Source organism: Phacochoerus africanus, chromosome 10 (assembly GCF_016906955.1).
Source record: "Phacochoerus africanus isolate WHEZ1 chromosome 10, ROS_Pafr_v1, whole genome shotgun sequence".
In the NCBI taxonomy this organism is placed as follows: domain Eukaryota; kingdom Metazoa; phylum Chordata; class Mammalia; order Artiodactyla; family Suidae; genus Phacochoerus; species Phacochoerus africanus.
In genome coordinates, this window is record NC_062553.1 from 46,895,881 (window position 1) to 47,002,423 (window position 106,543).

The window sequence follows — 106,543 nt, forward strand, 5'->3', positions numbered from 1 at the left end:
GATGAGATGGCTGCCTGGAGAGCCCAGTGATCTTAAAAAAACTTTTCATTACTGTAAAGAGAGAGATGTCTATTTTGACCTCTCAATCTTCCACAGTCCTTGATAGAACTGTTCCAAAACTTGATCTAAGCCAAGCAGAGAGCTACTGGATTGTTGACTGTAGCTTGGGGAGTCAATCCCATTTTTAAGAGTGTTGTCACTCATACAATTGGCAACAGGAATGCAAAAATAAAATTTTCAATTAAAGCAATGGTAACAAAAATTTTATAAAATATCACATTGGGGTCATGAAAATAAACTTTTTTACATGACTCTAAGTGAAAGTAAAAATTCCCAGCACAGAGCTGATTTTATAGGAGTTTAAATCTGTTCATTGTTTTTCCAATCTCTTGCTTTAAAACACACTAACTAATCAGTTGACCAAAGCTGTTCTGGCTATTCTATCTACTTGCAAACTAGCAAATTCAATTTTCAACATAACAACACAAAGTAAAATGAAGTGGAATGCTGTGATTTTAAGGGGGCTTTGCCCTCCTTTGTTCTGTGAACTTCACCAGCTTTCACACCATAGCGGTCTCACAGCCCTTTGTTCAAACTCACTACATCAAATGTAAAGAAAGGCTTTACATTGTGATTTTCTTACCCTAGGATTCCAAATGCATCAAGAAAAATGCTCATTGAGGCCTGGAACAGAAAGAGGGTATTTATTTTACACAGTCTTAGTTCTGGATAATTCAGCATCATGACAAATGGATTGAGACTGCAATTCTGAGTTGAAATTCTCATTGTCTCCTATGAATCAGGAGGCCCAAATACATGGCCTTAGATGATAGTAGTTTTAAAGAGTAGATACAAATATTTGGACCATTGGGGACCATAGTTTCACACACATGAGTAGAACAAGACCTGCAAAATTAAGTAGCTGATGTTGTTCCCTGTTAGATGGCTGTCAGTCAATGTTCCCTCTTAGACACCTGGCCATGGTTTCTGTAATTGATCTTGGTGTGTATAAGAGACACGAATTCCCCCAGGGAAGTGAGTCACCATGGCAGAGTAGAGAGAGCCCCAGATGGAAGTGAGAAGGCTCTGTGGCTTGGGTGTCATAAGCCTACCTTATAAAGTCAGGCCAACTTGGTTATGAATCTCAGGTTGTCACTTCCTGACTGATGTTCTCAGACAAACAATCAGCTTCTCTATTCTTTCATTGTCTTATTCTCAGACAGAGTCTAGAGGATTCAAGAAGCTAACACTTTTGAAGTCTATAGCACTGTGCCAGCCTCAAAGTTGAACCTGTTATGTATAGGTATCATTATTAAATTTGGAGATTGACTGTTTGTTTTTTTCATGTCCCAACTCTCCCAAACTCACAGGTCACTATTTCAAAATAAAAATAAAAAATTTATACCAAATGAGCTTAAATGACAACCAGATCTTCAGTTGTGTCATTCTACACATCATTCGCCTTTTACTTTATCAAGTGCTCTTTCAGTTGATTGGGTGAAATGATGTCCAATACATATATAAGAAACTTTTCAAGAGCTGAGAGATAAGCTAAGCAGGACATTTGTGCAAATATTCAGTAAAGCAAAGCTGACTAAACTGCCATTGGCCAGGCTGCAGAAACAAAGCCATGAATTTATTGATATCAATAAATTGGCAGGGGACAGGGTGCAAGGGGGAGGCTAGAACCTTGGGGGAAGTGAGGTAAGCAGGAAGACAGGACAGAATATCAAAAGCTATGTCCTTGCCTCTCAGAGAAGGGGGATAAATCAGCTTGAATGGAAAAGGGGAGGAACTACTGGAGACTACAAAAATGAAATGGCTGTATATGGTCAAAGAGTATTCCAATAGTCAGAAATGGCATTGAAGAGGCTCAAAGAGATAAAATAAAACAGAAGTAGCAATTCTGCAATGCACTAAAAACAAAATGGAAGGAGAAGACTGCTATACATGGAGAAAGAGAGCTGAGATTTTGAAGGTGGTTAATGAGATTATGTTGCAACAAAGGGAAGACGGATTATGGAGATTGGCTTCTTGAACTTTCCTGTCTAGTTCCCAGTACTCTTCTTCTTCTTCAGAAAAAAATGTCATCTGTTCCTTTCAGGGCAAAACATTTTGCCAAATATGCTATTTAAATATTGGTTTTAGAACATTTCCTTGATCTGAAAGTGCACTACCAACATTGGGAAAAAAAGCCAAGGGCTTTCTTGCTGGAGTCTTTGTCATGATTTATAAGAATTTTTTTTTCTACCAAAGATAAAACTGAAGAGGAACAGAATATAAACGGCACAAAACATACAATTCCTGATGATAAAATGTTCTGGCTGGAGTGATCAGGAAGAATGTTTGAAACATTATGCAAGAGATTCTTATTCTGTTCACAACTGTATCTGAAAAATCATTTCTTATTAGGAATATTTGAAGAACAGAAAGGGAAGGCTAAGGGAACTCACTTTAAAATTGATTTTTCTTATGTATGAAAACATTTAGTTAATGCCTCGGATTTCTGTTATCCCACATAGAGGCAGGTATTAATTTTTACAGTTTCATGATCCAAGATTTGAAAAAAGAAACTGCAGAGGAAAAATGTGTTCCCCCCTTTTCCTCTGCTGGATCCCCAGATCTAAGGCAGCTCCTGACACATTGTTGGCACTTGAGAGATATTTGTTATGTGAATGAGTAAAAAAAGCCTTGAAGAAATCAAATTAGCAAATAAATTCTGTAATCATCACCAGCTCAGAGTCAATAGGGCCAGAAAATCCTGAGATATGAGTTTAACTGAGGTCAGACCTCAATTCTGAGAATAGTAAATCACTCAGCTTATAATCAACCATGAAAAGAAACCAGTCTGTTCATTAAGAAACTCCCCCAAAAAGAGAAAACAACCTGTTTTTTTAATCTGGATTTATTTATCTGGGTGTGTGTGGCAGGGGTAGGGGTGGGTGGCAGTCCTTCAGTTCCTCTGAAGCTTTTTCAGTGATACAAACTCAGGTGACCTCTAGTTTATACAGTCTTTATAGAAGACTACTAGTGTGATGAATAAGCTGAAGAAAACAGATCTAGAGTCCAAAGCAGCCTGCTTTACATAGTGTTTCTAGAATACCTTTCAGGCCATCTCTCAGAAAGCAATGATATTTTCCCACAGTGATTAGTTAATTACTTCTGAATCTTAAATATATAATGACCCACAATTAAGTATGAAAAATACTTCAAAATTAGACTCATCCTCAGAGTTCTTCTGTGGTGCAGAAGGTAAGGATGGTGTTGTCACTGTCTCAGCTTGGTCACTGCAGTGGCTCAGGCTCAATCCCTGGTCTGGGAAATAGTGTAGCCAAAAATATATATATATATATATACACACACTCATTCTCTCCTATTCCTTGATTATCATATGCCTGAATAATTTCTAGAGCTCCTTAGATTACTCATCCATGTCTTTACCATTCTTTCCCCCAACACACACTCCGATCCACTCCAGCAGACCCTTTTATGACAATCTCTTTACTAAGAGGAAACCATGGTGGAGAAGGATAAATTAGCTTGGGATTTTAACATAGACACACTACTGTAAATAAAATAGGTAACTAACAAGGACACACTATACAGCCCAGGGACCTCTACTCAATATTATGTAATAACATATATGGGAAAGAATCTGAAAAAGAATGGATACAGGTATATGAATAACTGATTCACTGTGCTATACACCTGAAACTAACACACCATTGTAAGACAACTATACTCTAATAAATTTAAAAAAAAAATCAAAGCTAAAAAATATATATTATTCTTTGGAAATGACCGAAATGAATAAAGAAGATGCCAATATAGGAAAGAATTCTGTCTCTAGTAAGAAGCAATAAAATGACTGTCACAAAAGTCAGAAGGCAGTGTGCAGATTGCTTTAAAAATAAACAGGAGTGCTCCAAGAAACCTCATAAAGAGAAAATGGGACTACACCAGTGAAGACACTGCCATTTTGAAATGACAGGGACAGAGAAAGCAGGAGAAAATGAAGGAAAGTTGGCAAACTTGCTAACTGCAGATGGTGGGATTTCTCAGCCTCCACTGCTGCATGATTCTACAAGACGGAACTATAAAGCCATCCAGGTATGAATGCGCACTCTTCCCCAGGAAAAGGAAAGAGTGATGCTGACTCTGATTCAGAGATCATCGGATATGTTACCTCCATCACAGGCTCAAGGGGCAGGACCAATTTCTTCTGCTTTCAGTTGGCCAGGACAGCCCCTGCCCATGGCCCTCCTAGAACATCCTTTGGGCAGGACCCTTCGGGAGAGCCACAGGGGCAGAGTTGTCAGGGTGATGCTGCCAATGCTGAGAGGTGGGACACTGACAAGAGAGGATTATTCTCAAGACTCAAGATCCAGTGAAATTTGCCTTTCTATGTTTTAGACTTACTTAGGCCTTATCACCCCTTCCTTCTTTCCTATTTTGTCCCTTTTTGAATGAGAATGGTTACCTATGCCTGTCCCATTACTACATTTTGGAAGTACATAACTTGTCTGGTATCACAGGTTTACAACTGGAGAGGAAATTTACCTCAGGATGAACTGTACTTCAAGTCTCCTGCATATGTGACTCAGATGACCTTTAGTTGAGACTTTGGAGTTAGTGCTGAAGCAATTCAAGATTTGGGGGCTATTTGCATGGAATTCGTGTATTTTGTAGGCAAGAAGAACATGAATTTTGAAGTGAGGGCTACAGGCTGAATTATGTCATCCTAAGATTTACATGTTTTAAGCTCAATGTGATGGTTTTTAGAGATGGGGGTCTTTGGGAGGATTAGACAAGATCATGAGGGTGGCGGCCCTCATGGTGGGATTCCCTTAGAAGAAAAGACACTGGATCTGGCATTGTGTAGGTCATAGCTGTGGCTCAGATTCAATCCCTGGCCCAGGAATTTTCATGTGCTCCAGGTGTGGCCATAAGAAAAGAAAGAAAAGCCACCAAGCAGCTTACTTCCTCTCTCTCCACCTGCACACCCTAAAGAAAGGCTATGTGAGGACACAGTAAGAAGGTGGTTGTCTCCAACCCCAAGAAAGTGTCCTTCCCAGACATTGGCCCTGCTGGCATCTTGATGTATGGCATTTTGTTATGGCAGCCCAATCTGATGTGCTGCCTGGCAGATAAGGTAGAGAGAAATAAATCAGGGAAGAGCAGCCGCTATTGAGAACCCCACACAAAGACACACAGAGATAGCCTGCACTCTGCAGTATAGACTTTTCTGGCAGGTAGACTTTTCTACAATAATAGAAGTGTCCTGCATCTCTGCCATCTGATATGATAAAACAGCATCCATTTAACCACCTGTACCTATGGAGCATGTGAAATGTTGCTAGGGTGATTGAGGAAATAAAATTTTAATTTGAATAGTTTCAGAAACTATTTCCTACAGCTTCAAAGAAAAATTTTAAAACCTTTTACAAAAATAGTTCAAATAAAAAGAATTAAAAATTAAAAATCAATAGTTAATAAAGCAGAAAAAGATAAAAGCAGAGCTTCCGAAAAGAAATTTGAAGATAATAAATTCATTAGAGAAATTCAGACTAATTAGAAGCAGTAAGATGTAGGATAGATACTGAACAAAGTCAGAGATAGAAAGAAAACCTTTAAGAAAATAGAACATTCTGTGAAGGAAAGAAAAAATAGAAACATAAGCAAATAAGGAAAATACAATAGATTTAGAGGTAGACTCCATACACATATAGTAAATATCTCTTTACCTGAAAACAGAACAAATAAAACCAAAATAATTTCAAATATATATTGTAAAAATATTCTTGAAATAAGGAAAATATGTATCTATATTATATTGATTTTTTATTGTGTTCCAGAAAATTCTGATGTAGAATGACCAACTTTAAGACATGTCCTGAGAATTCATTGAAATTAAAGAATGGAGAAAGAATTCAATGTGCATCAAAACTGGAAAAGCACAGAGTTCGCTTGGCTGCTCAGTAGTAACAATCTTAACTAGTATCCATGAGGACGTGGGTTTGATCCCCAGCCTCACTCAGTGGGTTAAGAATGCTATGGTGTAAGTCATAGACAGAAGCTCGGATCTGGCGTTTCTGTGGCTGTGGTGTAGACCAGCAGCTATAGCTCCAACTGATTTGACTCCTAGCCTGAGAACTCCCATATGCCACCAGCACAGCCTTAAAAGGACCAAAAAAATTAAAAAATAAAGAATAAAGGAAAAGAAAATCAGGACATTGCAAATCAACTATTCTTTAATTAAAACAATTTAAAAAATCAGACTCACAGACATGGAGAACAGACTTGTTGGCCAAGAAAGAGGGGTCAGGGAGTGGGATGGACTGGGAGTTTGGGTTTAGTAGATACAAACTATTATATTTAGAATGGATAAGTAATGTGGTCCTACTGTGCAGCACAGGGAACTCCATCCAGTCACTTGGGATAGAACATGTTAGACGATAACATGAGAAAAAGAATGTGTATATATACATATGACTGGGTCGCTTTGCTGTACAGCAGAAATTGACAGAATATTGTAAATCAACTATATATAATCTTAAAAATGTAATAAAATAAAATCATCTACAAGTTAGAGGGGCAAAAATGCAGGCTGACTTCTGAAATCTTATCTGCAATGCTCAATGCCAAATGATAGGTTTACACTATCTACAGCCCTCCAAGGACATTTTGTTTTGAAAAAAAAGTACAAAACCCAAACTTCCTATCACCATGCCATTTGTGTCCATAAAAAAAAAAAAAAACAAAAACAAAAAAAACAGTGTTACTCACAAGTGAGCAAGTCCCAGTAACTGCAGAACTCATGAGTAAGTCTGCAAAAATCATATGATAAAGAAATCAGTCAGCAAAGAGATGAAGGAGGAAAAAGCAACAAAGACCTCAGGAATGAGGAAGCTGTAATTGATGGTGGGCAGGAAATCCATGCACTTGCATCGGGCTTTGTGATAGGTCAAAGCCGGAAGGTAAATAGTAAGAAGAATAACGATGTGAGTACAATCATACATATTTTAGAAGTTGGTTTGTGAAAGAGAGAAGTAAGGAAGTACATTTAAGAACATAAATATCTTCATCTCTCATAGGAAAAAATCACAGTACCCTTTCTAAACTTGGTATTAGAAAAAGACCTAATTTTTTAGAAATCAATTAGGGATTTTCTGTTCATGGCAAGTATCAGAAAAACAATCAACGTAGATGCAGTTGAAGCAAAAAGGTGAAATTGCAAAGGATACTGAACCATTTCAAGGAAACCAGAAATGGAAGACATCTCTGGGGAAACCATGGCAACAGGAACAGCAAAACAACAGGTACCAGCTTGTCCCTGGTATGGGCTCCTATGGTTTCCTTCCATATCTCCTTGCCTCCTCTGCCACCAGCTTCCTCTAGCTTATGTAGAGGAAAGTCAGACTAAGAGCTCCAGAATATTGCTCAGTATGACTTTAGCCCTGGGTCCTGGTTTTTCTCTTTTTCAATTCTCAAATTCTGAAGCACATTTTCTGATCGATCCAGGCAGATCAGGTGTTCAATTCTGGATCAGTCGATTATGACAGCAAACAGAGCTGAATAAGGAGATGGTACTTTGCCCAGATTAAGTCACGTGAGCTTCTCAAATACAGCCTGGAGGCACAGGCAGAAGTGAAGTGGGATGGGGTGGGTGGGTTGTGGGGGGTCCCCAGAAGAAGAGGATTATTCGATGGACAGTAGTAGATGTAGGTTCGGAGTTCCCGTTGTGGTGCAGTGGTTAATGACTCCAACTAGGAACCATGAGGTTGAGGGTTCGATCCCTGGCCTTGCTCAATGGGTTAAGGATGCTGCATTGCCATGAGCTGTGGTGTAGGTCAGACGCTGCTCGGATCCCACGTTGCTGTGGCTCTGGCGTAGTCCAGTGGCTACAGCTCCAATTAGACCCCTAACCTGGGAAACTCCATATGCTGTGGGAGTGGCCCTAGAAAAAGCAAAAAGACAAAAAAAAAATACTAGGCATAAGTTATGTTTGCCTCAAATATAATCAGAGCCACCACTTGTAATCTACACCATCCTCTGTAGTGACCAATGTTATGCATCAGACAGTTCAAGTTCCCTGCTTTACAGACTGTTTTTGTCCAATGACTTATAACTGTAAGTACCAGCCCTTCAGAACATTCCTTCACTTGGGCAGAGCCGTGGAAACATCCAGGCCGCCCATCACCTTGGGTCTCTAGTGTGTATGAAAAGCAAAGCTGTCCTGTCCAGCTGGGATAGACATTAGCCATGAAATATACACCTTGGAGTTCCCATCGTGGTGCAGCAGGTTAAGAACCCAACACAGTGTCCACGAGGATGCGGATTCCATCGCTGGCCTCACTCAGTGAATTAAGAACCTGGCATTGCCGCAAGCCGTGGTGTAGGTTGCAGATACGGTTGCTGTGGCTGTGGTGTTGGGCTCAGCTGCAGCTCGCATTTGACCGTTAGCCCAGGAACTTCCATATCCCATAGGTGCGGCCCTTAAAAAAAAGGAAAATAAAAGAAAGAAAGAAAGACCAAAAAATCTATCTCTGTGGTTTCAAGCAGTGGAAATTTGATGCCACTTTGTTGCTACAGCATTACTTAGTCTATCACAGAGAAATTCCCTACTTTTATTAGATTTCCCATTGTGACCCTTCTCTGCCCATGTACTGCCAACTGCATCTGGCCCAACAAATCCCCTCTAATGCATTTCATTGCTCTTCTTCCCTCCCACTCATAAGGAAACACCCTCCACGATGTTGGCCATTCTGTCAGGGGGCCTTCTGGTGGCACTGATATGGTCCAGATCATAAGATGCTTTCTTTACAGACTGCTCTTCATCTCAAAGGACATGGATCCTGGGCCCTGGGACAGAGGAGGGAAAGCATAGACTTGCAAGCAAATTTACCATCACCCATTCCTATTTTTATGCCTTGACATTTTTCATATGCTCCTCCATTTATTCTTTGCCTAAAATGTGTATTTCAGCACGCAAATGGCTCTTCTTCTGGACCCTCATGTGGCTTATTTTAACAAACATTTCCCCTAACCATCAACCTCTTGGGGCTGTGATTAACATCGTACAAGGTTGCAATGTATTCTAATCCAAGGAGTTTAATAGTGAACATCTTCATAAACTGAATATGAGAAGACAAAAGAAAATTAAAAGGCTTACGTTTCATGGGGGATTTTCTATCACTGGACTGAAACAGGGGTTCTGGACTAGGAGTTGATTGGACCTCTCAGGGGAGAAATTACAATATCTGGGAATTCCCATTGTGGCACAGAGGAAACGAATCCAACTAGTACCCATGAGGATGCGAGTTCAATTCTTGGCCTCGATTAGTGGGTTAAGGATCTGGCATTGCTGTGAGCTGTGGTGTAATTAAAAGACACGGCTCAGATTCTGAATTGCTGTGGCTGCAGCATAGGCCAGCAGCTACAGCTCCAATTAGTCTGCTAGGCTGGGAAATCCCATGTGCCACAGGTGATGTCCTAATAATAATAATAAAATGCATACACACAAAACAAACAAACAAACAAAAAACTTATCTGGAGACATTTTTAGTTGTCACAACTTGAAGTCATGTTACATCTGGCAACTGACAGGTAGCCTGTGGCCAAAGCCCAGATTCAGTTAGGAATCCAGGTCCCTAATTAGGAATTTACTACTGTGGATGCTAACATGTCCCTCCTCTTTAAAGACACATTCTCTCTACTTGCAAACAGCAATAATGTAAGACAAAGGAAATGACAAAATATTAGCAGCAAATAGCATTGTTACAATCACCCAAACTCATGGGAAAGTCCCATATAACTGTCACTTGTTACCTGGTCAAGGGAGAGGAAGACTGACTATCTCCTAGGAGATGCTATAAATGATCTCAACATTATCTTGTGACAGACCTGATGCATGCAGGCTTAGTGATAATGTATTCTTGCCCAATTAGAGAGAATATCTGAATTGCAGTTTATTTTTTTAAGACTTTGGAGTAAAAAAATAATGTTGACTTCAATTTTTAATACTCCTGAGGGCCTGAAATGAGGATACAGAACAATTTCTCTTGTTCTCCTAAACAGACGTTGAGCCAATAACATAGAGCACTTTATGAGCCAGATAATGTCTGGTGTCCCAGCGCTAAAGAAAATGTTGGCACATCTTGCAAAATCACAGCTGTTTCAGTCTCATTTAGTGACTTGTCCCACTCCCCACAGCCCAGTTTACTTTTGAAATATAGCTCAGCTAGCTGTTCTTTTAGCCTGTGATTAAAGCCACTGACAAGGAGGGTTTGGGGTTTTTTGTTATTTTTGTTTTTGTTTTAACTCTTTGTCTGAAAAGCTTTAGAAATCTTGACAAGTACTGCTAAGAAATACAGATTACTTTTTTTAGAAAGAAGATGCCTAGAGATCTCAATGCATGCAAATTTTTGCACATTTTTATCAACAAATAAAAATGCACTTTAGAAACATGAGGGTAAAAAGGTAACTTTCACAGATAAAAAAAATGTTGAACTAATGTAATAATATGCATTAGTATTACATAATGGTGTAAGAAAGGATTTCTGTTTCTTGACTCACTTCCCATGTGCTTTCTTAGGCTGCAAAATAAGGTCTGCCAATAACTCTTCTGAGTCAGACCTTTCCAGTAGATAATAAACTAATAGTTTTTTCATAAATTATAGAATTTTTTTTCTTATCAAGTAGTCTTAATTGTAATCGATTATTATTTCCCCAATATATATTTTTCTACTGTACAGCATAGTGACCCAGTTACATATACATGTATAAATTCTTTTTTCTCACATTATTATGCTCCATCATAACTAACTAGACATAGTTCCCAGTGCTACATAGCAGGATCTCATTGCTAATCCATTCCAAATGTAATAGTTTGTATCTGTTAACCCCAAGCTCTCAATCCATCCCACTCCCACCCCCTCCCCCTTGGCAACCACAAGTCTATTCCCCAAGTCCATGATTTTCTTTCCTGTGGAAAGGTTCATTTGTGCCTTATATTAGATTCCAGATATAAGTGATATCATATGGCATTTGTCTTTCTCTCTCTGACTTACTTTACTTAGTATGAGTATCTAGTTCCATCCATGTTGCTGAAAATGGCATTATTTTGTTCCTTTTCATGGCTGAGTAGTATTCCATTGTGTATGTATACCACATCTTCCTAATACAATCATCTATCAGTGGGCATTTGGGTTGTTTCCATGTCTTGGCTATTGTGAAGAGAGCTGCAATGAACATGTGGGTGCATGTGTCTTTTTCAAGGAAAGCCTTGTCTGGATATATACCCAAGAGTAGGATTGCTGGGTCATATGGTAGCTCTATGGATAGTTTTCTAAGGTACCTCCATACTGTTCTCCATAGTGGTTGTACCAGCTTACACTCCCACCAACAGTGCAGGAGGGTTCCCTTTTCTCCACACCCCCTCCAGCATTTGTTATTTGTGGGCTTCATGATGGCCATTCTGACTGGTGTGAGGTGGTATCTCATGGTAGTTTTGATTTGCATTTCTCTAATAATTAGTGATGTTGAGAATTTTTTCATGTTCTTGTTGGCCATCTGTGTATCTTCCTTGGAAAAATGTCTATTCAAGTCTTTTGCCCATTTTTCCATTGAGTTATTGGTTTTTTTTGCTTTGGAGTTGTATAAGTTGTTTATATATTCTAGAGATTAAGCCCTTGTCACTTGCATCATTTGAAACGATTTTCTCCCATTCTGTAAGTTGTTTTTTTGTTTTCTTTTTGGTTTCCTTTGCTGTGCAAAATCTTGTCAGTTTGATTGGGTCCCACTGGTTTAGTTTTGCATTTATTTCTGTTGCTTTGGGAGACTGACTGAGAAAATACTCATAAGGTTAATGTCAGAGAAGTTTTGCCTATGTTCTCTTCCAGGAGTTTGATGGTGTCTTGTCTTATATTTAAGTCTTTCAGCCATTTTGAGTTTATTTTCATGCGTGGTGTGAGGGTGTGTTCTAGTTTCATTGATTTGCATGCAGCTGTCCAGGTTTCCCAGCAATACTTGCTGAAAAGACTGTCTTTTTCCCATGTTATGTTCTTGCCTCCCTTGTTAAAGATTAATTGACCATAGGTGTCTGGTTTTATTTCTGGATTCTCTATTCTGTTCCATTGGTCTGTCTATCTGTTTTGGTGCCACACTGTCACTGTATGCATATGACACGATACTATATATAGAAAGCCCTAAGGACTCAACCCTAAAACTACTTGAACTCATCAATAAATTTAGCATAGTAGCGGAATATAAAATTAACATTCAGAAATCACTCGCATTTCTGTATAGTAACAAAGAAATATTAGAAAAAGAATACAAAAATACAATACCTTTTAAAATTGCACCCCCCAAAAAATCAAATACCTGGGAATACACCTGACCAAGGAGGTGAAAGACTTATATGCTGAGAACCATAAAGCATTAATCAAGGAAATTAAAGAAGATGTAAAGAAATGGACAGATATTCCATGTTCATGGGTTGGAAAAATTTATATTATAAAAATGGCCATACTACCCAAAGCAATCAACAGATTCAATGCAATCCCTATCAAATTACCCATGGCATTTTTCACAGAACTAGAACAAACAATCCAAAAATTTATATGGAACCACAAAATACCCAGAATTGCGAAAGAAATTCTGAGGAACAAAAACAAAGTAGGAAGCATAACTATCCCAGACTTCAGGCAATATTACAAAGCTACAGTAATAAATTAAAGGATTAAATGAAAATAAACTTGAGATTGATCCAATGGTAACATTCTGTTCCCTTTTTTTTTTTTTTTTTTGCTTTTTAGGGCCACACTGCAGCATATGGAGGTGCTAAGGCTAGGCTTCCATTCGGAGCTATAGCTGCCGGCCTACACCACAGCCACAGCAATGCATGATCTGAGCCATGTCTGCAACCTACACCACATCTCACAGCAACACTGGATCCTTAACCCACTGAGCAAGGCCAGGGATCAAACCTGTGTCCTCATGGATGCTAGTCAGATTCATTTCCACTGAGCCACAAGGGGAACACCCACACATTCTGTTCTTTAAATTATGGGACCCTGTTTTGAAAGTTTGTTAAAGTTTGCAAATTTTAAGATCAAGACTCTCAAGCAAATAAAATTCTACGACTCTGCAGTCAAAAATTTTTTAAGGAAAAAAGATAAACCTGCAACTCTTATGCAAATATAAAATGAACAAATGTCAAAGATTTTATTCAAATAATTAACTAACGAAGGAATCAGTTAAGACGGTAAAACTGTTTCATGGATTGTTTCAAAATCTAACTATTTATAGTCTATATTAGAATAAGATTGTTGGACTATATATAAAAAGTGGTTAATGTCCAACTTGGTAATAAACTGTAAAACCATGAGGGTTGTCTTTTCCATCAGATAGAAATCATTTGTATCTCCCTGGGATAAAAATTTACAAGTTAACCTCTGTCCTGCAGCATTGTTAAACAGCCCATTCAATACAAAATCAGGCCCAGCATTGCACTGAAAGAACACTCAGAATTCTCTTCTGGCTATTTCCAAGTGTCCGAAAATTTTTGGACAAGTCAAATCATCTCCCATGTGCAAAAGTTCTTAATTCTTTGTGATACTATTTATTATTTATTTACTTATTTATTTTAAACTTTTGTGCCTGTGTTTGCGGCATGTGGAATTTCCTGAGCCAGGGATCGAAACTGCGCCATAGCAGAGACCCAAGCCATAGCAGTGACCATGTTGGATCCTTAACCTGTTGTGCCACCAGAGAACCTCTGATACTATTTAGCTTTTAAAGAAAGGCTGTTATCATCTTTATTTGACCTATGTACAATTTCCATATTACATTTTCAGACCAGTACCCTAAATGTGCCTTCCTCATCCTATGCTGAGATGAACATTAGAATTTCACATGACAGTGTGAGAATGAGTTTACCTAGGTTATTCTATTAATTAGCTGTAACTTACCAGAGATTTAAAAGTGCAATTGTATAAACAAGCTATTACACAAATTCAAAGATTATAAATATTTTGAGCTGAAGTCTAAGACATTTTATATTTTTATAAGTTCCCCAGTTCCCTAATAAGCTTAATAAATATGAATGCTATAAAGAAAACTTTTAAGTATAATGGCAAGACTTACCCCAAGCAAAGAAAAAAAAAAAACAAATTCATGTTTTCCTATAGTTAATAATATCTGTTAAACAATTTGCCTACCACCTAAAAGATCGCAAAATACAGACTAGAAGGCAAAGTATCACTATTAATAACATCAAATCTATACATCTACAAACACAATACAGTACGATACTATCCAATTGTGTCTTTTATCATGAATAAAGGTATATACTTAACTTCTGAAAAACAACCCATCTACAAGAAAAAGAACTTACAAAATAAAAAGCACACATCTTTAATTTCTAATATTTTATTACAGATTTTTAAGATATGTATTTATTTTCACACAGAATAAGCTTTTGTGTGTCTGCCCAGGTAAACTGCTTTAGTTGAAGTTTATCAAGTTACAAATAAACTACATAATGTGCTATGTGAACCAAACCACAGCATAATCCGAGCACATCTGAAAGGCACAGAATATTCCCATTGTTTCAGTAAGAGAGGAGCATTCCTTATTAGAATAAAAAGGCTGGCCTTCAGCCTTCCATTACTTAAAAATAGTAATAGCATAAATTATTCACTGATTCCAAAACAAAATGCATCATTAAAAAACAAAGGTGACTAAAATAGGCATTGTGTTCCTGGACTTTCCATTCATATTCAGCATTTCAGAATAACTTGGTGCAAAGAAACAACCAGACTCAAAAGTGGGAGGACCACGCACCCCAGAAGCAGTGTAGCCTGAGACACAAAATCAAAGTCACCTCTGAGTAACCCAGAATTCTCAACACTAATATCACAGATTTGGATAAGATGGTGTATCTATTAAAAGCATATTAAAATGCAAATAGGCCACCTTGATAAGACAAAGAATAAGACAACTTGACCAAGAGTTTTTCAGTTTTGTTTTGTTTTTTGCTTTTTTTTTTTTTAGGGCCACATCCAAGGCATATGGAAGTTCCCAGGCTAGGGGTTTAATTGGAGCTGCAGCTGCAAGCCTACCCACAGCTCACAGCAACACCAGGTCCCCAACCCACTGAGCAAGGCCTGGGATCAAACCCGCATCCTTATGGATACTAGTCAGATTTGTTTCCACTTGCCACATATGAACTTGACCAAGAGTTACTTTAGAGTCTGAGTCTCCAAACTTCTGTTAGGCCAATCTTTCATTAATATGCTGATTATTGAGACATAAAGGGATCTTAAATAAGCCCCAATACAGCAGGTAGAGGTGGAGACTCAGGTGGGCCCAAGAGTACCGTGAATGTATAGGACCAGGAGGCATTCTGGGCCAAAGAGGGACTACTGAAGAGAATATGTTCTGAAGACCAGCTCAGCAAGTGCCAGCCAGCAAAGGAGGGTGCTAAAAAGTAGGGCTTAAATTCAAGCCTAGCAAAGTTATAACAATATAATCAAATGACCCTTTTTCCCTTGGTCTACATTCTCTTGTACTCAGTATGTTATTTTTTTTCTTTTCTTTTTTTTTAACGTAGAGTTGATTTACAATACTGTACCAATTTCTGTTGCACAGCATAGTGACCCTTCATATATGTACATGCATTCCTTTTCTTACATTATCTTCCAACATGGTCTGTCCCAAGAGACTGGATATAGTTCCCTGTGCTGTACAGCAGGACCTCATTGCTTATCCATTCTCAGTGGTAATAGTCTGCATCTACAACCTCAAACTCCCTGTTCATTCCAGTCCCTTCCCACTCCCCCTTGGCAACCACAAGTCAGTTTTTTACGTCTGTGAGTCTGTTTCTGTATTGTAGATAGGTTCACTTGTGCCCTTTTTTAGATTCTACCTATAAGTGATCTCCTATTTGTCTTATTTTGCCCCCACAAACATGTGTATAAATTAACATCTACAGCAATGTTCTTTTCTTTTAATTTTTATTTCCCCAATACATTATTTTTTTTCTACTGTACAGCATGGTGACCCAGTTACACATACATGTATACATTCTTTTTTTCTCACATTATTAGGCTCCATCATAAGTTCCCGTTCTTTTTTAAAAAAAACCTACCCTTTATCAAGATGTCTTTAGCAGTTCTAACTTACAGTGATACTGAATGACCCTTAATTAGAACACAGAAAATAGGATGCCCTTTAGGAAGAGCATGCAGAACTGAGAAAACAGGGTGGAATGCATGATAACCAATTGTAAATTGTACTTTTAAGCTTTCAGGGAAAGAAGTCAGTAGAGGAGCTTCTTAATAAGGGATGCGGCATGGGGGTAGAAGGGTAATAATAACTTGTTCAAGATTTGAAGCCTTTGAATACCTGTCACACGCCATGATGTGGGCATCTCCAAGGACATGAAGATTGTGCCCACGCCCTTCCACCACAATAAAGTTGGAAGAGTTCAGAAAGAATTATTTGAGGCCTAGCATCCTCCAATTTACTGTTCTAGTTCTAGTCATTTTACATTGACATGTAATTACATCTGTAATTCATCAGAGTTGCATTTGAACTCATTTTGTTCTCATTTTTCCTATTAGAATAAGCCAAACAATATATTTAAACACCCTCAATGTATAGTCCTATAGTCAATATCAGAACATTATTGATAAATTCAGTTTAAATGTAATTATACAGAACAACTTGAGGAAATCCACTATTATTCATGAAATGTAGAGAAATTATAGTATATCCTTGGGAACAAGAACAAAATATGTAAAAAGAGCATCCACTTAAAGACACTAAGTACAGTTTCACAAATGTAGCTTTATACCTTAAAAGAGTTTAATTTCCAAGCCACTCATTAAACATAAATTGGACCCAAACTGAAAGAGCAAAACTACCTAACACATAAATTGTCAAATGTGGTTGGTTTCTAGACTGACAACAAAATATATTTCAAAAAAGGAATGGAAAGTATGATTCTTGGGCTGAGGATCACAGAGCTGGCTGATCATTTATGGATACAATAGAATATACACAGGGGTTTACAAATAAACTACCTTTTCTCCTTAGAATTACTGTATGCTCTAAGGTTTCTGCAGATCATATGCTTCAGTTTTCCCATGTAGAGTTGCCTCTGGGCCATGTTGGGACTGCTTTGTTCTATCAGGAACAGAACAATGTCCAAAACCATTCCCTTGGTATTTGGTCAGACCAGTCAAAATGGCATCAAATCTGGTTTATGAGAGGAGTCACCACCTATGTTTCACACTGTCCTATTAACCGACAAGTTTTTTAACACAGCTAGCCAGGATCCTAACTGCAACCATTCTGTGCTCAGATGTTGAGATTCAGGTATCAGGATGTTATAAGAAATGTAAACAATGTTTGACAGTATATTTTTAAAGGCTTTATGCTTGGTTAAATTCATTTATTTTATTTGAATTCATAGGTTTTATCTCCCCTGTCCCACTCCTAAAAGGAGTTGAGGTTTGTGTACTTGATTCAAAAAACAGAAACAAAAGACATATGTATAAACAGTACTCCAGCCAGAAGAACCCTTTGGTCATTCATTCATGGGTAACACTTTGGCCCCATGGGCATTGATGTAGGTGAGGAGGATTTTGGCTCTCTGTTCAACCACATCAATAAGCTTTTCAATTCCTTGTCTACCTCCCTGACTCTCCCAGTAAACTTTATCAAGAAATAGAGACTGAAGGAGCTTCTGCCGTAAATGCTGGCTCTTCAGAACAGAAACTGCAGATTCAGGAAACCTGAAAAGAGAAAATGATATTTCCATAATTGCTTGAAAAATAGTATGTTTTACCCCATATCTCTGCCCTTCACTAATCTGGCATAATTCACACTGTCAGAGAATACCTTGAGAATCACTACCAAGGTATTCTGTCACCGTCAAGCTGACACCTCACTTAATAATTACATATTAGGGGAGTTCTCATCATGGCTCAGCTGAAACGAATCTGACTAGTACCCATGAGGATACAGGTTTGATCCCTGGACTCCCTCAGTGGGTTAAGGATCCAGTGTTGCCATAAGCTATGGTGCAGTTTGCAGACATGGCTCAGATCTGGTGTTGCGGCAGCTGTGGCATAGGCCAGCAGCTACAGCTCTGATTCGACCCCTAGCCTGGGAACTTCCATATGCCACAGGTACGGCCCTAAAAAGACAAAATAATAATAATAATAATAATAATAATAATAATAATAATAATAATTACATACTAGAAGAAGAAGTTTCCAGGGAACTGAATTTTCTAGACCATTGAGAACTTGGCATACTAACATCTTACTTAAGGTCATTATATACTAGTAAAGAGAGGCACATAATTAGAAAGGTTTCTGATAGCCTGGAGAAAATGCTTTGTCAGTCTTAAACTTCATTGCATTCATAGAAACTTCTTTAATCTGTCAAGTAGAAAAGTATACTCATAAGTGTCAATGTGGGGTTTTAATGCAAGAAAATATGAGAAGCAAAATGCTGAGAATTTCAGTAAAGACGCTCCCTGAATAGAAGTTGCATGACTGAATTTAATATGAAATAATTCAAGATGTGTGTCAAGAAAGAAATTATTCCAAAATGTCCAATTACATAAAGAATTGACTTCAATTCAGATTATATACTTCAGGAATTCTAAGAATTGGGGAACATTCTCTTAAGTTGGAATACCAAATTATTTTCTAATAACCAAGCTAAGGCAAATAGCCAGGACATTCCACAATGTACAATCTCTCTGGAAAACCTAAGCATCCTTGCTGAATTACCTAAAGAGAAGTCATTGTGATTTCTGCTCTTTATTTAGAAAGAATAAAGCCAAGAGTCCAGCATATCCATTATCTGAAGGACTGGGTACAAGATAGGGTTCAAAAGTATAAACAACATTTTTCTGAATTGCCAATTTGGCCTCACCCCCCCCCCCCCAGGTTTCATTAAAATCATGATGAAATCACAATAAAAATATTGGAGTTTGATAGTAATCTTCAAGTAAACTTTGCTGTTTCTTAAGAATTGAAAGAGAGCATATACTTGTTTTAAGAGTACAGCTAGCCAGAAGTTTCAGGCCTCTAAGCACCTTTTGCAAATGTCAGTGGAGCAAGCAGGGGATGGCACAGAGGGAGCATGAATACAGCATTCCATGTGTTCTATCATCTCTGATGCTGCAGAAAGACCAAAGGCCATGAAGCAGGATGTGCTTAAGGGATCTGAGTAAGCGTGGAATTAAATCATACTAATCATATGTACTGAGCTCCCCAAAGACATGTTCTATATAATTTAGTGACCACAGTATTAATTAAGTAAGCATTTTTGCTCTATGAAATATTAATAAGCCAGGCTTTACAAATCCTATGGCACTAGAACTAATTTAGCTAGGGGAGAATGTATGAGACAAAACTGTAAAAATCATGGATCTCTTTAGGGACTAATCCTTTTCATAGAGGCAAATCAAAAAGATTACCTGACTTCGCATTAGACTGATTAATAGTAATATTCTATGCATACATCTGGGTTAGCAGAGTTTTCCTTTTTTCTTTTTAATGTATAAACTACATATTCAAAGTAGATTTAACTTTAAACACATTACCTTCGAATCATGCATTTAAAGTTAAATCTTCTTTGAAAGCATAAATAATTGTTATTCATATTTTTTGTGACTGTATGGAATTGATGGACTCTGAAGGCACTAGGAAGAAATTCAGGGATTTAAGAAGACTCCATACTATCAACTCAAGAAGTGATGCCTCTGATATGTAAGTTTTCCTAAACACCAAATTTCTGTAGCTTGGACACTTAAAAGAAAGACTCTGCTATATACTATACCTTTGATCCACAAAGAGATGTGAGGAATGAGAATTAACGGGGAAAGATATGGCAAAAGCTCATGAAAGTGGGACTCATGAAACGGTCATTTTCTCTAATGTTGAAAGTACAGAAAATCTATATTTCCTAATTCATGGTGCAAGGAAGAATTGTTGAAACACTCCTCTGAGTTTTATTAACAAGAGTAATAGCAACAGCAGAAACACCAGGAGTTACTGCAGGAAAACTACTGGAATTGGATATAGAAAATTCAGTTCTACCCTCAATTTCAGACTCACTCATGTGCTTCCAGAAATCACTCAGCTTCACTAGGCTGGATGACCATTTCCCTCATCTACCCTTCCATCTTCAAGTCTCAGATACATGCCAGTTTCTTAATGACTCTGATTTCTCGCTAAGGTAGAAAGACTATGAAAGGTGGCTGTGATGGGAGCCTGTAATGTAGCCTCAGTATCCACAACTGGGGATGAACTGTTCAGATTCCTCAGTGAGGTTCCTGCCACTATTAAAGGTCTTACACTCCAAATACTTGTAAGCTCACAATGCTTTTTCCCATAATCTATGTCTACGGAAGGATTTGCAAATGCTCAGAAATCCTCCTACTTGAAGTAAACTATCCTTTGATTGGGTGTTCTAGTCAGCTGAATGGCTCTAACTTCATACTTTTTGATAAAAGCCCCTGATTTTATTCTGTCTCTGGACATCCCACCATGGCAGTATCTTCATGTCTGTTAGTTCCCCAGTCCTGTGTCCCAGTCATGGAGCCTCTGTCGCCTGCTCATCCTTGCCATGCCAATTCCTGCTCCAGAGACCCCCACATGCTTCCAACCTCACCCACATGGATTTACACAGTGAGAGCCAAGCAACCACATAGTAGGAATTCTGCAGGTTGGATGGGTCTGTGGTAGGGAGTACTGGCTGCACCCTTCTTTTTTTTCAGTCTTTTTTTTTAGGGCCACACTAGTGGCATATGGAAATTCCCAAGCTAGGGGTCAAATTGGAGCTGCAGCTACCCAGCCTACACCATAGCCACAGCAACATGGGATCCAACCCATGTCTGTGACTTACATCACAGATCATGGCAACACCAAATCCTTAACCCACTGAGCGAGGACAGGGATCAAACCCACATCCTCACGGATACTGGTCGGATTCGTTTCCGCTGCACCACAACAGGAACTCCCTGCACCCTTGTTCATTTCCCCTTAGGTTGGGTTCCCTTTTCTGCATCTCTCTTCCCAGATTCCCCTTAAGGGTTAAATTGATCAGACATAGGATGTGAGTTGTCTCAAAACCTACTTAATTCAATATAAATTTCATGTCCTGCAGGTATTACTCAAAAAACTTACTCTTTGATGCCTTCTAAGAGTTTGAAGTTTAAGTTATCTTCACTTCTGTCAAAGAAACCTTTGTTGTCTATAAAGACCAGGTGCCTCGGGTCCTGCTTTCGCTGGACAATATGTGCTAAAGCCACAGAATCCTGGTTGTCACATTTTGGCTTCTGTCCACTCTGTACACAGGCATCTTCCTTCCTAGGTCGGAATCCACAGCAATTTGTATCTAAGCGATTATAAATCTGAAAATTGAAAACAAAAACAAAATCCCAGATGCTGAGTAAAAGCAAAATTTGGGAAAGTTAGAGAATTTTCCAAAGAACGAGCACTTTCTAAACAGCTGACTTGCCAGAATCTAATTAGGGCCAGGTTAGTTTAATTAAAGGCAACTGTCAGAATAAGTCCAATGTTCATATCCTTCTGACTCAGCTAGGGGGAAAAGCCTTTCCAGCTTCTGCTAAGAGCTCCAAAGTCAGAGCATCCAAGTTAAGCATCTCCACCCTTAATACTCAGAATTCCCACTGACATCATACGTAGATACACGGCCAGAAGAATCTCAGCTTCTACTCAGGGCAGGAGATAGAAACCACTGTACTCTGACATATCCAGAAGTATGCATCTTATTTTCACCCTCAGGTTGTGTTATATAAAACCTGAGTTATCTCAGTGGTGCTAAAAGTAGACTGTACCCTCTAACCTTTCTGGATTTCAGTATGACATTGTCTAATCTGAACAGAACATGTATACACCACTACATAAAAATAGAGAAACAACAAGGACCTGCTGTATAGCACTGTAGGAAACTATAGTCATTATTTTGTAATAACCTATAAGGGAAAAGGATTTGAAAAGATTATATATAAATATGTATGGGTATGTGTGTGTATATATACATAATGTGTGTGTATATATAATTTTGCTGTATACCTGAAACTAACATAACATTGCAAATCAACCTCAATAAAAAATAAATAAAATAGTTATTATTAAAGAAAAAGAATTCTAGAGTTCCCATCATGGCTCAGAGGAAATGACTCTGACTCGCATCCATGAGGCCTCAGGTTTGATCCCTGGCCTTGCTCAGTGGGTTAAATATCTGGCATTGCTGTGAGCTGTGGTGTAGGCCAGCGGCTACAGCTCCAATTTGACCTCTAGCCTGGGAACAGAAACTTATGCCATGGGTGCAGCACCCCCCCCCAAAAGAATTCAGTGATTTGGTTTTATTCTGTAGTGTATCACCACAGGCATCAAAGTTCTCATGAAAATCAAGGAAAATTTGATTCAAACACTGGCTATTAAATTATGAAATATTTTATTTCATATAATATGAAATGTGAATCCAACTACAGAAGCTCGGCAGAAGCAAGTATTCAATCCCCGGCCTGGCGCAATGGGTTAAAGAATCCAGTGCTGCCGCAGCCAGGGCATAGGTCACAGCTGCAGCTTGGATTCAACCCTGTCCCTGAAACTTCCAAAAGCCATGGGTGTCGTCATAAAATAAAGAAATAAAAATAAAATAAAATAACAGAAAAATCTACTGAAAAGATGTGAGATCAACTAATGATAGCTAAGAACACTATCCATATGGAGCTCACAGACACACTCTAAATAAGCTGGAAGAATGAGTAAAACAATTGGGCCCATGGGGGTTAATTATGGGCAACAGAACTATTACCCTATAGAAGAGGGTAAACAGAGATTAACTAGGTAAGGGCGGATTGGGTTACTTCCACTTCTCTGGGGCAAGGGAAGAAACAGTATTTGTTACTCATGGTGAGTTAAAACCTGGGCTCAGGAATTAGATAAATCAATTCAGAGTCAAATCTCTTCTCTCATACTTTTCAGCTCTGTGATTTTGCATAGATCCCTTTACATTACTGGCTCTCAATTTAATTATCTGTGGATTGGGAATGATGCTGTTCACCTGGCACATTTAGTGAGAAGACTAGTAAAAAAATATCTAGACACACTCCAGCCCTGACGTAAGCATCTATAAGATACTCAAATTCGGAAAATGGTTCCTAGTATTGTTGCAACACAACCCATACCCTCTATGAAGTGATTTACTGCAAAACAAGATTCCAAAGCAAAAGGTAATGCCTCCATTTCAGTGAGGGAAAACTGAGACTCAGAGAGGTTAACAATCTTCCCTGCATAGGATTTTAGTAGGAAGCAAAGATAAGATTCAGACACAGTAGTGTTTGTCTTCAAAATACTATGATTTTCCCCCTAATCCGTTACATTGAATAGTTTAAGGCTAGTTGAAGGTGGTACATATGCTCATAACTCAAAAGATGGCTGGAGACAGATTACCGTTTTTATTCTTTTGGCACTAAACTCCCATCCTTCTTCTTCCTCCCTGTGTTTTTTGCAGATCCTGTGGGGCTGGCCATGCTAGGTTACCAGTTGCTAAGAAAGGGATGCTGAAAAAGTAGTACCAAAATTCAACCTACTTTGAAATAACCATTCACTCATTCATTGAATAAATGTTTATTTAACATCTTCTACCACCTAGTGGTGGGCCAGGCACCAAGGCAAATGTTGCCCCTAGCCAGTACCTCCCCACCAGCACTACTTACAGAAAAAATGAAGTTGTTTAATTTTTCCTCACTACCACGGCAAATTTGAGAAATGTACAAATGACCCTCCTTTCTGTCTTCTGCAGGTAAGTTGACTTGGATTCAAATAGCATCCTTTGGGAAGCAGGGATTATAAGAGAAGTTAGCATAAGCCAATTTTCTATGAAGTTTGTATAAGACCAGTCACATGGGACAGGGGTGGTGAATGAGCCACCAAGCATTTGGACATCTCAGAGGGTACACTGCTGGTCTAAAAACAATTCACAAATCAGGGAGGCATCTGTTGGAATTGGCTCCAGGCAGCCAATCCACAGGGTCATAAGCCTAAAGAGTAGTTTATTCAAAAGGTCACACAGTATGATTCCAGGGCACAGTACAGTACATTATCATGGATAGTTCAAGTGCATTAGCTTGATCTGAGGATGGCAAAGTTTCCTAAAGGAAAGCAAGAGGACACCAACTATATCATTAAATAAGTTAAATGAAAAAAAGCATAAAAGAGAAGCTACCAGAAAAATTTATTGAGCCCTTTCTCCTCAATTTTATTCCTTTTATTTAATACCTTGGCTGCCTTTGAATAAAAGTAAAACAATATAAAGAGATTGTATGTGATTGCCACTTAAGATCAGGTCAAGAGTTCCCATTGTGGCCCGGTGGAAAGGAATCCAACAGGAAAGGAATTCCCATATCCATGAGGAAGCAGGTTTGATCCCTGGCCTTTCTCAGTGGGTTGAGAATCTGGTATTGCCGTGAGCTGTGGTGTAGGTCACAGACATGGCCGGCTAGGATCCCACGTTGCTATGGCTGTGCTGTAGGCTGGTAATGCAACTCTGATTCAACCCCTAGGCTGGGAACTTCCACATGCCACTGGCACAGCCCTTAAAAAAAAGAAGAAAAAAGTATCAGGGGGTCAGTGAGAACATAACTCTTTTGCTTCTCATCCAGTGTCCCTTTTATATATATATAAATATATATAAATATATAATATATATATATATATTAGATAATAATTCTCAAAAGAATCTCTCCACCATTTTCCCATCATTATCATATGTTTTTATCCAATGACAAGGAATTCCATAAGGGTGGGGGAGAAACATAGTCCTGATTCATTTTGGCTACACCATCAAGGTGTGTTATGTTGGATAAATAAGGTGTGTTATGTTGAGAACTTAAATTTTAAGGAAAAATCTCCCAAGCAGTTCTGAAATAGTGCTCTGAACCCTAAGCTTTTTCTTCATTGCTGATTTCTAGTAGTGGCAAAGGACTCAGACACAGAGCAACATTACTGTTGTTTCTAAAAGCCACAAGTATCATGCATTTTATGCTAAATAAGAAGCACTTTAGCATTTCAGCCCTAACTTTCAGTACTTCTGTAAAGATTATACTTTTCCATTTTTAAACTACAAGAAATCACTAAAAGTTAGAGGTGGGTTATTCTTTCTCTAATAATTCACTAATTATTAAAGAAATGTAAATCAAAATGACAATGAGGTACCACCTCACATTGGTCAGAATGGCCATCATTAATAAGTCCACAAGTAACAAATTCTGGAGAGGATGAGGAGAAAAGGGAACACTCCTACACTGTTGGTGGGTACAACCACTATGGAACACAGTATGCAGGTTCCTCAAAAAACTAAATATAGAACTACCATATGAGCCAGCAATCCCACTCCTGGGCATCTATTGGGACAAAACTTTCATTAAAAAAAATACATGCACCCCTATGTTCACTGCAGCACTATTCACAATGGCCAAGACATGGAAACAACCTAAATGTCCATCAACAGGTGAATGGATTAAGAGGATGTGGTATGTATATACAATGGAATACTATTCAGCCATAAAAAAGAACAAAATAATGCCATCTGCAGCAACATGGATGCAACTAGAGATTCTCATACTAAGTGAAGTCAGAAAGAGAAAGATAAATGCATATGGTATCACTTACATGTGAAATCTAAAATATGGCACAGATAAACCTATCTACAGAATAGAAATAGTCTCATAGACATAGAGAACAGACTTGTGGTTGCCAAGAGGGAGGGGGATGGACTGGGAGTTTGGGGGTGGCAGACACAAACTATTACACTTAGAATGGATCAGCAATGAGGTCCTACTGTATAGCACAGGGAACTATATCCCATCATTTGTGATAGAATATGATGAGAATAGTATGAGAAAAAGAGTGTGTGTATATATATATATACACTTTGTGTCACTTTGTTGTATGGCAGAAATTGACAGAACATTGTAAATCAACTATAATAATTTTTTTTTAAAGTCAGAAGTGGAGAAGACCAACTTAGGTCATCTTTTTACTGCCTTCCTGACACTGGCTTGTTACCTACAGTGTATTTTTTTTTTGTCTTTTTGCCATTTCTTGGGCTGCTCCCATAGCATATGGAGGTTCCCAGGCTAGGGGTAGAATCAGAGCTGTAGCCACCAGCCTACGCCAGAACCACAGCAACATGGGATCTGAGCCGCATCTGCAACCTACACCACGGCTCAAGGCAACGCCGGATCCTTAACCCACTGAGCGAGGCCAGGGATCAATCCCTCAACCTCATGGTTCCTAGTCGGATTTGCCAACCACTGAGACACTACAGAAACTCCCCTACAGTGTATTTTTAAAGTCCATTGTCTGATCTAATTTTGAAAATCTCTCAACAGTCAAGGATGATTTCACTACTTCCCCAACAGACTGCTCTGCCATTCAAGTCTAACAGATCTTATTGCTGACAATGTGCATGCTCTCCTTTTATTCAGATTCCTGTGTGTACTTCGTGCTATGTACATTAGCACATGTTGATTATGTGTGTGCTGTGTACACCTACAGATAGAGAATCAGATTATAAGGTCTTGTAAGATCACAAATGCTCTGGGTTTTACTTTGTTTTTCCTAGCCTCCAGCTATGGTAAATTATGTCTTTGTATTATTGCCCTTGTCTATGGCAAGGGCTTAAGCTGCTCTTAAATCTTGTTCCCTAGCTCTTCCCAGAATTTTATTTACAGTCCTCCTTTCAAACTGACATTTAATATACCTCAAATAATTTGACCACAAACCCATCATCCACTCCCTTGAGTTCAACACTATTTTGTTTGGCATTAATTTGTCCATATATTGAATACATGCCTGCTTGCTTTGAGGAAAGTTGATCTACTTTTTAAGGACTGGCAAAGCACATCCTAGATATCTATGTACCTATAACATAGTTTTCATATATGTACTTGTTTAGTGCATACATTGAAACAATCATTCCATTTAACTGTTGCATGATCAAGACCAGAGTTACCATTGACACATCTATGTTCTTGGGTAATAATCCATAATAGCCTAATAGGGGGTAAATCTTGGCATTTAAGTAGTCTGTAGTGTTGATCACCATTATCGCAGCTTATTCAAATTCACATCTTCTCACTCTTTAAAACAAGGAAAATTTTCTGGAAAACTGATCTTTTGAACCTGAAGATTACTGCCAACCATCCTTTTCCATAAAATTGCTCTTTCCTCTTTTAGGAAAATATGTCTTCTCAATATTTATCTAACTAAAATTATACTCAGAAAAATCCAGGTGTTCCAGCCAAATATTGTGTTGGTGAGGATATTTTTAGATATATTGCCTCTTGGCAAGTTTCTTTTTTTGACCCCATGTTCCTTTCGGTAGTGTTAGTTTTGTCTGTAAGAAAATGTATCCTATGAGTGACTAAAGTTATACGCCCAGAGCCCAAAAAAGGATGCCTCAACTGCCTTGCCTAGCTATCCAAGGCCCAGTAGAAATCTGCAGTAACCTAATTACTTTCCACACTTCTGCACCCACCCATTCTAGCTGTGTCTTCAAAAAGTAGGTCTGTCCATAGAGACCAGACTTATGGTTGCCAAGGAGGAAGTAGTTGGGGGAGGGATAGATTGAGAGTTTGGGATTAGCAGATGCAAACTATTATATATGTAGAATGCACAAACAACAAAGTCCACTGTATAGCACAGGGAACTGTACTCAATGTCTTGTGAAAAATCATAATGGAAAAGAATTTTGAAAGAATATATAGGAAGTCCCATTGTGGTTCAGTGGAAACAAACCCAGCTGGTATCCATGATGATGCAGATTTGATCCTTGGCCTCACTCAAGGGCCAGCATTTCCTCGAGCTGTGATGCTGTGTCTATGTCATAGGCCAGCAGCTGCAGCTCTGATTCAACCCCTAGCCTGGGAACTTCCATAAGCCACACATGCAGCCTCCCCACCAAAAAAAAGGAGATATGTACATATATATATACACCACTGAATCACTTTGCTGTACAGCAAAAATTAACACAACATTGTAAATAATTTATACTTCAAGAATAAAAAAGAAAATAAGTGGATCTTTCAAGGCAATTGTGGGAATTTCTTCTCATTTATTTTTCCTCAAGAATAAGATATTAAATAATTAATTTTACTGCCTGAACAAAGGAAGTAAATACATTCTAAACAGGAGTTCCCATGATAGCTCAGTCAAAAGGAATCTAATATCCATGAGGATGCAGGTTCAATCCCTGGCCTTGCTCATTGGGTTAAGGGTCCGGCATTTCTGTGAGCTGTGGTGCAGATCGAAGACATGGCCAGGATCCCGAACTGCTGTGACAGTGACGTAGGCCAGCAGCTACAGCTCCAATTTGACCACTAGTCTGGGAACCTCCATATGCTGCAGGTATGGCTCTAAAATACAAATATATTATCAATATTAGGAGTATGTTTAGAATATACTAATACACTTTAGAATAATCTAAACATACTCCTAATATTAATAATGAAAAACATAGTAGCAGTCATTTATTGAGTGGTATGTGCCAGGAATTGCACACTTAATTCTTTACATGGATTATTTGATCTTCATGGCAACCTTAAGAGCAAATGCTACCAATAGTCCCATTTGATAAATAATGAAACTGAGGCAACAGAGAGGCTTAACTGACTGGATCAAGTCTTCTCAGCTCATACACGACAAACTTCAGGATTCCAACACAGATATCTATCACTTATTGCATCCATCCTGAGTGTATCACCCCAGTGTAACCTCCAAGGTGGTACTGCAGAAAGATAGGTGCATTTGCACGGAAATGTTAAATGACACTACTTGCAATAAATACTGGTCATAAGGTTTTGGCAGGAATACAAAAACTTCAGTGCAAAAATTCAGGGAAAATTCATGAAGGAGAGGATATTACATCTGGGTTTGAAGAGATAGAATTATTTTAAAAAATAGTCAAAGGCATGCAGGTAGGAAATCAAAAGACATCCTTAGAGACCCTGAGGGTATGTTAGACCAGTGCTTCTCAAGTGGTCTGTAGTGAAATACCAGGTGTTTTCATCTTTTTTTCTCCCTGGACCCCACATTCCATGTAGATCAATGCTTTGTTAAAATATAATAAAATAGAGATTACCATACTAAGTGAAGTAGGTCAGACAGAGAAAGACAAATATCATAGTGTATCACTCTTTTAAGAGTCCATGCATACAGTGGAATCTTAAAAAGAAATATACAAATAAACTTACTTCCAAAATCAAAATAGACTCACAGATATAAAAAAAAAAACTTATGGTTACCAAAAGGGAAAGGTGGGGGAAGGGATAATTTTGGAGGTTGAGATTAACAGATCCATGCTACTACATATAAAATAGGTAAACAAAAGGACCTACTGTATAACACAGGGAATTATACTTAATAAATTTTAATAACCTGCAATGGAAAAGAATATGCATGTATATTTGAAGAAATGGATCACTCTGAATATACCTAAAACTAACACAATAATGCAAATTCACCATACTTCATTAAAAAATAAAAATAGAAATAAATAAAATATCATTCAGTGTTAGAAATTCTTAGATTAGACTCATCTAATCATCTCAAGAACTCAGGGATCAAGAGCTTCATAAAGACTGTATTATGATAAATCCTCTTAGAAAAGCATTCACTTGGAGTTCCCGTCATGGCTCAGTGGTTAATGAATCTGACTAGGAAACATAAGGTTGCAGGTTCGATCCCCGGCCTCACTCAGTGGGTTTAGGATCTGACAATGCCGTGAGCTGTGGTGTAGGTCGCAGACATGGCTCGGATCCAGCATTGCTGTGGCTCTGGCTCAGATCCAGAGCTGCTGTGGCTGTGGCATAGGCCAGTGGCTACAGCTCTGGTTAGACCCCTAGCCTGGGAACCTCCATATGCCATGGGTGTGGCCCTAGAAAAGACAATTAAAAAAAAAGAAAGAAAGAAAAGCATTCACTAGCCTTCCAATGAAAATTTTATAAAAATATAACATAAAACAATTTATTACAAGAGAAATGAAATTTTAAAAAATACAAAATACCAACCAATTATTTTGTTAGCATCAATGGATGAAATTATTCTACCAAACAGATACTGAAGCTTCTCAATGCTTGCCTGCAATTTCTGCCTTGCTCTCATCATTGATGAATCTGACCTAACTGGGTCCTCCTTGGCTCACACTTGAGTCAAGTGTGCAGTTTGAGCCTCCACCATGCAGGTAAGGGGAGCATGAAAGCACAGAGCCAGAGCCAGATGTGAATGAAAGGAAAGCAGAGCAGACAGATGTGACTGCAAGTTCCACACTTCCTCTACTGCTCAGCTAGAAGAGAGGGGAAAGGTCAGGGAGCAGGGCATCAGGAGAAAATGTCAAAAGAAGAAAAATTGAAGGGAATCAGGACAGAATGTACTTGGAAGGTGAGGAGTGTAAAATGAAGCTGTACTTTCTAACAAAGATGAGGAATTCCCCTGATCAAAACATTTCTCTCATTCTGTGCTTTTGGTTAAATGACATCACCCTGTCTATTTTTTCACCTGTTTTCCTACACCTTTTTAAGGGTCTGAGTGAGCGCATCTGTGTGTGTGTGTGTGTGTGTGTGTGTGTGTGTGTGTGTGTGTGTATTTCTGGTTTGGTAAGTCAGAAATTCAAGATTCTCACCATCTCTTTGCAAGTTATTTGTTTTAGAAACTTTTGGGAGAGAAATAAATCATGAATTTGGGATTAACAAATACACACTACTATATAGTAAATAGATAAGCAACAAGGTCCTACTGTATATCACAGGAAACTATATTCAATATCTTATAGTAACATATAATGGAAAAGAATCTTAAAAAGAGTATACATATATATTCTTACATATGCATATATATACATGAACCACTTTGCTGTATATCTGAATCACTGTAAATCAACTATACTTCGATTATAAAAAAAAGTTTTAAATAAATAAAAACCATACATTTACAAAGAAAACTGTGTTTTTAGAGAGAAAGTTTAAATTATGCAATAAAATATGTAAGGAGTAGAATTGAACAATTCATTAGAGTAATTTGCCCAGCGCTTGGCATAGAATAGAAACTCGATAAATGTTGGGTTTATTTTTTATTTTATTGGAGTGTAGTTAACTTACAGTGCTGTGTTAGTTTCAGGTGCACAGCAAAGTAAATCAGTTACACATATAAATATACCCATTCTTTTCCAGATTATTTTCCCCTACAGGTTATTACATAATATCAAGTAGATTTCCCTGTGCTCTACAGTAGGTCCTTATTATCTATTTTATATAAAGTAATGTGTATATATTAATCCCAGCTTCCTGATTTATTTCTATCCAGTTTTTCCCTTTTGGTAACCATAGCTTGTTTTTGAAGTCAGTGAGTCTTTCTGTTTTGTAAGTTCATTTGTATTGTTTTATTTAGATTCCACATATAAGTGGTATTATACAGTGTTTGCCATTCACTGTCTGAGTGGACCTTAGTATGATAACCTCTAGGTCCACCAATGTTACTGCAAATGTCATTAGTTCATTCTTTTTCACAGCTGAGTAGTATTCCATGTACCATATCTTCTTTATCCATTTCTCTGTCAATGGTCATTTAGGTTGCTTCCATGTCTTGGCTACTGTAAATATGCTGCAATGAACACTGAGGTGCATGTACCTTTTCAAATTATAGTTTTATTTGGATATATGCCCAGAAGTAAGATTGGTCAATCACATAGGAGTTCTATATTTATTTTTTTAAGGAAACTCCATACTGTACTCCATAGTGTTTGCTTTATAAATGTTTTTTTATTTGTATTTTATTTCCCCAATACAATTTTTTTTTCTACTGTACAGCATGGTGACCCAGGTACACATATGACAAATGTTTATTATTAAAAGAACTCTGCTTATAGTTGGTATCCACTATTTACAAAGCTCCTTCAAAATACTGTCTTCTATTGGGAAGAGTGAAATAAACAAAATAATGCTGGCAGAGTAAGAAGAGGGTCTTTCTAAAACTGCATCTAGGAAATGGAGTGGAAAATAATGAGAAAGAAGCAAAGAATGGAGCTGCCTCTGCTTCTCATTTGCTCCTGGGTGGAATCTTTACATGAGTTTAATTGCACTAAGCTTAGGCCACCAAGTCCCACATCCCACAGCAAGTCCATGTAACACCCTGCACGTAAGAGACCCTTGATAGACACACAACGAACAGGTGTGACAGAAATAACAACAGGACAATAATTCACAGTTTTCTGGAAGATTCCTTTGAATCCCAACGATTTTACTTGACATCTTGTTTTTAGAAAATTCATAGAGAGAAAGCTTTCAGTAATTATCTTATTTCAAAAAGTAAAAAGACAGAATTGCTACCATTATCAGGCCCACATTAGGTGGGTAGAGAAAAGCTCATTATTCATACTGGAAAATCCTTCCACTTTGATTTGTCTTGATGTAAATCAATGCACAGTTGTCATGTTATTTGAGGAACTAGATTTGGATCCTTGTGGCCTAATGGCTGTGTGGAGGTCAAGTACATCATAGAGAAGGACAACCTCCAGCACATCCTACGGTCCCCACAGTGCTTGTGATTACAGGCCCAGGGCTGTACCCTGGGAGCTCTACAAAGCAAAACCAAAAGCAGCATTCTCACCAGCCTGCACCTGTATCACCAGGGAACTATCACCTCATAAAACAATAGGTTTCATTTTTGTTCTGTGCTACCATGGCAACCAATGCCTGTTAAATTAGGATGCATGCAAATTAGTGACTAGCAGAGTAGTTGACAAAAGATGGGAAAAGTAAAAAGCATTTGCAGTACCGTACATCTAATAAGGGGCATCGGCTCCCCTGTGCCCAGCTTCTGTAAACAGTAGTCATGGCTCTCCTCAACTTATAATCCAGAATTCCATATTTAAAAATAACTATCAGTGTGGACCAATTCAATGCAGACTCTCTAGTTTCTGTCACATTACTGAATCATGAGTAAAGATAATAGGATTTCTTTATGAATAAGTAAAAGTGTTTTTAATGGTACAATATATATTGGATCAATTTCTACAGATGCAATATTTTGAATTTATAAACCTCTGATTAAGTATGGGAAGTTAAATGTCATTCTGCCACAGAAAGACTTTGGAGAGAGCCACCAGGCAAGTGACAATCTATTTTTAGAGAAGGAAAATTCACATTCTATAATTTGCACTAGCAGAGCTGTGAAAATAGCCTCTGCCAAAGGCACACCTACCTTCCTATAAAGATCTCTAAAAGAGTACTTGAACTAAGAAAAACAGTAATTTTTACATTTTATGAAACTCTGATTTGTAGAATGGATTTATATTAAGCAAATAAATTTAAAATAGCAATAAAATAACCTTAATGTAAGTAAAATGTCTTAAAATGCTTTCTTTCAGTGAAATGAAATAGGATTTGTAATGATTTAGCATTAAATATGGTTGTAAATAGGTTTAAAATGATGGACGTTTACATCTCAGGGAATCATGCCATTAAAAGTGTTTCATTTGCTCAACATGATGTGCATTCATTTTCAGCATTCTTATGGAATTTTTATCAGTTTTATTTTCCCCTATCATGTAGCATTTTATTACAAGAACACTGACAGAAATAAGTAAACTAAATGATTCTACTAAAACACAATTCTGATTACAGTAACAAAGATTCTTTGCTTGACCCAACTTTAGCCAAATTCCTGAGCCTTATAGGCCTGTCTGTGCTCTTCCTTATACAATCTAGTTCAGCAAGAATCCTGCAAAATCAGTTTCACTAGAAGCTTCACCAGCAATATCTCATCACTTTCAATATCTTACTGGGATCCTTGCCTTCCACCATCTAAAGGTAATGTTTGATCACTTGGCCTGTCTAACCAGCAAGAATCTGGTTAGATCAGTTTACCTGGAACTCCCCTCCCCTCTTATGCTTCTCCTAGCCGTTTTCCATCCACTGACCCCTATTCTTCTCCTGGCTCTAAATTCCCACTTGGACTGCTGTATTCCAGGTTGAGCCCAATTTCTCACCCCCCTATAAAACCCACTGCAGTGGTCCCTACACCTATTGCGATGTCTTGAATAAAGTTTGACTTACCATCTTTAACATGCATCACAGAATATTTTTTCTTTAACAATCATTAACACAACCTAATCTAACACATCCAAAAGTTAATTAAACTCATTATTTATGGAAATGGTTCTCTTTATAAAAAGTGAATCCTGAAAGACTGATTATTTTTCTGGTTACTTAAAAATAAATACTACTTGAGAATAGAATGGTGGTTGCCAGGGGCTGGAGAGTGGAGGAAATGGAAGATGTTGGTCAAAGGATCCAAACTTTTGGTTGGAAGATGAATAAGTTCTGAGGACTATATTTAGTAACATTGTATTGTACACTTGAAATTCTCCAACAGAGTTGATCTTACACATTCTCCCCACTTAAACACACACACACACACAAATACACAAGGTAACTGTATGAGGTGATAGATGTGTTCATTAGCTTGACTGGTAAATATTTCACAATGCGTATTCATATCAAATCACCACATAGTATACTTTAAGTATATACAACTGTATTTGTCAATTATTTCTCAATAAAGCTGGAAGAAAAAAGAAGGGAGGGAATAGATAAATAAATTCTGCTTACTAAATTAAATTTTTTAAAATATTATTCTTATATACACATATAGAATTTCCCATTTGAAAATAGATTTGTTTCTTTGCCCCCTGGGTTGGCAAATAGCTATAAACTAAAGCCCTTCATGGAGTTTGGATACAAAGTTCCAAGACCTTGCTAAAGCATTTTATAACACAAAGTTTCTAATTATCAAAATAACCCAAAAGTCTAGGTAACATTGTTTCCCTACATTACAAAGAAAGAAAAAGGCTCAGAAAAACTAAGCAACCTGCCCAAGGAGACACAGCTAGTGAATGACTGGATTTCTACCCACTTCTGCCTTTACTACACTGCCTCCCAAGGCAGAGAAGACAAGATTCTTGCTTTCATGGAGGTTCCTTTCTAAGGCCTCTAATTTTGGAATGTTAAACGTTCCACTTATATGACATTGTATATCCCACACATCAACCAACATCACCTTTTGTCTAGCGTACATACTCAATAAAGGTGTGTTGGAAACAAAATGAAAGGATGAACTCTAGTTTCTACTGAAATTTGTCTAATGCAGATAGCTAACTTCTAAAAGACCACTAGTCAGACCATACCTTTGTGCTTTCCTCTACCCCTTGTCTTGTAAAGAGCTCAGAATCTTAAAACAAGAATCACAAAATCTTAGAATTACAGAAATATAATAACACTGCAGTTACTAGAGACTACACAGGCCGAGACGAGTTTATTTCAGAAAAATTACCCTCAAGCCATAATTCTCAACCTTTTTATTTCAAAACTTTTTGATACTCTTAAAAACATTGAAGGCTCCCAAAAGTTTAATTTATGTTCGTTATTTTCTAAATAGGAACTTTCAAATTTTTCAGTAGTTACTATTAACTCATTTAAAAATAACACTGTTACACCCATTACGTGTTGATATAACATATATTTTTACAAGAAATTGCTATACTTGCTTTAAATAAAATAAGAGAAATGAATTGTTCTTGCAAGTTAAAATAGTGTTGAATGAAAAAGCAGAAATGAGTTCATCTCATGATCCAAAGAATTGCATAAGCAGTTTTCCTCAAGACAAGCATGGCACTGTAGGAAATGGTAGAGGTGCTTCATGCAATCTTTCCACTTTGTCACTCAGAATATTAAGAAGATGTACACTTACAGATAGAGATTTAAGAACATTAAGAGTTTTTATTGCTTAGTCAAGGACATCCTTAGGTGATTCAGGCATTTATTCCATGTGCTTTTTTCATGTGAGTCCATTGGCAACAAAGAGCAGAACAACTGTTGGTACAGTCTGGTGCCCAGACACAGATTCATCCACAGTTGTAATTTTGTAAATACTGTTTTTTAAAAAAGGAAAGAAAAGAAACTCTCTCAACATCATTACGGACAGAGTTTTGATCTCATGGACCCCCTGAAAGTACCACTGAAAAGACACTGCTCCCAACAGTCCCATCCAATGTGACCACAAAGAGTAGCAAATGTTATCTGTGTCCATAAAAACCATGGTACTAGTAGAATCCTTATGAACAAGCTCCTTCTTTACTCTCTGAGTCTACCTCATTGTGCAAAAGAAACCATAAATCTTTTAAAAATAAGTGTATATTATGTATATATATATATATATATATATATATATATATATAGAGAGAGAGAGAGAGAGAGAGAGAGAGGGAGAGCGAGCACCAGATAATTATCTGCTCATCCTCTCATTGTTCCTATGGCAATACTGTTGTGTTTTCTTTTCCATGGTTTTCTTTCTTTTCTTTTCTTTTCTTTCTCTCTTTCTCTCTCTCTTTCTCTTCTTTCCTCCCTCCCTCTCTCCCTACCTGTCTTTCTTTCTTTCTTTGTTCCTGTCTTCCTGGCAACACCCATGGCATATGGAAGATCCCAACCCAAGAATGGACCCAAGCCACTGCAGTGACAATCCTGGAGCCTCAACCTACTGAGCCACATGGGAACTCCTTCCATGGCTGTCTTCTTTATTTCCTGTAAGATTTATCTAGAGGTCTAATGTTTAGACCTCCTGTTTTCCTGGAACACAGCAGTCAAAGATGGTTTCAAACTCTCTATGTTCCAGTGGCATAGGATTATCAAGAAAGCCATCCCAAAATCTAGCTCAAACCATGCATTAAACAATCCTTGAGTATCAAAAGATTATGGAATCACACAAGCTTCCTCCAATCCCTGATTGCTCCAGCCGAACTATGGATACAAGACTTAGAATGGAAGCACACCGACCATGCACTGATCAATTTCAGCACAGCCTAAAAATTCCATGGCAAGGGTTGAAATAAGCAAATATGACTTGTAGTTAAGTAAAATAGACTGTGCTTTCAATTAATAAATTAGAATTGACCTGGAAATGCTCAGTTGGTTGTCACTTAGATATCTGAGGTTTATGAATATAACTTATTTGATCAGACATTTCCTATTTGACTTCAACAGAGTGAAAGCCTATGTCAACCACCCACATTTTATGCAAATGATGCATTAGCATAATCCATGCTAGAAATCTATGAGAATAAATGCTAAACAGTATGTGGACAAAATACATAAAATTCCAGGGCTTTTAAGTTGGAAGCAGACATCTGAGAAAGTTTATGCTCATTAATAGGAAGAATGTGCTTTGAGACATAAAGAATCCTCACCAGGAAGTAGTCCAGGATTCAGAGATGTGCCTTCCTTTTGCAGAGGCCAGGTAACCATCAACTATGTCTCTATGGAGGGCTAGGGTCAGTGTGGCTGGACAACACTTTCTCTTCAAAGTTGCCTCCATGCAAAATCAAATAAATACCTCCAGTTATGTGGAGTGAGAGAGATGTGCTCTCTAGAAACCAGGTCTCCATGGAGAAATGAGGTTGAAGCTCAAAAGACAGATGGACAACAGTCAGGGCTCAACAGTCAGTGCCTTTGTGTTTACCTTCTCCATCCTATCACATTCTTAGAGAGAATTTTTAGCGGCAGCAGTTCATTCCATTTAAGAGCCATAAAAAGTGAAACTATTTGCCTTTTGAAATATAGGTCAGGAGTTCCCATTGTGGCTCAGCGGAAACAAATCCGACTAGTATCCATGAGGATGCAGGTTTGATCTCTGGCTTTGTTCAGTGGGTCAGGGATCCGGCATTGCTATGAGCTTTGGTATAGGTTGCAGGTATGGCTCAGATCCCATGTTGCTGTGGCTGTGATGTATAGCCGGGCAGCTAGCTGCAGCTCCCGTTTGACCCCTAGCCTGGGAACTTCCATATGCCTCAGGTGTGACCATAAAAAATAAAAGAAAAAAAATGAAATATAGGTTAATATATTGCTACTGTTGGTTTCTTAGTCTCCCCAAGGTTTTAAGGTTTCTTAATGGGAAGGATGAACTAGGAGATCAATTCCTACTGGAGAAGATTTTGCTGACTTCCTAGATGGAACTGGTTGGGTGACACAACCAAGGAGACATTTTGGAAGGAGTCAGAGTGAGAAATGAGAGAACAGTGGTTCCAAGGCATAAAAATGACATTGTGTAAGATTTAAGAGCCAAACACAAAATTGGAAAGGATGCCTGTGGCCAACAGATGGATTGAGAATTATCTTGCTAGAACACAGAATCCCTCAATTCAAGTTTGTTGAATTTAACAACCCTGTAAGCAGTATCCTGCATGCTTATGATTCCTAGTTCTGTTTCCAAAGGAAAATCAAAAGTACTAAGATAGGCTAATAGGAAAAATGGAATGGATGGTTATAAAGCAAATTATTTAAATAGAACACCTATGAAGCCAAACAAAGCCTTTCAAAAGATGTAAGAGTACAAAAGAAAGAATATGGTGTTTGTTACATTAGGATTCCAGTTCCAATCCTTGGAAAAATTCTTGGCTTCTGCCTTGTAGACCTATGTCCTAGGGTATAGACCCTCCCTAATAGCCATTTCCCACTACTCTCCTATTTCAGGCATACTAAACCACAGCCTAGCTAAACCCAGCCCCTCTCTAATTGTTAGAAGGAGAAGCAATTGTTAAAGACCGAGAAGAATTGCAAGTGCAGAAAATGCATGTAGTCAATTGCACTTTAAATATGTAAGCTTTTAAAAGCACACTTAATATGCTTATGAGATCTACTTAATATGCATGCAAAATGATTTTTAAAATTAGATGAAAAGACTCATAATAATCTCATGAGGGTGATCATCTCCGGAGAGAAAGTGCAGGAGGGAAAATGAGGAGGTGGTTGAAGGAACATTAACCAACTTAAGTGTATTTCTTTTTTTCTTTTTTTTAGTTTTTTGTCTTTTTTGGGCCACACTTGTGACATATGGAGGTTCCCAGGCTAGGGGTCTAATTGGAGCTACAGCTGCCAGCCTATAACACAGCCACAGCAACGTGAGATCCAACCCACATTTGCGACCTACACCACAGCTCATGGCAACACTGAATCCTTAACCCACTGAACAAAGCCAGGGATCAAACTCATGGTTATTAGTTGGGTTCATTGACCCCTGAGCCACGAAAGGAACTCCAACCGACTTTAGTGTATTTCTATCTCAAGTAAATTCTAAAAGATAATATACTCAAGAAATTGACAGGATAATTCTAAAAGTTATGCTGTTCTTTTTTTGGGGGGGGGACCACACCTGTGGCATATGGAAGTTCCCATACCTGGGGTCATCGGGGCTGCAGCTGCCGGCCTATGCCACAGCCACAGCTTACAGCAATACTGAATCCTTAATCCACTGAGTGAGGCCAGGGATTGAAGCCTCATCCTCATGAATACTAGTTAGGTTCGTTACCGCTGAGCCAAAATGGGAACTCCAATTTTTTCTTTTCTTGTATGTCTCGGTGAGGCAAGTTTGAAGAACAGAATCTAAGAATAAAGTCCCAGCTAGCTTCACAAATTATGTAGGCTGAGAACCCTGAAGTTAACACACACAGGGAGGTATTATCTGCAGTTTCTCCATCTTTGAAAAAATTACCAGGTTCGCAGGTCCATGGAAATTGCCTTCCATGCTCTCATGATTTCCTACAGCACCAAAGGCTACAATGAGCAGCTCTATGTTGCAGAAAATTCAAAGACAGATCTACATGATCCCTACCACTAAAGGCTTACAGTATTTGGAGATTCAGGAAAGCATAGCTATATATATTGACAATAAATTCAAATTCTTATAAATTGGGTGATTCTAGATGATAACTGTGCTGGTCTACTGAGTGCTTGCTGTGGTCAGTGTCTTAGTCCATTTAGCTGTTATAACAAAATACCATAGACTGGATAGTTTAGAACTACAAACATTTATTTCTCACAGTTCTGGAGGCCAAAAGTCTGAGATCAAGGTGCCAGCATTGTTGGGTTCTGGTGAAGCCCTCTTGTGGGTTGCTCACTGCCAACTCTGTGCTGTGTCTTTTCTGGCAGACGGGACTGGGGGCACTGCTGGGTTTGTTTGTCTGTTTGTTCGTTTTTGTCTTTTTAGGGCCTCACCCACAGCATATGGAGGTTCCCAGGGTAGGGGTCTAATGGGAGCTGTAGCTGCCAGCCTACACCACAGCCATAGCAACACCAGATCCTTAAGCCACTAAGCAAGGCCGGGGATCAAACCCACATCCTCATGGATACTAGTGGGATTTATTACAACTAAGCCACAACGGGAACTCCTGGGCTTCTTTCATATGAACACTAATCCCTTTCATGAGGGCTCTGTGATGACCTCATCACCTCCTAAAGGCCCTGCCTCCTTATATTACCATTTTGGGGGTTAAGAGAAACAAATGAGTTGGAGGTGGCAGGAGGGACAAATATTCAGCCCTTGAAAACCAGGTACCAAGATAAGTATTATTTCCTGTTATTCTCACAACAAATTATGTGCATTACTTCATGTTATTCTCACAACCAATCACCAAAGGAAGTAAAATCAATTTTTTTAAATAATGAAGAAATTAAAGCTCTGAGAGTTTATAAAGTTGCCCAAGATTACAGAGATGACTATTGAAGAAACTGAGATTTGAATTTAAGTCTAGCTTACATAGATGCTATTTCATGCCATTTCTCTGTGAATTTAGTGAACTGAAAACTTGTAGACTTTTTAAAAAATATGTATTAAATGTTCAACAGAGGAAGGGAGCATACTCAGGTTAAGTTAGTCCCAGAGGCTCTGCAAAGAAGGAATGTGAGCCGGACTTGGAGGGATGGGGAGCCTGTCCACCAGGGAAGAAGAGAAGCAGTGTTTCAGTGGTGAGTAGAGTAGAAAAGCATATGGAGGCTTGTACAATTGCTGACAATGTGGAATAAACTGAATTCTAAAATTACACACACACCTGACAGTTAACAAACATGCACTCCTTACTGTCTTTGTTAACTGCACAGTTCTCAGCCTCCAGTACACAAATACTGTGCATCATGACAGATGAGAATGAAAAAAGAAGTTAGAAGGTCAGGACATGCTGTTTCTTAAAAATAATGCTAATTTTTTTTGTATAAACTGTACCACTAGATAAACACATATTTCATAAACTGTACCACTAGAGAACTAGATAAGAGATGAAGGGAAATTACTCTTTAAATAAGTATTCCAACCAATCAATGAGAAAGCAATAATAGATATCACCGGTTTTTAATGTCTAGTGAACAGAGGGATCAATATTGAGCATTAACAGTAGCTACTATCATGAAAAGAATGACTAACTAGACTTCTACCAGTATCTCCCAGTGTGACACACCACTGTCTTTAAGGAAGTCTGGATAAAATAAGTTAAATCTAAATTGTTCAAGTATCCAAGCCTGATACCAACATACAGGGGAACAGATGACAGAAGGGCAAATAAAGTCACCATAGAAGGTCAATCCAGCAAATTCCAGGGTATAGACCTCTACAAAACAAGCCACCTGGTTTCCTCTTTAAGTAGAAGGATAGGCAGGAAAAAATGAGAGAGGAAGTGCCATTTATACATTAAAAGACATTCTAAACATTCACAAAGTATAGGCTTCAATTGCATTCTGATTGAATTCAACTGTGAGATAGATGGATAGATAGACAGACAGACAGACAGACACAGACAGACAGGCAAACAGATGGATACATAGACAAACAGAAACAATATTTGACCTTGACTGCATATTTGACTGAAATTACTGCTAATTTTTCTTTTGGGTGCAATAATAGTGATGTTCTTGTGTGTTTTATCATCTAATGATACATACTGAAATATTTACAGATGAAAGAATATGATGTCTTGTATTTGCCTCACATTAATGTGGGCTCAGGAAGTAAAGATAGAAATGAAACAAGACTGGTTGTGAGTCAATTGTCATATCTAGATAACAGATACATGAAGATTCATTAAAATATTCTATCAACTTTTATGTCGGTTTATTTTCTCCTTAATAAAAATTTTAATGCATTAGGGCATATAAAATTTGTTTTCCAATCAAATGGAAGTCTTAAGAGGTTTTTTTATTTTCTTCCAAAAGAAGCAATATGATTAAAAGGGAAGCAGGCAAGAAAAATTCAGCAGTGATTTGCACAATAAATTGCTGCTGGGGAAGGCTAGAAACAAGGAAATCACTTAGATGTCTCTTACAGCATCCTGACCCATATGGATGAGTCAGATGAGGGCAGCATTAAAAGGAAGGGAAAGAAAAAAGTGATTGGAGTGATTCCAAAGAACTACCAAAGTTTAGCACTATTCAAACAAGAGGCACTAAGCAAAGGCAGATTAAGAGATGACTCAAAAACTTCAAACCTGGCTGATTTTAAAAAATAACAATGTCATAAATAGAAATAGGTAAATCAAGAAAGTACATTGTTAGGGAAAGAGGTGACAAATTTGCCTCCAGACCTCAAGTTTGAGAGGCTTAAGTGAAAACTTGCTTTCATTAGAAAAAAAAATTTTGCAAAAATAAAATGTTTTACTTGTATTTGTTAACAGGAAATTCTTGTTTGGCTACACATGCCTAAAAATGATGTCCCTTGTGCTCACTCCACAAATAGGATGACTTATTCAAAAATAAAATATCATAAATTAAAGTTGTATAATAAAGTAATTGAATAAAAATGTAAGTCAAATCTTCTTGGGACTAATATTAAGATAGCCCAAATCCTTCTTTAATAAAAGCCCTATCTTGACATTGTTTAGCCATTTCGTTTCTATCCTTTCTCCTGAAAAAAACTCTTACGTTCTTTGATATCAGAAGCAAACCCGTATGCTTCTTTACCTCACTTTCTTATTTCTAGACATATAAACATAGGAAGCAATAAAGATTGTAGGAGTCCAACATATACCAAGTTTCCTAGCCAACTTTCTCACATATTGCAAGCAGCACTCAGAAAAATGAAACGATAGCGTCATGAGATAATTTGGAAAGTCTTCTGAGCCCTCTTTAATAATCTCCGTATTGTAGCACCATTAATACTAAAAATAATTTTTCCTAGTGACAGTGGGAACATATGTATTGTAGAAACTACATCAAAGTCAGACTTCTGGATTTCCAAAGGGCAAACATAGTTTCATCCAATGAAAATTTTACTATTCACCACAACATATTTCAGGTCTTGGCACATGTGTATCTGCAAAGTGTGAAGGTCGTCATTTTTAAAGCCTAGACTGACATATTCCCCATGTCTTTTTTCCTTAGTGACTGTCTGTAATCAAGTGAACCACTGTGATTTTTCAAAGAGCAATAAAAAGCAGGAATGCAATGTTCTCTAAATCTGCTCATCCTTGGCAATCCTTGCTTCCTAGATCCTAGCCAATTCAGCATGCCAGCCAATATTGCCAAAGATAATCCCAGACTTTCTTTGCTACTCAAAGCCAAGAGGTGTCTGACCATATCATCTTTCATCATTTGCTAGCAAATGAATGAGAAATGAGATCATTTGCTGCTTGTTTGTACTTACCAATAAATGCAGCAGAGGCCACTGCTAATTATGCAAAACAATAAAACCATCCCAAATTATGTATTTGAAATCCCAGTGTCTGAGACCCCAGATTGCTACATCTTCTGCTGTCAGAGCACCTGCCTGGGAGTATTTTTCCTCACTGACCTCTAAAAGCTGGAGGTGATAGCTGAATAGTAGGGATAAAGGAGGGGGTGCTTTGAAACCTTCATCATCTACCATGGAGACTGCAGCTGGAATCTTTCTTTGATGAGCATGTAGAACGTTCCTATAGAAACAATTTCTTTCTAATGAAAGAAAGTGTTTCCTCTTGTTTAGAAGATCATTGATTGAAATTTTTAATTTTCCTATCATACCGTTAAGAGAACAAAATGGCCCACAGAATCAAGAGGGGGAGAGAATAGGTCAGAGATGAACACACTTATTTATCGAATTAATCATACTAAGAAACTTAATCATTGGAATCCAGGTAAAAGTAGGGGATACAACTCTAAGGGGGCATGCATCCCGATTCATATTGCTGCTGTTTATTGAATTTAAGAACATAAGGTTAGGAGTTCCCTGGTGGCTCAGCATGTTAAAGACCCTGAATTGTCACCATTGTGCAGCAGGTTAAATCCCTGGCCCCAGAATTTCTGCATGCTATAGTTGCCTCAAAGAAAGAAAGAGAAAGAAAGAAAGAAAGAAAGAAAGAAAGAAAGAAAGAAAGAAAGAAAGAAAGAAGAAAGAAAGAAAGAAAGAAAGAAAGAAAGAAAGAAAGAGCAACAACAAAAAAGAACATAAGGTTATTACTCACAGATATCTGGGAAAAACTCCCTTAATGGAACAGGAAGTTTCCAAAGGGCCATTTCTCCTACTTGGTGAACTTTTCCTCACTTCCTGCCACCCCCAACCCCTTTTTTCTTTTCTTCTTCTTCTTTTTTGTTTTGTTTGTTTTTTGTTTGTTTTTTTAGGGCCGCACCCACAGCATATCGAGGTTCCCAGGCCAGGGGTTGAATCGGAGCTATAGCCACTAGCCTATGCCACAGCCACAGAAATGTGAGATCTGAGCCACGTCTGTGACCTACACCCCAGCTCACGGCAGTGCTGGATCTGTAACCCACTGAGCAAAGCCAGGGATCAAACCTACATCCTCATGGATAATAATCAGATTCATTTCCACTGAGCCACAGGAACTCCTTACTTGCTGCACTTTGTTAGAATCCTTCTCCCTGCAACTCTCTTCCTGACTTGTGTTCACCTGGTTTCTGCAAGTTCTTCAATTTCCACATTAGATGCCACATTCTCCATCCACACTCTTTTACCTCAAATTTCACAAGAATCATAGTATCTTACTTGTTTCTCTAGGATGTTAAACTCAATGATTAAACTCGGCTATGAGCTGTGATTATCTGTCCTTTTCTCTAGATTGCATAACTCTTGAGGGCAGGGAGATGGCCTTTTTATCTATTTATCATGAGTATTAAAGTCTGCTAAGCATCTGGAACAGAGAAGACTCAAAAGTCATCTGTCAAATCCAAGTGGAAAGAAATAAGTGACACTTATTTGCTGATGGTGGAAGCAAATATTTCCTCATACCTCTCTGTTGGCTCCCTCTCTAACACCACTTCATTTCTTATCAAATATACAGGAAATATAAATACAGGGAGGAGTAAAAATATTAAATATTTTCTATTCTTTTGATTTTTCATTTTCTAAACTTCTCATTATCTTGCTTTAACAAAACTTTACTTCTTGACTGCAAGTACGCTTTTATTTCTTTCAATTTTAACACTTTTAATATGACACTTTGTATTTAATATCTTAATATAACTAGGTAGTTTTCTTTGAAAAAAAAAATGCCCTGAGAAACTGTGACATTTTCAGACAGACTGCTGCTAATTGAAAGGTTACATAGTTGAATAAGACAAGGACTTGCCCTTGAGAAATTCACAGCTTATTAAAGAAGACAGACTAGTCAAAAATAATTAAAACCTAATAGGCTAAAATCTATCATATAAGTATGAAAGTACATGGGAGTAGAAAAAATGAAATGGTTTGGGAATAACGTACAATTTAATGAGTAAAAATGATGCAATACCTACATTTCTATATTGATAAGTTCCTCTATTATTATTTTTGGATGATCAATTTCTTAATCAATATAAAACACTCAGTGACCACCTACTGTGTAACAAGCATTATTCCAAATCCTTTATTTGCATAAAAGTATTGAATCCTCTCAATGGCCAGCTATATAAACCATATTATTATTCCTATTTTACAGGTGAGGAAACCAAGGCTAAGAGAGGTTACATAACTTCTCAACGTTAAAAAAAAAATAGTTATTGACAATTGGAATTCAGCAACCTGGCTCCAGAATCTTGCTTGGTTCCTAACTATGATATAGACTATATCTAAGAGGAAAAAACAAGTTTTCTACCTCCTAAATCTTCTTCTGTTATTTTATTTAATCTTTTGAAAGACATTTGACCAAATCTTCGAAACTCAAATGCCTTCTAGAATACAACTCTTTGTAATCCTAATGGAGGCGAATTTCTCTCCACTCAGTTCATACCCCCACGCCTCAAGAATAAAAGCTTACTGTGCTTCCCTCACATTTTACGGACCCAGTGAAATGGCATAGGCTTTGTGAATGTAGATTTGTTAACTGGATGAAACACAAAGAATGTTGTGTACGGAAAATTAACAACCACGTTCTCTATTCCCTTGCCTTTCTGTAGCATCACAGAGCAAGTGATTTCGGTTTGCTTCGAGCATAACTTTTCTAAGATTGCTCACAAAATCCACTCAATACAATCCAATGCATTCCCAAACGCCATTTAAATAAACCATGTCTTTGACTTTAAAATTAAAATTTCAGCATAATTGATAAGCATTAGTATGTAAAAGATAATTATTCACTATGGTAATGCATGGAAAATGGCCCAAGTTTGTTCATTTATTCATTTATTTGCTGAGTAAACATTTCCAAAAATCTTCTCTCTCTAAACATTGTATGATGTTCAATATAGGAAGTAAAAAGATTAAATAAAATATGATATTATTAAAATTTCTCCAGAGTAAAATCTACTATTGGCAAAAGTCAATAGAAAAACAGCAAAGTAAGAAAAATTATGTGAGACATTTAGGACTGCATAATGGCTAATTTTCATGATATAAAAATTATTTTTATAAATCGATAAAAAAGGTATGGAATGAAATAAAAAAAAAACTTGAACAGGCAATTCATATAAAACAAAATGCAAGTAATCACTATGTGAAAAATGATATCCTTGATCACACTCATCGTGAAAGAACTGGAAACATAAAGAAGACTCCATTTTCATCCATAAAATCAGAACAAATGTTAATCAGTTTTCTACTCACCAAAGTTGGTAAGAGAGAGGGAAACAGGCACTCTCCTACCTTCCTAGTGGATTGTAAAACACTGCAACATGAGAGGAGATTAGACTTTTGTCTCTGACTATGGGAAGTAAATAAATATTGGATGGAAAAAAAAAAGCTCAAGTCCATTCTCACAAATGCCATCCTTGTACATATAGTTTGACATACTTTTGTAAATAGGGATGAAACTATTTTTATTTGTTTGTTTAGATTTTTGCTTGTTTGTTTGTTTGTTTTGCCCACACCCACAGCATGTGGAGGTTCCTGGGCAAGGGATAAAAAAGGAGCAGTGACAATGCCAGGTCCTTAACCACTAGGTCACCAGGGAACTCCCCAATATAAACTCTTAATAGTCAGATTAACTTCTCATGTTTAGAGTCAGTACTTTAGCTAGAGCCAAAATTATGAACTCCAGTCTAGCTTAGACAGCTCCAGGAAAGTCTTGCTGAGATCTCCTTCTCATAAAACATCAAGGATGAGAAAAGCCCCTCCCTCCCCCAAGCAGAAGCAGAGGGTGGACAACAAATAGAGCTGACCTACCAAGAGAATCATTTTCTGCAGAGGTGGCAGCAGCCTGATGCCCAGTGTCTCAAGCCAAAGGTGATCTTGGCTCATAGGGTTCATGTGGACTAGAGGGAGTCATCCAGGTAATAAATACCAAAGTCTGAATTCAGGTAAGGCCACAAACTCTCCCTGAAAGGAGATGGATTAGGAAGACACTACGGATTTAGTTCTTGTTTGGATGTGAGGGTAAGTATCACGAAGCACCTAAATGACACCAATTTTCTGACTTGGAAAATTGGATGACAGTGGTCCACTCCCCCATAAGATGAAGAGGAAGGGGAACTGTAGGACATTTGTCTCTTAAGCCAGAACTATTGAATCTGACTCCAGGTTTGAATGCAGATCTATGATCTTGGCCAAGTTATTTAATTGCTCTTTGCCTTGATTTCCTCATCTCTGAAATAGAAATACTAGTATCTACTTTAGAGTGTTACTATGAGGATTAACTACATTAATGCCTTAGTGCTTAGTATCAAGGGCTTAGAACAGTGCCAGATGCATAGTAGGTGTTATATGATTGCTAGATTATTAACAGTATTAGTTTCAGAATTTGAAATATCTAACTTCATTGAAAACTTCTAGGAGTGATTTCCTGTGCCCAAATGCATCCTCTAGACCACAGACAATAGACACAGTGATGATAAAAGCTGCTGATGCACTTAGGAAGAGACTGACCCACTGGGATTCATTCCTGCTGAGTCAGGCTAATGGACAGGGAGAGTTACGAAGAACTCTATCTTATGAAAATAGCTCTCTTCCTCAGTGTTCTATCATATCTCTTATCAGCAGGGAGTCTCACTATTCTCCTAAATAACTGCTTCAGACAAATGGTACTCAGGAGCACATCTTTTTTCTGCACTTCCCAGGTAGTGTGTTTTTCACAAGTTGGTTTTGTAATAGGGAAAAACAAATCTGACTACATTTTAGATCTGTCTCTTTTACTGTAACATTTGTATTCTATTGTCTTTGCTTCTGATTATGCTGCCTATGCCCAGTTAAGAATGTTATCTATAGCCTGAAATATACAGGACAGCCCATCTCCAAGGCTCTGACCTCTGAAAGTGTAACCCTTTTCCATTCATATAGATATAAAAAGTTACAAAACAGAAAATACTATTTGTCTTGTTGGAGGGTGAGGAGAATCTACACAGACAGCTGCAAGAACAAAGGATTCTGATACCAAGAAATTTGCAACAACAAACCACACTTGTCCCTCACCTTGCTTTTTAAAATGCTTTGCTGAAATCATTTGGAGAATTTGGGGTTTTGAGGCTCCATCCATTGGTCTCCTTGCATGACCCCACAAATAAACCTTTCCCTGCTCCAAACTCCAATGTTTCAGTTTTGTTTGGCCTCACAGTGAGTCAGGCACCAGGGCCTGCATTTGGTAACTGTAGCAACCCTGCCTCCAGCAAGTCTATTCAGGCCATTTCCCAACAGCATTACTTTTTATTTAAGGTGAGTACATTGATTTTTTTTTAGACATAATACTATTGCAACCTTAAGAGATTATAGTATACCATAAAAATAACTTTTACATGCACTGGGAGACCTAAAAATTCAGGTGACCCATTTTATTGCAATATTCACTTATTATAATGGTCTAAAACTGAACTCAAATTCTCTCTGATGTGTGCCTTTATTTAGAATGCCCTAGATATCATATGAACATTGCCATCCCATGTTCTTTCTCACATTTTCCCTATTAGCTTTTTCATTTACAGCACACGATCCTACTCAAACTCTCTCCTGAAGCTATCTCGTTTATGGCAAAATGTTCTTTTTTCAACTTCATAACAATAAGAATGTACATTATTTCAGCCAGCAATTCTTACATGGATCTATCTTTTTGTTTTATGCACTATATTTTTCTAACTAAAGCATGCTTTAAAAATGAAACTTGGGAGGGGCAGTGGGAAAACCATCTTATACTACTTTGTACCTCTGTGGTTGTTTTCTACAGCCTAAGTCACAGTAGGTATCACACAAATACATCTTCATTGGTTGAAGGATAGTTGACACTTCCCTCAACAGAAAGGAGAATGATAAATGCAGATGGTAAGTTGCCATTTAGTTGAAGTTTCCAAATTTAAAACAAATGTAACCAGAGACAATTTCTAAAAGGGTCTTCAGTCTGTTCATTATAGGTGAGCTCTTCTGTAATCATCTAGAAACCTCAAGACTTCTCCTTCTCATAGACTTTACCACCAGGTTCATGGATCTCATCATCCTCAGAAATATCAACATCTATGTGGACCACCCCCCGCAGTGAATACCTTTATCTACTTACCCCTAACTATCTTCATTCATTCCCCATTTTATTGCTACTACATTTTATCACACCAGCTTCTTTCATTAAAATGAGGATAACCTGGTAGTTATTCTACAATAATTGTTAAAAATACGGAATCTACAGGTAGCCTAACTTGCTCACATCTCTATTTCAGAACTTACTAGCTAGGCTACACCGAACAGGAGAGGTGGCTGTTAAGAAAAGATTCTCCATGGCATTTCTGCACATCTTATATCAAGTTTTTCTCTGCACTATCTTTTAAAGGATGTCAGTAGAGCAAAACAGCCTTGGAAGAGACGAAGAGTGTCTCCCTCTGGGGTGGAAGACAGATTTCTTTTTTGAACAAAATGATAAAGATAATGTCTCCTTTTGGGGTAAATCCTGGGAAGCTTTGCTAGCAGCCTCTTAGAAGATTAGGGGTTTCCTAAACTTAGAGTTCCTCAGAAGGTACAAAAACCCACTGTGTGCAGAATTCACAGGGGCCATTCCCTATCATCACAATGGAACTCGTGGAGCAGAGGAACATGAAGTCATTTGTCTTGGAGTATTTTGACTTCTGCTACCATATATGAACCTGTGGTTGGCTTACTTGTTAGTTTGCAGGCAGGGTGAGACCTCAGACTCTTCATAGTTCTTAATAATAACCTCTTTCTGCCTCAGTTTCCCACCTGTAAAACAGAGAGAGTGTGCCTACCTAACAGGGGTGGTGTATTAGTTAAATGGAATAATAAGATTATACAAAGCTTAAAACCAACCTGAGCCTCACTGCTGCACTCTCATTAGTGCTCAGTGACTCTTGACTGCCTCCTTGCTAAACCAAGTGACTTACTCTCAGGCTGAATTCCCACAGATGACATGGACACCAGAGATCACAGTGTCTTCCAGGAAAGTTCCTAAAGCCCTGCACTGGGACTCTCCACTAAACTTGCTTTCTTCCTACATTTTTCCTCTCTAGCTTCTTGCTAAAATCACACACACACACACACACACACACACACACACATGAATTAACAAAAGGAGATTGTTTTACAGATGTCTTAAGGCAGTCCTAAATTGCCACAAAATACTAATTAATAATACAACAACAGAAAACCAGTTTTTCTAAAACAGAGGAGGGGAAAAGCAGTCATTGGAAGAAGCCGGTAGGGAGAGTCATGAGATCTTTATCAGAAGGAGATGAGGGTTGTGGAGTTCTGTCATGGTGCAGTAGGTTACAACGGAGTGGCTTGGGGGGTTGCTGGAGGTGAGAGTTTAATCCCTGGCCTAGCACAGTGGTTTAAAGGATCCGATGTTGCCACAACTGCAACACAGGTCACAGCTGCAGCTCAGTGTCAATCCCTGGCCCAGAAACTAGCCACAAAAAGAAAAAGTAAAAATAAAAAGCAGAAGGAAATAAGAGTCATAAGATACCTATAAAACACCAAATCACTGAGTTATGCAGAGAGACAATATTTATTATTCTCCAATGTCTAATCATTTGGGGGTTTTGGGGTTTTTTTTTTTTGGTTTTTAGGCATCTGAGCTGAGGCATATGGAAGCTTCCAGGCTAGGGGTTGAACTGGAGCTGCAGCTGCCAGTCCATGCCACAGCCACAGCAACACAGTATCCAAGCCATGTCTACTACCTAGACTACAGCTCATAGCAATGCCAGATCCTTAACCCACTAAGCAAGACCAGAAATTGAACCTGCATCTTCATGAACACTAGTTGGATTCGTTACCACTGAGCCATGACAGGAATTCCCTCCAATGTCTTATTTTAATGAAATGTTTGCAAAATATTACCGGAAAGGAAACAGGGAAAATGGTGGCTTTAAGTTACGTGACTAAGTGACCATTGAAATGGTGTAGAATGATAGAAAAAAGACAAACTATGAACGAGTCCCCAGAATCCCAGCCCCAGCTTTGACTAATTGTGAGAACATGGGTGAGTTACTTAATCTCACTAAACTTCAGTTTACTTACCTCCCAAGTGGGGTAAGACCATGCACCTTGAAGAACCACTGATGGGTTATCTCAATAATTTGTATCTATGATGGATATGACTATTGCAGGAGTAAATTACTTATTCAGAAACCAGTAAAAGGGCTGAGAGACACTTCTGAATATTTCCCAAAGGATATAACACCTTGTGATGTGGTACCATGCTTGCCACATAGAACTTCAACTCCAGATTCATAAAAAATCCAGCGCAGAAAAGCCCTTAGTGGCAGACTTCTAGAACATAGTGTCAGTCTTGGATAACCACTTACCTGATTGAATAAACTTACCTGCAACAAAAATCAAAGAGGGCCATCTTGGACCACTCGTGGTGATGTATCTCAGTACAGCCCCATTCTGGTTTGGGTACTCGGCCATTCTGCCAGCACTTCTGTTTCAGCAGCTGCTGATAAGTTCCCCAGGTGAGCTTAACAGAAGAGTGGGTCTCGTTACTTGTCGGAGATAAAGATGAGTCCCAAAGAATGACAGGTCGTGGGCGGCCATCTATAGAATCCAAAACATACACACTCTTAGCATCCTACTGATCATCACGTGCACATTCATTCCTTCACAGCTTTATACTCTCACCTGTCACGTGTTTGATTACAGGTCATTTGTGGTTGCTTTGCCTTCTGAATATTTAATATGTTTATACCTCAGTTATGCTTCCTGGTAGAGGTCTTATAAAATGTAAAGTTATTGTTAGGCAAGGAAAGAAAAGTTGTTTTATTTTTCAGCAAGATTCCTCATAGATGTGGCAGGAATAGGCCACTAACCACCAATAAAAACGTCCTCGGGTTAATGTGGTTTTATTCTACATCTAAAAGCAGACACCATGAAAAGGAAAGAATCCAGACATTTATAATTGTCTATTCAGTGTCTGAGTAGAGCTGCTTTCTATTTGTAATAACAACTGTCTGATTTTCTGAGGCCGCATTATGATGTCAGGAAAAAAAGAATTTTTAGAAGTCACAAATTTTAAAGTGAAATTGTATGGTTCACACCAGTCACTATAATTTCCAAAGAAAAAAAAAAAGCAAGAGCTTTTTTTCCTTTTCTGATAGAAACAACAGCACTCCAGGTAATGGATCATTTATTCACATAAAACCTCGCCAAGTGTATTTAAGCAAATGTCATTTCTTCAACTGCCTGTGCATAGGTAGTTTTTTCAAAAAAAAAAAAACTGTTGCTTGAATGTCTTGGTTTCATTCTTGGTAATTTAGAAATGTCACGGGTAAACTGTGCATTAAATGACACTTCAAGCTTAAAATCAAAAGCATCCCTCTCAAGCCCCCAGGTTTGCCAAATAAAGTCATTGAGAGGTGACTTAAAGCAGCTTTGCTCAGAGCTCCTATTGTGGTGCAACAGAAATGAATTCGACTAGGAACCATAAGGTTGAGGGTTCGATCCCTGGCCTTGCTCAGTGGGTTAAGGATCCCAAGTTGCCATGAACTGTGGTGTAGATTGCAGAGGTGCATGGCTCGGATCCTGCATTGCTGTGGCTGTGGCATAGGCTGGCGGCTACAGCTCTGATTGGACCCCTAGCCTGGGAACCTGCATATGCCACAGGTGATGCCCTAAAAAATAAATAAATAAGCAGCTTTGCTTGTAACTTAAAAATCAGAGTTATCTCTTGGAAACATTAACAACATAAAGTTCACAAAGATCTGCAAAAGCCCATTTTACTGGACAAAAGAAGACTCTGAAATTATGGCTAGAATATCAAGACATATCACAGGGATTTTTAAAGCTCTTTTAAGTAATCTGAGAGGTTCTCAATCTATAACTGTTTTATGTTAAGGCCTTTATTTTCCCACCTTGCCAGTTTACCTGTGTGGAGATGTTTTACCTCTGGTCTTTAATACAGGGAAGTCACCTCCAGCCATTCTTTTTTTCCTTTTGGCTTTTTTAGGGCCACATCTGTGACATATGGAAGTTCCCAGGCTAGGATTCAAATCAGAGCTGCAGCTGCTGGCCTATGCCACAGCCACAGAAACATAGGATCCAAGGCAAGTCAGCAACCTACACCACAGCTTACAGCAATGATGAATCCTTAACCCACTGAGTCAGGCCAGGGATCAAATCCACATCCTCATGGATATTAGTCAGGTTCATAACCCACTGAGCCACAAAGGGAACTCCCTCTCCAACCATTCTTGAATATGGTGTCATAGTGACCACAATAATTTTTTCGTTGTCTTTTTAGGGCTGCACCAGCAGCATATGGAAGTTCCCAGGCTAGGGGTCGAATCCGAGCTGTAGCTGCTGGCCTATGCCACAGCCACAGCCAAAGAAAACCAGATGTGAGCCACATCTGTGACCTACACCACAGATCATGGCAATGCTGGATCCTTAACCCACTGAGCGAAGCCAGGGATAAAACCAGATTCCTCATGGATGCTAGTTGGGTTCTTTACTGCTGAGCCACAATGGGAACACTGACCTCAATAATTTTAATAGCATTCACTTAATCATTCTAATTATCTACATTCCAGTTTTGTCCAAAAGAAAAATCTTTCTCCTTTTGACCTTGCAATTTAGACCAGGCCATATAGAAAGTCCTTTAGATTGTGGAGAACAGGCTGTAGTCATTGGTGCACAATTAAGAGAAAAACAGAGAAACATGAACCATAATTCAAGAACTAAATTCTTATATCTTTCCTTTTTATTTCCTTTTACTTGACTAAATGATTTAGGGCTGGTGGAACCTAATTATATTCTTAGATATGAGATAAATGTAATTTTAAATGTATATTCTCCAAGTACTATGCCAATTAAAAATAATAACAATAAATTCCAGGTAAAAGCAGTTCACCATGCAGTTGGAGACTTATATATATAAATCAGTGTAACCAAATACATGTAGAATACATAGCACAACTTTCAAAGACTTGGGTAATTTTAAAGATCAACATCAAGAGGCTCTGTTGGTCAATGTCTTTAGAATAAGGTGATACACGGATAGCACTTTGCATTCTCAGGGCTGGGAAGTATTCAAAGGGAGTTAAGCCTAACACTGAACTTCAACAACACAATCAATGCACAAGACAAACAGACCAGCAATTCACATAAGGCCCTCAGAGAAACAAGGAAACGATGCACATAACAGTTGAAAGGTTAATAAACTTTGAGCTGTTTCTCCTTCCCTTTAGAAACATTTGCCTCATATTTCAAAAGTAAATCTACTCATTTTAGGAAATGTGAAAAAATATTAAAATGTACAGCTAAAAGATGACATGATACTATATATAGGAAATCCTAACATCTCAAAAAAAAAAACTATAGGAACTAATAAATAAATTCAATAAAGATGCAGGATACAAGATTAACATACAGATATCTATTGCTTTTCTATACACTGATAATGAACACTTAGAAAGAGAAATTAAGGAAATAATCCCATTTAAAGTCATATCAAAAGAATAAAATACCTATGAATAAACTTAACCAAGGAGGTAAGAGACCTATATACAGAAAACTATAGAATACTGATAAAGGAATTTTAAAATTATACAAAGAAATGGGGAGATATCCCATGCTTTAGGACTGGAAGAATTAATATTGTTAAAGTGGCCATACTACCCAAAAGCATCTAAAAATTTAATGAAATTCCTATCAAATACCCATGACAGTTTTCATAGAACCAGAACAAATAATCATAAAATGTATATTAAACCACAAAAGACCCTGAATTACCAAAACAATCTTGAGAAAAAAAGAATAAAGCTGGAGGAATCACAGTCCCTGACTTCAGATTATCCTACAAAGCTACAGTGATCAAAACTACATAGTACTGGCACAAAAACAGACACATATATCAATGGAACAGAATAGAAAGCCCAGAAATAAACCCACACACTTATGATCAATTAATCTATGACAAAGAAGGCAAGAATATACAATGGAGAAAATACAGTTTCTCCAATAAGTGGAGAAAGCAGGACAGGTACATGTAAAAGAATGAAATTAGAACTCTCTCTAACACCATATACAAAACTAAACTCAAAACAAATTAAAGACCTAACTGTAGGACCTGAAACCATAAAACTCTGAAAAGTGAACATAGGCAGAACACTCTTTGACACAAATCATAGCAATATTTTTTGGATCTGGCTCTTAAGACAAAAGAAATAAAAGCAAAAATAAACAAATGGGACCTAATTAAACTTAAAAGCTTTTATGTGGGAAAGGAAACCATTAACAAAACAAAAAGAGGAGTTCCCATTGTGGGTGCAGCAGAAATGAATCCAATTAGGAACCATGAGGTTGTGGGTTCAATCCCTGGCCTCGCTCGGTGGGTTAAGGATCTGGCATTGTCATGAGCTGTGGTGTAGGTTACAGACAAGGCTCAGATCTTGCATTGCTGTGGTTGTGGCTAAGGCCAGCAGCTGCAGCTCCGATTTGACCCCTAGCCTGGGAATCTCCATATGCTGCAAGTGTGGCTCTAAAAAGAAAAGAAATGAAAAAAAACAAAAAAGACATCTTACTGAAAAGGAGAAAATATTTGTAAATGATATGGCCAATAAGGGGTTAATATCTGCAATATATAAACTGCTCATACAACTCAACATCAAAAAAACAAATCCAATTAAAAAGTTGGCAGGAGACCTGAACAGACTATTTTCCAAAGAAGATCTACAGATGGTCAGCAGGCACATGAAAAAATGTTCAGTATTGCTAACCACCAGAGAAAGGCAAATCAAAAGCACCATAAGTATGAAGGTCCTCAAAAAACTAAAAATAGGAGTTCCCATCATGGCTCAGTGGTTAATGAACCTGACTAGGAACCATGAGGTTGCAGGTTCCATCCCTGCCCTTGCTCAGTGGGTTAAGGATCTGGCATTGCTGTGAGCTGTGGTGTAGGTTGCAGACGTGGCTCAGATCCCGTGTTGCTGTGGCTACAGCTCTGATTCGACCCCTAGCCTGGGAACCTCCATGTGCCACGGGAGTGACCCAAGAAACAGCAAAAAGACAAAAAAAAAAGCAACTAAAAATAGAGCTACATATGATCCAGCAACTACACTACTAGGTATATATCCAGAGAAAACAAAAACACTAGTTTGAAAAGATATATGCACCCCAATGTTCACAACAGCATTATTTACAATCACCAAGATATGGAAATAACCTAAATATCCATCAGCAGATGAATGGATAAGGAAAATGTGGTATGTATATACAATGGAATATTACTAAGCCATCAAAATGAACGAAATTCACTCATGTTGTTGTAGCAACATGGATGGACCTAGAGAATATTATGTTTAATGAAATAAGCTAGACAGAAAAAGACAAATATGCTATGTTATCACATATATGTGTAATCTAAAAAATAAAACAAACAATGTATATAACAAAACAGAAACAACACACAGATATAGAGAACAAACCAGTGATTATCAGTGGAGAGAGTAAAGTGAAACAGGGAGGGGTGAGATAGAGGTAGGGGATTAATAGCCACAAATTACTATGTATAAAATAAACAAATAGGAGTTCCCATTGTGGCTCAGCTGAAATGAAACCGACTAGTATCCATGAGGATGTGGGTTTGATCTCTGGCCTTGCTCAGTGGGTTAAGGATTTGGCATTGCTGTGAGCTGTGATGTGGGTCACATATACGACTCACATCACACATTGCTGTGGCTGTGTTGTATGCTGGCAGCTACAGCTCAGATTTGACCCCTAGCCTGGGAACTTCCATATGCTGTGGATGTGGCCCTAAAAAGCAAAATAAATAAATAAATAAAGTAAAATAAAATAAAGAAACAACAAAGATGTCTTATACAGAATGGGAAAATATGGCCATAATTTGTAATAACTTTAAATGGAGTATAAAACTACAGAAATATTGAATCACTATCTTCTACACCTGAAACTAATAAAATATTATAGTCAACTATATGTCAATACAAAAAAAAAGGAAAGACTGAGCATAAACATGAAAAATGTATGGCCTATACAGTCTTCTACCCTGATAATTATATATTTACATCTGGTATTTTCCCATTCCTTTCTGCCTCACCTGAAAAAGTAAATTGTTTTTAGAAGTGTAAGGAGTATAAAGTATTGTTAGAGCCCAGACTCTGGAATCCAGCAGACTTTTTGAATTCTGGTCACATTACTTCTTAGCTTTGTCATGTTAGATGAGTTCTATAACCTCTTCAAACCTCTCTTTCATGCCCTGTAAAATGTAGGCAATACAGTACCTTCTGAAGCAAATTTTATTGGAGTTAAATGAGATCATACATGTAAAGTTCTCAGACTTGTGCCTAACATATAGGCATATTCCAGAAAGGTTTTGCTATGACTACTATGTACAAGCATTACACAATCACATAATTCATCAGTCTTTCACTAACCTTTGTTTATTGACCATCTACTATATCTCAAGCACTGTTCTAGACCTAAAGCATGTATACATACATATTTGCCAGGTTTTTGTTTGTTTGTTTGGGGGGAGGGTTCCTTTTTGTTCGTTTGTTTTGATTAGTTTTCATGAAATTTATATTTCCAACAGGGGAAAGAAGCAAAAATTATGCAAGGAAAATAAATTATTTGGAATCATCTATGCAATTTGTCATAATTGTTTCACTAAGTGTTACATCACGAACATTTCTCTTATAATTAAATATTTTTAAGTAGTATCACTTTAGGAGGGAGATATAAATTAGGAGTTTGGGGTTAAGAAGAGACATACTACTATATATAAAATAAGAAGGTCCTACTGCATAGGAAAGGGAACGATATTCGATCTCTTACAATAATCTGTAATGGAAAAGAAACTGAAAAAGAATATATGTGTGTGTGCATATATATCTGAGTCATTTTGTTGTACATCTGAAATATTGTAAACCAACTATACTTCAATAGAAATAAATAAATTAAAAAACAACCTCACTTTAGGTGTGACACAGTAATCTAGCATAACAGTCAGCAAATTTTTTCAAGCAGATAGAAAGTATTCTAGGCTCTATATAATGTCATACAATGTCAACTAGCAAGTACTCAACTCTACTGCGATACAAAAACAATCAAAACAATATTTAAACAAATGGTACTAACTATGTTCCAATAGAATTTCATTATAGATACTGAAATTACATTTATATAGTTTTTAAATGTAATAGTAATATTATTCTTCTTTTGACTTTTTTAAAAAAAAATATTTTTGTCCGCACCCACAGCATATGGAAGTCCCTGGGCCAGGGATCAGACCCATGCCACAGTTTCAACCTGCACCACAGCTGCAGCAATGCCGGATCAGTAACATGCTGAACCACATGGGAGCTTCTTTGACTTTTTTTTTAATTTGTAGAAACCACCAGTAGTTCAGAGAACACAAGAAACAGGCTATGGGCCATCTTTCACCCACGGACCACAGTGAATCAACACCTGATCTAGCCTCTGAGTACACTGCATTTCATTTACCATTTCTCTCCTTCAAATCTTGCATTATTTTTTTGAATGATACATTTTCTATTTACTTTAAAAATTGTTCTCAAATTGCCAAAGGGCTTTTTCAGTGGATAGGAATAACTGGTTTTCAGTTACTAGCCTCTGTTTTTCTCCACACCCATCTCCCCTCAGCAAAATGTCCTGCCCTGCCTGGCGTCAGTCCCTGCAGGGGTGGCAGTTCTGAGACTGGACCAGGTTGGTTGTTCTTCTTTCCAGCGAGCAGCCCTTCTTGCCAAGTATCTGTGCCTGTTCCCTTGAGGTAATAACAGCAGCCAGGACAGCTCCATATCTCAGAGCTGTGAGCAACCACTATGAGGAGAACTCCACTTTGTATAAAATATAGCTGGTAACAGAATTAAATGAACTTTGATGGATCTGGAAGGATGACAGAAAAATAGCCTCTGAAAGCAGAGAACTGGTTAAAGCAACTTACCTGAAGTGTTTCAGAGATGGGGAGTATTCATCCCTTGCATTTGGGTTTGTCAAAATGATGCAGTGCTGTCTACTCTAGAGAAGGCTTATCCATGAAGAGATAAAATTCTAACTGTCAGAGTGGGGAGGGAGTGGGCTTTAAAAGCTATGCAGGTGCTCATGTGAATTAAAGGTTATACAGCTGTCTTTTTAAAAAAATGAGACTGACCAGTAAAACTTTTTTTTCCAAAATCTGAACATTTCCCCTGAATTTTTATGTTCTCCCAGGTCATCCTTTATTCAAAAGCACAAAAAAAGACATTCTTTTTAGGAAGATAAACATGAAAACACACTAAGAATGAATGCTATGCACAAGCCACTCTAGAGGTATTAAGTGCCTTCACATTGAACGGTGGTTGACTGGATTTGCTGAACTACAGGTGAACACCAAGCATGTTGGGTGGAATTTTTCAGTGTCTATCTGCATCTATGACTGAGCAAAATAAGTAAAAACATCCTGTGTTCTGAAATCAAAAGTCTATTCTATCACATGGGCCAAGTTCCAAGGCTTCTTGTAAACAAGATAAAAAAGAAAGCAATGATTCAGCTCAGGGCCCTTCATTAAAAATATCTCCAAAATACATTAAAGAAAAACAAAAAGACCAGTCAAAGGCTCATCTTCATCATGGGAGACAAATTCTGTCACGTTCCATTTTAACTGTCCAATGCACTGAAGGAAAGCTTTCAGCTTGCAGAGCTCTCATTTGCTAAAAGCAAGTGTTGGTATGTGTGTACCTCCAGTGATAGGGTAACAGGTGTCTGGCTGTCAATGATCCCTTAAGTACAATCTGCTCTATTTTTCTACAGTTCCTGTCATGGTAGGGCTCTGGCAATTAAAAGTATCAGACAGAAGTAAAAAAAAAAAAAGCAGGTAAGATCCCTCGGCTTGGTGAATGTGGACAAGTTAGTCAATGTGAGGGAGGGCAGAATAGGAATGCAAGATTTTGGGACAGCCTTGAGGTGGGAGGAGATGTGAAGGATAAGCTACTAAGGCTGTTAAACATTGCAGATTATTCCAAAAGTATGCATTTATCATTATTTCTCAGTATAGGACCCATTTGCTTCCTGCATTTCAAATAGAAATAATTCAGAGTGAGGCATACCAGAAGTGGAGGGTCTGCAAGATCCCAGTCCCAGGCAAGGCCCAGGTCATAGCCTGGAGTTAAATATAAACAGACAAGCAGGCAAGTAATCACATTAAATGCCTGCCAATTGGGATATAACTAGAGACTCTCATACTAAGTGAGGTAGGTCAGAAAGAGAAAGACAAATACTACATGATATCACTTATATATGGAATGTAAAATAGGGCACAAGTGAACCTATCTACAAAACAGAAACAGACTCCCAGACATGGAGAACAGATTTGTGGTTGCCAAGAGCGAAGGGGGATGGATGGGGAGATTGGGGTTGGTAAATGAAAACTATTAAATTTAGAATGGATAAGCAATGAGGACCTACTATACAGCACAGGGAACTATATCTAATCTCTTGGGATAGACCTTAATGGAAGATAGTATGAGAAAAAGGATGTATATACATATGTATGACTGGGTCACTATGCAGTACAGCAGAAATCGACACAACACCATAAATCAACTATGCTTTAATACAAAGAAAAACAAATTTAAAAAATTGTCTGCCAGTTGAAGACAGTTTTGAAGGGAGCAAGTGAAGGATTAAAATAAAGTCTGAGCTCTTAGTACAGAGCCAAGAAATGAAGAACCACGCCCAAGAATAGTGAGGTAGTGAGAGCTGAGGCAGTAAATAAAGAGAAGAACCTTCCTTGAAGAGGAGCTAAATGTGGGGTGGAGTCGAGAAAGAAGTCACAAGTGTTGGTTCTATTCTCGACTGTGGCTCTGGTCTCCACTGGACTCGGGCCACCCTGATGGAGGCACCAAGCCCCCCTTACATGAAAAGATCATCTTCCAAACTGGTCTGGCAGAGTAGTGTGAGATCCAGAGAAACACTGAAAGTACTGTCAAATATTAGAAAGAACCAATCTATGTTAGGTTTTGGTGATTTTAAAAGGGGAAGGCATAATTCCATAGATTTTATATGTGTAGTTTCTGTATAGCCAGCCAAGTCCTGGATATAAGGACTTGTCTTAGGAATCAAATTCTGGGCGATTTAGAACACAGTTCTTCCTAAATAAATAAATAAATGTATTTATACACTTGCTTGTTTCTCACTAACTTGATTTTTCTTTCATTTTTAAAAGTTTTATTGAAGTAGTTGATTTTCAATTTGTGACAATTTATGGTGCACAACAAAGTGGATTTAGTTACATATGTACTCACACCTCCATTCTCTGTCAGATTATTTTCCCACATGGATTATCACAGAATAATGAGTAGAGTTCCCTGTGCTATATAGCAGATCCCCACTGGCCAGTCATTCCATATACCTCAGCATGCATATGCCACCAAGCCCCCAGTCCATCCCTCCCCCACCTGTCCATAAGTGCTGCTGGCCACAGCCACAGCCACAGCAACACCAGACCCAAGTCTCATCTGCAACCTACACCATAGTTCAAGGCAACACCAGATCTTTAACCCACTGAGTGAGGCCAGGGATCGAACCTGCATCCTCATGGATATTAGTCAGGTTCATAACATGAGAAGTCACAAAAGGAACACCCATAAGTTTGTTTTCAAAATCCGTGAGTCTATTTCTGTTTTGCAAATATGTCCAACTGTATCCTTTTTTAGATTCCACATATAAGTTATGTCATATAATGTTTGTTTTTCTAACTTCTCCAGGTTGGACTGAGTTGAAATACTCTCCATGTTTCCTCTAGAGTTAGCCAAGTGTGAAGTCCTTGTGACTTCTTCCATCACAGACGACTCAAACAATCCAAACCATCAGTTTCACTTCAAAAACAGTGTCCTTCTTTGTCCTGAACCTCTGACTAATGGCCAGGAACTTCTGCTTTCGAGGTCTGCCCTGGACTTCCGCTATGAAAACGGAAACTCCCAGACTCTTCCTGTCTTAATATTCCATTTGGAAAAACAGGAACCAACTTTGACCTCAGAGGTAGTAAGGATGGGGTCACTGCCAGGCTCCACAAACTATCACATTTTGCCCATGAAGTCCTGGTCACATCAGGGAGACCTGGTCCTGGGCCATTTAGTGTTAGTTACTGTAGAAGAGGAGGCTATGAAGTCCTGACCAGGGGGGACCCTGCTGCCATGCAGAGCTTTACTTACATCACCCTCTTCCTTGGACCCCTCAATGATTTCCCACTATAGGTGGGATGAAGTCTGTGTCCTTACATGACCTAAAACCACCCACTCTGCACTCACCACCCCCCACAACCCCCAGTCTCCTTTTTTCAGAACCATTTGCAGTTTTCTAGGCACATTCTGCCTTCACAAGTTGCTCACATGTCTATTTTCTCCACCCTTTCTATATCCACCCATCTCTCACTCCACCTGCAGTGACTTTTAAGAACTGGTTCTGACAGGACCACTTCTAAAACTTTTTGCAATACCCCAACCCATCCCCTTCTACACACATCCTAAGCTAAATTCTTCCTCTATTCCTGCAAGATTCCCCAAACATGAGTTCCCATTGTGGCTCAGCAGTTGAAGAACCCAACATAGTTTCTGTGAGGATGAGGGATCGATCACTGGCCTCACTCAGTAGGTGAAGGATCTGGGGTTGCTGTGGCATGGCATAGGCCTCGGCTGCAGCTCTGATTCAACCCCTAGCCAGGGAACTTCTATATGCTGCAGATGCACCTGTAAAAAGAAAAAAAAAATGAAAGGATTCCCTAAGAATATCTCTGTTGATGTCTTCATCCCACCCTTCTTGGACATCAGGTTTGCTTAGCTGTCTCCTGCCCTCCAAGCTGGGTGATCTATGAACACAGGGACCTGTTTCCAATCGTCTCAGTATCTCCAACTCCTGACGTAATGTCTGAACCAAAGCAAGCCTTCAAATCCTTTGATGAATGAGTGAGTGGATTTTTCAGAATTCCCCAGTTTTCTTCTAACCCATAGGTTCTAAGGAACGGTCAAGCAGCCCCAAATAAACATTCATTTAGTATGACCTCCTACTGAGCAGTGATTTCACCATCCTCACCTTAAATGGACTGGAAGGATTAGAGAGACTTGGGAAACAGAGGTGAGGGCATGCAAGGGTTTCCAGGGCCTCGTCCCCTGCCAGTGGTGCTCAGCCATCTGCCCCCAGGTTTCCATGATTCTCTGAGACACTGGAGTGATGAACACAGGATGGTGGAAACACCACTGCCTCACTCCCCCATCCCCAAATCACTATCATGAGAAGGGGAACAGTAAGGCACTGCGGCTACATTCAGGAATTAAACTGAAAGGCAGTGGGGGCAGCCAGTTGCAATGTGAATGCATGTTACCTGGGAGAGCCCCTGCCCACATTCCCAGCAGCTACAGGTGATGAGAAGGGATAATGGAAGACAATACAGACGGTGTGAAGGACAAGGCTGAGGAGCCCTCCCAACCCACATCTACCTCCCAGCCTGTGGGCCTTAGGAGGACCTAGGTTATCCTCTTAACCTCATCTTCCTCACAAAAATTGGTCCAGGAATATCTGATGGGTGGAGCTGTGTGAAATTTGGTGAGATGATGAAAGTAAAGCTCTTAGCACTCCTGAAATGGGATATACTGGTATCCTCACCGTCCACTCCTAGCACTTTCTTTAACCAACAACTTAAGATGCCTGGTTATCTAGTTCAAGTAAACATCAGTCTAGAGAAACAAAGCAAAAGAACCTAAGTAGACATATTGCAAAGAGTTGAATCAACTTAGAAACTGAATGAAAATAAAAGGTGGTAGTCCTACATGGGGCGCTGTTCTAGATATTTCATATGGATCAACTCAATCCTCACAACTTTATGGGCTAAGTACTGTCATCATTATCATTAGACTCATGAAGACATAAAGTAGAAAGAAATGGAGTTCTTTCTCGTAGGACACATAGCTATCAAGTGATAGAACCAGGATTCAAATTCAGGGAGCCAAGACCCGGCTATGGAAATTCCCATTGTGGCTCAGTGAGTTAAGAACCCAACACAGTGTCCATGAGGATGTGAATTCAATCCCTGGCTTCACTCAGTGGGTTAGAGATCCAACGTTGGTGTGAGCTGGTGTGTAGGTCGTAGATATGGCTCAGATCTGGTGTTGCTGTGGCCGTGGTGTATGCTGCTGCTGCAGCTTCAATTTGACCCCTAGCCTGGAGACTTCCATATGGTGTAGGTGCAGCTCTAAAAAGAAAAAAAGAAAGAAAGAAAGAAAGAAAGAAGAAAGAAAGAATGATTGTCAGCTGTGAAATGAATTGTGTTCCCCCACAAATTCATACCTGGAGGCCCCAACCCCAGCACTTCATAAGGTGACTGCATTTGGAGAAAGGGTCTTAGAAGAGGCAACTAGGTTAAATGAGGCTCCTAGAGTGGCCGGAATCCAACCTGACTGGTGTCCTGATAAAAAAAAAGGAAACTTGAACACACAAAGGGACATGAGGGCACACAGCCACAGAGGAAAGATCAGATTAAGACAAAGGAAGAAGGTGGCCATTGCCAGGCCAAGGAGAGAGGCTTCAGAAGAAACCAAGCCAGCTGACACCTGGATCTTGGACTTCTAGCCTCCAGAATTGTGAGAAAGAAATGCCTGTTGTTGAAGCCCCTCTGTTTGTGGTATTTGTGATGGAAGTTCTAGCAAACCGAAATGCCAGGCCACACTCTTAACTGTAAAGCTATCTAAATTAGAAACCAGACAGCTTCACCCTCATGTTGAGAGCAGTGCCTCACACACAGAAAGTAAATGCTAACATGCAACTGAATTCAACCCAAATGTCAATATTTGCCCATTAACTGAGGTCAGCTTCTGTGTGGTCCTCAAACCAACTGAGAGACTCCAGCAGAGCAGGTCTAATGGAAACGTCATAACCTTGGGCTCAGGCTGGTGCTGAGAAATTTGAAATCAGTGACCGTAGGAAGATCCCCTCCCAGGCCACAGAGCTTTTGTGTGGTCTGGCTCCATGAAGACAGGATTCTTGACTGTTTTGTCTACTGACATAGTTGCCAATGACTACAAGAGTGGCTTACATACAGCAAATGCTCAATAAATATTTCTCAAAAGAAGAAAAGATAAATAGGATGCTGTAGAAGGGAACAGATTGTATGGAATGGAGGAACAAGCATTTTTAGGCCGTGAGCACCATGGCAACTGCCACATACTGTCCATTCTCTTCCAGCCTCACAGGAGATCAGGGGACATGGCCCAGAGGCACAGCAGAGAGGGTTTCCCAGTTCCTCCACCTTGCTGAGGAAGGTAGGTAATGAGCAAACAATTGGGCAGCAGAGCCTAGCACCACTTGGAGCCCACACTCAGTAACTTTTTGTGCACTAATAAATGAAAGTGAAAGTATTAAGCTGACCAGCTCAATGTGACTGTTAAAGAAATATCCCTGGGGCTTTTCTGATAAAGAACACAATGAGGTTTCAATACAGATTTGCAGAAATAAGACATGACTCTTATGCTCCTGAATAGATATTTTAAGAAAGTTGGCACCCATGTCCAAGATTTCTAGGGTTTTGAGGTAAATGTGCTTCCAAATTGTGGGGGTATCTGGGTTATTCTCATAACTTCCTCTCTATCCTTACCTGAGAGCCTCGGACAACATGAAATGTGCAGTTGCCATCCCCCTGCTCTGGCAATCACACCTCTAACTGACAGCACTACTCACATGTACTCAAAAAGAGAGTGGAAAATACACCCTGGATGTCTCCTGCTTTATGATAAGATGAGGCAGTGCAAGTCAGAAAACAGTAAGCAACTGGGGATCTACAACGAATCTAAATGAAAGTTGGTGGGGTGCCTGCAGTTTGTCATCCAAGCAGGCTTCACATACAGAATTCCTGGAACGAGGCTACCTTAATTCAGTCTGACAGCTCTGTGGCGATGAAGCAACATCCTAAAAATAAAGCACACATAATGCATCTTCCATGCTGGGCATGAAAAATAGCACAATGCTTAAATGCTACCAAAATGGTAGCCCTCAGGATTCATTCCCATCTCCATGCAGATTGCTGGGAAGCTTGGCCAAGCTGCTAAATGGAAGATCACAGGAGTGCTGGGCTCTTCTGCTCTTGACTTTCACATGGACATAGTCTGCTTTGTCTTGTCTGAGATAAGTAGTTTAAAATATTTTGTTAAAAATTATCTAAATGTATCAGCACCACATAATATTTGGTAACCTTCATCATGACTGATGATTTTCCCAAGGACAGTTTGGCAGAAAATGCACTAATAGGTTCGGTCATATTTGTATACAAATGATTATTTATAATAAAACAAGAAAATCTGGTAAAAATTGGATTGTATCTTAAAAAGAACAAAATAAGGCCATTTGCAGTAACATGGATGCAACTAGAGATTCTCATACTAAGTGAAGTAAGTCAGAAAGAGAAAGACATGATGGAAGATAATATAAGAACGGGAATATATATGTGTGTGTACATATATATATATATATATATATATATATATATGTGTGTGTGTGTGTGTGTGTGTGTGTGTGTGTGTACCATGGTATAAATCAACTATAACTTTTTAAATTTTTTTTTAAATTAAAAAGACAACCTGTGTCGCAGTATTCAGTGCAGTGTCACACCTCCCTTGAGTAAAAATATGTTGAAATTGTTGATTTGAAGAAAAAGGCAAATAGAAATGTGCATAATGAAATGATGTTACAATGTAAACATTGTTGTCACTCTACCATAACCACATCAAGTTATATTTGGGAGGTAATGTGCTTTAAGAGAAGCAACAGGAGGAGACTTTAGTATCAGGCAGAATTGGGTACAAATTCCAGCTCCACTGCTCACTACCTATGTGTCCTTAGATGAATTTCATACCATCACCAAGCCTCAGGATTCCCATGCTTAAAGTATCAATATTATCTGCTGTGTGAAATTGTTAAGTGACACAAATAGGCAAAGTCACCAAATGCAGTATAGACCCACAAGAGTTTTTGCAGATTTACAATAGAAAAATATTTTCTTATTGCAAATGTGGACTTTATAAAAAGGTCCTCGATGCTAGATTTCAATTCACTTTTGCGTTTCCCACAAGACACATATAGGATGAGACTCTGGTCCACTGATCATGGCTGGATTTTGTAGCACAGCACACTGGCCCTCGCTTCCTAATTACAACCTTGCCCTTCCCTGAGTATACCCTTCTCATTTTCCAGAATGTCTTTAGAGTGACACCTGTTAGAAAATGGTCTGATCTATAGTATAGGACCAATAAGCCTGCTAATTTCATATATCTATATATTCTTGCTTTCAAGGGGAGTCATCTAGAATTCATCAAGTTATACAACTCCTGTACCAGGAGTTCCTATTGTGGTTCAGCAGGTTAAGAACCCAACAGTGACTGTGAGGATGTGGGTTCAACCCCTGGCCTCGCTCAGTGGGTTAAGGATATGGTGTTACTGCAAGATGCAGTGCAGGTTACAGATGTGGCTCAGATTCGGTGTTCCCATGTTGTGGCATATGTTGCAGCTGCAGCTCTGATTCGACCCCTAGCCTGGGAACTTCCCTGTGCTGCAGGTGTGGCCATCAAAAGAAAAAAAAAAAAAAAAAAAGAACCAAGAACTTGTCCCTGAGCTAGGGGCTAGTGGCTCTGGGCTGATAGGATCAACTATGCCAGTTTTACAAATAAATACCTAAAGACGAGCTTTATACCTGCGGCCTTTTGGTTTTGGACTAAATAAACAGAAAGCTTCATCTGAGAGCCTGAGGCTGGCAGAGCATATCATAATACCTGATGCTCTTTTATACCTCCCTCCCTTTGCATTTATGTATCCTTTTAACATCCAGGTAATTTGTATGACTTTGAGCTAAGATCCTTAATTCCACTGGGTCTCTACTTCTACATCCACAAACTGTCTCTCCTAGAGCATCCACCACATAAAAAGTTTAAGAAGATTTAATGAGATAATATGTGCATAGTACGTAAACAGTGCCTGGTGTGTGGTAACATTCACTATTACTCTTGCTGTGGTTAAGCTTGTTGTCTCCCTGAGATGTAAAATGTGCCAACAGCCTGGATCTGTTCAGCAGTGTGCCGGTCGTTGGGGTTGCGTTATGTTAGGAAACAAGACACATAAATAGGCTGTGGTGATGAAGAAAGAAAGTATACCTTAAAGACCCTAAAACAACTGGGTGAGGAAAGAAGAAAGAGGAAAGACTTGGAAGTTATAAGACAAGGGCTGGAATTCTTTTTGGACAATTAACTCATAGCGTGAACTTCTTACCTTTATTTCATCTCAAAATTGAAGTTAAAAAAAGTGTACTGCATAGGTTTCTTTGAAAGATGAACTGAGGTAAATATCTATATTCAACACGCAATTCAGACTGGCTATGTTCTTGGTACCCAGCATGAATTTATTTTCACAAATATTCATCCAAAGTCAGAGAACACATGCAACACTCAGGGCAGATTAATAACAGGATCTGCTGGCTACCCACCCTCCCAAATACTGAAACTCAACTCCTAGACCAAGCCAGATCATCAGAGAAATACATACCTGAATCGAATCCATTGTTCCTCTTTCAAAAAATTCATTATCACATTACAGTGTGAGGTAAGAGACCACAGGGATGGTCCTCACAATAATAAGCTTCATAAACCTCATTATTTGCATTATACAGAGGCTGCCAAGGACATTTTTCACTACCTTTTCAATGAGCTATTTATAAGATCCTCCAGGAGAAATCTCAGCCTGGATTTAAGACTAAAAATGGTAGCATTTGTCCTGAGTTTTGAAACCTGGAAGCAAATGTATGTTTACCACTTAGAGTCAGTGGAAAGGCCCTAAATGCATTCTTTCATTCATTCAAAAATATTTATCGAGCACCTACTATGTGCCAAACTCCCTACTGGGGTCTGGAAATGCAGTGATGAGCATGACAAGAAATATATCTGGCTTCACAGACCTAGAGCCTAGCAAGAAGGAACTAGTATTTAGACAAGCAATTAAAATTACAAAGCAATGATAGAAAATGAGTCAGAAACAGATTGCTGGGTAACTAGATAAGATCTATCACCCACCCCATTAGGTAGACAGGGAGGCTCAAGTAAAACTAAGCTTGGACCAGAGAAGACTAGAAGGACCCTAAATAGAAGATATGCTTGTCTGTGGAAATCAGGGCAAGGAAGACACAAGTCAGAAAAAGACTACAGATGGGTACCCCAAGGCTATGCATCCCCTGTCATGACCAGAACTGATCTATTATGCACTTGCCATGAGTACAATGTCTACAATGGTAGAATTACATTGGGTAGAGTGCTCCTCACTACATCTAAATCACATCCTAGGCTCCAAAGGAAGCTGGCCTGATTTGATGACTCTCAATAACTACATTCCAGGAGAAAGTACCAAAGAAAGAATGAAGAAAGCACTGGGATTACCTGAGATACAATCTCAGGTATTTAACTCACCACGTTGACAGTCCACTTAATACAACCTTGTCAGTTTCTTTCCATCACTACATACTTAAATAAGGGAACACTGGTCTATATTGAGATTATAAATGCCTTCTTCAAATTGAATGCAACTGCTTCTGTTATTCCCAAAGATGCTAGATATGCAGAGAACAGAATTAAATACCTAAGAGATATCCTGGCACCAAAAAGTTTAAGTAAGTGAGCAGGAGTGCTGGATTTTCATCCTAGTCCTGTCACATAAAGAAATGATATGGAACAGGGAAAACGCGAATTCAAAAGGATCCAGGCACCCTAACAGTCATAGCAGCACAATTCACATTAGTGAAGACTGGAAGCAACCTAAGTGTATATTGACAGAGGAATGGATAAAGAAGATGTATAGACAATATAGACAATAGAATACTACTCATCCATTAAAAGAGTGAAACAATGCCATGTGCAGCAACATGGATGGGCCTAGAGATTATCATACTAAATGAAATGTCAGACAGAGAAAGACAAATGTCATACAACATTGCTTATTATGTGGAGTTTGAAAAAAAATGACACAAGTGAACTTATTTATAAAACAGAAACAGACTCACAGACATAGAAAACAAACTTATGGTTACCAAAGGGGAAAGGAGGGAGGAGGGAAATTAGGAGTATAGGATTAATATATACACACTACTATATATAAAACAGATAAACAAGGACCTACTGTGTAAAACAGGGAACTATATTCGATATCTTATAATTATAATGGAAAAGAATATATATGAGAATCACTCTGCTGTACCCCAGAAACTAACATGTCATTGTAAATCAACTATACTTCAATTTTAAAAAGAAATGATAGATGAGACTTAGGGGCTATATAAGTAACTCAGTGAAATTGGTACCTCATGTGCTTAGTGTAGTAACAAAAGTGGCCAATATTTATTGAGGGTTTACTATGTGTCAAACACCAGGTCCATGTTTTTTCCATGTGTTAACCAACAAAAACCTCATGAGGTAAGTATTATTACAGCTGAGGGCACAGAGGGACAGAGAGATACTATGACGTTTGCAGGTCACATGGTTGGTAAATTCAAATCTAGGCAGCCCAGCTCCAGAGCCCAGACTCCTAACCACTACTTCACTCTCCCAACTTCTATTCAGGAGCATCCCAGGGAAGCTCAAAGGACAGATCAGAGCACCATGCCTCAGGGGGTATTCAAACATGCATCATCTCTTCTCAGGGGCCTTTGTGACATGAAAATGAACAATGAGCAAGAGAGCAAGAGAGCATTCCAGGAGACCCTCTGCCCTGCTTGGCCCAGGGTACCTGCAGTCTCAAGGTCCATTCATATCTTCCTTCTCTCCTGGGGGCTCCCATCTGGATAGGAAATGATATTGTCACCTAACCCCATGGCTAAGAACTGAAGTTTGCTAGGCCTTGGCTCAAAACCCAGCTTAGCCACTAACATGAGCTGTGGGCATGGAGGGCAATTACTTTGCCTAAATAAGCCTCATTTTTCTCATCTATTTCACAAATAATAATAAAACCTATCTCTATCATGTGGCAAGAAATGTAAGTCAAGGCATACATGGACTATGGGAATCGACTAGCATAGTGTTCAGCAAATAGTGAGCACCCACTGAAAATGAGTTTTTACCAACATTTGTTTGAATGTTTGAAAGGCTTTCTCACATCAGCATTACCATGGTGGACGACTTTGTGAATCTGAGACATCAAAATACACCTATGATCCTGCAGCTCTTACCCATGGATAAGTAAGGAATGGCAACGCTTTCTAAGGAAATCACTAGTACTTCCAAAAGCACCCATTCTAAGACTAAATTATCCTCCAGAAGCCATTGAAAGTACACTTTGGTTCTTGGCCACCCCCAAGGTTTTAATCCAGTCCAGTCCAAAGGCCATGGAAAATGAGCAGAAGTGCTAAATTTTACAGTGACAGGAAGCAAGGAAATATCCTTGCAGCTTATAATCTCTTTGGGGTCCTTTTTAGCTTCTTGGATCAGCCTGGATCCAGAGTGGCAAGTTCTGGGCTCACTATGCTTTTCAACACAAGCCAAGGACCCACCCTACTTTGTAGTCAGACCCTTGAATAGCCTCACGATTCAGAGAGTATGCTTTCTGTGGCATGAACGTGGTTATAGACCAGCCCCTGCGCCTGCAGCTGAAGAGGCTGTCTCCCTTTCCTAGCACCTGCCAGCATGTTGGTCACTAGATAGCATCTTGAACCCAGGCCTGATAAACCATTGTCAGGGACTTGGAGAACCCATACAGCTAGTTAGCATATATACAGAACAAATCACCTCTTTGGGCCTCATTTCTTTCTAAAAGAAAGGGGTTAAATCTATCATGAAAAATCAAGGGGTTGAATCTAACAAAGTCTGGCTCTGGGCCTCTTAAATAGATTCCATCTGCTAAAGCAAGATAACTCATTTCCCCCTTACTTTTAAACACTTCCAATGAACTTACTTCCAATTCTACTTACTTCCATAGTAACCTATCTAATAATACGCCTGACTGTCAGCAAGTTCTTTGCCTCCACCCCAGCTTCCTCTCCTCCACTCGAAAATTGCCATTGGCTTTAATTAGATTTAATAAGCCTCTTGGAAGTGCGGTGAGGGAAAGGAAGAGCAGAGATTATGCACTGGGGGGGCTTACTCTTGCATGGCAAGTACGGCATCTCCCTGGAACTCTCTTGTCTTCCCAAAGCTGGGAAAATAAAAAATGCCAAGCGTATGGTAAGACACGCCACTACGGCTGTCCAAATGTGAAACGTGGGTGGAGAGAATTATTTTGAAAAAGAGACTGAGGGAAAAGAGAAAAACCAAGCTGAGTCCCCAACAGCTGCAAATTATGAAGCCTGGGAAGCTGTTACCTTGGATGAACTCTGATTTCCTGCTTACAGAAGGCAGGGTCCTATTGAGCCCCAGGATCCTGTCCAGGTGAAAAGCGAACACCTCGCTCATGTCCAGAGGTTGCTTAAGCAGCCCACAGGGGCTGGGGCCGCAGGCGGGCACCGAGGGCCGGGCAATACCTTCCAGCACCAGCAGGCGTGCTCCGCTCCTGGACCAGGCCGGCTGGAGGTCAGCCACCGCGCTGTCCGCAAGCTGGCGCATCCTGTCAATGTCTTCTCTGCTCAACCACGACGGGGCGCTTTCGCTGTAGATTCTGATGTTGCTCTCCCCCGCCTGGGGCAGCTGCAAATCTGCGCCCCCACCTCGCACTCTCTGACCCTGGATCCACCTCCAAGGCCGCTCCCCAACCTTGGCCAGGTTTCCTGCCCTGACGTGTCCAGGCGCTTCAGCATCAGCTGCCCTTGCAGCTGCCTGAGGCTGAAAGGATGCTCCGACCAAAGCCTCTGGCCCCGAGGCCAGAGAAGCCATCACATACTTCTTCCTGCGCTTGGGTTTTACGGTGCCACGGATGTTGGCGGGCTTGCTGCGCTTGGAGCGCAGGGTGATGTACACCACATTGGGCTGCAGCGTGGTCCCATTGCCTTGGGACTCAGGAGGGCCCAGCGTTCCATCCAAGGGGATCTCAGGGAAAGGACCCTTGGCAACGTCTCTGCTCCGGTGCGGCCCCTTGCCAGCCAGCCCTCCGTGCTGGACAGAGTTGCGCCCCACCTGGCTCACCAGGAAGCCCAGGTAGATGGCGCAGGCCATGCCCAGAAGGAGATTCCTCCGAGTCCTGGGGCGCCGGCTGCTCCAGAGTTTCCTCACTCGCTGGACGCACAGGGAACAGAGGAACCAGTTTATGAGTTGCCCTGGCTTGCCTGGACAGTTCATTTCTCCGCCGAGTCCACATGCTGAACAGAGTTTAAAGTCTGCAGTTGGCTTCTGCTGACATGATGCATGGTTTTCTGAATGCAGCTGTAGCCTCAGCTCAGGTGTCTAAGTGGTCTCCAGTGGGTCGAGGTGGAAGTTAAGGGTTGGTGATGGAACTGGAACGTTTCTGTCAGAAGCGGCAACAAACCTTTAAGCTCCCCTCAGCCTCCCCAAGGAGAACTGTGACATGTTCCTAGGAATGAATGGAAACAGAGTTAACTGAGTCACAGTCTTAAATGAGTCCAGTTCCTCCACAAGAGAAAAGAAAAACCAGAACTCTTTCTTTTCATCACTGCTGCCAGTAAATCATCTTTTAAATGAAATTTAAAAAAAGAAACAAAATAGTTATATAGATGTGTTATTCATTTTCAATTAGTGAAAACAAACCACCAAAATCCAAGACTCTTTTATAATGTGTAGCTGAAATCATTTAACTTGACCCTGAGGGAAAGTATTAAAATTTGATAAACCCAGGCTTTTCTTTTTTTAAATTCAGAAATAATTTAAGACAAGTAGCAAATTGTTTTAAAAACCTATAGTAACTCCTATTTATTTTTAAAAACCCTGCATTAAACAGTTGGGCAGAAGTACCACATAGTAACATTCAGATACAGAAACATATTCTCTTAATCTGATGGTACAATTTTTTTCTTCATAATCTAGTTCATTTTACACCAACGGTTACTTTAATATAAAGCTATGCATGCCCCTGAATCTTGGATGCAATTATATTTAGGCAGTCACACACCCACACACATAAATGGAAAACACCCATCTAACTGCTTTTTATTCCTTTTCTTTCCACCAAGATCAGCTGAAAGAAAACAAAAAGCTCTCTAGCTTTATTTTTTTCACATTATTAAAAAAGAAGAGGAATTGGTAGGCAATCTTACTTACACAACTGGCCCCGTGCTTGGCTCCAGGAAGAATGTAATCCCTGACTCTAATGCAAAGAACTTTTAAAGGCTGAGGCATGTAAGTAGAACATATTTCATGGTCAAGAGCGTTCCACATTTCAAGTATTTCAGCTCAGCTTTTAAAAGCTCCCTTGAAAACTACCAATTGCAAAGCAAAACAGTTACTTGTTAACTGGCTGCTGAAAACCCACTTTTAAGACCTGGAAGGTTTTTTTTTTAATATTTAAAAAAATTAACTTTAATTTTAAATTCTGAAAAAAACAAATGCCGGACAGAAGCAGTTTTCATTCAGATATTTTCCACTTATTTTTAACCCCAGGGAGCCCTCTAGTGTTCTGTTTGGAAACAGACTGGGAAATATCCCATCTCTTGGCGTGAGAAAGGATTGAGAGTGCTTAGCAGCAGTGGAATAAACATCTCCTGACATGAATGCCATCACCTTCTGTCCAGCCCAGAAGCCAGGATTAGAGCGCCAGGTTTTCCAGGGACTCACCTTTCCATCCTGGCCGTTGTACAGAGTAACTGTGAGGTCCCACCACTCCTGAGAAGAGAAGGCCTAGAAGTTCATTAAAAGGTAAGAAAGAGTTCATGCAAACGAGGGGAAAAAATAGAACAGGGAGATAAATGTACTCATGATAGGGGGAGAGATATTTCTAGTGTGCCAGTTGTGGGGTGCAACCGTTCACAAAAAGAAGTTGTGGGCTCTCTCTGATTGGAGGTTTTTAAAAAACAGGTTAGTGATTGGTTTAGGTAGTTTGCATGTCCTGGCACAAAGGCAGGGGTTGATGACCTCTGGGTCTCATTTAGACTTATCCTTTCTGGCTTCTACGGCAAAGAGAATCTAGAAGGCAGGCAGGAGGCAGGGAACATTCCCCCCCACCACCCCCAGAAAAGAAGGTTGTGGTATGGGGGGTGGGGGTTAAGAACTTAGGGTATGGTGTGTGATCCTAAAAAGACTACATGTTACAGTGCAGAAAAAAGCTCATAAAAGCATTGGAACATATAGAAAAGGAAAGAATAAACTTCCGAGTGATAAAATACCAAAAATGATAAAAGAACTGTTGTTTGAGCATACTTAAACTCAGACCTTTCTTCCTTTTGAAAAGTTCTGCCACATGGAGGAAGGAAACAGAACAACCCCAATCTTGGCAGTGACCTAGAAGTACCTGTAGATTCTGGTTGAATTTCATAAGAATTTAAGCACCAAGTCCATTTCCTTTGTGCTCTCTTTTTATTATTACTATTGAAGTCTAGTTGATTTATAATGTGTTAGTTTCAAGTGTACAGCAGTGTGGTTCCATTATATATATATACACATATATATACATATATGCATATGCTTTACCATACTCTTAAAGCACCCTTCCATAAGCACAGAATTATTTTCTAGATAGTAAATATTAACTTCTTGAAAAGAAACTCCAACAAGATTAGCTTGTAAAACTCTCTTATTTGCACATACTCAGAAAACTAACTGACCTGACTCTTTAAAAACTGAGTCTTTGGAATCTGAAAAAGCATGGATGTGTGTACATGAATAAATGAATCCCTTTGATGTGCAGCAGAAATTGTCACAACATTGTAAATCAACTATGTTTTGATAAAACTTTAAACAATGAAAAATAAATAAACAAACAAACAAATAAATATAAGTAAATTTTTAGCAGAGGACAGGTTATACTGAGTAGAATCTTTCACTAGCTGTTTTCAAAACAGTTTTGTTTTGTGGGATTTGGGGGGGGAGGGGTTGCTTTTTTTATTTTAGTGGAGAAATGCTTAGGAAATACCTAAGAGTTGTCTTGAGTTCATAAATCTAGTTGACTGACCCTCTTCCACCCCTCCTCCCCAGTTTTTGGCCCTGACACTTTGTTGAACTTTTTGGCCCCTTTTTCCTACCCAGGCACCTTGGCACCATTGCACCGAGGGGATGCAATCAGGTAAATTTAAGAAACAGCTCATGGAATGATTGGTGTAGCTGATATACTGATGTTACAAATACACTGGGTAAAAACAGTGTCAGCAGGTAGAAACAGGAAACAATTTTAACCACTGTCCCCTTTGCCTATTCAAACCTGTTCTGTTCACTAGTGGCGCTTTCAACTCCTTTAGACAAAAACTTAGGCGTGACTTTCCCAGTCACACAGATTTTTTTTAAAAAAATTTCTCCAGGAGTTCCCTTTGTGGTGCAGTGGAAACAAATCCAACTAGTATCCATGAGGATGCAGGTTTGATCCCTGGCCTCGCTCAGCGGGTCAGGGATCCGGCATTGCTGTGAACTATGGTATAGGTTGCAGACACAGCTCAAATCCCACATTTCTGTGGCTGTGACATAGGCTGACAGCTGCAGTTCCGATTCAACCCTTAACTTGGGAACTTCTATATGCTGTGGTGTGGCCCTAAAAAGAAAAAAAAAGAAAGTTTCATTGCCACGATATCCTATTTGCATATACCATATGAGGATACATAGAATACTCAAACATTTGTTATTGCTATGAATATTATTAGCTTAGAGACTGATATAATAAGCAGTCACATACCTAAAGTATTTTCTCTCCATTAAAAAAAAAATCCAAGTTCCCATTATGGCCTAGTGGGCTAGGAACCCTACCAGTATCCATGAGGATGTGGTTTTGATCCCTGGCCTTGCTCAGTGAGTTAAGGATCTGGTGTTGCTGTGGCTGTGATGTAGGCCTCAGCTGTAGCTCCTATGTGACCCCTAGCCTGGGAACTTCCCTATGCTGAAGGTGTGGCCATAAAAAGAAAAAAAAATCTATGAGGAAAATAAAGTGGAAAAATAGACAATAAGACAATGGTGTGACTGGATTAAATAACCTGTTTTTTTTTTTTTTGCATTTTTATGGAGGTGATGATGAAGTAGCAATGTGGGGCTAGTGGTGATGTTCCTTTTCTTCCTCTTTCTCTTTTTTTTTTTTTTTTTTTTTTGCCATACCTGAAGCATGTGGAAGTTCCCAGGCCAGAGATCAAGAGATCAAACCTGCATCACAGTAGTGACAACATTGCTGTGAGCTGTGGTGTAGGTCAAAGACGCGGCTCAGATCCCGTGTTGCTGTGGCTTTGGCATAGGCCAGCGGCTACAGCTCCAATTGGACCCCTAGCCTGGGAACCTCCATATGCCGTGGGAGTGGCCCTAGAAAAGGCAAAAAAATAGACAAAAATAAAAAAGAAAAACTAAATCAGAAAGTTAACGAACAATGATGTCACTGAAAATGTAAGAACAAGACAGATGTGTGTGTGCCATGCAGCTCCCCAGAGATTCTCATTTAATCGATGTGAGGTGGAGCCCAGCCATCCATGGTTTGAAAAATGTTCAATGCGTAGGGTTATAACTCACTCTTCTAAAAGTTACATGGCTAGCTTCAGAGGCAGATTAACACCTTCTTACAGTTAAGTGTTAAGTCTTTGGTTTTACTGGCAGTGAAATAATCTGTAAATCCTTCAAGTCTTCCAACGTTAAGATACAAATGAAGGGAAGGCACTTTCTCCTTCAACTTGGAAGAACTCCAGGACCAGCTCAGACAGGGAAGAGGCTGCCATACTTCCTACCACACAGCATTTTTCTTTTCCCCACTTCTGCCAGGTGTACTGTTTGCTGCTGCCACTGGCTCAAGATCCCCCACCAGAGGAATGTGTACAAACTGCAGTCTCTGAAAAGCAAAGTGTTATGCTGGTCTTTGCGGTGGTTGACCCAAACTTGTTAGTTATATAGATCATAGACCAACAGATGGATCCTCTGTCCCTGGTCTGTGCTTACCAGACCCATCCGCTGGGTCCCTCACCCTTGCCTACCACTCTCCTGACCTCTAGGACCCAAGCTTTTCTAGAACTATAATCCTGGCTCTCGCCTGTGATCTTGGATGTGACCCTCTTCCTGTTTGTCATGTGGGATTTACTAATACATTTGCTATGCATTCCACCATGAGGGATGGAAGGCACCAAGCTGGTGTGGCTTGTGGCTGAATAATTCTTAGCCTGATCATCTTTGAAATTCTGCTACAGAGTGGTGTTCAATTGGTACAAAGAAGTTGGTCATTCTTTAAGTAGTGCTCTATATTATATCATCTGTCTTTAAAATCTTAAAAAGAAGTTACAGGAGTTCCCACCGTGGTACAGTGTGTTAAGATCCAGGATTGTCTCTACAGTGGCACAGGTTCAATCTCTGGCCCAGTGCAGTGCATTAAGGATCTGAAGCTGCCACAGCTATGGCCCTAAATTGCAGCTGCATTTCAGATTTAATCCCAGGCCTGGGAACTTCCTGGATGCAGTGGAAAAATATTACAGTTTTTGTGTTTTATTTTATAGAAACATGTACGCTTTTCTCTGACACTCGATTACCCATCTCTAAGGACATCTTTCCTGTGGGCCAGTGCCTCCACATGTAGTTTCAGTAGATGAGTTTGAAAAGAAAAGCGTGTGTCTCCTCAGAGCTAGCCTTACAGATCAGATCCGTGAAGTGATGCTGAGAACCATAGCTCCCTGTGGTGACTAAGCACCCAGTAGGCCTACTTCCAGGGGAGGAACTGCCTGGTCTTTGATTGAATTGGGCCCTCCCCACTCGATCTATGGTTATACCTGGAGAAGAGTAACCTGAGCCTCCCTGCCTCTTCCCAGGGTAGCCATAGCCTCGTCTCTCTAGGAAGGTTTGTTCCATTTATTTAAAGTTGTGTTTGTATTATCACGGTTCTGCCACATGACCAGAAACTGAACAATGTTTGCATGGCCAAAGCATAGCACAGGAAAGAGGTAGGACATATGACAGCAAGTTTGACATCTATTTGAAATTAGAGATGTTCATATGGTTGTCATTTCACTTCTGGATAATTTGATGATCTATGCATGTCATAACAATCAGCATCTGCTTGATAATTCTCAAACCCAAGAACACACAGAGTCATCATGGAATAAGAAAGTAGGTAAGTCAGAGGCAACCCAAGTTCCTTCTAAAAGCCCCCAAACAGTCTAGACAACAAAGCTTCTCTGTTTCAGCCATGGATGCTGAAGGCCTCAATTCTCTGCTTCCCCATTGCCTCTCCAGGCCACACACATGGAAGCCAGGACAGACACACCAGCCCTGGGTCATTCTTGGCTCAGGACAAAATAGCCCAAGCAGCAGTGGTTTTTGGCCTGTGTGGAGGAGTGAAGATTGGATAAAGCATGCTCAATCTTGGGCTCCTTGTAGGAAACTGGTACAGGCACAAAATCTCTTCTATCCTCCCCTAAGACAAGTTGAAAGAAATAAGCTGCAGGCAGAGTACACTGAAAGGAAAGAAGGCCCCCTGGTTCTCCTAGATTAAATCTGGCATATCAGAAATGGAGCTATAAGTAAACACCTTAAAAGGGCTGGAAAAGAAAGAGAGAAACTGGGGTCCTTTTTTGCATTTGTAGCTGGGCATTTTGAGACTCAGTTTTGTCCTCTGCTATGGTTCAGACAGGTATGGCCTATCTGATAAGTCGCTGGGCTGTGGAAAGCACACACGTGTTTTATGAATTGACAAAGAAACTGTATTAGGAAAGACAGAAAGTGTCATGTATCCAGCCCATCCACCCTGTGGAGTCAAGTCCCAGGAAAGAAGGACAGGCAAACCCTGGTGGAGGGGCTTTCATGTATTATTCTGTGATGTGAAGGCATCAGCAGTTCAAGGTGGTTTCCAGACAAGGAAATGCGGTGCAGAGTCAGGGTGATCTCTGAGAGACAGCAGTGAGTGATGGCTTGAAGCAAGGAATTGAACCTGGGTAGCCTGGATGAAAACTAGGAATCCTAGCCCCTAGAGCAGTTAGAGGCTAGAAGCTGAATTGCCCTGATTCTTACCCCCTGTTGAAAGCAAGAATGTTTCAAGGAGGTAAGTTTATTATTAGAAACACAGTACAACATGTGGGAGAGCACACAGAGAAGTAGTCTATTTATCTAAGGCAGAAGCAAAGCAGTGGTCCACACCCAAAAGAGAAGAGAGCTTGTGGGTGTCCCCCTGAATGAGAAGCACACCCGAGAGGTAATTTAAATCACCTATATAGGACAGTTCTTCCAGGTCTTTGTTTTCCTTTGGCCAATTATATTGTTTTATCTTTCACACCTCACCAGACCCTGGGCCCTCCCCAGTCTGAATGTTCATTATTTTGGCCAAGATAATTTCCAAAGCAGGCACAGCGGGAACATTATTCCAGACTTATTATGGCCTGGCCCCCCTCCCTTTCTGATCCAAGGGGTCTTTTTGCACATGTGTAGTTGGGGTCTCCCTCACCCGGAGGATGAGAAGTATGTGGCCTCTTGGTCTTTTGCCCAAAGAGGGCTAGCCCCCCTTTTGATCCTGTCATTACCCTTGTTTAACAGTTCACAGAAGACAAGTACCAATTATTTGCTTTGTGCCTGCTGTTATTTCTGTCTTGGAGTAGAGATAGGTGGTTGGTTTTAAATGTCTATCCAGGAGCCCACCTCTCTCCTGCCCCAGGAAGTGTAAACAAGAGGCTGGTTGTAAATGCCTATCATGGAGCTCGTCTATCTCCTGCCTCAAGGGAACATCCCCCCCACTTCCAGGTGTTGGCAGTTTGGGGAGCTCTGGGGGGAGCACCCCTGGAATGGACCTCACAGAAGCATTAGCAGAAGCAGGAGGCTGGGCAGTATGTGACCCTTAAGTAGTTGCACAGGCAGAAAAGAGCCAGGAGGCTGGTGTGCTATGATCAGACTTAACTAGGCTATAAACACAGGAGTGACAAGCCCAAGCATTACTTTTGAGACAAATGAGTGTTTTTTTGAAAGCTGCTGGAGATCTTGTTTTATGCAGAAGAGGGTGCGCATCAGTGCGGTTTGAGCCAGTCCCACTAAAGAGTGTCCCAGTCCCACTAAAGAGTACCCATAGTTGCTGAGACCTGGGGAAATGTAAGTTGCACTATTTAACATTCATTAAAGACCCACTAAATACCAGCCCCTAAAGCTAGGTTCTGTGGGGAGTATGCAGTGACTAAGACACTGCCTAGCTCAAGAATGTCTCAATAAATATTGAATGAGTCAATGAAAATATTCCCATGATAAGACACAATCCCTAGACCAGTGGTTCTCAAATTCTGGCCCTTGGACCAGCAGCATCAGCTTTACCATGGAATTTCTTATAAATGCAATCCTTGGAGTTCCCATTGTAGTTCAGCAGGTTAAGAACCTGACATAGTATCCGTGAGGATGTGGGTTTGATCCCTGACCCTGCTCAGTGAGTTAAGGATCTGGTATTGCCACAATCTGTGGCATAGGCCTGTAGCTATGGCTTTAATTTGACCCCTAGCTAGGAAACTTCCATATGCCATGGGTGTAGTTGTAAAAAGAAAAAAAAAATCATCCTTAAACCTCCCCCCAGACCTCCTGAATTAGAAATTCTAGAGGAGAGGCTCTGCAAACTATGCGGCAACAAGCCCACCAGGTCATCTGACACATGATGATGTTTGAGAACCTTTGCCCTGGCTGAGGCACACCCAAAAGAAGGGGCTAGTTCAGGAAGAAGAGGTGGAAATGCCAAAAGAGGAAGGAGAGAATAAAGTAAAAAATCGTGCGAAGACTCAAAATCGTCAGGTCATTCTATATCTTTTCTCCCTTTATGAATGTTGTTTCCTCCTGGTCATTTCATCCATTGGATTAGAATAGACAATAGGTTAATATCATATACTCTGTCCTCAACACCCTCACCTACCGATTCCCATGGATTCTATCTACCTCCTGTCTCAAAGCAAGGTCATAGTGTATAAATGCTGGGAAGAGAAGAAAGTTGAGAGAAATTCCAATTCACCATCCATGAAATGAAAACCAGGAGCCCTCATGGCTGGGTATGGAGGGACTGTCTAAGAAAAACTGTGGAAAGAAATCCAATCCTTTGTGGGCCAGCAGCCGTTCTATGCCCACAAAGTCCCCTTATATGGTAAAATCACACTGGTTTCCAAAAGGCAGTCATCTGGTTCCCATGGCTGCCTAAGGTGTATGGTAGCCAACAATTATAAGCTGAAAAACCTTGGTGAGAAGCCCGGAATGGATTCTGAAATTTAAAAGATGAACAGATATAGAGCACTGTCGCACAGAGAAGAAAATCAAATATTTTTATAAGGACGAACATGTTGTTTCTCTAAATATAACACACCCCAATTATTTTCCCACAGGAAATAACCCATGCTTTGTTTAAGAATACACATTATTTTGCTGTTCTTTAGGGAATAAAGCCAACCTTGATCGAGGTCATCCAGCTTAAAGCAGCACTCTTTGCTTTACCTTTGCACTAGTTACTTAGGATATAGAAATAACCAGACAATAGAGCTGATGACAATAAATCTACATTTGAATTCAACCAACCTGAAGAACACATAAACAAAATATTCTTACCTCAACTAGAGGCTTTTGGCAAGTGCTGTGGACTGAAGATTTGTGTCACCTCAAAATTCATGGATTGAAATTCTAATGCCAAGGTGATAGTGTTTGGAGAGGAGGCCCTCAAGAAGTCATGAGGTCATGCAGGTGCAGCCTTCATGGTGGGATTAGCACCCTAGTAAGAAGAGATAAAGAAGTTTGCCTTCTGCCCCTCTGCTCTGTGACCTATGGAGTCACAGCAAGAAGACAGGGACTGCAAACCAAGGTGAGGGATTCTTAATCAAAGCCTGGCCGTGCTGGTGCTCTGATCTGGGACTTAGCACACAGAACTATGAGAAAGAGATTTTTGTTGTTGTTTTTCTTTTTATGGCCACATCCTCAGCATATGGAAGTTCCCAGGCTAGGGGTCAAATCAGAGCTGCAACTGCACAACATGGCAACACTGAGTCCAAGCTGCATCTGTGACCTACACTGCAGTTTGCGGCAATATCAGATCCTTAATTCAATGAGGGAGGCCGGGGACTGAACCTTCATCCTCATGGATGTTATGTTGAGTCCTTAACCTGCTGATCCACACAGGAACTGCCATTTTTGTTGTTTTAACCACCCAGTCTACAGTAATTTATTATAGTACCCTGAGCTAAGTTACCAAGAAATTTCATTTTGCTCTATGTTCTCATCTGAAAAACTGGGATTATCACATCTAGGGCAAGAGTTGTCCTGAGTATTAAATATATAGTGTATGTTTGTAGAGCCCTTAGCACAGTGCTTGATGTACAGTAAGAAGTCATGGCTCACTCACTTGCTCTCTTTTTCTTGCAAGGATGATGCTGATAACTAAGCATTCTCTAAAGATACTTAGAAAAAACCAGTAGATAAAGCATTGATCGGCCCTCAATTTCAGGTTCAAGAAATAGTCATCAGTCTTACTGAGTTACTAATACAGGAAACTACCCAGAATTTGTTTCACTCTCTCCTTCTATACTTAACAAAAGACTTAAAAGATAATAAGGAACACATTCTACTTGCTACTTTGGACTCAAATCTTTGGTCATTTTTGCCTCTGATATTTAAAATTAGCCTATGGTTACCAAAGGGGAAGGAAGAGAGGGATAAATTAAGAGTTTGGAATTGACATATACATGCTACTACATATAAGATAGGTAAACAGGGACCTACTGTAGAGCACAGGAAACTATAGTTAATATTTTTAATGACATAAAAAGAAAAAGAATGTGAAAAAAATAGATGTGTATGTATGTATAATTGAATCGCTCTGCTGTAAGCCGGAAACTAACACAACGTTGTAAATCAACTATACGTCAATAAAATTTTTTAGAATAAAGTTAAGAGCAATAAAACCTGATTGTAAAAGAGTGAGGTAGTTCCCATCATGGCTCAGTAGTAACGAAACCAACTAGTATCCATAAGGATGCGGGGTCAATCCCTGGCCTCACTCAATAGGTTAAGGACCTGGCATTGTGGTAAGCTGTGGTGTAGGTCGCAGACAGTGTTCAGATCCCATGTTGCTGTGGCTGTGGTGTAGGCCAGCAGCTGCAGCTCCAATTAAACCCCTAGCCTGGGTAATTTTATATGTTGTGGGTATGGCCCTAAAAAGCAAAAAAAAAAAAAAGAATCCAACTGCATCAGCTCGGGTTGCTCCAGAGGCATGAGTTCAATACCCAACTAGGTGCAGATGTTAAAGATCCAGCATTGCTGCAGCTGTGGCATAGGTCACAGCTGCAGCTAGGAATTAATCCCTGGCCAGGGAACTTCCATATGCCATAGCTGTGGCCAGAAAGAAAAAGAAATATTTATTTATTATGGCCAAAAAGGCCAGAAAGAGGTTCAGAGCTGATCACTTCCCTTTACTCATAGCTCAGGGGAGAGGCCACCCAGTTGTTGGATAGTTTTAGATAGCCCATTTTCCAGGCAGTTTATCCCCTTGTAATAGAGAAACTTGTAATGGGTCATCAGAACCTAAGGTTTCGGCTACCGTATCTTTAAAATACTATGTTAGTCTTTTTGTTTTTTCATTTAAAATATCTGGAGCGTGAATGGATTAGCAATGAGATCCTGCTGTGTAGCACTAGGATCTATACCTAGTCTCTTACAATGGAGCATGATAATGTGAAAAAAAAGAACATATATGTTTATGTGTGACTGGGTCACCATGCTGTACAGTAGAAAAGATAATAATGTATTGGGGAAATTAAAAAATTTAATTAAAAATTTAAAAATTAAAAAAATAAATAAAATAAAATATCTGGAGCAGGGCTCCCATTGTGGCTCAGTCAGTTAAGGACCCAACATAGTCTCTGTGAGGATGCAGGTTCACTGGCCTTACTCAGTGGGTTAAGGATCAGCATTGCTACAAGCTGTGATGTAGGTCACATATGTGGCTTGGATCCCATATTGCTGTAGCTGTGGTGTAGGCTGGCAACTGCAGGTCCAATTCAACCCTTAGCCTGGGATCTTCTTTATGCCTCAGGAGCTGCCTAAAAAGAGAAAAAATAATAAAATAAAATAAAATAAAATAAAATAAAATAAAATAAAATAAAATAAAATAAAATAAAATAAAATAAAATAATAAAATACTACCATGTGGCAAGCACTGTCCATTCATTTTGGAGGCAGCAATGGAGAAAACGGTCAATGGTCTTCCCAGCAACGGGTATTTGGGATTCACTTTTCAGGCCAGACTTTCTTCTAAAGCTTTCAGCTCTGTCTGTTCTCCACCCTCTTCCCCAACTACTGCCTCAGGGCCTGCACAAACCTAACAGATTTCAGATCCTATCCTATCAGTTCTCAGTACAGTTAAGCAAATCCTGCCTAAACACAGCTTCAAATATGACAGTTCTTTTTTTTTATTACTCAATGAATTTATTACATTCATAGTTGTACAATGATCATCACAATCCAGTTTTATAGTATTTCTCTAATCAGGTCAACTTTGTCATCTGCCAAGTGACCAGACTAGACTGTTTTGATTAGTTTTATAGATTATGCATTTTAGTTTGATGCATAATTCAACTCCTAATTTGTCATAAATTTCAAAGCAAGCTAAAGCTTATTTTCACATATTCATTTATTGAACCTTGGGAAAAAAAGATAATGTCCTTCTCTTTTTTTCTTTCTTTTTTTTTTAATGGATGTCCCCAGGCTAGGGGTCGAATTGGAACTACAGCTGCTGGCCTACACCACAGCCACAGCAACACGGGATCTGAGCCAAGACTGCAACCTATACCACAGCTCACCACAACACCAGATCCTTAACCCACTGAGCAGGGCCAGGGATGGAACCCGAGTCTTCATGGATACTACTCAGGTTCATTACCACCGAGCCACAACCGGAACTCTGACAATGTCTTTTTAGGGAAAAAAAAAAAAAATCCTTTAAAATTTGTTGAATTTTAGCTAACAAGTGACTGTCTTTCCTTCAAAAAAAAAATATATATATATGTGTATATATATATTCCTTTTACAGCCACACCTGCGACATATTGAAGTTCCCAGGCTAGGAGTCAGGTTTACAACCCACTGAGCCACAACGGAAACTCCCTAAATAAAGTTTAAAAGATGAGTACGGAATTTTGGCAGCTAAAGCTTTTAAATGTGTGAGAAACTTGGTGAATCTAAGTTCATCATTGAACATTTTTATTACTTTTCTAAGTTGTCTGCAGGGAACCAACACAAGATTAAAATGGATAACTCTGACTTCAACATTATGTCAGGCTAGATACTCTCAAAGGCCTTCCTTCTTTAAATCCAGACCCAGGATAAATAAGGGAAAACATGCCATCTGCTGTTTGTGATTTCTCTAAAAATAAACAGTTTCCAAATATAAATTTTCTACAAGTGGATATCAGTAGATATGAGGTAAATATAAGAAATCACCAACAATAAAAAGAAAAGGAGTAAAGAAACTTTAAGTTAGAATCCAAATATAAATTTTGTTTATAGAAAAAAATAGTGTTTAAGAATCCCCTCTGTGGCACAGTAGGTCAAGAATCTGACCACAGCGGCTCAGGTGCTTCAGGGGTGGGAGTTCAATCCCCGGCCTGGCATCAAGTGTGTTAAAAGATCCAACATTGCTGCAGCTGCAGCATAGGTCACAGCTGCAGCTCAGATCCAGTCTCTGGCCCAGGAACTTTCACATGTCCCAGGTGAGGCCATAAAATTAAAAAAAAAAAAAAATTTTTTTTAAATAGTGTTTAAAGGACAACAAAGTCAGCATATACTAGGAAGAGATTATAAACACTTGATGACCTGTTTACAAGAAAACTTAAAGTAACAGTTAGAAATGGTAAAAAGAAATTGTAGAAATTAAAATTCAATGGATATAATTTTGATAGTGTACACTGAATGAAATCTTCTACCAAAAGTAACTTTCAAAGTTGGCAAATCATATAAGCAATCCTTTGAAGGCCTTGGAGAGCCAACACATGGGGTATGGAGCAGTTGGAATTTTTAAGAAAGGGAAACGCACAAGGGGCACCCCACAATCACTTTGGAAGTCTCCTGCCAGGATCTTTATTTTTGGAATGACCATATATATAGTTTCTTTTACATTTCCCAAATTTATTCCTTTACTAAAGAATATATGTGTGTATATGTGTGTGTATATATATATATATATATATATATATTTATATTTATGTATGTATATATATATATATTATTTTTATTAGAGTATAGTTGTTTACAATGCTGCGCCAATTTCTGCTATACAGCATAGTGACCCAGTTTTACACACACACACACACACACACACACATACACACATATATATATACACACATTCCCTTTCTTCCATCATGGTCTATTGCAAGAAACTAGATATATTTCCCTGTGCTGTACAGTGGGACCTCATTGCTTATACATTCTAAATGTCATAGTTTGCATCTACCAACCCCAAATTCTCCATCCCTCCAATTCCCTCCCTGCCCCCACCATGGACAGCTTCTGAATTGTGGCCAGAGTGATAGAAGCCAGGAAGAAGGCAGTGGTTCACAGGTGAGACAGACGTGGACTCAGTGATGCCGGATGAGCTGGCATTTAAGGAGAGAGGAAACTCAGAGGGGGCCGCCAAATCTGCATCCTCATTTCTTTCAAACTGCAGGTTAGCTTTGGGCTGTGAGTGTGCAGAGCAAGTCTGAAGAAGGACAGGAAGCAGCGCCGATCCAATCCTTGGGATCAAAGATGAGGGCTCCATGCTCTCCCCAACCCTGGGGCTGTCAGCCAGAAATCAGGAAAAGCAGAAAGAGTGCTGCCAGGCCCCCACTCTGCCCAGAGCCCAGAATACCGGCAGGCTTCGGAGAAAAACTTCCATCCAGGATCTTGGCTGATGAGCAACCTGGGCAGGTACATTCATCCCTACCCCCACGAAGGGCAGTGTAAGTGAAGGGCACCTGAGCCCAAACTCTTTGGATTTGTTACCCCTTTGGTCACAGAGCTTGGGTTAGGAGAGGCCGTGTCTCCAAAACTTCTGGAGAACTAGACAGCCAGGAGCTACACTGTCAGAAACGCTGAATCCAGGGCCCCACAGGAGAGGACACTTTTTTCTCTTTCCTCCAAGCTGGAGTTGGTTGTCAGCCCCTCTTTCCCCCAATTTATTCTTCCTCTGTACATTTCCCCATCCCTCTGCTTATTTCCTACATTTTACTTATTCCATGGAATTGTCATTTGTCATTCACTGGATGATTTTTTGTTTGTTTTCAGCAGAAAACCTAAAAAGCCAGTTCAAGCATCCACCCAAAGAAACTGTCTCCTGTTAACACTGGAACAACCATAGGTAGAACAGGGCTCGGTGTATCTGGGCCATTTCTCTGACATTCCCTTGGCTGTGCACCGGTCAGTGGCTGACGCTCCTCCTCATCACAGGTGGGAGGCTTCCTAAAGCGACTGATTCCACGTGACTTCTCCTTCGCCTTTCGATGGTAAAAAGGGATAAGCACCTCACAGCCACCAAACAAATTTCCTGAGCTTCATGCAAAAGCCTATCACCATGGATAAAATGATGTCATATGGGTTTACCCCTTGGTTACACACTAATTGCTGAAACAATAACTGTAGTAAATGACTTTGAATTGTCCTTGGAGCTGCACATAATATCAGTCCTTAATATCCTGGCTGCTACACAGTGGGAAATCTTTAGAATGATATTGGGTAGACAAACCAAGCATCCATTATAATCATGGTAGTTTTTTCCTATTGTCCGTATTAAACCGTGAGAGCCTGTAACACAGAGACAGTCCTGACTTACCGCTCCCTTTTCAGGTCCCCAACACATGGCTCGCATATAATCAAGATTTGACAATTGCCTGATGAAAGAGCAAATAAAATAATAGTTGACTCCTCAAAAATATATTTGTCACCAACTACTCCTGCAATTCTTAAAGCCCATTGTAGTTGTAATAATATTTGCATAGTATCTTATTTTTCAATCCCACCCTGCATGGCTGTAATTTTTACCTATTGCTTTCCGGGTCTTTCACTTGATTTCAACTGGTTATTTTTAGAACTGCTATTAACACAGACTTCAATGGCTGTTCTGTTTTCCCCTTGAGCAATGAAGCAGTTGCCATGGAAACAGAATCCCATACCTCTCTCCAGAGCTTCCTATCAATGCAGCTTGATGAGAGGGACTACCATACCACTGCCTTCCTCTGTGTTTTAAGTCAGATCTATTACCTCGGAAAGATACAAGTCATCACTGGGGTGATGAAGAAGGGGTTTGACAGCTTGTCCAAGAAGACATACCAGGGCTCTTATCTGAAAATAATCCCCTAATCAGAGTTAGAGAAAGGTTTTAAGACTTGACAAAAAAAAAAAAAAATTTCGAGTCACAAGGTAGATTTTATTTAAAGATGGATCATTTTAATTTCTTCGCACAAAGTCACAGACTCATAACCTTGCACAGAGAACTATGTATAGTGATTCTGTGGCTGAAGTACCTTTTCCCTCTCATCCCCTCAACTCCACCTATGTGAAAAACAAGATGGAAATCTAACCTAAGTGGGCAGATGAGGGAGGGAAGAACAAGATCCCAAACTTCTCTGGGGACAGGGGCAGGTAGCATCAGCCCAGGGCGATTCTCCTGAGAAAGCTGTAGTTCTAAGCTTGAGTTACCCTACTCTGAGCAGTAAGGGGGAGAGAATCCGCTGGCTATGGGAATTCTATGGGGAATCAACAGCATCATCAACGGAATGTGAAGATAAAGGATTCTTCACCAGGTCCCTCAACTCTCAGCTGGAACAAATGTTCAGAGCCTAAAACCAAGTTTTGACCTTGTCAGCATTCCAGAATCTTTTATACAGCAGCTGCGTGGGCTGTGATGGAATTTTCTCTCTTGCGGTGAGATGTTTGCACAGAACATCCTTGTGGGTGTATCTCTGAGGATAACCTAGATTAACCTAAGGATGTGGTCTGGAAGAAACCAGGATGGTGGGGGGATGCAGGTGACAAGGGGGCAGCAGGGCAGAGATTACAAGGCTGGAGCCCCCCTGCACTACCAGGTACCTAACTCACAGGGACCAGAGCAAAGAAAGTAGCCAGTAGACAAGTCACAGCCAAGTCATTATAATCTGATTCAGGCAGCAAACAACAAGCTCATGAATGATACACAAAGCCAAGAAGGTACTTGTACAGACTTGAACAGAATCAATAGACAGAGATCGGTTCCAGAGAAGAAGAAAAGGCAGAAGATGAGGCCAGGCTGGATGACAGCAGTCAATTTCCCAACCTGATTCTGCTGTCCAGGGATCTTTTTTGTGATGCAATGTTTTTAAACTGAACAAGAAAGAGACTTGTTTTTGTTTGTTTATTTGTTCTCTTTCTTTTCTTTTTTTTTTTTTTTTTGCCATTCCCAAAGCATGTGGAAGTTCCCACTGCACCACAGCAGTGACCTGAGCCACAATGCTGGGTCCTTAACCCACTGCACCACTTGGGAACTGGACAAATACCTATTTTTATAATTTTTTCTTTAAAAAAAATTGGGGCATACCCACAGCATATGGAAGTTCTGAGGCCAGGGACTGAATTCAAGCCACAGCTGCAGCAATGCTGGATCCTTTAACCCACTGCACAGGGCTAGGGATTGAGCCTGCGCACCTTTGCAGTGACCCGAGCTGCTGCATTCAGATTCTTAACCCACTGCTCCATGGCAGGAACTCCTATTTGTTTTCATTTTGATTATCTTCTTGCTTGTCTTACAATCCTGACTTTACTAAGATACCTGAAAGATGACATTTAGCATATTTGATCTTGTTCTGTGTCTTCTCTGCCTCAAGAAAGAGGAAGATTATCCATGACCTGGATCAGGGCTGATTCTCCCAAGTGCCATGGTTTTGTCATTTGCTGTGTTAACCCTTGCCCTCCTCCTAAACCCATCCCACAGGTTCCCGAGGAACATTCAGTTCCTTTAACTTCCAGGAAAAAGGCAGGTCAATATTATTAATGGAGTGTGTTCTGCATACCACCAGGTTTGGAAATATTTTTTTGTGAAGGCATGCATAGGCTTCATAACTCTGAACACTTCCACAAAAAAGCCAGACCACACTTGGCCCATGTCTACCTAGGACTCAGGGGTGTTAATGTTGCCAGGTTCTCTGCAGGTACTACTCAGGACTGCTTTCTTGCCTTCTTCATACTAGGCCCATTTCCAGGTGGCTGAGGTACAGATCATGTTATTACTTGATTTGCTTTGGACAAATTTCCTGACCTGCTCCTTCTCTGCCTCTTACTTGTTTGCTCTGTAGTTACTTCTTCAACCCTGCACTTCACACCTACCCCTTACTGCTCTCACCATGTCCATCTTCCAACTCATTCATTCTTGTTTTAACAATCCTACTCTACTCGCTGCTATCACTCTCTCATAGGATGGCTAGGCTGGATAGAGTGAGGGACGGTCTTGTCTCTGGAGAGCTCAGAGCAAGGTGAAGACCATTTTGAAGACACTGGCTTTCAATAGAGAGCCATTGGAGCATCTTCAGTGGGTGAGTAGACAGAGTCTAAAAATGATCAAAAAGGATCACTCGGTGGTTGTTTTAGGAACAGACTTGGGGGACACAGGTAGGGGAAGCGAAAACAAGAAAATCATCCATCAAAATAATTCGAAATGAGACATTCAGATTCAAATGGATACAGTATGGTCATGGAAGAGAAGATAAGATGAGGTCAGATCCAGGTGTACATTTTAAAAGTCTAGGTAAAAGCATCTCCTGGCAGACTGAAAGCAGGATATGAAAGAAAGAACAGAGTGAGGCTGACTCCACAGGTTTTAGTCTGAGTAATTACTGAAACACACACAAAGAATTTCAGGGAATCATAATTGTGCCAGACATTATTCTAAGCCCTTTGCCAGTCATAACTCATGTAATACTCATAAAAACCCTCTGAGATAAATGTTATTAGAATCCCCATTTTATGGAAGAAGAACTTGATGTACAGATGGCTTAAATGATGTGTGAATGTCGTTGCCATTTGCTGAGATGAATCAGTCTAGCAGGGGAACAGATTTGGAGCAATATGACTTTACTTTTCTACTTTTCGAGGTCTATAGAGGCCACCCACCTGCCCAGACTCAAGCTGCCTATTCTCACAGTTAGTATTAGTCCACAGTGTATACGCCGTACCTACAAGGGTTACATCAGGTACTTTGGGTTGACACCAGGGTTCCTGCAGCTCGGTGTTGCACTGGAAATAGTGACATGCCAGGAAATGTTTATCAGTTCCTCAAGAGGAAAAAAAAAAGTACGATTTTCTGAGTATTGGCTGATTTCTGTGATGTAAATATTAAAATTCAATTTCAAATGACATGACTTTATTGAATATAGAGTTTGGAGAGATGTACACAGTCTTCTCTCAGCTGTGACTTGCCATTAACTGGCACATTTAAAATAATTTGAAATGGTCAGCGATTATCTAGCAAATGAAAAGAAGTTATGATTGGAGGCATGGCCAAAGTAGATGGGAAAAATAATTTAGACTTGAACTAGAGATGGAAGTATAGATGATAAAGCAAGAATAGACAGAATATATCCAAGGATGTGGACTTATGAAGGGGCTACATAACTATGGGAGAGTTCAATTGTTGGATAGCAGATTCCTGGCTGATGGTACCAGGGTCCAGAGCACAGATGACTAGGATGTAAACATGAGAGTCAGGGAAGGCTATCTGAAGTCTTGGGGGTAGGTGAGAAAGAAATCCAATCCATATAGAGAAGAGGCATCAGAGAACTTCAATAGCAGGCAAGCGCAGAGACACTCAAGGATAGCATTCACTAAATGACTGCTTCTACAAACCATCTGCTTCTGAATCTCTAATCTCCAGGAGTTCATTTTCAAAAATATTTCAGATGCAGTATGTCTGGATTGAGTCAAGGAACTTTGTGCTTCTTAAAATCTTCACAAGTCATTTATAGCATTTATATCAAGTTTGGGGACATGGTAAATATCAAAGGCAGAAGGAGTCAGAATATCAAGGGGACCCAAGAGAAAAAAAAGGCACCTAATTATGATATTTGAGTTTAGAGCCAGGACAGCCATGCCTGAAAGTAAAAGGACCAGGATAATGCAATATCTTGCCACAGCAGCCAAGTAAACAGGACACATAGGTAGGAGCCAATGCTGAAATCTGGAACCAGAGACAGGTGAGGCTTCTCCAACAAACATTCACAAGGGTCCTTACCATGTCACCGGTAAGCTTTTAACTTCTTGGCAATGGGTCCAAGGAAAACTCTATTCAGGGAAGTAACAGTATCATTTTACTTTTTACAGTAGGATGAAGGATGGAATGAAAAAAAAAAAACAATCAAGACTAGAAATAAAAAAAAAAAAACTAATGAAGGAGGCAAATCAAGCAAAAAATGACAAAGGCATGAGCAATGGCTATGACCATAGGGATGGATTAGTGAGGTTGGTTTTAAGAGAGATTTCAGAGTTGGAACTGACATAGGATGTGTAGTGGGAGGGATAGGCGGAAATTGAAGAGGATTTCCACCTCTCCAACTAGGGTGATTTGATAAACATTATACCAGGAGACGGGCACCTAAGAAGAAAAACAAAGATGCCATCAGAACTCTTGATGGCAAATGAGAGAAAATAATTCTACCAGCTAAGACAAAAGAAAAGTTTGTTCTTGCTGCATGGAGTCAAAGAAAGGCTTGAACCAACAATGGTGTAGTGAACTCTAGTAGCTACCGTGCTGCCTTCACAGAATGTATTTTTATATCTCTTCTAATTAGAGTTTCCAGGTTTTGAATACAGTGATGACTGACTTACTCACAGAGGTAGACGTAGTGAATGAGCTAGGACTGGCCAGTCTCAGTGCCCATGCTTTGGGCTAGAGTGATCGGCTCAGAGGTGGTCATAAGACCTGGGCTCACCGATCAAGATCTTCATGGGACTCCTACTGTAAAGCTGGCAGAGACTTTTCCCCTTAGAGCTTTTGTCTTCAGAGATAATGTTTAGGAAGGGTGAACAACTGTTGAAAGGTGCAAGCCTCTTCCCTAACAACCTATAAAAAAACCCAAATAGCATGAAATTCAGTTGAGACCAACTCAAAAGCTGAGAGAAGCAGAGATGAAAGACGGATACTCTTTCCAGGCATAAGTAGAAGCGTGGTTAGTGCAGTTAATACTTTGATCATATTAGCTATTTCAATATCCTTACCACCACCTAGGAAAATTAATTCCTTTTTCTCCCTTAAGCTAGTTAACCATGGGTCTCAGGAGTAGAAATCATCAGATTCTCCATGAACACCTGATGAATGTCTAGACCTACAACTGAGTCTCAGAAAAGAACTCCATCTGTCCGCATAATCTAGTTCCCTTTCATCTATGCCTCTCTCTGGATGCTGGTTTCTGTTCTCCCTTACTACAGACGATGTGGTCACCCCACAGCTCCCTAGGTTTGCTCTTCACAGGTTCTATCTCTATTTTTGAACTTGATTGTCTCTATTTTTGAACCAGTTCTATCTCAGTTTTACTCTCTGCCTTTTACTATTTCCAAATTCAAAAATTCTAAGGGAGGATTCTTATTGATTCACCTGGTGTCATATAAAAGATCAAACAATTGTAACTGGAGTTTTGAAATCCTTGGAGTTCCCCTTGTGGCTCAGAGGGATAAGAACCTAACATAGTGTCCCTGAGGATGCAGGTTAGATCCCTGGCTTCCAGTGGGTTAAGGATCCAGTGTTGCCACAAGCTGCATTTTAGGTCAGAGACGTGGCTTGGATCCAGTGTTGCTGTGGCTGTGGTGTAGACTGCAGCTGTAGCTCAAATTTGACCCCTAGCCAGGGAACTTCCATATGCTGCAGGTGTGGCCCTAAAGAGAAAAGAAAAAAAAATCCTATCATTGGCTTAGCTTCAGTGAGGATGACATCCCTGAGCCAATCAAATGAGGCCTGTGGGGCAGACTCCTATAAGAAAGAATCATGCTCAGGAAAACTACAAACATAGAGGAGAGAGATGAAATTCCAAAAAAATAGAGATATTATTCCCAGAAGAAAGACAAGCATAGCCATAGGTGTCCTTACTGAAAGGATACTCTTTTAAATATGTTGAACCTGAATTCCATGGAGGGCCAAAAAGGAAACCATGGAAGGGTGGACAGAAGGCTGGACGTTTAATAGTCAACTCTGTAAGGGACAGTTTATCGTGTAATTGATTCTGATGGAAAGGGTCATGTCAGGCTAAACTTCAAATTTAAACTGTGTACAATTTCCCCCAAGATTACCCAGAACTCTAGTTTTCAAAACAATTTTGCACGTTTTAAAATAATCCTGAACTATACTAGAGTAGACATTGTTAAGTAAGAGAAGAAAAAGCGTTGTGAGTCACAAAGAGGCAAGACCATAAGAGCCAAAAATCCTGAACTATGTTTTTTCCCTCCTGGGCAGGAGTCAAGGTCATGAAATAGTAGAGCCTTGGGACCCTGGGATTTTTTTATCTGAGCCACTTAAGCATTGGGGTTGCCATTAAACAAGAAAGAGACTATGAGCAAGGCTAGGATAAGTTTGAGTTTCCTCAAAGACACATGGAAAATTCAAGCATAATCTGTTAGAAACATGGGACTGGATCTCAGAAGAGCAATCTGGGCACTGCAAATTTTTTTTTGCTTTTTTTTTTGCTTTTTTTGTTGTTGTTCTTTGTTTTTTGTTAGGGCCACACCTGCAGCATACGGAAGTTCCCAGGCTAGGGGTTGACTCAGAGCTGCAGCTGCCAGCCATGACCACAGCAATGCCAGATCTTAGCCCCTTCTGCTACCTACACCATAGCTCAAGGCAATACAAAATCCTTAACCCACTGAGCAAGGCCAGGGATGGAACCCACGTCCTCATGGATACTAGTCAGGTTCATAACCCACTGAGCCACAATGGGAACTCCATTCTGGGTTTGTTTGTTTAATTGAATTATTGGTTTTAATTTTTTATATCATTTACTCTATTTTTAATATTTTCCTTTTAGGAGGTGGATTTCACAATTTCAACAAATATATTCTAGTTAAATTTTGGTGAGTGCCCCTTTTTGTCATTTTTAAAATTGAAATAGTTGATTGACAATGTTGTGTTAATTTCAGGTATACAGCACAGTGATTCAGTTATACATACATATTTTTCCTGATTCCTTTCTCTTATAGGTTATTACAAAATATTGAGTACAGGTCCCTGTGCTATACAGTAGGTACGGTATCAAAAGGTTGGGAATGAAATGAGGAACCATCCAAGCAGACGGATGAAGACTTCAGAGGATGGGAGAGAACCCAGGAGGATGTGGTGTTTTGGAAGCCGTGTCAATGAAAAGCATCAAAGAGAAGGGGGAAATCTCTGTGACAGGTGCCAAGGAAGGGTCACATAAATAATGAAAAAGAATTAGCCATTGAATTTAGTAATGTGGCTGACACTGGTAACTTTGACAGTTTCCATGAAGTGATGGGAGCAAAAGGCAAGGGTGACACACCGTGAATGCCAGCAGGAGGGGCAGAGATTAGGTGGGATGCTGTCCTGGAAACAAGAAAATCCCTAAGACACAGCACCTTAAGACTGACTCTGCCATGTTCATAACACTCTACAAACTACATCACAGGGACACCCCCAGGAGAGATGAGCAGGAGGCTGGGAGGCTGTTTGATAAGCTGAGCGCTGTTTGTGTTGTTTTCAATTTTGTTAAGACAGACTGAATATTAAATAAATCTTCTGGAGTTCCTCATGTGATGCAGTGGGTTAAGGATCCAGTGTTGTCTCTGCGGTGGCTCAAGTCTCTACAGAGTCAAGGGTTCAATTCCTGGCCTGGCAGAGTGGGTTACTTAACAAGCATTGCCTCAGCTTTGACATAGGTTGCAGCTGCAGCCCATATTGGATCCATGGCTTGGTACGTATATGCATAGAATATTACTCAACCATAAGAAAGTATGAAATCATGTCATTTGCAGCAACATGAATGAACCTAGAGATTATCATACTAAATGAAGTTAGACAGTGAAAGAAAATATATAACTCTTATATGTGGAATCTGTTTTTTTTTTTAAAAAAAGGATATAAACGGACTTATTTGCAAATGAGAAACAGACTCACAGACTTTGGAAACAAACTAATAGTTACCAAAGTAGACAGGTGAGGGGAGGGATGGACTGAGGGTTTGGGATTGGCATATGCACACTGTGGTATATGGAATGACTGGCCATCAGGGACCTGCCATTTAGCACAGGGAACTCTATGCAATGTTCTGTGATAATCTGTGTGATAAAAGAATCTGAAAAAGAATGGATGTATGTACATGTATAACTAAATCACTTTTTTGTACAGCAGAAGTTATCACAACCATGTAAATCCACTATACTTTGATAAAACTTTAAAAAATAAAAATAAAATGTAAATAAATAACAAAACCTCTGCTTAAATGAGCAAGTCACATTAAGCTTTAAGTCAGAGTTGATGTTTTTCCTTTTCACGAGAAGGTGGGAGGACTGAATCAATTACAGACAAAATTAAAGGAACTACATGTTATTCTCGTGTTGGATTTGTTGCCTGTGTTAAGTTTTTGACACTAATTGGGTTAAGTTTCAGTCTAATTTTTTCCAGCTTTCTTGAGGTATAAATAAAATTGTACACATTTAAAGTGTACAGTGTGATGAGCTGATTCACATATACATTGTGGAACAATTACCACAATCAAGTTAATTAATACATCCATCATCTCCCCTAGTTACCTCTTTGTGTTGGGTGAGAATGATTAAGTTTCAAATATGCAGTCAAATATTATTAAGGATAGTCACAATGCTGTACATTAGACCCCTGGAACTTATTCATCTCATAACAGAAGTGTGTACCCTTTGACCAGGATCTCCTCGTTTCCCCACTCACCCCCAGCCCCTGGAAATCACCATTCTATGCTCTGGTTCTATGAATTCCACTTTTTTAGATTCCATATATAAGTGAAATTGTGCCATTTATTTCTTGCCTGTTTCACTTTGCATAACATCCTCCAGGTTCATCCACGTTGTCTCAAATTGCAGGATTTCCTTTTCTTGGATGAATGACATTCAATTATAATATGTATTAGTAAAATTCCACTATATGTCACATTTTATATATTCACCTGTCAATGGATATATGTTTGTTTCCCTGCCATGCTGCAATGAACATGGAAGGGCAGGTATCTCTCTGGGATACCGATTTCATCTCCTTTGGATATATACCCAGAAATAGAATGGGAAGTTCCATTACAAATTTTCATTTATAAACTTCCCATATCCATAGCTTATTGTTGATAGTTCTTTTCAAACAAATCTAGTCTTTTTCTTGTGATCATGTGGCAGCTGCAAAGTTATCTCTTACTCTTGCTTTTGGTGTCTCCAACCAAGTAACACCCAAGTGAGATCTTAAAGAGAGTTATCAGTCTATTGAGTTTGAAAATGGGACATCCACCTGAAAAGTACAAAGGGGGTGGGAACAGAGTCCATTTGGATGGTCAGAAACAAAACAAGTAGAGGAGTCGTTGATTAGCAATGGATGAGCAGAATTTTTGAACACATGTGTCAAGGTGTATAGAAACTCTACAGTTTTTTTTTTATATGATTTAGATAATTGGCTGCACATTTAAGTTCTGCTCAAAGAGGTCAGAACGAGGCAAGGATCTCATAATGTTTTGGAAAGTAAGTCAAGCTAATAATCTAAGCAGTGAAATCAGAGAAATTTTGACCGGAGAACCAGCAGTAATTACCGCTGATGGGCCATGTGAATTTGAGTAAATGATTCCTTGGACCGTGCTCAGCATCCTCATCCATAAAGTGCTTTTAATAATAGCATGTAAGTCACCACATTGTTCTAAGAATTGAACAGGTAATGCAGAGAAGGGTCTTCATGCAATCTTTGACTGTAATAAGCATTCAGTAATTTTTTTTTTTTTTTGTCTTTTTAAGGCCACACCAGGGACATATGGCAGTTCCCAAGCTAGGGCCAGAATCAGAAGTGTAGCTGCTGGCCTACACCACAGCCACAGCAACTCAGGATCCCAGCTGAGTCTGTGACCTACACCACAGTTCAAGGCAACACCGGATCCTTATCCCCCTGAGTGGAGGCCAAGGATTGAATCTGCATCCTCATGGATGCTAGTCAGATTAATTTTCCACTGAGCCAAAATGGGAACTCCTTTTTTATTTTTTTGTTCAATAATATTTACCATTAATGTTACCATCCGTGGTCCAGAAATCTTCTTCTTAGAGCCTCATAATTGATTTTCTTTCCTCATTTATCTCTGCCCCCCGTCTTAGAACCCCTGCCCCCTCTCATGATCAGTGCACCCCTCAGCAGCACCCCCATGACCTTGCCCCTCTGTTTTTTAACCACAGAGTTTACATTGCCTCCCTCAAACCTTGTGAATCCATTGACAGGAAACACTGCTGAAGAAAAACCATATGGTCATGCCAACACCCAAGCTGAGAAGTCATGAATGCCCAGGCATGTTAAAAATGACTTATGTAACCAATCTCCTAGCTAAGATTGGACTCAAGAGGTTTTACATTTGTGATGAGTAAAATCAAGTAAAAACTTTTCGCACTTTGTGATACTAGGACGTGTTTTTGGTCTCCAAAGATGGAGAGTTTAAGTTACCTAGGACATGATGTTACCTTGTTTTTAGAAAAATCAGAAGATGAGCCCTTTAACCATACCCATTTAAGGCAAGGCCTCTGTTCTTGACAAAGCTGTGGTGACTATTAGGCTGGAGGTGGGGGTTGTGATTTGACTAGTCATTGTGTAAGGTAGGATGAGCTCAATCTCTGAAAATATTGGCTTCCTTTCTTTATTATTATCCTTGCAGGTTGATTGGTTTCTTTGCTTTTCCTTTGTTTGCTTGCTTGTTTTAAGTTTTAAGCATTGCTTGCAGGTGATGAGGGACCTTTGCTGGGAGACTGAGCATGAGCAAGAGCAGAGCTGCTTCAAGACCCAGAGGACATCACAGTGAGGAGAATTTCCTTTGAGTTTGTTCTAGAACCAGCAGGGCTCTGTGACTAAGGGAGCTACCGCTATGGGAACCTGTATGATGCTGTGAACCTATCAGTCACAGGAACAGAAGGACTTTTCCCAACAGCTTTGATGCTGGTATATGTCAGCCTGTGGAAATTAGGACAAGAAAAGACTATAAAGATGTCACAGCCTTGTGAGCACCTAGGAAACTTCGCTTGAAAACTGGCCAACAAACTGTGGGATGCTGAAGTCTTACAAGCTTACTGCAGGAGGCTTTGCAAGTCAAGCATTAAAAATAAAAGAGGTCTGGAGTTCCTGTTGAGGCTGAGCGGAAAAGAATCTGACTAGTGTACTAGTGTACATGAGAATGGGGATTCTATCCCTGCCCTCGCTCAGTGGGTTGGGGATCCAGGGTTGCTTTGAGCTTTGGAGTAGGTTGCAGATATGGCTCAGATCCCAAGTTGCTGTGGCTGTGGCGTAGGCTAGCAGCTGTAGCTTCAATTCAACCCCTAACCTGGGAACTTCCATATGCTGCATATGTGGCCATAAAAATAAATAAACAAATAAATAAATAATAAATTGGTTAATTTTATATACACAGTCTGGTGAGGACTTCTTTCAACCTCCTTCTATTACAAATTAAAACTACAAGGGAGTTACCACTGAGGCTCAGTGGGTTAAGAACACAACTAGTATCCATGAGGATGCGGGTTGCTTCCTCAGTGGGTTAAGGATCGGCATTGCCAGGAGCTTTGGCATAGGTCACAGAGAAGCCTAGGATCTGGTATTGCTGTGGCTGTGGCGTAAGCTGGCAGCTAAAGCTCCGAATCAACCCCTAGCCTGGGAATTTCCATATGCCACAAGTGTGGGCCCAAAAAGCAAAAAAAAAAAAAAAAAAAAAAAAAGAAGAAGAAATGAAGTATAAACTTTTTAAGTATCTTGACCAAGATGATCCAGGAAGGGGCAGTGATCATGTAGTAATATTTTGTACTATGGCAAGGTATAATAATACGAAGTGAAAAAGTCAAAATTGCCTTGGATTAAGAAAGTAAATTTCTTCCTTAGTAGTCATTAGTCCAGAATCAGAACTCCAGGGAAAGCTGGGTGTGAATTTATTGGACAACAGTAAGTTTTCCCAAATACACACCTGCTGCCATAAAATGCTGGAAGAGCCCACTTCTTGGCTTGACCACTGATTTAATACTGAGAAATCTTATTCTCTGGAATCATGGACTATCAGAAACATTCCTGTCTGAAATTATTTCAGTAAGAATAAAACACCACAGTCTCATCTGGAGGAGTCCAGTCTTTGTGACCTTGAGAAAACAGCCTTGATTTGCAGTCCAGGTGAAGAGCTTCACCTGGGTCTGGGACACAGCATTTGACATCTAAACTTGGCTTCCAAGAAAACAGAACTTCACATGGCCACTTCACAGGCCAGAGCTGATGGTGACCCTTTGACAAACAGCCTGACTCTTTTGAAGCCCATCAAAACTCTGCTTAAGGAGTTCCTGCTGTGGTGCAATGGGATTGGCAGCATCTCTTGAGCTCTGGGACACAGGTTCGATCAGCACAGTGAGTTAAGGATCCTGTGTTATCTCGGGCTCAGAACTGATTCCTGGCCTGGGAACTCAGTATGCCATGGGACAGCCATAAAGAAAGAAAGAAAAAAAGAAAATTGAGGGTGGTGAAGATGGACAAACTGGAAAAAAAATTTTCAAAAAAAAAAGCAAAAACACCCCACTGCTTAACTTACTTTATACCTAAACTCCACATTTGCAAACGCCCATAATAACTCTTTCTTTGGTGACACTCCCCACCATTCTTTGATGTGCAGTTATCACAATGGCAATGAGCCAGCTGATTCATTGATTGAGTTAGTTGGGCCACAGGTTTGTCCCTGGTGGTTTGGGGCTGATTGAAGTAGAAAAAGATGATGCATTTTAAATATCTCCTCTTAATTACCTGCATTTTACCCCATTCTGTAGGCAGAAGCAACAAAATAATTTAACTGCAAACCAAACACTTATAGCTTAAAAGTTTCCCTGCTATCAACATAGAAAGCTCTTGAGATCAAAGAAGAAAGAAATCACTGTTTTTAACATGAAAACACACCCACAGAATTGGTGTTCTTTCACTTTACTGAAACCCAGCCTGTGCCCCTTATAACACATCAACAATCAGTAAAAGCTTTATTCTCCTTGGTATATGACCAAGCAATGTTTAGTGACAATGGCCATTGCATTGCTTGAGAGACACTGAAAAAATTGAAATGCTGATGAATTCCTAAAACCTCCTTCCTCGTCTTCACTCTTGACCTATGACCTTGTTTTCTGCTTCACTAAGAAGCAGGAAAAAATCGGAAGTGAATAGGCACAAACCCGCACCACATCTTCCCATCCTCCTGCAAATGTCTGTGACCTTTCCGTGCATCCAACAGGGGTGCATCCCCAGTCTGTGCTGGAGCCCTTCAACTTGAGCCTATGCAAAGGCGCTGTTCCAGTAACTCTCTCCTTACTTTTCCCTGGTGGTCCACCTCCAAGGCAGTCCCTGATGACCTTCAATGCCTGGTATCCACACAGAGATGCGGTACCCACCCACAAAGAGTCAGGGATGATCTGTGTGACCAGCAGAATTCTGCAGAAGCCTGGTGTGTGACTTCATATGCTAGGTCATAAAAGACAATGGCACCTGCACCTTCTTGGATTTCTCACTGTGGAAACAGCACCATGTCATGAGGACACTCAAGCTGTTGTCGGATGAGGCTGTTGTGAAGAGAAACTGAGTTTTCCCTGAGCAGCCCCCAGAAGGTGAGCAAGCCTCCCTGGATGTGGACTTGGAGGCCCTGGGCCCATCCACACCTTCAGAAGTCAGCGTCTCAGTGCAGTTTGTGAAAGACTAAGTGAGAACCTCCCTAAGATGCTCCTGAATCCTTGACCCACAGAAATTGTGAATGTCTAGTGTTCCCCCAAAACGCTGCACTTGAGATATTTTGCTATGCATCAGTAGATAGCTAATACATCCCTTTGATCTCAGGGCTTTAGGTGCTCCCCACTTTCCCCAGAGAAAAAGCCAGAGTCCTCTGGAGACCTCATGAAGCCCCAACCATCCTGTTCACCTCCTGCTTCCTCTCTGCTTTCTCTCTGACACCATCATCTGCCACTCCTCTTGTCACTGCACTGTTCTGCCCTCAAAGACCCCCTTCTTTACTCAGAGGAGCCTCAGGGCCTCTGTCCCCAGGGTCCCTCTCCCCTCCCTCACCTCTCAGGCCTTCCCTGACAATGCTTCCAGAGAGGCAGATCCCAGGGACACCCATCCCACATATTCCCCATTCTCCCTCCTTTATTTTCTTCCTTAATACATAATACTGTTGAATATACCATATTTATTGTGTATGATCTGGCTTTCCTGAGAAGCCAAACTGAGTTGGTGCAGGGGTTTTAGTCTGTTCCCAATGTGTAGAACATTGCCCAGTGTATTGTAAATCCTCCAAGAAGATTGTCAGATGAAGACATGAACATTAAGGATGGAAGGATGTCCAATCAATAGTTGCTTAAAATTGCTTCAATAATATAGGCCTTTGTGACCCACCCCACTGTGGGTCACTGCCTCTAAAATTAACCACTAATAAATATGGTATATATGTGAGGCCTTAGAGTCTATACCTTTTACTTTGTTTCATCTTGATTTTCTTCTCTTATTTATAAGTTCTCTGTTTTATATCTTTTTTTTCCTATTATGGCAGTAGATGTTCTCAATCTACATTGCTTCAAAGACTACATAAAATTAATATAAATAAAAGGAGTTCCCACTGTGACTTAGTGAGTTAACAATCGGACTAGTATCCATAAGGACACGGGTTCAATCCCTGGCCTTGCTCAGTGGGTTAAGGATCCAGTGTTGCCATGAGCTGTGATTTAGGTTGCAGACAAGGCTCAGATCTAGTGTTGCTGTGGCTGTGATGTAGGCTGGTATCTGTGGCTCTGATTTGACCCCTGGCCTGGGAAATTCCATATGCCATGGGTGTGGCCCTAAAAAGGCATGCATATACATGCATACACATATACATATATATAACTATATGAATATATAACACTATATATATATATATATATTCACACATATATATATATAGTTATAGTTTTCCTAAATTCAGAATAGGTGATTAAACCTGTCAGTATATTAAAGAATTGTAAAATTTTTTTGTATTTTTTGGACATCACATGTGGAAGATCACAGGCCAGGGATGGAACCTGAGTCACAGCAGTGACCCAAGCCACGGCAGTGAAAACACTGGATCCTTAACTCACTGCACCACAAGAGAACTCAGAACACTGTAAACTTTTTAAGGAAAAGAAATTTAATTTTTAGTGAACCCTAGTTTAAAAAGTCACAAAAGGAAATCATTTTATTATTTATTCAGGTAAACTTTATCATGAAATAGTTTACATGACAAATGAGCTTTGGATCAGGACAGGCACGTTTATTTTAAAATTTTGCATCATCATTGTCAGTTTCACAGCATATTTTCTACAATGCCAGCCTATTTTTGGAAAATTTTGTTTGCTTTCATGATAGAATAAAACTCTTCTTGAAATGTATTTGTGTTAAATTGATTTCCTTCTTTTCCAAAGAACAGGCAGGTCTACTGATAAAAAATTCCCTCAGTTTTTGTTGTCTGAGGAAGTCAATTTCCTCTTCATTTTCAAAGTATAATTACACTGGATACAGAATTCTATATTGATAGATTTCTCTTTCAACACCCCAAATATTTCGTTCCACTCTTCTTGTTTGAATGATTTCCGAAGAGAAATCTGATGTAATTTTTATCCTTTCTCCACTTTAGGTAAGATGTATTTTTCTTCCTCTAGCTTTTTTCAATATTTTTTCCTTGCATGATACTCTGAAATTTAAATATGATACGCTTCCATGTAGATATTTTTATATTTATCCATTTTGGTGTTTTCTGAGCTTCCTAAGTCTTTGGTTTGGTATCTGTTACCAATTCTGGAAAAGCCTCAGCCACTTTTACTTCAAATATTTCTTCTCTTTTTTCTCTTTTCTTTCTGGTATTCCCATTGCCTATATTTTACACATTTTGTCCTTTTTTTTTAATTTTTCTTGAATATTGTTTCTTTAAAAAAAATCTGTTTTCTCTTTACATGTAAATTTGGGAATTTCTATTGCTATCTTCAAGGTAACTATTTCCCAACTCTGAAAAGCATTCTCCATTTATTTTACGGTGTTTTTGTTTTTTAACATTTTCTTTTGATTCTTACAGTTTTCATTTCTCTATATATCATACGTCTGTTCTTATATGTTGTCCACTTTCTTGGATAAACTCTTAGAATACTAATTATAAGTTTTTTTTTTTTTTTTTGGCTGCATCCGTGGCATGTAGAAGTTCCCAAGCCAGGGACCAAACCCTCGCCACAGCAGTGACCTAAGCTGCTGCAGTGACAGTGCTGGATCCTTAACCCACTGCACCACAAGGGAACTCAAAATTATAAGTATTGTATTTTATTTTATTTTATATATATTTTTTTGTCTTTTTGTATTTTGAGGGCCGCACCCATGGCATATGGAGGTTCCCAGGCTAGGGGTCTAATTGGAGCTGTTGCCTCCTGCCTACACCAGAGCCACAGCAACGCCAGATCCGAGCCACGTCTGTGACCTACACCACAGCTCATAGCAACGCCAGAACCTTAACCCAATGTGTGAGGCCAGGGATCGAACCCACAACCTCTTGGTTCCTAGGTGGATTTGTT

General features: G+C 39.5%; 1 protein-coding gene and 1 long non-coding RNA gene across 5 annotated transcripts; one reads left to right on the plus strand and one right to left on the minus strand.

The window, feature by feature from the left end:
• Window positions 1-16,140: 16,140 nt before the first annotated feature.
• GASK1B (golgi associated kinase 1B) lies at window positions 16,141-75,604 on the minus strand. Its single transcript, XM_047798362.1, has 6 exons — window positions 75,446-75,604; window positions 73,087-74,228; window positions 52,092-52,298; window positions 25,139-25,146; window positions 21,213-21,439; window positions 16,141-17,801 (listed from the first exon to the last, which is right to left on the minus strand). Exons 2-6 carry the CDS (start codon window positions 73,994-73,996, stop codon window positions 17,594-17,596), a joined length of 1,560 nt encoding a protein of 519 aa, XP_047654318.1. The 5' UTR covers window positions 73,997-74,228; window positions 75,446-75,604; the 3' UTR covers window positions 16,141-17,593.
• Window positions 74,900-101,201, plus strand: LOC125137565 (uncharacterized). 4 transcript variants are annotated; one of them, XR_007137437.1, is made up of 7 exons: window positions 74,900-75,010; window positions 75,272-75,526; window positions 88,431-88,672; window positions 89,030-89,382; window positions 96,778-96,823; window positions 96,950-97,680; window positions 100,677-101,201. It is a non-coding gene; the product is annotated as an uncharacterized LOC125137565 (long non-coding RNA). The 4 variants fall into 4 exon arrangements; XR_007137436.1 differs by having other exon boundaries at window positions 74,901-75,010; window positions 100,696-101,201; XR_007137438.1 differs by lacking the exon at window positions 100,677-101,201 and having other exon boundaries at window positions 74,904-75,010; window positions 89,033-89,382; window positions 96,950-97,523.
• The last annotated feature ends 5,342 nt before the right edge of the window (window positions 101,202-106,543 follow it).

Bases quoted from the DNA above. Each gene is read 5' to 3' on its own strand.
- GASK1B (XM_047798362.1), bottom strand. From the start codon at position 73,996: ATGAACTGTCCAGGCAAGCCAGGGCAACTCATAAACTGGTTCCTCTGT. The intron at 52,299-73,086 runs GTAACAGCTTCC...TGGATTCTATAG, and splicing joins GAAATCAGAGTTCATCCAAG to ATGGCCGCCCACGACCTGTC. The intron at 17,802-21,212 runs GTAAGTTTTTTG...TTCTCTTTTCAG, and splicing joins CTCTTAGAAGGCATCAAAGA to GTTTCCTGAATCTGCAGTTT.